General features: G+C 27.2%; 6 protein-coding genes and 1 pseudogene across 9 annotated transcripts; 3 read left to right on the forward strand and 4 right to left on the reverse strand.

Annotated features, from left to right (window-relative positions):
* Positions 1–20440: 20440 nt before the first annotated feature.
* On the reverse strand, positions 20441–30915 carry LOC145843826 (citramalyl-CoA lyase, mitochondrial-like). Of its 2 annotated transcripts, XM_082951065.1 has the most exons (7): positions 30705–30915; positions 26433–26628; positions 24828–24950; positions 22942–23161; positions 22382–22554; positions 21720–21805; positions 20441–20775 (listed from the first exon to the last, which is right to left on the reverse strand). In XM_082951065.1, the coding sequence occupies exons 1-6, from the start codon at positions 30902–30904 to the stop codon at positions 21722–21724; spliced, it is 996 nt and encodes a 331-aa protein (XP_082807191.1). In that variant the 5' UTR covers positions 30905–30915; the 3' UTR covers positions 20441–20775; positions 21720–21721. The 2 variants fall into 2 exon arrangements, with proteins under 2 accessions (XP_082807191.1, XP_082807192.1); XM_082951066.1 differs by lacking the exon at positions 20441–20775 and having other exon boundaries at positions 21681–21805.
* Positions 28054–28852, reverse strand: LOC145843827 (protein cornichon homolog 1 pseudogene; annotated as a pseudogene).
* A 4769-nt stretch (positions 30916–35684) lies between the features above and the next one.
* LOC145845200 (citramalyl-CoA lyase, mitochondrial-like) lies at positions 35685–38387 on the forward strand. The gene is made up of 4 exons (XM_082952622.1): positions 35685–35689; positions 36534–36736; positions 37645–37817; positions 38340–38387. Exons 1-4 carry the CDS (start codon positions 35685–35687, stop codon positions 38385–38387), a joined length of 429 nt encoding a protein of 142 aa, XP_082808748.1.
* A 4113-nt stretch (positions 38388–42500) lies between these two features.
* Positions 42501–50974, forward strand: LOC145844455 (uncharacterized). Of its 2 annotated transcripts, none has more exons than XM_082951858.1 (5): positions 42501–42527; positions 47069–47272; positions 48014–48199; positions 49596–49706; positions 50498–50974. In XM_082951858.1, exons 1-5 carry the CDS (start codon positions 42516–42518, stop codon positions 50720–50722), a joined length of 738 nt encoding a protein of 245 aa, XP_082807984.1. In that variant the 5' UTR covers positions 42501–42515; the 3' UTR covers positions 50723–50974. The 2 variants fall into 2 exon arrangements, with proteins under 2 accessions (XP_082807984.1, XP_082807983.1); XM_082951857.1 differs by lacking the exon at positions 42501–42527 and adding an exon at positions 45634–45805.
* Positions 50975–55427: 4453 nt separating this feature from the next.
* Positions 55428–56417, reverse strand: LOC145845201 (voltage-gated potassium channel subunit beta-2-like). Its single transcript, XM_082952623.1, has one exon. The coding sequence runs from the start codon at positions 56415–56417 to the stop codon at positions 55428–55430; it is 990 nt and encodes a 329-aa protein (XP_082808749.1).
* An 18860-nt stretch (positions 56418–75277) lies between these two features.
* On the reverse strand, positions 75278–104962 carry LOC145844124 (histone acetyltransferase p300-like). Of its 2 annotated transcripts, XM_082951483.1 has the most exons (36): positions 104870–104962; positions 104110–104165; positions 103129–103856; positions 101206–101424; positions 100648–100779; positions 98836–98973; positions 98508–98607; positions 98186–98278; positions 97587–97871; positions 96750–96807; positions 95718–95801; positions 92717–92776; positions 91470–91587; positions 90773–90863; positions 90315–90469; positions 90133–90234; positions 89488–89784; positions 89199–89295; positions 88990–89108; positions 88484–88723; positions 88031–88227; positions 87253–87387; positions 86008–86229; positions 84886–84997; positions 84510–84655; positions 83959–84097; positions 82631–82825; positions 82059–82205; positions 81485–81649; positions 80926–81039; positions 80316–80528; positions 79910–80020; positions 78947–79624; positions 78522–78677; positions 78153–78257; positions 75278–77582 (listed from the first exon to the last, which is right to left on the reverse strand). In XM_082951483.1, exons 2-36 carry the CDS (start codon positions 104147–104149, stop codon positions 77196–77198), a joined length of 6378 nt encoding a protein of 2125 aa, XP_082807609.1. In that variant the 5' UTR covers positions 104150–104165; positions 104870–104962; the 3' UTR covers positions 75278–77195. The 2 variants fall into 2 exon arrangements, with proteins under 2 accessions (XP_082807609.1, XP_082807610.1); XM_082951484.1 differs by lacking the exons at positions 92717–92776; positions 98186–98278.
* Positions 104963–135363: 30401 nt separating this feature from the next.
* LOC145844116 (transmembrane protein 106B-like) lies at positions 135364–136527 on the forward strand. The gene has a single exon (XM_082951472.1). The coding sequence runs from the start codon at positions 135495–135497 to the stop codon at positions 136278–136280; it is 786 nt and encodes a 261-aa protein (XP_082807598.1). The 5' UTR covers positions 135364–135494; the 3' UTR covers positions 136281–136527.
* Positions 136528–142915: the final 6388 nt, after the last annotated feature.

Consider the following 142915-nt stretch of genomic DNA (forward strand, 5'->3'; position numbering starts at 1 on the left):
TTTTGCTTAAATTATCACTTTTCTGGTTTAAAATTGAGTTTTTTATTTATATAAACAGCTACTTTAAATAACTTAGGCGCATAGAATACTTTTTGTTTTAAATTACTTCCCTGAAATACTTATAATAGGAAAACTAGTCTCTCGATGACAAAAGACTGTTAAACACATTATATATGCAAACCAAAGATTTAGTAACTAAAATTGAGCATTTAACTTATCTATGTATACATTATAAAAGAATTTGTGATTTGAAAATTAAACTATTTTTTATTTTATTGATAAGAATGTTTAATTTTAAATTATTAATGTTTTTAAACCTTTTAATACACAATTTTAAGTGTTATTTAAGTAAATTTAATTAAGTAATTTGGTAGTGTTTGTTATTTTAAATCAAATACAAATCAAAACTTTAGTGAACCTTCAAATTTTCCACTATATTCCAGTATAGTCTATGTACTACCGAAACAAGTACAATAACACTATATAATGACAGTTTTTAACTTGCCACAGCTTAGACACAAATGAAATTATTAATTATTAACAACTAAATTATAGCTTGTCCTCAGAAATTTATAGTGGCAACAAAAATGTATGGGGAATTACCAGATCTATAAAAAAGTTGTTAACTTGAAGGATTTTTAAATCTAAAACTTAAGCTCCAAAGATAAACAATCGTCTAACGTGGACACCTTCTCAACAATCCTAGCTTTGCTGAGAACTATATAAATGATATCTAGTGAAATTTATCTAGTGCGAGAAAGACTCACAACTTACTAGTTCTCAGTTCTAGAACTGTTGCTTATTAACACTCTTAAGCCGAAAATTTAAAAATAATGAGAAGTACAACTTAAAACTATTTTAATGGCGGCTTTTTTTGTGTTCTTACTGTTTTAGTTGTTGTATTGTTTTACTTTTTCATATATTTTTTAATAAATTTTGCATATTCTTTACTGTTCTAATACTATAAAATTTATTTAATACATAGCTTTCAATCATTAAAACCACTTATTCCGAAGTTTAAACTTTTACACAGCGGAAGGAACACTTACATTTAACTCTTTATAGTTTATGACGTAACTATTTTGGGTAAATTTCAGAAATGCACGAGCGTCAATTTTGCGCGAAGCTACACTTTTTTACAAACCAACACTTTTCCACTTTTAATTAAAAATAGTTAACTTAGAAAACAGTTTTTACACTCAATGAAAAAGAAGGCACAATTAAAAAATGAATAATACTAGGGAGAAGTATTTAAATGTTAGTTAATAAATGTATTTAAAGCTTGTTTGAAACAAAGTATATTTTTAGATTTAAAAAAGTTGGCATAAAACATTGATTTTTAGCCTTAAATGATGGTTAAAAAGACAATAATATTCAATATAATTTCAGCTTGATATTGGTGCAACTTCATCCTAGGTAATTACTGTGAATTTTTGTACAAAAATAATAGAACCCTTCACTCATAACCTTATATTAGCAGTAAAAAAGTAATCTTCAATTAAATTATTATTTAATAATTTTTTTTCATGCTACAGATGTATTACAGTTAAATTGTATACAAATTTCTGAAACTAGTAAGGTTTAATATTTGAGAACAGACTTTTGAATTTTAAACGAAGTGTTTTGCTAATTTGTAACAACTTGTGGCAACAAAATATGGTAGTTAGCATCAAAATTCACGGTTGGATAGTTTTATCTCAATTAAAATAGATCAGCCAATCAGCGACACATTTGTAGAATATTCAGCCCTATTGTTTATATAAACAAGTCTTGTTGTAATGTGACGGTATTTCCCCTAATATTTGCTGAGTCAGTAAAATTCTAAAAACTTTTTTTTTTATTTATACTCTTATCTCTAACACACCTTACCCAAACTTATAAAGAATTGATCCAATAATAAACTTCTAATAACTAAAAATAAATGAAATACTTATAACTTTATTAGAAATAATAAAAACTAATACAACAATTTTTCCTTTTTTTAATCTTGGTTATAACATCAAAATGTTTTAACTTGATCAAAAAACAAGTCCCTAAAAAATTTTTATGATTGATTTTTCATTAGGAAACTACTTTGGCTTTATATAACACTAAATTAAAGTAGTAAGTAAAAAAATGTTTTTCAAAGTTTAAAAGTAAAAATAACTGAAGTTGGTTATTTATTTGAGAAAGTCACTTATACAACTGATACAATTAAAATTTATATAATTAGGCATTTCTAAAATGATAAAATTGTTCTATTAAGATGTTATTAAACACAAGACAAGTTTTAGTGTCAGTTTAAAAGTTAATTTAGCTATCAAAAGACTTGTGTTTTACGTCATGATTAAAGTGATTAACTTAACTGTCAAAAGAACTAATTTTTAGCATTTAGGACAGAATAAAACACTTTTATTTTAAAATTAAACTGCTTGATAAATGATAACAATCAAAAGTTGCGGCTTACTAAACTATTCCTATTATTAAGTTTATTAAAGTTGTGTCGAATAACATATAACAACTATAGTAAAATTAGTAAAAAGAGTTTCTTTACCAAGAAAAAAAAAACTTTCACTGACATTTTCCGTTCCGATAAAACAAACACTCGGGTGATCAAATGCAATGCGTGACAATTAAAAACAAAATCGTGGTCTTTAGCAGGTCTTCTTGTACAACAGCACAATTTGACATTGAAAACGAAGAATGGTCTGAAGAAACGAGCTTAGAACTCGGGTGTGAACCAAAGGAATTGTTTATTTACTAGAGTTTCAGAAAAGGATGGAAGTTTTAAATTAGTCAGCTCATCCATCTATGGTTTTTAAGAAATTTTCTTAAAACATTAAGAAATGTCTTTTTCAACAATCGTGGTTACTAAGTTGTCTGCGAGTTGTTGTCTGCGATGAACTGTTTTATAGATAATACACCACTTAAATTATACTTAAAAAATATTTATTTTCTACAGTGTTAAACTTAATGTCAAGTTTTTCTTTATCTCTGAAATAGTTAACTAAACTTATTTATAAAATTGTTGTCGAATAAATCGTTGTTTTTTTACCAGTTTTGTCTTTTGTTGTTTGCTAGTAAAGTAAAATTAAATTCTAATAAGTATATTTAAAATACTAAATTTTTTTTATAGTTTAAAGATAGCTTATTTCTTACTTTTAAAACGTAATAACTTATTCATATACTTGTAGAAGATTCTTATAGATTGTTTGAGAGAATCTAATATCACGGAAGCTGATTAATATTAATAAAATATTATCATCTTTATCGGTTTATTATATTACTATTAATATATCATGAATGTTATTACTATGTCTTTAACTACTTAATGTTGTTTTGTTTAAATCGTTTAAAACTAAAATAAAAACTCAGAACAGTTTACCTATAAACGCAGTACGGATTTAGAAGTATTAAAAAGTATAATGACTAGTGGTCTACCAGATAAATAAAATTAGGATCTGGCTAAACCCGGATCCTAAACATTTAAATTTTTTTTGTTATGTAAATAGAACACAAGCTATTTTGATAATGAAGCATTATATTACTAGAAATTATTAGAAACAGTTTGTGCAACAGTTTTTAGGTTATAATTAAAAAATCAATTGGCATTGCTGAAAAACTTTATTTTAAAAATGATTCTAACATATACGTCTGACTAAGAAGAAGAAAAAATCAAGCTCCGAAAATGAGATCTTACTATAATTTTTATTATCTGTTATAGATAAATTAAGATATAAGACAAGCTTTTGTTTTTGTTATTTCTATGCTTCAAAATAAAAAAAGACTGGTAATAGTAACTGCTTAAAATTGAAAACAAAGTACAAATAAGTTAATTTGTTTTTGTTAACCTTGATAATAAACTTAAACAGTAACAAAAAACTAAGTAGAGTATTAACTTACGGAATTGTAAAAAACTATGAGACGTACTACAACTGCAAAAGCCATCTCTACACTTTTAAACTAGGAATAAAACTACCCTTGTTTTTTTAAGTTTTTGTAGAAAAAATTTGCTTCATGATAAGTATTTCTTATTAATTATCTTTTTTTTTTCTAACACTTCTGAGCTTTTAATAATGTATGAAATTTTTATTTATTATGCAGCAAACCCTATTAACACCTTTAATCGTCTTCACCTTTTAACCACTAACAACATTAGGTGGTAAGGATCCAATATTAAACTTAAATAAAAGTATGGTAATTTACCAATACAGCTAGTGGTGTAAAGCAATCTGTATTCGATTAACAACAAGACATCTAACGAAAAGGATAAAAGAGCATGTCCCAAAAATAAACGTTCATCTATTGTAGAACATTTGGTTAATAACTCAACATGTGGAAACAGTTATAGTCTAATTAAGTCTAATATTATTAAAACTTGTAGTAATGTTTTCGATTTAATTAAATTAGAATATATTATTTTAATAAGGAAACCTGTTTTATGTAAGGAAAAAGATTTTGACTATACTGGTTCTTTACTTTTAAAATACTTTATAAGTGTTATTTACGAGCGTTAACTTAGCTCGATTAGCATTTTTTGCAATTTCTAAAAAAGTAAAACTTTAGATCCATTTACTTTCTTTATCTTTAAAGCTAACAAAGATTTCTTTATTCTAGAGAACGCTCTTTCGCTTTTAATTAAAAAAAATCTATTGGATTTGGCGTTGACTTTTTAGTGGGCTCCTTAGAAAAAAAGTTTTTTTGGACATTTTTACTCCAACTGATGTTTTAGATAAAAAAGAAAATAATAATAATATTCTTACTTTGCTGTTTTCTCAAGGGTCGTTGTTTTTTTTCTAATTTTTAATATTTTGATAATAGGTATAGTATCAAAATCTGACCGCCTTCAAAATCAACCCCATTTTTGTCCTTATCTATTAATTTATTTTATATATTTTTTGCACTTTTTAAACTTTTTTTAATTAATTTTTTTTTTATGTTTAATTTTAATAAATAACTCATTATAAGTTTAATTTTATACTAATAAAAAAACCTATAGCCTCCTCCAACAATATTTTTCAAAAATATATAGAGTAAAATTTAAAATATTGTCTGTGGCTCCCCTTTTTACGGCTTGTGGAGGCCCTTAATTTTATTAAATATTTTCTCTATCACTGTTACCTCTAACCCTTACCCTCGATTCGTGCAATTTTTTGCCCTCGAGAAATCTGTAAGCTTATGCAAGTTTGACAGCTACCCTTTTAAATGGTAGTTTTGAATCATATACTAGATATTATGGAAAATATATAAGAAACTTAAGGGAAGCCACAGACTATATTTTGAATTGTACACTATATAGGTTTTTTTATTTCTTTAAAAGAGGCATGGGTTTGGAAAAACCTGGTGTAGAATAACAAAAAACAAAATAACTTTGAAATTACATCACCACAGTAGCCTGCCACCTAGATATGTACTTTAAACACAGTGCAAAAGTGCGTACCGTACCATACCATACCCAACCGGCGATTACATGACAATTCAAACAGTTCAAATTTCGTCAACTTAAACTCCGACATTTCAAACCCGACAATTTTAATTTTGACAGTTCAAATGCCGACAACTGAATTCCGATAATTAAATCAACAAAATAAAATAAAGTTTTAAGATTTATTAATTTTTATAGCAAGTAACCTCTTTTCAGTTTTTTGCTATTAAAGCTTTGACATCATAAGTCTTTTTATTCATTATTTTTTCAAAAAATTAACTTTAACTTTAATATAAGTATAAAATATAATCGAAATAAAATTATATTTTATTAAAAGAAAAGTTATTTTTAAACAATAAGATTTAATTTTTCATAATTATTTGTTGTATTTCTCCATATTTGTCGTTTTTTAACGGTGTGTTTTTAAGTTTGTTATTTTATATTTTTAAGTCTCCAAGATGCTGTTTAGGCTTTTAATTTTCCTTTTGTTATAGAGTAGGAGTGGGCAACGTACGGGCCGGATCCAGCCCGCAAAGGTAAATATTAGAAAGTATTTATAAAACTTTTATCATAATTTCACAAATAAAAGACTATAAGAATTTGATGTTAGATAAAATATATAAAAATTAAATAGTAAATTACGTATACTGATAAAAACACCAATTTGTCGTAGCATTTCGTTTTGTTAAAAATCAGTGGTAATGTTTTTATTTATATTGAATTGAATATCGTTATTAAATATAGAATGACATATTATTGATATAATACTCCAGCACAAGGATGCCACAAATAGATGATTCCGAAAACTTAATAAAAAGTTGTAAGATTTCGCTTAAAATGTAATTTTTAGTAATCAAACTTTTGTATTTTTTAGGATTAGTGTTAGTTTGGTCAATGGTTATGACAAACATAAAATTCTAAATACTTAAAAAAATTCATTTAAAATGTCACTTTTGACAACATATATAATATTGAAACATTTTATGAACGTTATTTATTAACAGAGGAACTGTTTTTTATTACCAGGCACAAAACTTTCTTATATATAATCAATTAAATTTTTCGATTAACTTTAATAGTTGATTAATATTTAAATTTTACGAAGTTAAAAGTTAAACTTAAATATTTCCTAAATTTATGAAAATTTGGCACTAAGTTAAGAACAGTAATGTTTAGTTAAGTGTAAGTTTCTAAAAAATTAAATTTATCAAGTAATTGTGGTGTTTTTTAATATAATCAATATTTGTTCGACTGATACTGATTTGTATAATTTTTTTTATAAGGAAAATAATACTTTTCAATTACATAAGTAAATTAAATTGATTTTATTATAAGCATAACCACTATAAAAATTACTAAAAACAAGTATTTCCATCAGTTTGTAAAAATAAATTTTTTTAACAAAAAATTATAAACATAAAATACAATGTTTACTTTAAGAAAAGTTTTATGTCATTAAAAAAAATAGAAACATTTTCAATGAAAAATATTGATTAAAATACTTATTCAAGTTATATCTTCTAATTGTAAAAGTCTGAAAAATAAAATAGCAAAAATATGGTAAAAAAGGTTATTGTATTGATAAGGACATCAAAATACGGTATTGTAATACTCGTTTTAGTTTTTGCAATCATAACTCGAGTCTTGGTCTTGTAACCGTGACTCGGTCCTCAACTTCTTGTTTGTGACTACATTACATAAGTCTAGTTAGACTATTGAATTATCATTTGTAATCAGTTTATTTCTTACTTATAATATGTATGTAATAGATGGAAGATTTTTTGAAGCAGTTTCTTGTTAAATTATGCTTTAATGATGATCAACATAATTGAAAAAAAATTAGCTTAATAAAAACAGTGATAACTAGTTTTTGTTTTTAGCATACTTAATCGTAATTAAATTAATTTATAGAACTACATTTAATTAGTCAAATGAGTTTATATCATTACAAAGAAAACTCAGTGTTATTTTTTAATCGGTTTATGCTAATGATAATTTATATACTTATTGAAAAAGTATACATATTTTTTAAGATTACTTGTCTTTTATATCTAAATTGTTAAGACTATTTTAGATTTTTTCTTACTAGTCATATATTTCTATAAGATTTCTACTTCTAATAATTTATTTATTTACATAAAGCAAAATTTATTTTTTTGCGAAAACTGAAAAAATAACTTTATTAAAATTGTAATATCTCAAATCTAAAAGGCAATTATAATTCGCTTTGTATTAGTTATTGCAACATATGTTTTAGTTTTAATCATCTTATTTAAGTTCGCATTTGAGTTGTCCGAGTCTGAATTGTCCTGATTTGAATTGTCCGAATTTGAGTTATCGGAGTTTGAATTGTCGAGTTTGAATTGACGGAATTTAATTTGTTGGAATTTGAATTGTTGTAATTTGAATAGTCTTGCACACCAACCGGTAGTGCGTATCTAGGATATTTTGGTCAAAAATCCCCTATATTAAGTCTAATCAAGTATAATTACTTAAGTTTACAAATGAATCTTAATAAAAAATCACCGAAAATAATAATGTTCATTATAAAAAAAACTAACTTGTTATTAAAAGTTTTAAGTATTTATTTGTATATGTACTTATATGTAAGTATTATTTTTTTACATATTACCTAATTTTGTATAATTTTATTGCTGTACTTACAAGTTTACTTTTCATTGAATAAAACTTGGCTGAGGACGCGTATTAAACGCAGAAACAGCTGTACCAAGCAAAAGTTTATTTTGTGTATGTTATTTCTATGTATATATATATATATATATAAAGAATTTATAAATCTTGTAAAAAAACATTTCAACAAAAATAACCCATTATCTAAGATCTTTAACAAACATTATATGCGAATCAGTTATTCATGTATGGCGAATTTGGAAAGATTAATTAAGTCACACAATTAAAGGATTTTAAATAAAAGTAATTTAATCAAAAATCAGTGTAATTGCGCTGGTGGCTGTAAATATAATTTGAAGGGGGGAAATTGCCGTTTAGAGAACATTGTTTACAAGGAACAGTTAACTCCGACCTTGAAAAGAAGTTCTACATCGGCTTATGCTCCACTCAATTCAGATTTCGGTATGCTAAACATAAAAAAATTTTCAAAGATGGTGTATACGAAAATGAAACTGAGCTTTCGAAGTATGTTTGCTGCCTAAAGCGCAAAAACATTTATTTTAAATTAACTTGGGAGGTGATAAAAAAAGCGCAGCCAATAGCAGATGGTAATAACCCTGTTTGTAGGCTGTGCTTAAAAGAATCAACAGCCGATATGTATGCGTTAAAAAAAGAAGGTTGTTTAAATAAGAGGAGCGAATTCATATCGTCTTGTCGACATATGAAAAAGCTCCTCTTAAAATACAATAGATTTTGAAGTATTTTATAGTCATTTAACTGTTGTTTTTGTTAATTTTAGTTGTTTGAAAGTTAGATGGTAGATCGATGTTTGTACTGAATTCTTCTTATGCACAATATTACGTCATACTGCTTTTTGTTTTTTTGTATAACTTTTGCTTCATTACAAAGTGCTTTTTATTTTAAATTTAGCTGGCTGAAGATTAAAGCGTCTAGTCTTATGAAACACGTGTACCAGTATTTTTGAAATCTTATTTTTCTAATGAATTATTTAAAAACCCTTCAAGTGTGGCTCAATAGAAGGTGTTTAAGTTTAAATAACAACCTTATTATATATATATATATATATTTTTATTTCTAACTATATCTATATTCAACCCATAAGTTTTTTATTATTTTTATTTTATTTTGTTGTACCTTTAAAGTTTACGTAGAACTGTAATTAGCTACTAATTAAAAAAAACTTATGAAAACATTGATCATGCTTTTATTAAATTGTGTGTACTCAAAAAAGCTAGTTTAGGATTATCAAATTTTGCTACAATTACTTATTATTTAACTTTTTTTCATTTAACTAGTTGTATAATAAAGTTGTATTGTAAAGTATAAAATGGTATTGTACTCTTTAGAAGGTCGTAGTATGCTGTTGTTTCTATAGTCAATAGTGGGAGTAATAGATTAAAAAAATGCTTTAAAATTTTATTAGTTTTATAAATTTTATTTTTACTTGTTTCGTTTATATATATTTATCATGGTTACCACATTCTCAGGTCACTTAAGCTAAATATAAATTGCACTGTTTATTATTTTCGGTCATGAAATCTTTTTATGACTTTTTAGATATTCTTTATTTTTATGCTTTAATAATGGCGTAGGCAAAATTAAACTGCTATGTTCGATATTTATGTTAAATATAAAAACTGCAGTATGTTTATTTAAGTATTGGATTTATTATACAACTTATAAGTTTATAAATTCTTTTCTGTTTCTTTTAAGTTTTTTTTTTATTAAAATTAAACATATTATACCTACTTTGTAACATAATAGTTTTTTATTACTACTTTTAGAATTTTTTAAAAGTAAAAAATAACAAAGTATGTTGGAAAAAGTATTTTTCGGCTTAAAATGTGTACCCTACCGGCATGGGGTACCTAGGAAGTGTTTTGGCAGGTTGCTGTAAACGTCAGAGTCTGTCGGCTACATAAGTGCTTTCATGTGCACAAAATACTACATTTTTTTTTCTCTTAATATATTTTTTGTATGTCATCAATTATTGTTTGAAATCTAAATAAGTTCTCTAATTATTTTTTTATTCAAAATTCTACAAATGTACTTGATAAAATTATTGTTTTATACTTTTACAGTTCTTTCTAACTTTTTAATTTTGCTTAATTAGTTATAAACCTAACTTTATAAACTAAAATAACCTTAAAAACAAATACTTTTATACAATAAGTTAAGAATTTAACATTTAAATAATAAAAACTGTTTATTAACTAATGTCATTTTGGTTAAGTTTATGATAGTTTGACAACAACTTGATAAAAACACCAACGTAAACAGAGCTGTTATACTTATATAAAAGTGCTTCTGTTAAAGTTACCTACAAAATTAATCAAAAAACTATATCTATTATTTAAAAAAGAATTTTGAAATATAGTAAAGATGTTTTTGTAATTAAAGTTTTTATGATTTGTAGTGTAGTAATTATACAGTGTAAATGTTTAATTGAATAATGCAGATCAAAGCTAACATTTACATTATTAAAATTAACATTACATTAAAAATGTAAAGATATTTTTTAATTATTTTTGTTATAAATTATTAATTATAAAAAACAAGGAAGTGAGAATTGGTTTTATATATTGCTAAGGGTTGAACTAGAGCTTAAATTGGTTGAATTTTTCAAGTAATAATCAGTAGATCAAACTTAACAAAACATTTTTAAGCTGTAATAGTTTTTTTAAGAGACTGATAAAAACTGTTGGTAAAACTTTTTTTAAAGTTTTTAAATAAAGAACTTTTTTATAGGTACAAATAAATTTATTATTTAACTTTTGTTATAAATTAAAAATATGGTTTGTTTACTTGCCAATAAATTTTGCTAGAACTTATGTTACATTATATATTGTTTTTATATCAATATATTTTGTTGTTATACTTAATAAGTATTTTACATTTATTTATATGTATAAACTGCATGTCTATGTAAACGAAAAACGTTGTTAAGTTTAATGATATAAGTAGTTTTCTGATCAATTTTGTTGGTAGTTTTAACAGAAGCACTTTTATACAAATATAACAGCTCTGTTTGTTTTCATAAAAGTTTCTACGTTGGTGTTTTTGTCAACTTGTTGTCAATTTTACTAAAAAGCCATTAGTTAATAAACAGTTTTTTTTACTATTTAGATGTTATTAAGTTAAACTAATTACTTATAAACACATAACTATGTATTTAAGACTTAGTTTACTTTACTATGAGTATATTTAGAAACATTTAAACACATAATAAATAGATATTATATAATCAATTAAATATAAATAAATAACTGTTAAACACTAAGATTATTGATAAAAGTTATAGAATTTTTCTTGAATAATTACTTAAAGAAATTTATAGATTTCAAACAATAGTTTATGATACTATTTGAAACGAAATTAAAAAAAAAATAGTATTATGTACAAATCAAAGCTTTAATGTAGCTGACTGAATTACATACTAGTCTAGTCATACAACTTTAATTTTTTTTGTTATTCTACGCAGTTTTGTTTGTATGGTTTTAGTTTTAGTTATTTTGATAGTTTCTTATATGTTTAATTTACTTAATTTTTATAATTTATATGCTTTGTAAACTTTGTAGACTACAGTTTTTTTATTATTTCATGATTTAAACTTTGGCTGCAGAATACAAAATACAGTTACTTTTCGCGAATCTACGTACTTGTTTAGTTACGCACTCTCGTCTAGTTACACATTTTGGAATTCTAAAAAATAAATTGATGGATAGTTAAAAAGTAGTATTTCTATAAAATTTAAACTAAATATTTGACAAATACAGGAAGAGATAGATATTTGCATTTTTTGTTTGTTCCTTGCTTAAGGAACCTATTAAAATCTATGGCTTTGCTCTTCATGTTTTCAAAGTCTTAGCCTTCTTTATAGTTTTAAGTAAAACAAGGTACAACTTTCAACTCCTCACAATACTTATGTTACTTTTACTAGTTAAGAAAAAACTAGTTTTACATAATATTAGAGAAAGATCTTAAATCTTAGGTGGGCAAGAAACAAAGAAGAAAAAATATTTGTTTACACATAAACATTTTTATTTTAAAAACTTTTCTCATATATGTACAACTTGAATGAAAAATATTCCTGAAAACAAAAAAGTGGGAAAGCCGCCAGACTGTTTTTAATCAAATGCAATGAAAGAAAGAAGGTAACGCAGTAGGTATATTTGAAACCTTTCGTTTAATTGCGCAATTTTGATTACAACACGATGTGCGTAGAATTGCAAGAGGTGACTGCACTTCTAACTGACTAAAAAACTTTATAATGTCAGTTTTTCTGCTAAAAAAATCTTCTGATAAGAGCCAACAGTTTACGTAGTACAATTCTAAACGGCAAATTTCTTACCGTGCAAAACATTGCTTAATTTTTGTTATAGTTTTTTCACACTTCTTTTATTTGGGAAGAGGTCGGAATATCACGGTTTCTTTTTGCACAAAATAGCACTTTAGCATGGATGGTCAATTCAGCACAAAGTTTTGCACAATGGATCACTTTTAATGTGTTAAAAGTTTAAGCTTAGATTAAAACTTCGTGATTGAGTTGTACTACAAGTTTTTTTTTTAATAAACCTAAATTTTTTACTATAATGAAAAATAAAGTTTTGGAAACTTTTAATTTACCAATTGTAATTTAGAAAGTTTAAATTTAAAATTACTTTTTTTCACAAATATTGTCGAAATAATACTATATTTCTTTATAAGGTGATAAAATTAGCTTAAAATTTTTACTAATATACTACTTTTAAAAAAGTTTAAGGTATTATGACGTAAAAATATACGGTTAAGAGTTTAAATAAGTACAAGTTTTATTATTTAGTAAACAAAACTTAAGTTAAGTTATGCTGACTAGTAAGTTGGACACTTTTCATCTATTTGATGTTATTTTTGTAGCTAAAGGATTTAAACACTTTTTTTTCTTGTGAAGACTGGTTTAACTACAGTGTTGTGTACTTGAAAATAGTGAATATTCGTTTTATCATGATGAACAAAATTGATAGCCAAAAAAGCCGTGAAATAAAAGAGTTTTTCGATGTCTGACTTCTTTTAACTTTCATGAGAATTTTTTGATATTTTTTAAGTATTAAGTTTTTTGAGTTCTAAGAAGTTGGTCAACTTGAGTCAGTATAACATTTTATAAATATTGATTTACAAGTCATTTTTATTTTCAATAGTACTTCTTTGGAATAAAAACAATTTGAGCATAGAAGCACTAACAAATTAAAAACTTTTTTACACCTATCTCTTTAAAGAAGCTTTTTCACATATACTCATTGTTTTTTTTTTTACTACCAGACCAAAAAATCTACATATGTATAATTTCATTTTATATACATACTCTATACAGTTTATAACTACTCAAAACTAACTGTATTGGAAGTCCTTATAACTTTTATAAACATTATGCATAAGTATATATTTACATAACCTAGAACTATACTATTATATTTCCGTAATCTAAAAGTTTAAATTAAATGACACAAATAAGTTACTTTTCATAAAACATACTTTCTTTTGAGTTTTTATTAGTTTTAACATTTTAAAGATAGCAACGACTAAACTATATAGAAAATCAAAAAATTAAACATTTAATAGCTCAAGTTCTTTATTTTAAAACTTTTGCATAAGAATTCGAATATATTATACATATTATCAAAAAGTTTAGTCTAACGACTTTGTGTACGAAAAAACCTTTCGGTTATTAAGTCGTACATCACATGCTTTAACAATTATTATGAGATAAAAAAATAAATTTCTTAATCTGAACTTTTAATCTTAAGAAATAAAACTACCAATAAAATGAAAGAATAAAAAATAAAATTAAACGAAAGTTAAATAAGTTATGTGTTCACTTAAGAAAGTTTTTTTTGTTAGTTTATTTAAAAACTTGTCTAGTGAGATAGAAACATACAGTCTAAGCCTAAAACTTCAAAAGAATAAACACAGAAGTAAATAACACTTCTAGACTTAAAAAATTAGTAAAAGTTAATTTATAAAACGAGATAAACAATACTAATAGCAGAAATGAAAATACCTTAAAAATAGGTCTCAACCTTTTAAACAAGATAAAATTGAAATATTATATCAATATTTTAAGCTAAAAGTTTTTTTTATATAAGTTAATATTTGAATAAATAGATGTAAAACATTATAAACATTTTCTTATTTTAAAAAGAAAGTGAATTTTACCATATACTGAATTTAACTTTTATATAATATAAACATAAATATTGTAACATTTATACACTATGCACTTAATGAAAAAAAAAAGTAAAATAAAGCAACAACAATGAACAACAATAACTAAAAAAAATTCCTACATTAAATAATTTATTAGTTTATTTCTTTTTAATACTTTTCTAAATCCAAAAATGTAACTATAATAAAGCAAGTTATATTTGCAAAAAGAAAAAAAAGAAAAGTATTTTTAGGTTTTTTCATAAAAATCGGTTAATTGATTATAAGTTAACCTGAGATAGTAATCTCAGCTTACCATATATTTATATACTTAACTCTCTTTTAAAAAGTCCATCTATCACTGAAAGAATACTAGAGAAGTTAATATATGTATAAAGAAGTTTGTAAAAACTATTAAGTTAGTTCTAAATAGTTATTTAAAAAATAACCAAATAGAAAATGCTGCAATTTAAACTAAACCACTGTTGTTGCAACTAAAAGATTCAACTTTTAAACAAAAAGTTTTAAACATTTGTTATATTTTGGTATTTGAATTCTAGAAGTTAACTTAAAAATTTAAAATTAAATTGTACTGTGCTTACATTGAAAAGATAACTTGGATGTTTAAGTATAAACATATGTTTTAAGTCTAACATTTTCTCAGATTTATTTTTTGTATCATCTAGAAAGTTTAGTAACTAATTAAGAAATATATCATAGTTAAGATATGTTAAACATGCACTGTTAAGTAAAAGTCTGTTAGTGTATTAATAGATTTATAACAATTTACAATAAATTTTAATGCTTTTTTAGGTTTGAGTTTGTTTTAATCAGTAAGATTATAATTTTAGTAAAAGGATGTAATCATTATTTTTTAATGAGAAAACTTTTTATTGAAAATAACCAGATTTTAGTAAGTTTTTTAAGTTATTTTAATCGCATATAACAAAGTATTTTGCTCGCAGACACTTAGGGTTAAAATTAACAGCTTAAAATGTAAAACTATAAGCTTTTCACCAAATAAAGTATAGTTAAGGCTATTAAAGTACTGTATAAATATGTTAAAATGAGGTCACTGAACAGTACTAATATTTTCAATTTCTTAACTTGATTAAAACATTTAGTATTCAAGAGTTTAAAACTTTTACATTGATAATTTATTGCATATGTCTCCCACTAATAAACAAAATAACTACAGTCTGAATCACGATGTAAAACCTTATTGAAATTATAGATTAAACCTTTTGTTTTATCATTTCATAAACCTAATTAGTTACCTGGTTTGTTAAAGTGTCAATACCAGCTCAATATAAAATATATGTGGACACCTTATATATTTTTTAATTCAAATACTTTTTGGTATTCTAATGATATTCATGTAGTGCTATTAAATCAACATAACAACTTTATATAACTATTTTTATAACTTTTTTAATATAATTTTATACTTATTTTTTTAATTAGTAAAATCATGTGTGTCACCTGGATAACAAAATAATATTACTTTAGTAGACTTAGTAGAAAAGATTTTGATTTAGTTAGTAACAACTTTCGTACTAAGTTATCTCTAATAAAATACAATTAAAACTTTACCTCTTATTGTTTTTACAAGGCTTAAAATGAGTACCGTTTATAACCAAGAAATAAAAGAAAACGAAACACCAAAAATGTCATTGTTAGTTTGTAATTTATGAATTATATTTATACTTTTTTACTGAGATTGACAAACTATTTTTTTAACTTTTTAGCTTAATCTTTTTTTTTTTTGTTTCAACTAGTGATAGGTACCTTAAATTTTATAAAATTTTATCACTGAATTTCCGGAAAGCACGCAGGCTTGTATTTTTTTGTTTTACAAAGTTTTTTATATATTATTAAAAAATTGTCATAAACTTACTTTTATTTTATTTTCCTTTGCTAAAAGTGGAAACGAAAACCTAAGTACTCTAAAAAATTGTTTGTGTATTGGATAAAGTCAAAAAAAAACATTTGTAGTTTTATAGTTTAGGCTTGCTACAAAAATAAACTTTTACACCTTTTACTTCATTAAAAGTTTATAAATCTCTGTCAATTTAAATCACTTCTGCATAAGAAAGTCAGTATTTTTTATTTAAAGTTTTACAGTTAATAATTAAAACAAAACATAGATAAAATACTAACAATCTAAGAACAATTTAAAGTAAAATCTATTAATTAAACAATAAACCTATGAAATAATTTTTATAAAATCATAAAGGTGTGAAAACTTGCCGAAGGACGTTTCAATCTGTGATGAACATTTTTGTATGGATGAATATAATTTTGAAGAGAGCTATTTTACTTTTGAAGAACAAAAATGTCTGCAGATGTTTTATGACACTATTGAAAAAATTATAGAATTCCATACAAGTACTATGTTTGAGATCATTCAAAATGAATCTAATTTTTCTGGAGATAATTCTTATTGTAGAGACAAGTTTAAAGAAATCAGAAAGCATTTATTTGAGTTTCTGTACGTTCACATAGAGTTCTTTAAGTTAAATGCAATAGTATTTAAATCCAATCACACAAACAAAACAAAAAAAGTTTGTTTTTATTACTTGAACGATGATGTTAAACTGGTTGATTACAACTATCTGATAAATGTAGAAGAGTATTTAAGTAAAATTAGTGATGGAGATAAAAATAAACAACCAATAGGGTATTTTAGTATTAAATTCAAAAGAAAAAATATTCTGGAAGCTCTAAAAATCTTCTTCAATGACGAAAACCTTACAGAAATAGGTATGGAAAAGCTAAAAGAAAACTATTTTTTGGGAAAAAAAAGCTTACAGTATTCTATTAAGTCAGTTTCTTACGAAGATGTGATGAAAACTTTAAAAAAATTTTCATTTAACTATCAAATAAATGCAAAATTTGTGAATTATTTCTTAGATGTATCAAACGCATATATACATTTTTTAAGTGAAATCACCGAAAAATCGGAGTTAGAAGACAATTATCTACACGTTAGAAAATTTGAAGAAATAATAAAAGAATTTTATAAATTCTCAGTAGCACACAAAAGTGTTATTGAGTTGAAAGCTATCTACTTCACAAACTCCTCAAAAACCATTGTTAAGTCTTCCGAAGTAGTTTTTGACTACTCGAAAAATGGTCTAAATTTTATCAGATTTTCTAGTTTTAAGGACCTAATAAAAAAAAGAGGCTTAATGGAAGAAAAATACTCTACAAAATTTTATCTCAAAAATAAATGCGTTTTCAATACTTCTGATTTACTAAAATTACTTGGGGAATCTCTTAACGAGAAATTAAATTCAGATGAACAGCTTGAAAAACTGTGTTACGAAAAACTCTTAGGATCTTCAGAGGCACAAAAAATTACAGGGTATTCATTTTACTCTAAAATGGAAATGATTGTTTTAAAAAGAAGCTTAGCTTTCTTAGAAGAAAAAGTTTCTCGTTCCTACTTTAACCGAATATGCTCCAAGTACGAAGGATCTGCAGACGAGAACGGAGAAATTCAAAAGTGCAACATTTGCTTGGCTGAGCTGGAAATTGGTGCTGAAGTTTGCCGCTTGCCTTGCGGACATTTAAACTGCAGGACCTGCATTGAAGAGTGGTTTGAAATAAGAAGTGAAAATTCCGATGAGGATCCGTTTCTATCTTTTGATGAAGCTGATACATCAGTAGAAGAAGAAACCATAAACACAAAAAATGAATCTTCGGATGTAGGTTCAGAAGCCTCTGTGAAAGTTGATTCAGAAAATTTAAGCGTAGATTTTGAGTTGAATAAAATTTCTGATGAAGATTCTTTTCTAACTTTGGATGAAAATAAAAATGATAAGTCGGAAAAAGACTCGTGTTCAGACGTTTTAAGCGAAAACTCAGATTCAAAAGTTTCAGATGAAGTAAAAACCCAGTATTCAGAATCACCAGCTCTAGACTCAGAATTTCCAGCTTCAGAAATACTAGAATCAGAAGTAATAGAATTAGAAGTTCCAGATTCAGAATTTAAAGAATTAGAAATTTTTGATTCAGAAACACCAACATTGGAAGAAAATAATGATGCACCTTCAGAGGTATATTCGGATGAAGCTTTTGCTCCATATTCAGAAGCATCTCCTATAGAAGAAAATACGTCTTCAGGTTCAGTATGCTCTCCCGTGGTAGCAGATAATGATGCACCTTCAGATGTATATTGGAATGAGTACAGAGTCGATGACAATGAAAAGCAAAAAACAAGAAACCAATGTCCAACTTGCAGAAATATAAGCTCCTAACCACTTTTTATTAGAACTGGTGTGTTGTTTATAGTGCTACATATTTATAAGAAAAAGCACTATTGTAATAAATAGGTTTTAAAATATAAAGAAACATTTTAAAAAATATCATTTTGTTATTACAATTAAAAAACTATTTAAAAATTAGTACTCAAATTTTTTGTGTAGTTTTTGGTAATTTGCGACTTTAAAATATATATTTTTGTAGACTTTTCTCAATATATTGATTGTGCTTCTATTTTACTTAAACTTATATTTTTAATAATTTGTCAATAAAAAATGAAAAGAATTTAAGTTTAAGTTCAATTTAAGTTTAAATTTTTATTTTGAATAGATTTATTATATATCGATTTTGTTCAAAGCTGTATTAAAACAACTTTTAAAACGAACGGAATAATTTTATACAAATTAATTAACATTGGCAAAAACTTTTATTACATTAGGGTTTCGCGATTTTCATTAAATATTTAAGTGGACGATTTAAAATCTTAGTGGGAAAAGAATAACTTGAAGCTGCGTGGAAATTTTCCTTCTTTATTCATGTTGTAGAATTTTAATTTAGCAATTAACTTTTACTTCAAGAAGTTGATAATATTAACGAAAACTTTGTTTAAGTAAAATAAGACTATCATAACATCGCTATAACAAGTAAACTTAAAAGCATCATAATTGTAATATTTTTTTGTATATTTCAATATAGGTTCTCCATTAGAAAGTAAATATCAATTAATTTGAAAGGTTTTAAAAATTGTTATATAAAACAAACATTTTAGAATAAATAAGTTCGAAGAAATACTAAATTTATGAACTTTGTTTTAAAATATTCTGAGTTTTTTTTAACTTCTAGTAGTAGAGGCTTTCTCTTATCTTTTTCTATTAAGTTATTATTAATATTTGTTCATTGCATAGTTTGAGTATAAACTTTTTTACTTAGCAGAAAATTTTTAAATAAAGCAGCATTGTTTTATATTGTAAACTAAACAGTCTTGTTATTTTTTTAATTAAAATTTATTAAATATTCTTCAAGAACTAACATGGACCTGTGAATCTAAATTACGTTTTACAACAATAAAATCATGCTATAAAATATATCATGTTTCTTAAATCCAGTTAACAGTATCTTCGACCAGGGGGTGATTTTTATTTTCAACACGAAGTTTGGGCAGTTTTAGGAAATCCTGATTTTCTAAAGTTATGTATTTATTACAACACTAGTAAACCTAACTGTACGTATTGAAAATAATCGGTTGAGGGTTTCCTTGTGGTGGGCAGTAATCACGCGTATGTTTATTTTGTGTTATCGCCGGTAGATGCTTTCTTCACACATTTGTAGTTTCAATGTTAAAATATCAATCATGAAAAGTTTCGAACTACAAGGAATTTTGTATAAATAAATAGCTTTTTGGCCAACTAAGCACTTAATAAAAAAGGAGCAGTTGAAATTACTCACGATGTAGTATACTCTTTTTACTTAGAAAACCTCTATTGCTGCAAAGGAAACAGTTAGAGGTTTGTTTTACCATTTGAAATTAAACGTAATTTTAAATTGAAAGTTTCCCAAAAAAAAAATTTACAAATACGATAATTTTGTTATCTACCCTTTTTTTAAACATTGAAATTTGATAACGTCTTTTTTAAAGCCTGTTAACTTTTTATTACAAATTCTACTCTCCAACTTTTATTTCTAGTTATAAGAATATTTCTCAAACTTATCTACAGTATGTTTATAAAGTATTTTATTAATGTATTCAAGTTAACTATACATGTTTTAATAAAATTTACTTTATCAGAAAAAAACTTTAACAGCTAAACAATCAGCTTAAAATCAATTCATGTAATACAACTTTTATATATTGAAACTTACTCAATTTAAAAAAAATAGTACTAAAATAATATTCAAAAGAAAGTAAATAAGAAATAAAGAGTTTTTACAAATAGTGAAGAAGAACTGACAGAAAATATTACGACGAAAGTCTTGTTATTCCAGACTCATTTACTAAGCTTTTAACTATTATTGACCTATATGATAAAACAAGTGCGAATAAACTTTAAGAGTACTAAATATACGACTAGGCCATAAATAAATTAATAAATAAACAATATCTGTTTAACGGGTACGTATAAACTTTTTCATACTTAAGATTATAATTTTTGATTGAAACTTAAATAATATTTTTTGTTTAAATAAAAGACTAAATGTTCATCTTGGGTATTCATTTTGGCAAGTCAATGAAAATCAAAATTTCAGATTTCTTTACAATGTTATACTTTCAGATTCTGTAAAAAGGTATGTTTTTAAAAATTGCAATAAAAAATTTAATAATTATAGAGATTTATAAATTTGTATTTTAAAAACTGTTTGACTTGTATATAACTTGTACAAACTATTGTAGTTGTTATTCAAAATGCTCTACATTACTGATAATTCAGTCAAAACTATTTTATGATTGCATTTCGTTGGTGATAGGTAAACAAAAAATAAATACCTTAAAGACCTACAAGATGACATATACATGTCACTTTTGGAGGCAAAAAAGTCAACCTGATTTATATTGAGTAGGCGTGAGTTTATTACAAAATAAAAGCAAAAAAGTTACTTTTTACTAAAACTGTAAAAAATATTGTTTATCAATTTTAAATAGTAGAAAATAAAATAATATATAAAATAAGTTTAAAAAAAAGGTTTCAAGTCAAACAAAATAGCCGGAGGTATAGCAAAAACATATAAAACAGGTTAAGTTTTGAAAAAAAAAGGCCATATCTTTAAGATTAATTCAAAATTAGCTTAAGTTATCATAAGTAGCCTAGGTGTTTGGCAGCCCTGTAAATAGGATTTTCCTATGAACTAACTAATTCAACATAAAACTTGAAACCTATTCATTTACCTTAAAAGTCAAAAAGTAAAAGCTTTTGTAACTGTTTTTAATATTAAAGTTTATGTTTTCAAATGACACAAATTAAAAAAAATTCTGAGAATCCATGTATTGTTAAAACTTTTTACCAATTTAATAATATAAAAATATTTTATTTATTTATGTTAACTCTAGATTTGCAATGTTTTCCTTTAAATATCTTTAACAAAAAAAAGCGTAAACTACTAATACTTAAGGCAATCATTTCAAAACTACACAACTTTTATCTTCCAAATGTTTAAAATTATTAAAAAATCAAAACATACAGAGCAAAATAAACCTATAAGTTAAAAGAATTTTTTAATATACCTTCATGTTTCAAATAATTTTTTGATGTTTTTTGCTTGTAAAATGGTAGGCATGTCTATCATTTGTCCCCTGAAAGTGAAGACGCCCTGTAGTTTAATTTAATTTAATTTAACTTTAGTTTAATTTAAATTAAATTAATAAAAAGATTTTACAGTTTTTGCAACACAAATACAATCAAAAATTTGAGAGTGCCAGTAAAAACACTAATCAAAATTACTTTCCTTTTTTCAAGAACGATCTAAATTTTGAAAAAATACTCTTTTTCTTAAAACTAGTAAAGTTTTTAATAATATTAAGTATTTTTTTCATAACAAAATTGTATCTCAAACAAAATTTGAAACAAATTCCAATTCACGTATACTAAGAAACTTGCTCATAATGAAAAATGCTGACATTCATAAAAAAATTTTGCAAACTAATACTATTTGCAGCTTTTAAGTGGTTTAAACTGACGAAAGAAAAATTACAAAAGTAATTTCAACTTTGAATAAATTAATATTGAAAACTTTATTTAACAGTAAATATACGTAGAAAACGTAGAATAATAAGCTATATTATTTAGAAGCTAAGAAGTACTAATAAACAATTTTATCACTAATGATGCAACTAAATAAAAACCAAAAGCAAATATAATAACAGGTTTAACACTCATACAAAACAACCTTATTATCGGACAGTTCATAGGCAGCAAGCAGCTGATTGGCCCATTCAACTTGCTCACTAGAGGGCATGAAAGCGCGTTGCACCGTTTCAATCTGGTTCGGGTGGATTATCTGCTTCCCGCTGAAGCCGAAGCTCTTGCCTTGCAGCGACTGTTGCTTCAATCCTTCGTTGTCTGTTGTTTTTCAACAAAAAATGTAATTTTATACGAATCAGATATTTGAAGAACTCGTATACTTTTAATAAGTGACAGAGTTTGGAAATTTGTTTGTTGAGTTTAACAAGATTTTAAGTAAAGTAAAAACTATAAGTGTAATAGTATAACGAAACAAGTAACTTAATTTATAACTAGAAACCTTCTAATTTACATACCTAGTTAATGTCCTTGTATAATATAAAAATTGAAGTTTCAAAACTTGATAAGATAGAACATAAACAAAAGTAGAAAAAAACTAAAACAAACCATGGTTAACAAAACTACTAGGTCTTAAGAAAAACTTAAAACATTTTCTTACTTACTTTGATATTTAAATAATAAAATAACTTCAGTCGTAACAATTACCTTTGAAGTCGATGTACACCATGTCGATGGCTTGCATGTTGTACGCAGAAGTTGTGGTGACAATTTTCTGCCTGGCGTACAAAAGTTCGGTGGCGTCAAAACTCCTGCCGATTTGCAGGTCGGCGCAATAATCGTCGCTACCGAATATGACCCCCGACATTTTCATGAAAGTTTTTCTCGATGTCGCTGCGCAATTCACTATACCGCACTCGATAACTTCCTGTGAGAAGTTAACATCTAAAATTATTTACTTTTAACATTTAGGATTGAATAAGTTATAAGAAGTTTAATCAAGATTTACAGAAAATACTTCGTATGAAAAATTCAAATTTGTCTTCAGAGTTAAAAGTGTGTCTATATTAGAAGAATTATGAGGTTATCTGTTAATCTTAATTCAGTAGAGTAGTCTATGAATGCTTTAGAATGCACTATCAATACAAATAACCAACTGTTTTGTAATATAAACTGTGTTATAATAAGAAAAGCATCAATCGAAAAGAACTTTTTTAAATTTTGTTTGTAAACTTATAACTCTGAATTCATTTTAATTTATAAAAAATATTTTAAATCTAACTAGCACTTTAGTATCTGGCTAGTCTATTAGTATATAGAAGATCATAGAAAACGATTTGGTGTTATGGATCAAAAGTTTTGGATGCCATTGATTAGTAATTAAGGTTTAGCTAAGAAGACAGTTATGACTTTGGTTAGTTCTAAACTTAAGGGGTTACAGAGTAAGGGTTATAGGCTAAGAATCAATTATAAGGATTAGGAGTTGAAGTTTTATACGTAAATCTTACATCAAATAGTATTCATTACTAATTCAGACAATTACTAAGCTGTCTTAACTTTTAATAGATTTTTTCAACATAAGAATCTTCAACTGCTTGAATTTATTGATTTTTTAATCTGTTTTAACCAGATAATAAATCTTACATCTGCCAAAACTGGTGTGCTACAATATGCGATTAAGTAATGATACTTCTAAGAAATACTTATACTTTTATAGTAAAAGTTACAGTTGACATTTTAAAATCAAGTCAAATTTTAAGATCGTTATCGTCCGTCATAATTATTTTCAGGGTTGCCAAAGGTTTTATTAATTAATTTTTCCTTTGTTTTTCTAGGTTTTGTCAATTTGTTTCTTTTTGGCTTTTATTTTTTTTTTCTAGGTTTTTGAAAGGATAAGTGTTTTAGATCACTTTGAGCATAACATTAAATTTATGGTAGAAAAATGTTTAAATCGTAATAAATTTATAAAAGATACTGTAATGCTACTTTAAATGTGTTATGTAATAAATAAAATTTTAAATGAGACAAAAAAATGTTGTTGTATATGATACATTTTTCGAACCTTATCTACATTTAATAATTTTACATGCAAAATGTGTTTAAAATTCACTTTTTTTAAGTTTTTTAGTAATTTTTGTTCTAAGCTGCAGATTTTTTTCAAATTTCTCTAATTCTAGGTTTTAAAATGTTTAATGGCAACCCTGTTTGAACAAGTGGCTCGTAGTATCAAATTATCTAAGAAACAAAACACTTGAGAATTTAGTTTTTCGCCTTTCAAATTTTACTTGAATATTAAAAATTATTATGTTACCAAGTATATTGCAATAAAGATACCTATGTATGTAAACATTATCGGTAAATACACAGTAAAAATAGATGTTGTAAAATATTTTTTAAATTCTAATTCTAGTATTTTCAATGTATATTTGTATTTAAAAACTGATTTAACTTACTTTTTCATCAAACAGTGAATGTAATAAATAATAACATAAGCATGAATTTTTCATCATTGGATCTTTTCTTTCAAAAGCTATACATTTTGATAACAAAATCTAAAATTAAAACTTAAAATAAAGAAAAATAAGAAAACAAACTTTCAAGTTGATAAGTCCCTTTGCGCTTTCACACATGGTTATTAAGTTGATTGGTGTTTCACATCTGTTTTGTTGGTTTTCTTTCAGTTTTTTGTTGAAAACCGATTTCATTTCATCACATAACTGAATATTTTTAATTGAAAATTTAAAAAAAATTGTTACCCAATTTTAATATAGACTTATGAATAACTTTAATAACCCTGCAGATAACATAAATAAATACATATAAACAAACATTTTTACTTATTTTAGGTAAGCTAATTTAATAATCTGTGTATCAAATTTTGATCGGAACAAATTAGTTCTTTAAGTCATAAGATTACTTATACCTGCAATACTATTTTATTTACGATTTACACTATACAAAAAATTTGAGATTTTGTGCTCTATAAGATTTTTTAAGTTTTCCTACCAAAAAAAAGCAATTAAATAATATTAAAAGCAGTTAATAAAATGAAAAAGGCGAACTATTTAAACACAAGTTAATTCTTTAGTGAAGCCTTTTTATTTATCTGAATACAAAAATTTCAACCAAATTATTTCCTTTTTATTTTGAACTAAAAACCTCTAAACTCTAGAATTAACTTAAGGTTTAAAAAAAGTACTAATCTTAGAAGTAAAACAAGTTCAAGGTTGCCACTCGTTTTTTACAATTTTTTTTTAGGTTTTTAAAAGCACACATTTTTGGGTCTATTTTTAGTTTAAAGTTAAGTTTAAGGTAAGAAACAGTGTTAAATAGTATAAAAACATTATAAAAATATAGTAAAGCTACTTTAAATATATATTTTGATGAAAAAAAATTCTGATGATGACAAAAAAAAATTATTCTTATGATAGATTTTTTGAATCAAATTAAAATTTTACTACTGAACATATGAAAACTGTAAAAATTCCAAGTTTTTCGATGTTTTTTTAATGACTTTTGTTCAAAATTCCAGGTTTTTTTCCAAATTTCTCAAACTCCGGGTTTTTTTACCTAATTTCTCAAACTCTAGGTTTTTTTGCCTAAATTGTCAAATTCCAGGTTTCCAGGTAAAGTGCCAATCCTGTAAGTAATTTGGGTCATTAAATACCAGACAAACGATAAACAAACTATTGACTAATCAAAGCTTATAGCTACTGATACCGTTTGAGTACTTTACAAGTTACTTTAAATACTTAATAAATAAAAACAGTTTGCTTTACAAAATAAAGTGTTTAAAACTAGCTAACAAATTGGTTATAATCAAATATTTGAAACTTATCTTACAAATAGCTTTTTTACTAAGGAAGAAATAAAAACTTTGAGGTTTAATTAAAAAATCAGAAGTCAAAACATAGTTTTCAAGATAGGATATGTTAACCCAATTAATTACAAACTATCATCATATTAGAAACCTTAGATTTTTCAAAATTTAAAAAGTCTTAATTAGTGACAACACTGTTAAATAAATTTTATTTAAGGAAATATTAGCTTTAAAAGCTTATAAAACTTATACTTTTCCGCTATATAATCTTGTTTTATTAAGAAATATAACAATAATATAAGAATTAATAAAAACCCTTACAAACTTAACAAAATGTGTAATAAGATAAAAATAATCACTGATAGAATAAAACACAAACCATGTTCATATCCTGATAAGAATCAATCTTGGGAACGACCAAACAGCTTGGAAGATGATCAAGTTCGAAAAGCATCCTGACATCCTGCTTGAACAGTTTCGTAGTGGGGGAATTTATTCTGATTCCCACCTCTCCCGCGTACTCGGATTTTAATTGGCTGTAATTTTCAAGAACGGTGCTCCGTGCTTCCTCCTTTCTTTATAAATAAATATTTTTTTTTAATAGTAAGGATTATTCAGAAGATGTGAAGGTCTTTGTCACACAATTAATAAAAATGGGTTAATAAATGAAAATACAAAAACTTTGCTGTAAAATTTTGTTTAAAATATTATACTTTGTATTTGTTTAAATTAACTTAAGCTAAAAAACAACATTTATTTATATAAAGCTTTGTTATCTGAAATTTAAAGAAATATTTGTCTAAGTTGATTGTTATATACTATTATAAAATTTGGTTTATAACTTTTTCAAACAAACTTATTCTTATTTAAGCTAAATCATTTTACAGATCGTATATTTTTAAGACAGTTGGTGTTTGTTTTGAGAAATCAAAAGCTTTAAAACATGTAAGTATACTTTTTTTGAAGAATAACCTAAATTTATCTGGTCCAGTCATAGTTATACAAATTTTAGATTTTATATTGGAAAAAATCTTACAAGCACTTATTAAATGTTTACATAGACAAACCGCCTAACCAAATATTATATCATTTTTTGAATATCAAATAGCATTTAAATAAAATAGGACAACTTAAAAATTATTTACTTAAGTAGTTTTATTTCACTTCTTTAGTAACAGATAATTAAAAAAACTATCAGTTCAAAAATAAGCATCTATAATTTACTATATATTATTTAATGATGTATATATTTAAAGTGGAAGTATATAGTTGTCAAATTATGTTTTTTTATTTTAAAACTAGTTATCATAAGGATACTAAGACTTTTTTACTAATTATTATATGAAAGATGGAATCTAATAACAATGATAGTAAACAATTAAGAATTATTAATAATGAGAGTTATTTTTTTCTTCAGTCGAATTTTAAGTTTATAATTTAGCCTCAAATTACTTCTAAAATCGACGCTAGAATTTTCCAAAATCTTTAACTATAAGGAACACTCTGTTTTTAATTTCTTTATCTGTTTACTAGCTTTAACTTCATAAGTTTAAGTATATTTAAATCTAAAAATACTCAATCAAATTACACGCTTTCTTATTTTTGATTTATGTGTAAAAAAGTTTTTTAAACTTCAAAATAAAAAAAGTTTTAATTGCAAAAAATTGATATCTAGTATACATAGTTATTACATTGAACTTTTAATAATGAAAATTCATTTCAATTCTTTCTTATTTGTATAAACTTAAGCTCAACTTAATTAAAACTAATTCATATATAGCACACATGTGTAAGTACACATACTATCTTTAAATAACAACAACATTAAGATTTTCAGTTTATTTTATAGAAAACACAGGCACAAAAAATGATCAACAACAGATATAATCAAGTAACATAAAGATAAAAGCAAACTCAGTGTACTAGTATAACTTATGTAGTAATAAAAACAAAATATTATGCAATTAATTAAGCAGACGTGTAATGCAGAAATAAAAATAAATTGCTATTAAGGATGTACTAATTAATTATGTTTGTTTCTTTTAAATCAATGATTTATTAGAGAGTACTAATCTAATACTGCAGTATATATTTAAAAATAACATTTATTTACATTTAAATAACAAACATGGTTTTAAAAAATTCATGAAAACTTCTAGTGATTCATCTTTGAACAATACAATTTAATTGATTTTATATGCTTTAATTTTGATAAAAATACTGCACAGACGAACTTTAAGTTAAATATTTTCAACTTTACGCAACATCAGTACCAAACATGTAACTTATGTCAAAGCAATTGTTCAATAAATGTCTAATAAATTGTCTTTTCACGGATCACACAGCCTAGTAGTTCACAAGCGCGTAGATCAACCCGCCCAGGTACCAGGCGAACGACGCAAAGTAGAACACCGCCTTGTAGATGCCCTCCTTGAAGGCGAACTTCAGGTTGTAGTGGTTCATTATAGTGGCCGGGTCGTACAATCCTGGGTGGGACATCACCGGCCTGTTCTTGTACCTCCACGCGTTGTAGCAGATCAGCGGGCAGTTGAGCAGGAAGGTGAACCAGCAGCCTGCGGACAGGAACAGCAGGGTGAAGCTGAAGTGGGTGATGTACTCGGGGAGGACCAGGGGGTTGAGGTTGGAGCACTGGTCGATGGGGTTCTTGTACTCGGTCTTGAGCTCGTCGAAGGCGATGACCTGCCAGATGGAGAAGAAGAGGAGGAAGCAGGTGAGGATGAGGGCCACCACGTAGCAGAAGGCGGCAAACGTGAACGCCATAGTGGTGATTTTATTAAATAAATCTGATTGAATATATATCTTTTTAATTGTTAGTAACATTTTTGCATGGGGTAAAAATATGTGACTAGACCAGTTTTTCAGGTGTATTTAATCTTATAAAATTAGAAAGGTTTAAATTCAATTTATTTTTTTGTTTAAAGTGAATTTTTTCCGTAGGTAAAATTTATAATGAAACTGAAAAAAAAATTGGTTGATTTATATCTACTCAATCTAGTGCTTATTAATTTTAAGACTAAGTCTTTTTATTTACCTGTAATTTTGAGTATTTAATAAGAATTACACCTTTAATTATTTTAAATTATACTACTTAAATGTTTAAAAATTATTCTAATTAGTTTTGCATTGAAATTTTTAAGGCATAGTAAATAAAACACTCCTATGGAAATTCATTTTAAAAAAATTATGCTGCTATTTCAGATATACTTATTGGATCAAAACCCAAGTACTTGTGGTCAAGTTCTATACAGTCTTTGTACTTTTTTGATTAAGCTGATATTTAACAAGCTTACTAAATCATATACCAATAATATTAATAAGAGATATATAATAGATAAGAGTTCAATTACCAAGCATGTTTTTATCAGTTTCTTACTTTCTACAAAAAAAAATCCACTTACTAATTAACTTGTTGCTTTTAACTGATATATTACATCATTTGAAACTAAATTTAGTGTAATTATATAAACTAGTAAAATAGATGGGTAAGACTGATTTATTTTGTGAACATATGCAAATTTTCACATCAAAAATAGATAAAGGGAATGAATAATTGAGTAATTTATACTTCATAACATAACTGAAAACTTATATCTGGTTTTCTATAGTCAAGACACTAACTGTTAATAACACAATTACTTACAAAATGGCAGTTTTTAATCTGATGAAAACCTAAAATTACACTTAACTAAAAACTGCTATTTTGCAAAGTTACTGTCCCTCTGTTAGATAATGTTTTGATTAGATATGTTTATCATTGAAGTTTATTTAACTAAATTTTAAGTTACTCAGACTTAAAAAAATATCAATTATTACAATGATAACACTACTTAATTAATTTTAAAAATTATAAAAGCTTAACACTTTTCTTTTTTTTAGATTTGTTTATTACAAGATACTTTTAAAATAAACGCTTATTTCAATTAACTATGTTTTAAAACACTTTTTCTTTCTTTTTAAAATTTTGGTCATTTAAATAATGGAAATTAAAACAAACATAAATAAAAACATCAAGGCTTAACTTGAATTTATTAACTACTGTTTGCAACTTATAAATACTGATTGAAGACCTAAGACTACTTAAGTAAATCATTATGTAGTTATAATTTTTTAAACTACAAATTGGAAATTTAAGTACTGCCTTGATGTCTAGTCTACATTAATGATTGCTTTAATTTATAGAATGAAGGGCATAGGGGGATAAATCACTTTTCTACTATTTGATCTTATTTTTTCAAGTTTTAACTAAGCAACAAGTTGTTACATATTTTCAAAATTTAAAATAAACTTTGAGATATAGCCAGTCAAAGTCTGACATTACAATAGGTTCCTTAAGAGACGCACAAACTAAAAAGGCAAAAAAGACTAATTTTGCTAAAAATATATATCCTCCTACATTTTTAAAGATTATTACTTTTTAGGAAGTTTTCCTTACAATATATTGAAATTCTTTTGTAAAAAATTTATTTAAAAAACTTATTGAAAAAATAAGATATTTTTTTTGTTTTTCTGTCATAAATTTATCATTGAATATAACTATTTATTATATAAATCAATTTATTGCAACTTAAACACATGAAAAAATTGTTTTAAAATTATTTTAAAAATTAAGAAAATAGTTTTTAAAAATTACTTGTCATAACCAACACCATCTTCTAGGTCTAACACAACGCAATCAGCTTTTAAGGACTTGATTTTGTTTAATTTTTTCTTGTCATGACCAGGAACATACATCAAGGCTCTGCGCGAAATTTCATGCTTGGACCTTTTACTGGTGTTGAAAGTGCTTCTGATTAGGCCAATTAAGTGCCTACTACAAACAAGTTTTGCCATTTGCAATTGTTTTTAACTAAAAAATATTTAGCAATGTTTTATAGAATGAAAATTATAAACAACAGATTGTTGCATAACAATTTTTTTTATTAAAGCCTAATTTTAATTATTGATACATCATGTATTTGTTAATTGAAACGTATTGTTAGAGAGACAGTATTTATGCAAAATAACAGTAATGATAGAGTCCAAGTTAATATTTTTTAAAGTCTGTTAAGCAGGCAAATTTATTCATAAATGTATTATAATAAATAGATAGATAGATATATATATATATATATAACTGTTCAAAATATAGGTTTAATTGTTCGCTAACAAAAGATCCTAGTGAAGTAACTTCACTGGAATATAAATAAAACATTAACAACCCAGTTGAAGTGTGTTGATTCGTTGACACACAGAAACATATGTTGGTAGAATAAAGAAAGAATTCTGTACAATTTGTTTTTATTTATATATATATTTATCTTTTTATACACAACTTTGCATCCTTTTTCTAATTTATTTTAACTGGTTACTGACTCTTTCAAGTCATTCATACTTTATGATCAGTCGAGCATGGGAATTCAATAAAGTATTTGCAGACAAAAAGTTATATCATCTCAAAATTATTTAACTTTGAGTAAGTTGAGTGTAAGGGCAAAAAGGGTCCAATTTAATTCTAAAAGGCCTTAATGAAAGATTAAAGATAAAGAACTAGGACCTCTAATTTTCAGGAAGTTTTCCTTTCAACATTTAGAAAAGTCTGCTAAATCAAATATTTTTAAAAATACCGAAAATAGGAAAATTTTACAGTATTTTGTTGTTCAGTGAAAAAAAAACTTTCAAGTGATGGTTCAATTTTCTTAATTTAATAAAGACTAGACTAAAAAATTTTTTTAAGGTTGATCAAAAATTGTAGGTGATATTTTTTTGTGAAGTAGTTTTTTTAGCCTTTTTAGTTTGCACCTCCTATAAAGAAGCAATCAAACTGACAAACCTTTCTTGCTGTTTCTCTAAAATTGATTATTTATCTTAATCCAGTAAAAAGCAACTGGAAGCTTAGTAGTTAATGTATAATAAAAAACTAAAAAAATATATTTACTTTTCATTCCTTAATTGGTATGTTTAATTTTGTTGAACTAGTTTAGGTAGCATTTTTTTACTACCAGCTTTAAATGTTTATCAAAAATTGATAACTGACCACTTTAACTTTTATATACCTAAAAAAACCTAATTAACCCAAAGTTTAGATATTTATCCATGTCCCATACCTTAACTAAGCAAACAAAACACTTATATGGGTTACCAACTTTAAAAAAACAAATTACCCTGAGTGACATTAAACTATACTGAGTCAATTAAAGTTTGTAGAAAAAAAATAAGAGTATCAGTAAAACAAAATTATACTGTAACTTTTGTGTAATAATTTAATAAGCTATGTTAGTAAGAAAATAATTTAATATTTCTGTAAAAAAAACATTGATTTCAAAGTTATTAAGTTAAGCCTGAGTTTTTAAAATAACATGAAAAAATCTTTCTGAGTGGTGGAAGTGTGTGGCAAACCTAACATTTTTATTATTTGTTAAGTATAAGCTGTATCAAAATGCTAGCAAGCTAAATAATAGTTTTGTTGTGACAACATAATTACTAAACTGACTAACAGAAAATTTAGGAATTCTTTTAAAAAGGTCTCCAATAGTAGGTAAAAAAATTTCATCAGTATATATGCAGTAATTTTGTCAAAAACTGAATTTTAAAGCTGAGCAGTCTCTAAAAAGAAGGTGGTCAGACTATTTTAAATAAAACTAGAATATATTGAACAGTTAATACATTAAGGCCATGGGGGTCCAACATTTTTTTTACAAAAATTAACTTTGGCTTTTATTTGAAAGCTTTAAATACAAACTACAAGCCTGTTTTTATAAAATTCCAAAATATCATTTAAATTTTGAGATATTTTATTTTTTGTAAAAAGTTTCCAATACAAACGTATGGACCGCAAACTTTTTGAGGTCAATTTTCTCAGAAATTTGAAAATTCACTAAAAATCTATCTCCTCCTTCATTTTTCAAGCAATCTTCTTCAAATTTTCAAGAAATGTTCCTTATATTAAAAGGAAAAAATGTTACTTTAGAATTTTAATAATGTAAAAAAATCAAATTTTTATCAAAAAAATTAAGAAGAAAAGTGTTTTTTTTTTAAATAATATTTTTACAATCTTTTTTTTAATTTCAAAGTAACGTTTTTTCGTTATTGTATAAAGATTAGACTGTAAAAGTTTGAAGAAGAATGCTTGAAAAATGGTGGAGATGATAGATTTTAAATAAAATAGTCTTTTTTTGTTGTTTAGTTTTCCCTTTCCATAGGGAACCTTTTATGCGGCCCGACTTTGACTAGTCATGTCTCAAAAAATAATTTGAATTTTTTAAAACGATAAAAAGAATCTTTAAGCTTAGAAAAAACTCTTTAAAATAAGATCAACTTGTAAAAAACATGGCTTACCCCCCTATGGCCGTAACCAAACTCAGCAAACTGCAGACCATGAGCTGCATTCAAAAATTTATTTTAACTTAATTAATATTATTTTGTTATAAATATATATAATAAAATTTAAATGCAATCTTCAATAGATAATCTATTGCAAAAAATTTCTCGTTAAAAGTATTGGCAATAAGTAATTAACAAGAAGTTAGCAGTGTATATAAAAGTATACATATATGTATTACATAATTTTTTAAAGCATTTTTCTTGCAAACGTTTAAGTACTTTATATTTATTTTTAAGATCTAAAAATTTACTTATGGCTTCTTCAGAGTCTAAACTTGTTAGTTAGATGTATTTTTAACGATTTAAAGATTTTTAGTAATAATAAAAACACTTAAAAAAAAAACTCATACAACTGATTTGCGTAGGCTAATAGAATGAATTATGGTTTTTGCATATTTCTTGCAAACGTTCAAGTACTTTATATTTATTTTTAAGATCTAAAAATTTACTTATGGCTTCTTCAGAGTCTAAACTTGTTGGTTAGATGTATTTTTAACGATTTAAAGATTTTTAGTAATAATAAAAACACTATAAAAAAGTATGAGTTGTTTTTTTTTAAGTGTTTTTATTATCACTAAAAATCTTTAAATCGTTAAAAATACATCTAACCAACAAGTTTAGACTCTGAAGAAGCCATAAGTAAATTTTTAGATCTTAAAAATAAATATAAAGTACTTGAACGTTTGCAAGAAAATTGCAAAAACCAAAATTCATTCTATTAGCCTACGCAAATCAGTTGTATGAGTTGTTTTTTTTCAAGTGTTTTTATTATCACTAAAAATCTTTAAATCGTTAAAAATACATCTAACCAACAAGTTTAGACTCTGAAGAAGCCATAAGTAAATTTTTAGATCTTAAAAATAAATATAAAGTACTTGAACGTTTGCAAAAAAATTGCAAAAACAAAAATTCATTCTATTAGCCTACGCAAATCAGTTGTATGAGTTGTTTTTTTTCAAGTGTTTTTATTATCACTAAAAATCTTTAAATCGTTAAAAATACATCTAACCAACAAGTTTAGACTCTGAAGAAGCCATAAGTAAATTTTTAGATCTTAAAAATAAATATGAAGTACTTAAACGTTTGCAAGAAAATTGCTTTAAAAAATTATATAATACGTATATGTATACTTTTATATACACTGCTAACTTCTTGTTAATGAAATCATAAATTTCTTAAACTTTTATCTATCAAAAAAAATTGTAAACAGTTACCACTCTTTGAATTCTTTAAGTCAGCTTCAGTGACCAAAAACTAGCTTGAGTTTATGATAATATTAAAAGACAATAGTAATAATAGAAGCCAAAAAATGAAATGAAGTTAATGTAAAGCTTAAACACCTACAAAATACTAAAGTAATAAAAAGGGACTTAAAAATAAAAATAAAAAGATTAGAAGTCATAAAAATAAAGTACAAAATTTAGTAAAAAATGTCCAAACCTGAGCAGCAGTTTTACAAAAATTTCAAATTAGCCTGAGTGCATGGTAATTCTGCAAAATATTGCTTGCAAAAACCTCAAAAAAATGTGTTTAAGAACAGAGTTTTCTAATATTTGACTTTCCTTTTAATGTGCTTTGTAAAATCATAAAAGAAATGGATTTTTTTAAGAGGAGGTTTCCTCCAGGCTTTGTAAAATATAATACCATCAATATACCCTTAAAATTCCTTAACAGGTTTGTAAAACTTTTTTCAAAAAATAAGAATCAAGAAATGCCTAAATTTTGAGTTTTCAAACAATTTATTTGCAATGAAAAAGTTTTGAAAGCCATGATTAGGACCTCTACCTCACCAAGCCATTAAGCATGTCAAAGCAAAATGGTATAAAATAAATTTTAATGTAAATATTTTTATTTAGTTTAATCAGATATATTATAGAGATATTTATGCAATATTTATGGTTTAAATTTGGCCTTACTTCAAGCTATTTTACAATTAAATATTAGGGGCGAAAGAAAATATCTTTAATGAAGAAACTAATTTTTTTTATAACTTTTTTTTTATGTGTAGGTCATGGGTTTTGATCTTGCAATTTTCAACTCAGAGAGTTTTAAAAGCAGTCATTAGGACCCTATGTTATCAGTCCACATCTTTTTTAATTTATAGCTACTTTTTTCACTTGCCAAATAGAACGGGAAAAATGCTTAAGTCGCTACACAAAAAGTTTTCTTTATTATAACTATGTGGCTTCCAAGTTTCAACAGAGTGATATGTGGCAACTTCATGAACATTTATATGTGCTGTTTCTACTAAATGAAGTGAGAAGCAATCACTTAAAAACTTATTTCTTTGATCAAATGATATTTGGGATTTACCTACACCAAAACCAATCACGAGTGTGAAGTTAGCTTGGTAACGTTTTTCAAGAATTTTTCAAAAAATGTTCAAACTTTAGACCCAACTATTTTCCTTATCTTAATAGCTAAGTAAAAACTTTTTTTTTTTATTTTAGAGAACGGTCGTTTTTCTTTAATTAAAAAAAAAATCTATTGGATTGGGTTTGACTTTTAGTGTGGGGCCTCTTAGAAATCATAATCTAGTATAGTTTACAAATCACATAAACAAATCCGATAAATAAGTGGCTAGAACAGGGACAGAGGTCAGTCTCAGAAACCTTTTATATATCGCAGGCAAATTTATTTTAAAAGATTGTTTGCAGGCCGCATTATTTTAAAATAGTTGGAGTAACCGACAAAATCGATCATTTTAACTAAAGATTTAATAAAATAAGCGACAACAAATAAAAGTAGTAAGTACTTTTTACAAGTTAAGAGCTTATCGTAACTTAGTACTATTTTATAATTTAATACATCAAGCTAGTTAGAGACAAATATTTCTTTAAATCTCAGATAACAAAGCTTTATATAAATAAATGTTGTTTTTTAGCTCAAGTTAATTCAAACAAATACAAAGTGAAATATTTTTAAAAAGAAATTTTACTTTTTCAGTTTAGTAATAGCATTATCATTGAAATAAAATAGATAAATTTTACATCAAAGTTTTTGTATTTTCATTTATTAACCCATTTTTATTAATTGTGTGGTAAAGACCTTCACATCTTCTGAATAATTCTTACTATTAAAATACTTATTATTTATAAAGAAAGGAGGATGCACGGAGCACCATTCTTGAAAATTACAGCCAATTAAAATCCGACTACGCGGGAGAGGTTGGAATCAGAATAAAATCCCCAACTACGAAACTGTTCAAGCTGGATGTCAGCATGCTTTTTGAGCTCGATCATCTTCCAAGCTGTTTGGTCGTTCACAAGATTGATATCACTTACCAGGATATGAACATGGTTTGTATTTTGTTCTATTAGTGATTGTTTTTATCGTATCATACATTTATTGTTAAATTCAAAAAAGTTTATATTAATTCTTATTATTGTTACTATATTTCTTAATTGAAACAAGATTATATAGCAGAAAAGTATAAGTTTTATGAGCTTTTTAAGCTAATATTTCCTTTAACAAAATTTGTTTAGCAGTGTTGTCACTAATCAAGACTTTTTAAAACTTTGTAAATTCTAAGGATTCTAATATGATAATAGTTTGTAATTAATTGGCTTAAAATATCCTATCTTAAAAACTATGTTTTGACTTCTGATTATTTAAATTTACCTCATATAGTTTTTATTTCTTCTTTAGTACAAAAGCTATTTAATTACAACTATTTTGTTAGCTAGTTTTAAACACTTTATTTTGTGAAACAATTTTTTTTTTAAGTTTTCAAAATAAGTTGTAAAGTACTCAAGTGGTATCAGTAGCTATAAGCTTTTTTTAGTCAATTGTCTATACATTCTATACTTTTAAAATCAGTAAAACTTTATTAATTCTAGGGTTTAGAGGTTTATAGTTCAAAATTAAAAGAATATAAGTTGGTTGAAATTTTTGTATTCAGATTAATAAAAAGACTTCACTAAAAAAATTAATTGTGTTTAAATAGTTCACCTTTTTTAATTTATTTAACTGTTTTTAATGTTTTGTATATACTTCTTTTTTTGGTAGTAAAACTTTAAAAATTTTACAGAGTAAAAAATCAAACTTTTTCTATAGTGTAAATCTTAAACAAAGTAGTAATGCAGATGTAAGTAATCTTATTACTTAAAGAATCAAAATTTGATACACAGATTATTAATTTAGCTTACCTAAAACAAGTAAAAATGTTTGTTTATATGTATTTATTTATGTTATCTTCAGGGTTATCACAGACAACGAAGGTTTGAAGCGACAATCGCTGCAAGGCAAGAGCTTCGGCTTCAGCGGAAAGCAGATAATCCACCCGAGCCAGATTGAAACGGTGCAACGCGCTTTCATGCCCTCTAGTGACCAAGTTAAATGGGCCAATCAGCTGCTTGCTGCGTACGAAGTGTCCAATAATAAGGTTGGTTTGTATAAGTACTAAACTTGTTTTTATGTTTATTAGTATTATTATTACCAAGTTTATTTGCTAGTTCTTCTTAGGTGCAATAAAGGTTTTTACACTACGTTTTCTACGTAAACTTAATATTTGTAAGATGTTTTAGTGTGAGTTTATTAAACGTAGCCAACTAAAACTACTTCAATTCAAAGAACTTAAAAGCTGCAACTAATACTGTTTTGCAAAATCTTTTTTATAAGCGTCAGAGTTTTTTATCATAAGCAATTTTCTAAATATGCTTGAGTTGAATTTTATTTTTAAATAATTTCTTTCAAAATACAATTTTGTAAAGCAAAGAAAAGGAAACTTTTTATTATTAAAAATGTATTAGTTTTAAGCTTTTTTTTTGTAATTTATATGGTCCTTCAAAAAACTTATTATGTGAATATTATTATAAGTGGTGTTGTTTACTAACTATCTAAAATTTTAAATTATTTTTTATCTACCAAAAACTGTAAACAAAATTTTATAAATTTTTTTAAACAGGGCGTCTTTTATTTTAGGGGACAAATGATAGACATGCCTACTTTTTAACGAGCAAAAAACATCAAAGAATTGTTTAAAAACTGAAGGTATATTACAAGTTGTAGTATATTATATGTTTACATTGCTCATTTAATTCTTGTTCTAGTTGTTGTAAAAAAAATAACAATTTTAATAGAATGTTTAGATGATATAAATTGTGTAGTTTTAAGAAAATACTTGCCTTAAGGTTAAAGTATAAATAGTTAATGTTTTTTTTTTGTTTTTATAAAAGATCTTAAAAGAAAATATGATTTTATCTACAGATAGAATAGGTAAAAAAATATTTCACAAAAACTTAACTACTATAATCTTTTTACATAACATCGATTTTTAGAACTGTCTTAAATATGTGTCATTTTAAAAGAAAAACTTATTTTTATCTGTTTAAGCTAAACACATACGTTTTAAAACTTGATTTGAATTTGTTAATTTATTAGAAAGTCCTGTTTATAGGGCTGCTACTCACTTAGAATACTCAGAATAACTTAAACTCGTTTGAAACTTTTGAAAGAATTCAGGCTGACTCAAGCTTGTATAGTTTTTTTTGCAAAACTAAAACTCTACTGTTTATACTTTTCAATTATCTCCGGCTAGTATATTTGACTTGAAGTCTTAGTTTTATAGATACATATTATTTTAATATACATGTTTTTTTTGGTAACTCAGTTTATTAACAGTAGTTGTATTTTGAGTTTTTGGATAACATTTTTTTATTTTATAGTTTTAAATTAAACTCAGGCTGGCTCAGCTAGTTTGATATAATTCAAACTAGGTTTTTATCACTCAAGCTTGCACCCTGTATTTATGTCAATTTTTTGTATTTTCATTAAAGGTTAGGTTTTCTGAATATCTATCATCAACGAAATGCTGTTACATCAATCACATGTTAATGACTGTATTAGCAATAATATAAGTTATTTACAAGTAAAACATTTTGAACAATTAATATATATATATATATATCTATGTATATTAAAAAAGTTTAATTGCAATGTTTATTTTTTTTTACAGAGACTGAAATTTACTTTAATCAAAATAAAAAAAACAAGAATGTTTAGTTTAGAACAGGGTTTCCCAAATTGAGCCAAGTAACGAGCAGTAAAGGTGCTACAGGGGGAGCTGCGAGACCATAATTTGAAACTTACACTAAATGTTGTGGAGGTGATGATGTAGAGCAAAATAAAAAGTCTTAGGCGTTTTTTTTTAGAAATCTTATTGGAGTGTGCCATAGTTTTCAAAATTTCTCTAAAGTTGGCCTTTTGAAAAAAAAAATTGGGAAACCCTTGTTAACAATATAAAACAAAGCTGTTTTTATGTAAAGTAGTTTATATTTAAATTATGAAATAATAGTATCGAGTGAAAACTTTTAAAACTAATAAAAAGTATAGAATAGCTTTAAATTTGATTTATTCTAGAAAATATAACAAATGAATTTCTAAAAGTAATTTTAATTAGCTGAAATTGGCTTTTTAGTTGAAAACGTATATTTTAGTATTAAAGATTTTTTTTACAATCTTTATGCCTTCAAATCTATTAGTTTTAATATAAATATGATAGTTTACTTAAACCCAATTTACTTAAATGCTTTCAATTTATTGAAATAAAAATCTACTTTTAAGCTTAGATTTCCATAACACAAATGCAAAAGAAAATTGCCCGTTAATTATAAATTACCTTTTGCCCACTGAGATATTAAAATCGTTCTTTTGAGTCCTTAAAAAAATCGTGAAACCAATCTATATAAACCTTTTTGCTATAATTAAAAAAACTAAGTAAAGTCGTTTAATTAATTTTTAATTACATGTAGTTTAGTATATAAAATTAGTAAAATTTGTAACATAACAACAAAGGTAAAATTTTATCAGTAAAGTCAGTGTAGTATATTAGTCTGACACATTATAAATCGAAAACTTTTTCTTTTGATACGTTTACTCCACGAGACGTTGAAATGTATTTAAGTGTTGTGCAACTCGATAGCTGGAAGGCTTTCCGTACACCAGGTCCTTAGACCAATTATTTTGAGCGCTTTTTTTGTTGTTCGAAAAATAATACAATAAACTAGTTTCTTACTAAAATTTTAATTTAACAAACTTGAAGTTATTGAATTTAGCGCTGGCTTTTGCAGTTTAATAAGTTAAGTAGTTAAAAAAATATATAGGTTTGGTTTTTAAAGAACGTTTTAATTTTTTATACTATAACTTGTTATTTTTCAAAGTTTGTTTAGAAATAGATTGTTAAGGAAGTTTGCATATTATTATTTCCAGTTAAGATTTTAATATCTTAACTCTCAATATTGATAAAAAAGTTGTACTCTACATTACAGATATTTCAAAATACTGTATTTCAAAAAATGCAACAGTATACTGTACACAAATATATTTCAGCAACAAATGTACCACTTAAAATATTTTTATTAGAGATTTATTGTTTTGTAAAAGAGTTTTCAGCAACGTTTTTTTGAAGCATTTTTCGTTTTAGTTTAATATGCTTACATATTCTTTATGCTTTGTTTTTACAGTTGTTAAACTCCAGTTTATGAAAACATAAAAATGCTAATTGTCAAGCTTGACTTTTAAATGTTTTTTTAAGTTGTTTTATATAGAAATTGTATTAATTTTAAATTTAGGTAATTAGTTTTGACTTAATTCTTTATTTACTTATAATGCTGCTAATTCGGTTTAGTATTAATTAAAGTTAAAGAATTCAATACAGTTATTATTAATTTTATTGAAGTTGATATTTATGTTTAACATAACAACAAATTTTCAAAGTACTCTTTCTTAAAGAAAGAAACATATGTTTCTGCTATCACACTTTAACGGAGCTACCCATAAAATACAAATAATATATATTCTAGTGAACTTGCTTCGCTAGGATCTCTATTAGCATAAGATTTGCTTTAAACTTTGAATACTTATTTATGTTAAAATATGCATGAAAAAAAACTAAAATGATTAAGTAATTTTGTAAGCTTAAATTTTTTAAAATGATATAATTTAGTTCAATTTTTTCTTTGCTTTGGTTTAAAGTTGTTTAACTTTAAGTTTAAAGCTGTTTAAATATAAGAAACATAAAGCTATATATACAAGCTGATATTTTCTTCAAAAAGTGCATACCTTATATCAAATACTTAAATTGTAGTTTTTAGAGAACTTTTGAAGATTTTGCATCAGTTTTACAATACCAAAGATTATTCAAATAATTTATATTTATTTTTTGAGAATTTTAAAATGCATAACTAAAGGAAAGTGCAAAACTAAACGATTGCGTAGATTTGCAAAAGGTGACTGTACTGTACTCATCTATTGTTTACAATTTTATTTATTTATTAAACTACCGTGCAAAGCTTTTGAAAAGTTTATGTAGACACTGGCTGAAATTATCTTATCGCTTGAGAGTTATTACTAACAAGATATCTCAAAAGTTGTATGATTAAGTTAAAAATTGAACATTTGTCAATAAAAAAGTAATTTTCTATTTAATCATGAAGACTTTTTTTTATTTAACTCTTTAAAAACTTTTAATTTGTTTTGACAGTACTTAATTTAGCATTTTAAACAAAAGTAAAGATTATCAGACCCGATTTAACATTAATTTACAAAATTATATAAAGTTTAGCTCTAAAATACGGTAGCTTTTACATTGAAAAAAGTTATAACGTCAAAAAGTAAGAGGTATACAAAAATTTCAAATTTTTTTTTTACTAAGTCTATGAACAAACTTTTTTTGTATTTACAAAGTTCATATAAAACTTTAAAATAAAACGATTACAGTTAAGAAAATAAAACAAATAGAGAATCTTTAAAAAAGTAATTTTTGGTTATGAACTACTTGGTATATAAAGCCAAAAGTTATTAACTGTCTGTTCTACATCTTGTTTACAATAACAATACAGTCCAATGATCATAATAAGTAAAAAACTTATTGAAAATATTTTACCCTAAACTTTTGTAAACATTTGATTTTTCATTGATGATGTTACTTTCTCATATTTCACTTCCTCATTTTGTAATAGTATTGAAATGTAAAAAAAAAGTGCTTCTTTCAAAAAAGCTACTTTAAAACTGTTTTAAAGTGTAAAATCAGTGTTTTTTTACATAATAACTAAAGAATTAAGCTTTATACATTTATTTCGTTATGATGTCACAAGTTAGTAAGAGTTGTTTTATACTATAATAATTAAGTCACTATATGTAAAGTTTTTTTGGCCTGCTTTTTTGTCATTTAAAAGTTTTTAAGTTATTTTTTCTTTTATTTTTTCTACGAAGTTTTAAAGTTTAACATTAAGTGTTCAATTTTCATCAATTAAATGCAGTGTTTATATAAATTTAGTTTAATTTTAAGTAATTATCTGTGAACAAGCTTTTTATTTTTATATATACTTTATATTAAAAACTTAGATAGTACTTTATTAGTAGTTGAAAGGATTTTGATGCATTTAGAAAATGCACTTACTACTTAGTTCTATTTTGAAACTAGCTATAATTAACAAAGATACTATGAAATAAAGTATAAATCTTTCAAAAAATAAGGAAATATGATATTATATCTCAAACATTTTCTTGCTTTAAAACTAAAAAGAACAAGTAAAATAAGTATTTCAAATTTGTTTACATCAAAATGACTATTTTATAAGTGTCTTCTTAAAACATACTCGTTATATCTTTCATATTTAAACAGTTTAAAAGTTTATTTTTAACTGTTTTTTAATTATCACAGTAACAATTAAAGTTATTGTAGAAAAGTTTTAAAAGAAAGTTTTTTTTTACTGTTTCGATTTTGTATACTTGTTGTAGATAAATTTAGTTGCAAATTTCGTTTAAAGTCCAAAACATTTCTCAACTTATTTGGTAAGAAAAATTACTTTTCAATCAAAACAAATATATTAAACGAAGTTTTGTTTATATGTTTTTAAATTTTTAGTACTAAAAATAAGTTATTTTTGTTTTAAACTTTTAGTTAAAGTTTACGTATTTTTAAACAACAAAACAAGACCATTCAAAAAGCACAGATTACGATCAAATATCTGACTAAATAGCGGCAGTTGTAGTTTTTACTTTTCATAATGGACCCTAAATATCTAGTGTAAGGTTTGAGGATCCCATAAATTGTACTTAAAACCTTTTTACACCTCAGAATATATAATGTAAGTTTTTAAACTTCTATTTGCGGGTCAAGTTTGCATTTTTGCGGGCTAATGATCTAGTGTTTACAGAATATTTAGAAATCTTCTGTGGACAGCTTTTAAAAAGATTAGGGAGATACTGTCTAAAACTACTTTTTAAACGCTTAAGAATTATTGCTTACAATACATTCATCCTACAAAATGAACAATAAATTTTATAATGAAATATTTGTCATAAAAACGATTTTTTTTAATCATCAATAATTTGTGAGTTTAATTCTTTGAAAATTTTTAAAATATTTAATAGTACTACATTTTAGAACTTAAAATAAAACTAAAAATTATTATTAAAAATTTATAAAACTACAATTATTACTAAATTTAATCAGATTCAGTAAAACTTTACAAGAGATTATCAAAAAAAAATTAGTTTGAAATTACAAAAATAAATTTTAATATCGTAACTGCTTTAACATTTAACCAAACAATAGCTTGAAAATATAAGGATCGCAAGACACATTTTTTAACACTTAAGTGAGAGGTAAATTAAAGTTTCGCTAAACTTGTTTACCATAATTTTTTAGTAAAATTGTAAAGATTTACTTTTACCTTGAAATTAATAAAGGCCTTTAAATATTATAGTTATAAAAGAAAAAAACACTCTAGAAAAAATACTTTTTTGGTTATGAATTACACAAAGTTTCAGGAATTGTAATTTCAACGTCAAAAGTAACAAAAAAAACTCTTTCTTTTTTTTTTCTTCAAAAGCGACACATTTAAAAAAAAGGATTAAATTTAAAAAACCAATTAAAAATACTTTACTCTCAACGTTTATCAACAATCTTTTTTTTTTGATGATATCACTTTTTCATATGCCTTCCTCATCATATTAAAATGTTCAAGTTGTGAAAAAACGTGTTTTGCTAAGAAAAGCTATTTCAAACTGTTTTTAAAGTTTACTGCCAGTGTTTATTAAGTATTAAAACTATAGAAGTAAATTTTGTGTATGTACTTCATTATGATGTCACAAGTTAGTAAGAGTTTTGTTTTACTACGATAATTTAAACATTTAACGCAAAGTTTTTCTGACCTACTTTTATATCAATAGTTTTCATGTAGTTTTCTTTTTTATTCTTCTTAGTTTTAAGGTTTAAAAAAAGTGTTCAATTTTCATCAGCTAAATGCAGTATTTGTATAAATGTATTTTAATTTAAACTAGTTATCTGTGAACAAGCTTTTCATTTTTACATATACTTTATGTTAAAAAACTTAGATAGTACTTTATCAGTAATTGAAATGATTTTGTTTAATTAGTTTTATTTCGAAACTAACTATAATTAACATGGATATTATTAAATAAAGCATAATTATTTTTAGAATAAGTAAAGATAATATTCCATCTAAAGCATTTTCATAATCTTAAACTAAAAAAAGCAATTAAAAAAGTATTTTGAATTTGTTTACAGCAAAAGGACTAATTTATAATTGTCTTCTTAAAATATACTTGTTATATCTTATATATTTAAAAAGTTTCAAAGTTTACTTTTCAATTATTTTTTTAATTATCACAGAAATAATCAAATTTATTGTAATAAAGTTTTAAGTACTTTTAACAGATTTTTTTTTATTACAGTTTTAATTTTGTTTACTTGTTGTAGATAGATTTACTTGCGAATTTCGTTTAAAATCCAAAACATTTTTGAACTTATTTGTTCAGAAATAATAACTTTTTAGTCAAATTAAATTTGTTAAACGAAATATTATTTATATTTCTTTAACTTCTAATACTAAAAATAAGTTATTTATGTTTCAAACTTTTTATTTCAGTTTAAACCAACGAAACTAGATCATTCAAAAAGCATATATTACGATCAAATATCTAACTAAAGTTAGATTGCCACAACGAATTTCACGCTCTGAAAAGTTTCGAAGCTTTGCTGATTATTTCCCTAAAAACGCGTATGTTTATAGCTGTATAATTTTGTAACTTTAGAGCTCCTGGTTAGCAAACGAGAGAATTAAAAAAAAAAACGATTAATGATGTTCAACGGAGCGTGGCAAAATTTTCAACGAGGTCGCTTTTGTTAGTATTGATCAACAATGCTACGACACTAGTTTGAGATTAGAATACTTTGTTGATACATTGTTTTAAAATTTTGACGTAAAGTTTTTGTTTTTTAAACAGAGACATTATTAAAGTTTATTTACTTTGTTAGAAAACATGATAGTTAGAAAAATACATTTTTCCTACTTGCGGACAAAGTACAACTTTTTTAAGATGTACGACTCAAATTTTACTTTGGTAAGTTTTCGTTTAGTAAAATGTATTTTTTTCATTTTATGTCTAATTAAAACTAGTTTTAACTATTTGTTACTTATTTGGTACAGACAGTAAATTACCTTCAAAAGTAGAATTGTTTTGACACGCTAAATTTATTTTTTGTTATTTAACTACAAACTAGTCAAAAAAAATTGAATAAATAGTTTTTAAAATACTAATATACTTTTCTAACCAGTTAAGATAGCTCCGATTTTTTTTCAATTCATTTTTTTTTTTTTTTTGTTTTCGACTTTTCTCAATCATTTGTATTTAGATTCTTTTAACATTTTGCTGTTAAGTAGACTTCTTTTATTACACAATAAAATCAAACACTTAAGGTATTATTTTTACTCGTTTTAATTTATAGCTATACATAAAGTAATGATTTTATGTAAAATTTTGTCCTAAGTTTTGTAGATATTAATACAACACTTTAGAATTAAGCTTACTTAGTTGTTTTCAGTTTAATGTAAAATCAATTTCTTATTAGAAAAAAGCAATTTATGCATTGGAAATTTTTTTAAAAGTTATAGTATAAAATTTAAATAACTTTGAATTATTTTTTTATCATAATTGTGTACAGTTATATCCAAATAATTCTAACTAATTTTCTTGCTCAAATTGAAACTGCTTAAAATAGTTTGTAGTTTTCTAAATACATTTATTACTTTAACTTTAATTCTAAAATTAAAACCGACCTACAATATGTAATAAATAGTATGAAAAAATATATTTAAAAGGAAATAGTAAAAGAATTCAAACAGTCAAACTTTATATGCTGAGACTTTTTTAATGTTTTTATAGACATATTAAGATATAACAACAATTTTTCAAGTACTTTGTTAAAATTAAAACTAATTAGGTTAATAATACTACAGTTATTATAAGTATTAAAGTGTAATTAAAAAATATATTACCGACTATTTAAGTATCTAAAACCATAAGGTTGACTAAAAATACTTAGGTTTAAATAAGTTTATTGATAAAAATAATTGAATTTTTTTTTTAAGTACCAATACTGAATAAACTTTTAAAGTAAACATTAGTAAAATCTATTTAAACTCCAGCCAGAATTATTTTTATAAAAAAGTTGTACAATAAAGGAAATTATTTTTTAAAGAAATGCATTTAAGTTACCAAAAAAATCAGAATTACTCGCAAACTCTTCATATTAAACAGTGTACATTTGCAAGTCTAAAACTGAAAGTTTAAATAAATATTTGAAAATTATTAAAACTTTTGCAGGCAAAGAACCTCCACAACAGCCCGCCGAAAAAACCGAAGAAGAATCAGAAACCGGGGAAGAAATTATCTTACTGGTGGACAAAGGCGTTCGAATCGAGAGTCTACGGAGCCGTCTTCCTCGGGATCGCATCTTGGCTCATCGATAGTTCGATCAACAGAAAGAACAAGAAACGAAAGCTAGAGTTGCTAATCATAAATGACAAAGTATGTTGCAATACTCTGTTGAAAAATAGTGCTTTTGTATTGTTATCATAAATGATTGGAGCATTAAAGTATTTAAAATTCAAATGAATTATTTCAAACTAGTTTACTACTGTCGTTAAATTTAATTGTAACAAGAGGTTGTAATAATTGTTGCCAGTAGTCTAGTTGTAAAGTTATTAAATTTCACAACAAATATTAATTTATAAAAGTTATTTACATAAAAAAAGTATTAAAATTGATTCCGAAAAAACTACTAACAACTATAGCACTGTTTTAAAAAACAACTTTAAGCTAAAAGTAGGTTATTTTTATTTTAAAACAAGTTGATTAGTTTTACTTTTTTTTTTTGCAAATTCCACTGTTTTTGTTTTATATGTCTTCATTAATCAAAAAATAATACTTAGGGTAAAAATAAAATCACCAAGTTTTAACAAACCTTTTGTTTTAATATTTATAAGTGTTAATTTATTTTTTATAACCTATAAAAATGCTGAAAGAAGAAAAAATAGTATGCAAAGTGCTTAAACATTCTTTATAGTTTTTAAACCTCTTTTAAAACCTTTTTTAAATTTAAAACTATTTAGCAACAAAAAAGGTACTGATATTTAACAAAAAATGTTTGATGAATACTTTGGTTAATCAAAAGAATATCTTTGATATGTAAGCATTTCAGTTTTAGTTATATTTTATAAGTCAGTACAATTATGTAAAAATGTTTATATATTTATAAATAAATTTCAGCTAAAAAACCTGTATGGTCCTTTATACGGAAATCGCTTGGTCAGAATTACTGCTTTTAAAGCAGCTATTGGTGATAGTATAGATGTTGAAGATTATTTGAAACAAGCAGAAGTAAAAAAAGATGCTGAAAAGATCAAAAATTGGCGGAACTACGTAATAAAAGTTTTATTGCCCCTTGATCAAAAGGTAAATCATTTTAATATGTGAGTATTTAATATCTTTAGTTGTTAATTATAACGTTGTTTTTTTTTTACTTTACAGCATAATTTTTCTTAATACTTAGTTTTTTAACAAACACATTAATGCTTAGATTTTTTGATGAATGTAATATTTTTAAAAGTTGTTTACACATAGAATGGTTACCATTGATTTTACAACTTTTGCAACTTTCTTAAAGTTTTTTTCTTACTTCTTTAAAACTGAAGTTCATTTTTTGACAGCTTAAATCTATTATATTATTTATTTTATGCTGTAATTAAAACTAAATTGAAAAATTTAACAACTACCAAACGTTCATAAAACCGGTTAGAAACTAGACATTTTATTTGTTAAAAACGTAATTAAACAGCACTGATTTATAAATTCAAAATTATTAAAGCATAACGTCATGTAATTTTTGTTTGACAACTGAAACTTTTTTTTTTACTTGTTTTTAAACAAAATGTTCAAAACTTGCAACTATTTTTATAACTAAAGCCTTTTTTTAATGAACTCTATCGTTATTATTTAAAACGACAAAGCATTTTACAACATCTTATTTTTAGTTGTACTGTTTTGTTCACTATTTTGACATAAATTTATTCTTTATTAATATCAATTTAAAGAAAAGCTAACTCCTTTCTTAGCTAAACTAAATTAGAGTAAAGAAAAAGTTTTAAAATTTTGAACTTTTTCATAAAAAAGTAATACAGAAATCTACAAATTAAACGTTTTATCCAAATTAAGTTTTTATGAATAGAAATGCAGTTATTAAGCATGCAAGTTTCATTTGCTCAGGCGTTTTCTAATCCAAGGTTAATTAAAATACTTTAATATTCGGTTCAAAACTTTTTGTGACTTTTGACAACTCATTATGTTTATACAGTTATTGTAGCTTTAGATCAATGATTTTTTTCATAAGCTTGTTTATGTTTCTTTTTTCAACAGTTTATTTTATTTACAAAATATTTATTTTTTAATATAATATCTTATATTCTAAATTTATTTTATAGTGAAACTTTATCTTACAACTACTTATGCTGTAAATTTTTTTGTCGTCTTTTTAAGTCATAATAAAATTCCATCATGTTCAAAGTTTAGCATTTTTTAAACAGTGTTTATGTTTGTAGTTCATAACTTGTATTCTACAGTATGAGTATTTTTTCAAGATAGTAATCAAATACCATGTTTATATAAGCTTACTTAAAATTAGCTTACATTATTTATACTATAACATCAGTTTTTAATTACTTATGTTTTGTGTAAACAAAAAATTATATGTTTTTGTTCTAACAAAAAAGTAATACATTTGTGTAATTTTAACATATTTAAAAGGATAAGCATAGTAATTTAAGAAAAACTTTTAAACATAAAATTAATACAGGCTGAAGAACTAATTTTAAATCAAGCACATTTAGTAGCAAATAACGGTAAATTTCCAGAAGAATTTGAAAACTTCCTGGAAGCTTTTTCACATTTCAAGTTCATCATTCAAGTAAGATATAGTTAACTTCAGCTTTTAAATGACTATAGTAATATAAATATTGTAACTAAGTCTAAAACTCTACTTTTAAAGTTTAAAACTAAGGTAGTTTTTTTCTTAAATCTTCTGTAAAAAGTTTAAATTTTTTACTTCATTAAACACTTAAATTAGATATAAATTACATCTTAACTTAGCATTAGATGACAACTGAAAAATATAACAAAAATTTAATTGACACAGCTTAACACAGTAAAAAATTACGTTAAATAATAACTAAAAAATGTTTTTTTTAGTATACTGTAAACATAACAAGTTATAACTTTTAGGTTTACTGAGTTATACTTTTTAATATAACTATATTAAATTAAATTAAGATTTACTGAACTCTTGTACAATGTTTAATAAAATTGAATTTTTACATATTTTGGAACTTCAAATTTTCGTTTATAAAGAATATTAATTAACATAATACTTTGGTGACATTTAATAAACTAAGCTTACAACAACAAAAAAGTAGAGGTTGAAACTTTAGCTAACTGATAATAACAAAAATCAAGTAGCGTTTTCTAAAGATTAAAACATACTTCTCAAAGAAAAACTAAACTTTCTAAAATCCTTTAAACAAAATTCACTGACATAGTTTAACACTTCATAATATTAACTTTCATTTTGTACAACAACGGTTTTTACACATTTTATGAACAGTTTCTTTAAACTATATTTTCGTTAACAGCTGGACTTTTGCTTACTGTTTTGTTAATGTTTTATAACTCTGTTTTACTTACACTAAATAATATTATCAGAGCTGGAAAACGCCCGACGGTGAATGGGAAAAGACAAGTGAGTTTAGCGAGGACGACTACCTGGTGAAGTCGAACATCTCAAGCTGCGACGAGGAAATGTTCAACCACGTCAAAACGAGGTACAACAAGCTGTTGATGAGGCAGCAAATTTTATCGCTAGATGGCAGTGACGATCGGCAAGATACCAGGCTGACAGAGAAACTGTACAAAGTTTTTAAGTTTTAGCGAAACTTGCTTTCAATTAGACAATGATTTAGACTTTTTTTTTAGTATTGCAAACACAAATGAACTTTTTTTTTGCTTAAGTGTGAGGCCTAATACTCATAATATCCTCAAGTTGGATATGTTTTTCAAAAGCAAACAAAAATTTTGGGTTGAAAGCTTTTAAGTATTCAAAAAATTCTGTCAACTTTTATACTCACAGCTTTTTTCTTTAAACTAATGAGCTGATCCTTACTTACTACGTTAAGGTCTCAATGTGCAAATAACAATTTTGTAAATGATTAGTTTTGTAAATCATTGATACTAAATAATTTTAAAATGCTTTGCAAATAAAACTAGCTTAATGAGAAGTTTTTTTGTTAAAGACCTTGTCATATATTTGCAAATAACTTTTCTTTTTATTAAATGTGCAATTAAACAAGTTTACTATATTCATTTATATCATATATTTAGTTTTTGTATGTTTTTTTCAGTTTTAATAATTCTTTTTTAACTAAAATTTCTTAGTTTTAAACTGTAATATTTGTATATAAATTTAGTAAACTTATAATCTATAAAGTGAATAAAATTTAAATCATAGTGATTTAAATTAATCATAATTATATAACAAACTGTTTTAATTATTCTGTAAAAGCTTTGTTAAAAAAAATACTTATAAAAATATGATTAAGTTAAACTTGGTTTTACGAATAAAAGATTACTTATGTACTTTATAAAACAACTAAAACATTTTTAAACCATATACGCTTTAATCTAAATCTTTTTAACAAGTTTGCCAAGAACAGTAAAACTTAAATATTAGTAATACTTCATAGTCATTAGCAGTTTAAACTGAGAACATTCTTATTGATAACACTTGAGTAGGTCAATTTTTTATTGCTTAAGTCAAACTATTAGCTTAAAAACCTTTTAATTTTATATTTTTCAATTTCAAAAAATATTGTGTGCGATAAAAACCAGGTAACAGCATGTATGTTTTAAGTAAAAAATAAACAAACTGTAAATCAAAGCTTGCAAGCACTAAAAATACCTTATACATTTTAAAGAATGTTTGTCATTTTTTAGTTAATTTTTATAAACAATGACCAATATGCCGGATCCGATATATTTTTGAAACTAAGATCTGGCCGAATCCAGACATCTTTTCTTCAAACTAAGACAGGTCGAATCCGAATTCGGATATACTTATAATTGAAGTCTTAAAGATTTTAGTTGCTTGTAATGTAAATAGAATACAAGTTTAGAAATGTAAAATATGTATTATCTTTTTTTACTTATTTATTAAAAAATCTTAAACAATACTTTAAAGTTTTAGTAATTAAACTCATTCGTATTGTTGGAATAATTTAATTTAAAAACGGACGTTTTGATAAAAAAAAAAACAAGCTACATACACAAGATCTTAGTTTAATTTTTTGATATTCATGGAAGCCAATTCTACAAGAAACTTGTATTTCCGTTATTTGTATTTAGCAAAAGAAATAAAATACATTCCTTTATAAATGCTTAAAAAAAAAAACGAACCACAAACAGAGTTAAAATATTTTACGTTCAACTTAAGATAATTTTTTACTGTTTCAACAAACGAATAAGAACATTTACTTCCGCAATAGAAAATAACATTGAACCGTCATAAAATAGAAATAGAGTATCAACTATAGTAAGGGCCTAAGTTAGAATAAAAATTACAATTGCAATAAAAAAAAATTAACTTAGGATTACGCTTTTACCGTAACAAAAAAAAAGAAAAAGAAATTAACTTAAGCAAATGTTTAAAGATATAAAATGAATTACAGTTGCAAAAGATGTCTCTACACGTTTATACTACAAAAAAAACTATTCTAGTTTTTTAAGTTGTGGTGGAGAAAAAAGCTTTTTACTGGTAATTGGAAGCAATCGATTATGTTTTTGCTCGTACAAATTACCAGTTTCAGAAATTAGTCTTAAAACAGAAGATGTTGGTGTGAAAAGAAGCTTCGTTGCAATGCTGCCAAGATGTGGGTCTTTTGTTTTTTTAAAAGTCAACCAATTCAAAGCTTTAACCTTTTTACTTTCTACTTTAAAATTTTCATAAGCAAAAAAGCCTTTAATTTCTGTTTTAATCTCTTCATTAATAGAATCCTGTTACTCATTCTCCTTCGTGGCTGTGTTTGTTTCTGATTAAAACAAATAATAGTAAGTTTAAAACTTCTTAGGATCAAAGTTTGCAGATTTTCGTGGTTTCGGATTCTTTGATGGCACGATAGGAGGATCACCCCACAACAGATATGCTTTTTAACATTAATTTTTAGCAGCTCATAGTCATAAGTTAAAATTTATCATAAAACTTGACATTTCTAAAATTTTGAAACATCTATAACTACATAGAATATAAACTGTTTAACTTTATTCCTTTTTTCTTTACCACTTACTTTAAGCTGTAAAGTTTGTCTTCATACCGTATGAACTATGTATGTTCATACCTTTCATATGCATTATTCTATTAAAGACATTATTAAAAGTTTTATTAATTTCTAATCTGTAAAATTCAATAACCAAAGTAGTTTTTTTAACTAATGAGACGCCAAAGAGCGGCATGACTTTTACACTTAAGAGTTTTCTAAGCTTGGAAATGATGACTTAGGTAAAAGAAGTCTAGAGATCTACCGAATCCATAAATTTTTTATCCGGCGAAATCAGAATTTTTTTTATACTAAGAATTTACTCTTTTTCAAACTAAGAACATTTTTACTCATAAAAAAATATTAGGGATTTAATGTTCAAATAATGATAATTTTAGTAAAACGTGCATGGATCATGTCTTACATAAAAACAGTTTAGATTTAAAAAATAACGTGCACCATTTAAAGTAGTCATAACTAAGGGTATTAAAAAAATTTTTTTTTTTGCTTAAGTGATCGTTTGAAAACTGAGGGTTTTTGAAATTTAGAATCGGGCATATTTGTATATATTATTAAAACATGAGAAATTTGAAAAAAAAAACACCACCCTTGAAAACACAGCAAAGTAAGAATATAAACAAAACAAATTAAAACATCGGTTGGATAAAAAAAAAACATTTTTTTCTAAGGGGCCCCACTCAAAAAGTCAAACCCCAATCCAATGGATTTTTCTAATTAAAGACAAAGGAGCGTTCTATAGAATAAAAATCTTAGTTAGCTACATAAATAAGGAATATAATTGAATCTAAAGTTTGGAAACTTTTTTAAACTACAAAAAATGCTAATCGAGCGAAGTTAACGATCGTAAAACCATTTTTTGTGTAACCTAGCAAGTTTCTGCAAAACTTCGAGAGCTCAGTAGTTTAGTCTTACTTAATAGTTATAAAAACCACTTAAAAAAAATAAACTTTTTAACTAATTTTGAACCCGTTACGAGTTGCTAATACTTTAAAGATTTTTTCAAGACAAAGTTTAAACGACAATTTCTAGTTGCAGTTCCGAACTGAACTTTTATTAATACTGATATTTTTTATAAAATTGTTAATTGTAAAGCACTTTTACAAGTAATGTTTTTTACTCATGATTTACTTTTTGATTTTAATTCAAAGTAGTTTATTCTTAATTTATTTATACTATCTTATAGTACATTCCTGCTGGATTTAATTCTTGTGTAAAAGCTTTGACCACATTTAGAGTATTTTCTTTATATTTTCGTATTTGGTATGTTCTTTAATATAAAATATAACCACCAAATGTCATGCCTAGTTTTTATAAGTAGTATAAAATACCTTCAAGTTTCAAGTTAAACTTAATTATGATTTTTAGTGTGGTCGCACCTTACACTATAAAACAATGTCCTCTTTAATAGAAATATTCAGCTATAATCAAATTTTAATAAATAGTGTACTTTTTCTATTAATTGCAGTATTTGTTAGTTTAGATCAGAGTTTCCTAATAATGCGATATCGTCCCATTTTTGCAAGATTTTAACAGTTCACTGGAGATACTTGAGATAATACAGGGATGATTTAAAGTTGATAAGTTTACTTTTCTTACTTACTTTATCAACGTATCAATTAAAAAAAAATATCTGATAAAGATAAAAGTGATTGTCAAAAAAATCTAAAGCCTAAAATTAAAAAAATAGTAGTAAACTGTTTAGACACGTATACTTAGTTTTTAGGTCTAGTAGAGACTTTTTCAATATCTTGTATAAAAAACTCAACTTTATATTGTAAGTTAAGAAGCGAGTGAAATTAAGTAAAGCAATGTATTTTTGAAAAGCTTCAGCCATAAGTATATTTCTGACAGAGTTGTATTGTTATGTTTGAGCTAAACTCATCAAAAGACATATAATTGGTACTAAGAATCGTAAGTACTCAAATGAGATAAAAGTTTTGAAAACATAAGAGAAAAATAACAGTTTAAAAGATCAGTACAAAATTTTAAACATAGTAAAGCACAGTAAAATTAAAAACTTATTAACTTAATTAAAATTACTTGCATTACTTTAAGTGTAAAAATATACGTTGATTGTCAATATTTTAGAACTACAAAGAGGATAGTTTTAAAGTATGCAAATATGAAGCTATATTTCACAGTGATAATAAAGTTCAGAGTAAAAACAACTGAAATAAACTTATTAATGATTTGCAAAAGAGAAAAAAAATAAAACAAAATTTTAATAGAAAACGTAGTTTCTTCAAAATAGTTTCTTTAAAAAAATACAGAAAAATATTATTAAGTTTTTACAGCGAGCTATCAAACTAGTTGTAAGATTTGGGCTTGTTGCCGATGACCTGCTCGATCTCCCCCAAAATATTCTCGTCCGACAGCTTGCTCAGAAACTTCAGCGAGCCGATGTTCTCGTACAGCTGATCCACCGAAGTGCAGCCAATCAGCACGCTCGACACCACCTTCTCCTTCCTCAAGCACCACGCCAGCATCAACTGGGGAAGGGTGGCGCCGATCCTGTCGCTTATTATCTCCAGCTCCTTCAGCTTGGCCTGCTGCCGCCTGCCCTTGTCCGACGTCACAAACTCTTTCAGCCACTGGTAGCCCTCCAAGCGGGACCTGCAGTTTTGGGGGATTTTTTCCGCGTACTTGCCCGTGTACATACCGCCCCCCAGCGGCGACCACCCGACGGCGGTGAGGCCGGTGCGGTCGAAAAGGTCCTGCCCGTCGGTTTCCACCGCCTCCCTGGCGAACATGTTGTACTCGCACTGGTCCACAATTGGCCCGACGAGTCCAAGCTGTTTTGCCACCATCGTGGCCTCCATGACCTGCATGCTGGACCACCTCGAAACCCCCCAGTAAAGGGCTTTCCCCTGATTGATGACAAAATTGAAAGCTCTTACCACTTCCTCAACAGGGGTGTCCGGGTCGTACTTATTGGCCATCACGATGTCCACGTAGTCCAGTTTCAACCTTTTCAAGGATCCGTCCAAACCCTCCACGATGTGTTTCCTTGACAACCCGCACTCGTTCACCGCCCTCCCGCCCCAAAACAGCTTCGTGCAAATCACGTACGAGCTCCTCCGCCACTTTTTTCTCCTCAAGATGTCGCCCAGGAGTATCTCGGCCTTGCCGTGCGCGTATATCTCGGCGGTGTCGAAAAAGTTGACACCGTTCTCGTAGGCGGCGGTCACGAGGTCCTCGGCCGCCTTGTCGTCCACCTGGTTGGCGAAGGTGACCCACGTGCCCAGCCCGATGCAGGAGACGGACAGGCCCGAGTTGCCCAGCTTTCTGTATATCATGGCGTAAAATTTTCTGATGAGAAGTTCTGAAATGTAAAAACTTTTAATGTGTTTTAAGTTTAAATTTACTGAACGCATTTAAACAGCCATGCCAAATAGCGTTTTTGGTAAAATGTACAAATTGTATATCATGGTAAAAACTTTAATTTGAAAGCTTCTAAAAAACTTTAAATTTACACGTTTTTGATATCAGTACAATAAACTTTTATGTGTAAACTCAACCACAACAATCTGAATGTACTTTGAAAGAAAATACTTTAGATTTGCTAAAGAAACAAAGAGAAATTGTCAAATTGATTCCAGATAAAAAATACAAAATTTAAAAAAGAACTTATAAAGTTGCTTCAAAAAAAGTATATAAACTTAAGAAAGTATAGATGTAAATACAAACAAGTTCTATAAAATATTTATTCAAATCAATAATTAATTTTTCATAAATTTATCCTCAACGATTGTAAACAACTACTAATAAAAAAAGCATAAGTAAAACAGCTGTAAGTACTATTGCTAATATTTAAATCTAAAAAACAATAGTTAGAGTATGAGGTTATTAAATAAATTAACATTGTAGAAACTAACTTTGATACTTAAAGCAAGAATGTATCTATAAATGTAAAGGAATCTTGTATTTGTTAATAATAGAATCAAATATGAACAGATTTCAATAGCACTGAAAAGTTAGTGAATTTATAAAGTGTTACTTAGTTGGAAGAAAAAAAAATCAAAAAAAATTATCTAATTTTTGGTTGAAAAAATAGCTTTCTTGTTTTGTGTTAAATTATTTACTAATATCTAGTTAGTTCTTAAAAGAAAACTTTATTGAAATTTTAAAAAGTACTTGTAAACATATTATTTGTTTTTGCTCTATAAAATCAAATCCACAAAAAAAATATTTTATCATAGATCTTTTGTAAACTAAGCACTTCATAGAAACACTGAACCTACTAGAAAAAATCCAAAATTTAAAAATTGTGAGAATTATATTATTAAAACTACAAACATTACTCATTGATAAATTTTATAGCATCTTTGAAACATATTTTTCTAAAAGCAGAGTACTACAAACTTCAATCAAATAATGTCAAATTCGTTGTGACAGCATTGCTGCTTGTACAGTCTCAACGCGGATGATATGTCAGACAGCTGCGGCTTTATTCTTCCAGCATCGTGCGTGGAATCAGCAATGAGCACCACCTCCTTGATGAGGTCGTCCACAGGAAAACTGTTTATATCAGGACCTTCACTCTCATCTGATTTGGCTGCAGAGTAGCTCTTGGGCGTGTAGGAGCTCATGAAATTGAAACTATCGTTCTCGTGTATCGGGTTGAGGTTGGTGTAAACTTGCTGGTCGGGGTCAACGTTTGTGGCGACTGACGCAGACTTCATGACCTTGCGTTGCAACTGCTCCTCGTTTTCAACTTGCTTGATGGCAGTTTCCAGCGAATCGAACTTGTCTTCTTTCAGCATCTGCAAGCGGTATCCCTGCACGAGTGAGGAGTTGTATTTAAAGTCACCAAGCTGTGAATCGTCTTTATTATTTTCACCTATGTTGATCAAGTTGGTGGAACGCAATAAACTTTGTTTCCTTTCTAAATATGATGAATTATTATTATTTGATTTGTTTTTTGGGCGCGTCATGTCATTGATTTTCCTCTGAGCTGACACTTTGTTGGTGCGCGATTTTCTAGCATTCACCTTTGCGTTCTCCTCACAGCTGTTGTTGGTGCTCAACCTGTAGTTTTTATAGTTACCACCACTAGGTGCACAGGAAGTTAATGTACTGTTTTTTATGTAAATATTCCTAGCAGGTTCAACTTCACAATTTAATATGTGTGATGAGTCTGACTGGACAGGCGGAATATCGAAGCAGACTTTTTTGCAAGATTTAGTTGCTCTCAAACAAACGTTTTCTTTTTCAGGTGTTAGCTCCAAAGATGAGTCTGTTCCCAGCTCTGAGAAACCATTTATGTTTTTTAAAACTCTAGTCTTCTTTTCTGGTGTCAGACATAACTCTGGATCAGGAACTATTTCATTTTGCATGACTTTATTTTCTTAAAAAGATTCAAATTTTTTTATTAATTTAAAATATTTTTTAAGATACTTCACTCTTGTTGTAATAGCATATCATTCAACATTACTTTAGTTAAATATTTCTTTTATAAGAAAAAAAAGAGTTATTTATGTTTTCTACTCTAGTTATGTAGTTCTAAAACCTATATTTGTTCATATTTTAAATACATTAGTGAGTATACTGTGTCAGTATAAAAAATTAAATTCCTTACGTATACCTTAAATTTGACTTTTTACATTTTTACTGGATGGCTGCATGTTTTTGAAAACTATTCAAAGATTTATGAATTTAATAATGATATAAAAAAAAAAAAAAAATTTTTTGTAGTTTAAATTTTAATTTAGGCAAAAATATATTTCAAGTTATAAAACAATATATTTATCAAAAACAACTGCGAAAGTTTACAGAGCCTAAGCCTGGACTTGTGTATGTGAGGAGACAAGTTCAAGCTAATAAAAATTAAGATCATACGATTTGATCATCAGACCACAAGCCTTTGGAAGACCAATTAGCTGTTTGTAGATTGATGACTGCAAGTTTTTTGGTGGTGGCTGACTGATGAGTCCTAATAAGAACAAAACTGGTAAAAGTCTATTAAAAGCTTGTGGTCTGATGATCAAATTGATATGATTAAACCTTAAAATATATGTAAATAAAATAATAAAATTCAAAAACTAAACTTTTTTTTTGAAGTAGCTACTGCTATAAAAAAATTAAACAACTTTAGGTTTAACTTAAATCCTTAATTTTAATCAAAAAATTATTTAAACACTCAGCAAAATTTAATTCAGTCCACTTGTCAAACACAAAAGTATAAAAAACAATCAATGTTAGAATAAAAATCATTATGACTTTTACTAAACTATCAATCAAATACAGCTATATATTAGTTACATTGTAGAGTATTGGAACTGTAGCTCATATTACTATATATCAATGTTTATATTAAATACGTGTGTTTGTAATGTTACTTGTTATCGTTTTAATTGTTTGAGTAGATGACAATATTTATAAAGAAGTACAAGGGGTGAAAAATCTTTATAATAAACGTATAAATAAGACCATTGAGTCAAAGGAGATGTAATAGGGTGCAATTACACAACAAACTGTCAACAGTTTCCTGATAAAAATTATTGTTGAAATCCACAAATACCAAAGTGGTAGAATAATTTGCAGTGTGAGTGGCAAATTGTCTAAAAGGTTTGTATGGAGATAAAAAACAGAAGCATATTGAAGCTTATGCTAGTAAACAATAGTGAACAAAGTTTTACAAAATAGTACAGTAGGGTGACAGAAAACATGCTGATAGAATAATTCTTTTTTTATTGTTGGAATAGTAACAGAATTTTAGACGCATTAAGATAGAATTTTGATGAGGATATGCCTTGAAAAATAAGAAAGGTATACAGTAGTGCAAATTATTTATGAGTGGCCCTGTAGCCAACACCAACGTTTTGACTCCAGAAAAATGAATAGTCATGTTTGACAGAAACATTTACAAACCAAAAAGTTTTGGCTTTGTAAATGAAAAGTGTCTTGCCCTAATACTGTTGACAGTGCTAAAGTCAATCTATAGCTTACAATCATACCAACTACGAAAAGTTTGAGCAAAGTCATTATAGTAATAGTAAATGCAAAGCTTCAGAAGTTTTCATCAAAAAGGTGCACCTAATGAATTTAAGAATGTTATTTAAAGTAATTAGCCAGAAATACTAATTTTAAGAACAGATGACTACACAAAAAATGTCTTCAATGAAAATAAATGGTGATTTCAATAGTTACAAAGACAGAGTTTCCTCTACAACCTTTTTTTTCACAAGGTGCCCTTTGAAGAAATAATAAAGCTATTGTCAAAATTTCACAAAAAAACTACCCTTAAACACACTTAAGACCTTTTTTTGCTTTTTATCACTAGCTCAAGAATATATAGCGTAAGTTTCAAACTGTAGCCTAGTAGCTTCTGAAATTTTCCCATAATATCTAGTACAAGTTTCAAAACTGCCCTTAAATACTCCTAAGACCTTTTTTTTTGTTTTTCATCATCAACTCCAGAATATCTGGTGTGAGTTTCAAATTATGGACCCTTTATTATACATACCTAACCATCTCTGGCCTCTTGCAGCTTTTAGCCCCCTAAATTTCTGAAATGGCCCCTAAAGGAGCCATATGGCCCATTTTGGGAAACCCTACTCTATAATAAGAGGAAGGTTAATGATGAAAAAAGAAGGTCCAAGAGGTTATAAGATTTAAGCAGAAACAGCGTAGAAATCAATATTTACCACAAGTTTTGTATAACAATGTTTTTATCTGTAAACTGTATTCAGAGTAGTCAAAATTCAGTAGTGCTACTTTAATGTATTATGAAATAAAAAAAAGTTCTTTATTCTTCTAAACTTTTTTAGTATATAATATTTATTTCTTATGTAATCTAAATTTGTTTGTGTAAAAATTATTCAAAATTCCATTTCTTTTCAGGATCATTAAGTATGAAATTTAAGTTTTTCCAGTTTATTTTTGCCGATTTTTTAAAATTAGAGGTTGTTTCAGATATTTTCCAATTAATTGGGTACCCTGTTTTTACTTAAGTGGACTGTTTTTAGCTACCTATTTAACCAAGATAAAATTAAGTGTGTTAAAACTTTTGTTGTAATTTAAATGTGCATTTGCTTTTTGTTAGGTTTTGCCTTTTAAAAGTAGCAAATAAAATTAAGTTTAAATTTTAAAGTTGTTCTATATTTAAGTTTTAATCTGAATGACTTTCAAAACTTGAAGCCATTTAACTTGATACTGACACAAATGATTTCAGTTTGAGTGAGTTAATTTTTTGGTATTTTATCTTTTTTGAATATAAAATCTTTGAAAGGTGTACAAGTATTAGCCTAGCTAGGGGGGCCCACCTTGATTTTTACAAGTTGATCTTATTTTATAGAGTTTTATCTGAGCTATCAAACATTTTAAACTGCTTGATAAAATTCAAAGTAATTTTACAGATACGAGCAATCAAAGTTGTTGACCTCAATTGGTTCCTAATAGAAGGTGCAAACTAAAAACGCAAAAAAAAAACTATTTTACAAAAAACCTATCTCTTCCTTCATTTTTTAAGCAATCTTCTTCAAATTTTTATAGAAAGTGTATTATTAAATTTAAAAAAAAGTTAAATACAGGATTTTTCTATTTTGAAAATAAAATTTTCATTTAAAGAAAAACCACTAATTATTATTTTTTTAACCTAAAATTTTTATTTTAAATAATTTTTTAACTTCAACATTCAAAGTCTTTTAAATAATAAAAGGAACGATTCCAGGAAATTTGAGGTCTCCAGCTCAAAAACTGAATGAGAAGATAGATTTTTAGTGATTTTTTTAATTTCTGAGAAAATTGACCCCAATAAATTTGTGGTTTATAAGTTTGTATTGGAAACTTTTTATAAAGATTAAAATATCTCAAAAGTTAAATAAGAGTTTTTAATTCTATAAAACTGGCTTGTAGTTTGTACTTTAGGCTTTCATATAAGATCTAATGTTTTTTTTAGTAAAAAAAATGTCAGACCCTCCCCTATGACCATACAGTGTTGCCACTTTTTGAATCAAAAAAGTAAGCCTGAGTGACTAAAAACTAGCCTGATTTACCCTGAATGTGAAAGAAAGTTCAAAAATAGACTATTGATAACCAAAAACTAAACAACACTTTTAATCAGATTTTAATAGTTATAAATAATATAAAAAAAAGGAATTAAGGGCATAGGGGAGTTAAACACTTTTTTTCACAATTTGAACTTATTTTATATAGTTTTTACCAAGCTACAAGATGCTGAAACAGATTTTTAAATTCAAAATAATTTTTGATATAAAGCAGGTCAAAGTCGGAGGCAACAGTAGGTTCCTTGTGGGAGGCGCAAATTAAAATGGCAAATAAAAAAAAAAGACCAAGAATTAATTTACTCTAAAAGTTAAAAAAATTTTCAACTGGTTGTTTCATTTCCACACATAATCTGATGGTTAATTTTGGTCACAAAATTCAAAATGTTACTATTTTCTAGTTGTACTAATGACTTTAAAAAAAACATCAGTCTCAAACTCTACTGTTTGCAATGATAAAAACTTGTTTTTTTTTAGTTTTACTATTGTTAGATATTTCCTTAAGCATTTTAGCTTCAGAAATTCCCGAGCTTTATGATTTTTCTTATGTGGAAATTACCAACTGCAAATGTTTGCAAAATGACCAACAAAAATAGGACTCTCTTTAGTTAAATAATGTTTAAATTGGTTAACAAAAAGTTAATTATTAAAGAAAGAAAATTGTGAACGCTCACAACTATTGTCAATGGATTGGTGTGGAGAAAAACCTTTTGGTTATGAAGCCTCACACCATACATTAAAAAAAAAATTTTGAGCAGTTCTAACTAAAACAATAAAAAAAAAAGTTAAGATCAATGAAAAATCAATATTATTATGAATAAATATTATTTTATTTAAGTATTGTAGTTTTTTAAGAAAAAATTGGTGTGTGCTCTTTTTTATACCGAGATTAAAATGCAGATTAGTTACTTACAACACAACTTACATTTTTAGTTTTAAAGAGTACTTTTAATTTTTTATAAAAATAAAAGGAAAATTTTTAAGGACTGGTTTTAAAATGCAAGGGTTGATTTAGGGGTAAAAAACTCAGTATTTGTTTTGATATTTTTTTTTATCATAGGTATTTTACACAATCAAAAAACTCTAATATTCCATCATAATGTGTCCACCCTTTAAAAATATAGATAATTGTTTGTTAATATTTCACAAAATAGTTATTATTTGTTTTTTATGTCTTTGAACTTATATATTTTTCCAAACTTATTGCCTTTCTCTTTTCATTTTGGTGTAGCTGTTAGCATTTTATTTGAAAAACTGGTTTTCTTCGGTTGGTTAATCACAAGCTCGTAATTCAGCACTTAATTAAAATCTAAAAGAAAAGGAAATAGTTGAAACAAAAACATGTATATAATATACTGTCTACTAAACGAGAAAAAAAACACTTAAAATAGTTGGTTCAAGGATTTAGTGTACAAAAATCTTTCGGGTATCGAGTTACACACCACTTGGATACTTTTTAACGTCTTGTCCAGGATAAGACGTTAGATAAGTATAGAGAAATCTATTGTGTTTACAAGTAAAACAGTTTATAATGTTTTTTCATAGAAAAATAAACTGTGATAATCTTTCTTTTTTTGAAAATAGTTTCAAAAATTAGTGTTCTTATAGTTTATATTACTAGTAACAGTTTGAAAATGTTCTAACTACTTTAATTAGAATGTTTTTTGAATGAACTAAATTATTAAACCTTTTAGTTGAAAGTAAAAGAATAAATAGGTTTTATAAAATTACAGTAAATACAACTTCTTCAAATTTACAATGCGAAAAAGCGGTTTCAAAAAAATAAACTTGTACATCTTTTGTTTATACTCGGTAAAAAAAAATAAAAGAAGTCTAATCTACTACAGTGCACAACTTAGAATAACAAATATATTTAAAACAAGTTTGTTCATTTTCGCTTAAAATTTTCACTTAAAATAATCGCGCTAAATAAAATATTATAAATTAAAATATTAACAATGAGTTTTAAATCTTTTAATTTTCTAGTGTATTTTAAAAATATACTCAATGATTAAAAAAAAAAACGTAAATTTTGTTTAGTTTCAAAAATTTATTTTTAAAACTTACATGCAGAGACTTCCATTAAAAAATATTTACTTTTATTTTTGATAAATATCATGAGTAAAGTTACAAATTTTATTAAAATAAACTTTATATGTTTTTATACTCTAAATTAAGGATTTCCTGAGTGGAAAATATTTCTTCCAAGGTGATTTTAGCGATCAGGGTTCAAGAAGTAACAAAAAGTAAGAGATAAAAAGTCTAAAAGATTAGATAACTGTTAAAAGGGCGATATTTAGTAAAAGGGAGCATTTGTGAAAATTATTTTAGAAACTCTGCTCTAAATATACCCTTTAACCATTAATTTACGTTACAAGCAAGCAAACTGAGATATTGAAACATTTGTTAAAAGTTGCAAATGAACCTTAAGTTTGAGCGTAAAATCTAGTAGGTAATATTAGGTGAACATTTGATACCATGGTAAATTTTTCTTGTATTTCTAAAGTTTGGTTGTTTTGCGTTAAACTAGGTTAACAAAAACATTGGCGAAAGTCTACATAGCCTAAGCCTGGACTTTCGTATGCCGTGAGACAAGCTCAAGTTAACATAGGATTTACTCATTAAAATTATATTATCAGACCACAAGCCTTCGGTTAACTGAGAGCAGTTTTGTCCTTTTTAGTACTAATTAGTCAGCCACAACCAAAAACTTTCAGAAATCCAACTACAAACGGCTTTTAATAATAAAGCATGAAACAACCGTTTGCTAGTATTTATCAGTACGTCAGGCAAGACAGCTGGTACGCTCGCGTTGAATATGATCAACGAAAACATCGGCGAAAGCCTACAGAGCCGAAGCCTGGACTTCAAAAGCCGTGAGAGAAGCTCAAGTTAACATAAGGTTTGATCATACTAATTCAATCATTGGAACACAAGCCTTCGATACACTGAGACAAGTTTCGTCCTTAATAGTACTCATCAGTCATGATAAGGACGAAACAGGCCTCAGTCAACCGAAGGATGTGGTCTGATGATCGAACTTGCATGATCAAACCCTAAAATTAGGTAAGGTAGCTTTTTTTTGTCATTGAATCTTTTGCCTGGTTAATTCGGCTCTCTTCTCATAATGGCTCACATTGGCGGACCAAAACCGCGCTAACCTTATATACTTTATAAGGACTTTTATTTTGTTTTTTAATTAAATACTAATATTTCTAAATCAAAAAATACTTCTATGTAGCTTAAGATTATACCAGAAAGTTTTTTCAAACCAAATAAAAAAATCCTGTTTAAGTAAAGTTTATCAGACATAATTTAGCAGCTTTCTAAAATTTTATTCAATTCATGCGTTTTGTGTCAAAACTAAGTCTATTTTCAACTTGAAAACTTAAGCAAGTCAAACTCATACTTGAATTATTTTTCATGTAAGTAGCAAGTGTTTGTACATGTTTAGTAGATACTTTTTATTTTGATAATAAAAAGAACGGATCCTACTTAAACTACTCAAGTAAATTACATAAGTTCTATAGGGTAATTTCCAATAATACTTAAATTTTCAAAATATGTTATAAAAAAAATACTTTTGTAAATTTGTACAGAATGCTTTTTTAAAGTTTAGTTCTATCTTATCTAAGGATTCAAAAATACATATACTAAACATTGTGCTTAAAGTATTTTAGTTTGACATTTTTATAAATAATTTTTTTTCATATTTTTGACAAAAGTCAACCGTGAATATTTTACTCCTCCCCTTAAAAATCATAAGCCTCTCGCAATCACGCCCTAAAAAGAAACAAGCAAAAGCAAAACTTGAAATATTTTAACTAATTGTTTACAGTAATAATATTTAGTTGTACTAGTAGACAGGTTTCCTCAACTTGATTTTAAATATATTTTAGGAAAAGTTTAATAATTTTGCAAACTTACTTTTGTTAGTTTCTGCTAGTCTCTTTCCTGCTCACGCTTACCAAAAATCAAAAACCTAATAACATAAAAATAATTACTTTTAAAAGAAAAACATTTAAATGACTGTTTGCGCTTTGTTTAAACCAATTTCAGTATTTAGTTATATTGGTAGTTTTTTGTTGATGAAGTAATATTTGGCAAATGTTTTCAAGCAATCACATCTAAAAAGTGTAAGGTGTCAGTTGTCGTAAGAATAGAAGCTAATCCTTTAAATTGAGACACGATAAGACTTTTTTGTAAGGCGTCACTTTTGCACGGCGTCACTTTTGCGTATTCATCCTGACCCTGACCCTAACCATGAACCCTACCATAACTCTAACCATAACCCTGAACCTAACTGTATCTCTAACCTTATCCCTAACCCAACTCCGATACTGACTCGAAACCTAACTCTAACTCTGACCCTAATCCTACCTCGTACAAAAAAGACACAAATGCAAAAGAAACGCTATGAAAAGCTCAATTTACCAATAAACTTGAAACAAAAGTTAGTTGTTAAACTACAAATTAAGGTTATAAACTTAAATACATAAAACACCATGTTGTAAGCTTTAATTGTAGATTTTTTGAATAAACTGGACTTAAAATGACCAGACAAATGTAAACTTGTTAACATTCGTGACTTTTGATGTTTAAATTAACAAACAAAAAGTTAATTTCCTGGTGAGTTATGAAAGAAAATACTAAAAACAGTTTGTTCACAATTAAGTTGCTAAATTATATTGAATTTTTTAATACCTAATGGTAAATTAAATTGCAGGTAGATAGGTTTTGTGTTTATTTTGCGTTAAATGCTGTACATCATAATTACTTTATATATTATTATATTTTATTGGACAAAAAAACGCTCAAAATATTTGGTTCTTGGACCTAGTGCACGAAAAAACCTTTTGATTATCGAGTCGCACACCAAGGATACCTTTAACGTCATGTCCGGGACATATAATTAATAAACAGTGATTAGTTTGTATGTACAATTAGTAATTTTTATTGTTGAGATTTTAAGCCATGTATTTAGTTATTTAGCCTTTTGTAAAAGTTTAATTAAGTTTGTGTTTAGTTTAATTTTTAAGCTACTATTTTTCAAAAAAGTTTTACTTATTTTTGGTGTTTACATCTTTTTTTGATTAACTTAGCTAGTGCAAAAAAGTCTAGTTTAACTACAAGCAAGGTAGTACTTATAAATTTGCTCAAATTTATAAGTATAGTTTTATTAAAATTAAAATTTTATAAATACAAACAAATATAAAAAGAATTAAATTTATTCTAGTACTTTAAATAAAACATTACCACCACAAATGTTGTATTTTATATCTATCAAACTCACTCATTTCCACATAACCTGTTTTATTTGATAAAACGCAACTGATTGAAATTTAAAAAAAAGTACTGAAGTACAGTAAAACTTTATAATTTAAAATAACTTGTTTATGTAAGCACTTTAAAGTTATTTTATACAGGTTATTACAACGTTCAACAAAAAAAAACTTGCTTACTATAAATAGTACTACTACTATTAAAGGCTATATTATTTAAAATACAACTTGATTTATATCTGATATCTTTCAAAAAACTAATAAGTTCCTAACATACTAACTTTACAAATTATAGAAAAGTCTGTTATCATTTTTTTAACTACCTTTTAAAACCTTATAAAGCTAAACATTTTTTAATGAAACTTATAAGTATTTTTAAATTAATGATTTCTTTTTTAACTTTTCAGAAGTTTGTAAAAAGTTGTTAATGTTGCTAGAATTTTATAACACCTTAATTGGTTATGGATCTTATAAAGTTTTATAGTTTTGTACAACAAATATATTTAGCTGATCAGCTCGTTAAAAAAAGAATTTGACAAAATTTTAATTATGAAAAACGCCAATAATTTTCAAAGCTGAATCAAGTTCTAATATATTCATTTTACAAATGTTGGCATAAACAAAAAATTACTTCGTTAGAAGTGTACTTTTACAGAACAAATTTTTATTATATTTGGTCAAGGTTATTTACTGTTTTAAGCTAGTAACTAATAGTTATAAGAAAGTCTTCATTTGTTAAAACCTTTTTATTCTAAAAAATACTTATGAAATAATAGTTATTGTATTCCAAAAAAAAAAGCATTAAACTTTTACGAAGTCCATTAGTTCATAATTGAATAATGTTTGATTACTACTCTAACAAAAGTTTATAAAAACGCTACAATGTTGTAAACGTAGAAAAACTATTACTCTCTGTTTATAAGTTTTATCTAAATGAAGTAACTTTGTAGAAATTTTAACCTAACTTAGTAAAAGTTTTGATTTGTTTTGTGAAAGCAAAATTAGGGTAGTTTTAAAAACCTGCAAGTCTGCAAGTGCTGAGTCAGCTAAACTAAAAAAAAGTTTTAAATATATAATAAATCATTTTCTAACCTTTACCCTTATCCCTAACTCACCCTACCCAAAAGTATAACAAATAAATCATAAGATAACTTTTAATAATTAAAATTTAAAAAGCATGAAAAAGTATCCTAAAACTTTCGCTGATTCCCCAAACATGCAAATGATTCGCAGGTTGTTCAAGATGCGCCAAAAGTTATGTGATTTACTGGGATTTATGTGCCTTTAGTTCAATTAATTTAGACAAATCGTTACATAGATGCTTTTTAAGTTAGCAGGTGTTTAAGTACAATAGAATATCAAACAGCAAACTATTCTTGTATTACCAAGATACAAGCAATATTGGGGACACGTTCAAAATCCACCTGCGATCAAAATTCCCCCGCGTTCAAAATCCGCCGCGATCAAAGTTAACCCAGTCAAATTCGAGAACCGCTTACCGATTGAGAGTAAGGGTACAGTAGTAGCAAAAAATAAACAAAAATTTTAGAAAATGCAAAAAAGTATAAAATGAATAAGTAAATAAAGAAAATATAAAAAAGATCGGATGGATTTAGAACGCGGGTGGATTTTGATAGTATACCCGATATTGAGATAAATATCAGTAAATTTTGAACTGACTACTTTTTATACATTTAGTAGTGAAAAAATTGTTTTTATAACATTTTAGTTTACTTTACTCTCTGCAACAAATTCAATAGGCTAAAATTTCAAAATTGCGTTAATTAAATAGAGTTTTACTGATTTATCTTTATGCAATTAATTTTGACAGCTCAGGCAGAAACAACAAAAGTTAATTGTGATCTCAGAAGCGAAGTGGATCGGTTAGAAAATGGCGGGAAATGATAAGGTCATGCGCATACCCCCTTAAATGACAAGGACAAAAAGTATCTGGAAGTAAGTTGAGTTTTCAATGTTTATAATAAACTTAAATATAGCATTTCTTGATATTTCTTGTATTTTTTTTATTGTTTTATTTACTAAAAATAAAAGTTACAAATTATAAGTTTTACTTTAAACGACAAGTTTTTTTGATACCCTGGATAAAACTTGATATTGTTTTTGTGGTTGAAAAAAACTAGTAGAGCTAATTATTAAACTTAAATCAAATATATCAGGACTACCATGTTTTTAAAAGCTTTTGAATTGAAAACTTTGAATGAAATTCTTTAAGCTTAGTGAAAGTATCACACTATCTAATAAGTATAAATATAAATCGACAAAAATTTAAAACAATTTTTTTTTTTTTATAACACACTTTAGTTTGTTATTGTTTTCTTATCGTTTATTACTCAAATACTTCTTTATTCAGGTTTTTAGGCTATTAAATTTTGTATTTGAGCTGTTAAAACAGTGTTGTGCAACGTGGTATGTAAATTTTTACTTGTCTTTTTTTTTTACCTTTTGTTTTTTAACCATGCAGTACATACTTTAATGCGTTCTTGTTATTTCTACAGTTTGCGACGTGCAAAAGTTAAACTTTTTTTTCATAGTATACCTCAATAAACCGCGAATGACTTGCGTTGTTACAAGTTAAAAGTTTTTTGTTTTATTTACACGAACTTATAATCGATCTATTCACCAGAAGTATTTATAATTAAAATAATTATAAAACTTATGTATATGTAGACTTAATGCAGGGGTATGTTGTATTTTTAAACCGTACACTAGGTTGGTGGTTATCAAAGTGTGTACGAAATTTGTTTTGGGGTGCATAAAAAGTTTTTCTCAATTTCTAAAACTCACACTTGATACTCTTCAGTTCTTGATGAGGAGCAAAAAAAATGAATCGAGTGTTTTTAACGCTAATTTTGAAACTTACGCTAAATAATTTGGAGTTCTTGATGTAAAGCTTGAAAAAAAATTTTCGAGTTTTTTTACTGCTAATTTCAAAACTTACACTCTAAACGTGATAAAAAGCACACTGGGTTGCACAAATTTTTTGTTTTGCGATTTGGTGTGCACAGATTTTGATTAGCTTGGTAACCACTGCGCTAGATATTCCGTGGCTTAAATTAAAGAGTGAAAAAAATGTCCGAAATATTATTAAAGGGTGATTTACAATTTACATTAGATATTTTGAGGTCTGTTATGAAGATTAAAAATGGTTAGGTTGTTAATAGAATAATAAATGCGGCCCGCGTACACTTTTATTTTGATAAACAGAGCCGTCTCCACACCAGTAATTTAAGAAACAGAATAGTAGCACTAAACAGTAAAATCCAAAACAAAAACAACAATACTTGTACAACAAAAAAATTATATTTCTACAAAACAGTATCATGCCTGAAATCAAACCTAATCTGTAAAAGCCACTGGCCAAGCTGGAAAAAGAACAAAGCTTTACATTGGATCAACAGGAAGTTAACTTGAATAAATTTCAACGATTATATTTTAAAAATTGCTTAGTTTATATAAGTAAAGCCTTATTTTAAAATATAAAACTTGCAGCGCTTAAGTTTTTACGCCGAAAACAACATTTTTCTTGCATAAAGTTGTATAAGAGTCACTGATATTACTACCGCTAGTTTATACAATTTTTGTTTAGTCTGTTTTTAAAAATCACGCACACATAAAACTAAACGATATAATATGCAGATAGATGTCTGTAGCTTGTATCTTTTTAAAAAAAGACAGAACTAAACTGATACGGGATAAAAACTATTCTTTGAATTATTGGTAAACTAAAATGGCATCAAAAAATAATTTATCTGTGTAAAACAGAAATCAAAACTAAGATGATACTGAAAATAATTATTTTACACTAACAAGGCTAAAACTCTTGCAGTTTTATTTAACTACTTTTTAGTAAACGCATTTACCTTAAAGTTTAATTTTTATCAGTTTTACTTGCGGCAGTAATAGTCTTATTAATTTAATTTGGAGAGTTTTACTCTAAAATTAAACAAATTTAAGCAAAGTATGTCTCTATAAAAATTTAATATTATATACAATCGGATTAAACAACTTGTTTTAACTTATAACAATTCAACTTACCATTACAGCGAGTCAAAACAGACTGGTACTTTCTGACTTTAAAACTGTTGTAGAAAACAAAGAAAAGTGTGATTGTAAGCTAAAAACACTACTGTTTAAATAGTTTATAATAATATCTTAAATAACCTATGAAAAAAAGTTTGCATTATCTCAAATTATTCTTTATTTTTATCTAACTAGCTTTCTTCCTAGAGTTTTAATGTCTTACATTAAAATTAAAAGTTTGAATTTTTATTTGATTTCTAACAAACTTGACAAAGCTTTGTTTCTGATTTGGAACAAAATAAGTGGAATAGTTATATTAATTGTTGAACGATAAAAAAAGCGCTAAAAAGTTTGGTCTAAGGACCTGGTGTACAAAGGAACCTTTCGGTTGTCGAGTCGTACACCACATGCTTATAAAGTTTCTTACGAAATATTTAATAATATAATATAATTTTTTTTATCATTTAAATATTTAAATCTTTAGTAATAAAGCAATCAATTAAACGATATAAAATTAAGCGTGTAAAGACCTGAAGTCAAAAGTTAAGTTTATTTCAGGTAACACAGAAGTAAACAGAAAATCCAATATTGTTTCTAAGAAAATTATTTAAAAAATAGTGTATGAATAAAGTTTTTCACTAAAAAATACTTTATATGTGAACATAAAAGTTAACAAGCAACAGTACATAAATACGCTAAAAAAACTATGTATATTTCATATTAACAATTACTTGTAACAACTATTGCTTACAAATACTAAATTCAAAAATTTTAGTAACTTTGATATATATACTTTAACACTTCTTATAAACATGTCTGCTTTCACCTTAACTTTTTACAAGTTTGTTCGTTTTCACTAGAACATATTTTACTTTACTTTATTAAGAACTGTGTTGTTAATAAAGAGTTTTTAAATTAAGTTTGACTTCGAAAAGTGCTTTCAAAATAAAAATTAAAAATGAAACAAATAATTGAATATCTGTTTACTGAAGTTTATAAAACTAAACAATTCTTATACATAACTATCAAAAATGATTGAAATCAGTAGCCATAGTACACATTGTTCAGAAAACTTGCACTTACGTAGTTATGTTACAAAATATAAACTTTGATAGAAAATATTTCGTAACGATTTGAGTTTATTGTGCAAAAACATAAACTTTATCTTTTAAGAAGTATTTTATTTGTTTTAATTTAGTATAAACCAGCACTTTTATCTGTTTATTGTTTCAATGAATACTTTAAAAAGTTTATGTTCTGGACAAAACATTAAACTTCCGTGGTGAGCGACTCCAAAACCAAATGTTTTTCTTTTCGTACACCAGGTCCTTAGGACAAAATTTTTGAGCGCTTTTTTGTCGTTTAATAAAAACACAATATTTTTTATGAGTTAAAACACTGTAAGACTCACAACAGATATAGTTTTATATAGTTTATCATAATACCAGGTTTTACCTAAAGATTTATGAATATAAAATTTGTTATTTTAAATAAAACTATGAATAAAAAAAAGTTATCAATTTTTTTTATATCTTGTTTGTTATGTACTTGTATTGATTCAAATTCATTTTTTAAAACAAAAAAATTTCAACTGTTTTATACGAGCTATTAAAAGCTTAAAATTTTATATAAAAGAAGCATAAAAAATACTTAATTGTAAGGTATTGAAAACAAGTCACCTTATCTCAGTTCATTTTTAATTAGAAAATTGTCTTGTCTTCATTTATTTTTAGTCGACTAAAATTATTATGTAGTTTTATTCTATTTTGGTTGAAAATTTTTTTTTTGCTCATTTAAAATGTACAAAAAAACTACTGATGTAGTTTTTAATAAAATAACTCTTTCGTAATGGAATGTGTTAAATTATTTAATAAAAAAAAACATCCCGACTTCGTCAACTAAAAGCTATATTTAAAATTTTGTTTTAAACTACAAATATTAATTTATGAAACTGTGAAGAACGTCATCTTATAAATAGTTTTATGTAACTCAGCCATAATTCTTTAACAAACTTTATTGTCTATTGATCATTTTTTTATCTTTACTTTCAAATAATTTTATCTTAAAGGTTGAGTATATCAATTTGAATTATACTAATCAAATTTATTTAAACGTTTTTATACAACAATACAGATTCAAATTTGCCGACACTTGTTTTCAAACAGATATCAAAAATATAACTATGAATAATCTTTAAGTATTATTGCTATTACTTACAATAAAATCTTCTTAAAAAATTACTGTCTTTTACTGTTTAAAAACTTTAAGGAAATTTAAACAAAACGCTTTAAAAATAAACAGTTATTAATAAGTTTTTTTTTTTAACGCAAACTTTTCTTTCTTTAACTCAGACCGTGGTGGTACAGTTTTGTTTTCCAACCGAAGATTTACAATCGAACACTCGGTGTCGCGAGCGAGCAGCAATTTCGAGCGAGGTTGCATAATGTGCGCGTTGAAGCGAGACGAAGAAAAAAAGCGTCGCGCTCTCTCGAATTAATTGAAATGTTTTTGTTCAATTTTTTGATATCTTTCCGCCTGTTGCTTTTATGACGAAACATTGCGTTGCTTGCAACGTCATTGAAGTTTTCTTGCAAGCAAGTTATTACTAAGTTTAAACATTTTGTTTCGTTGCAATATTTTTTAAATTTTTAGTTATTTTAATAAAACTATGAATAATTATATAAAACTATTGTAGTTAATAGTAATTAAGCATTTGATGAAAATAATTAACATATTATTTTCGAAAAAAATAAAAGTTTCTTATTAAACATCATCCTTAAAAAAATATCAGTAGAGTACATATTGAAATTTCATGCTTATTCATAAAAACCTGGATTTTTAAAAGGTATTTCTCTTAACTGCCCTATTTTACTACTAACTTGTTATGAATATGAATAACGCCCCTTAAAAAACATTTCATGAACAATCAAACAACAGCATTTCTTATTACACCAATAAAAATCAATGTTGACTTAAATAAAATATTAAAATTACATAATATAATTGAAAAATTACTGTAATGTTTTCAACAATTAGATTTTAGGTTGGTTAGAAACTGTGTGTAAAATTAATCTAAAATAATTTTAAACTTTCTGTTATGTTAGCTATTTATTTTACTTATCTAAATTTTTAACATCAATTTTTTATAATTGTATTATAAATATATATTATAATTTTTTGTTGTATAGAATTTTAACAGGATTACCAGTTTTTGAGCAGCAAAAATCAATACGAATTTATTAGTGAAATATAAAACATTTCAAGTCTTAGAACCTAATTACACCTATAATCAAAACGTTGAAAATACATTATAACAAACTGTACATTATATCAAATTGTATGTTTTGAATAAACCTATCAGATTACTGTTTAAATTATAAAAGTTTTTGAAAAAAAATTATTTTAATAGCAGTAGTCAAAATACAAAAAATAAACTTGTGGTTCATCATGTTTGTAATTTACTATAGAACTGTCATCATGTTTGTAAACTGATAGTTCTATACTAAATCTTATAAGATTAATTAACTTTGAGTATATAGAAAGACTTGAAAATTTAAATCTAGATAAAAACTATCCGGATTCGCATAAAAAACCAACTGGCCTTAGTTTAAACATTCTTAAAACAACTTTAACTAAAATGACAATGTACCGAATTGACCCTTTAGTCTTTGAATTTTAATCAATTCGAGCTATCATGGGTGGCAACTCTGTTTTAAATATCACCAGGTTTTTTTACTTAACATGACTAAAACACATGTTCTTGTTTATTTAAATAATATCTTAACTAACAAAATTACTTTTTAATAAAACCATTTGACAAACGGCACAGATCGATAAAACGTTTTATTAGCGAATATATTTAATTCAAAAAATGGGAAACACACAAAAAAAGTACATAGAAAGTAATTAAAGAACAACAAAGAAAAAATAATAAGTCATTTGAAAACGTTAGCTTTTTTGTATATGCGCGAAATGCACTTAGACCGACATGGGACAATCAATTTGTTAAATAAACTAGGGCTGAAAGTGTTCATACTATGACATTACAAACTTTGCTCGTCTATGCATTCGTGTGATGTTTGTATTTAATTGCATCGAAATATAGTCTGATATAAATTGAACTCTATAAACTAAGCTATACAGAAGTTTTTAGAATTCACATTTACAAACCCATGAACTAAAATCTTAAAAATCCAAGTCGTTTTATTTTTCAATACATCCTAACCTATACAGAATTTCCTCGCAAAAAAGTTGCGAAGAAACTTAATTGATCTTGTTGATGGTAAATTAAATAATCACTTAAGATGTTCCATAGACTTAAGATGTTCCGTGGACAGTCCGGATGCGGCAACTCAGTTTATTTTATCAACAAATCAAATAATTTTCAACGAAACAAAAAACTATTCCGAAAGCAATGCAAAAAAAAAAACAAGAAGTATTAATTGTATAAAAAAATTGATATAAAATAGAAAAGGAATTTGTTAAACTGCAAAAATAATGTCTAAATCAGGTCCAAAGGACTTTGTATATGAATTCAAGTTTTTTTTTTTTTTTGCGAAAGTAAACTCACTAAATGCTTGTGTTAGAATGAACTTCATTTTTCAATTCAGGCTAAACACTTGCTTTGGTAGAAATTCATGTGTACTATAACTAATAATTCTTAAATACTTCATTTAATATTTCATAGAAAACTTATTTTTAACTAGAGGACTTTGTGAAACATTTAGCTTACTTTTAATTACTAGTGAGTTAGTTGGAAATAATAGTTATAGAACAACTTGTTAGAAAAAACTCAAGCGCTATTGATTGTATAGATAAATATTTTTAATCAAAAACTCAGTACTACCTCAAAACAATAAAACCACTTTTCACTACACTATCGTCATTTACTACTAAGGCGCTATCAATTTGTTTATAATTTAATTATTTAAAGTTGTAAAATTTAAATAAAAACTTATTATTTTATTTCAGAATATACTTAATTTTAAAAATTTAGTGAAGTAAGACTATTTAATCAAGTATAAGTTGTGTACTGATTTTTAATCTTATTTGAGGCTTAAAAGTAACATTAACAATTTTATTAATACAAAGACTTAACATATTCGAATATTGCTAAAAACTTTTGCAAGTGTTTTATAAATAGACAAATGTGTAGCTGCAAGTTATTTTATTTTTTTAAGTGCAAATATAGACAAAGATTATTCTATTCCAATCAAAAGCTTTAAGTTTTGTCTCGATATTTTATTACCATCCATTGTAATGCATATTAAAAACTGTTTTAATTCATTAACCATTGAATTCTAATAAAACTTTTAAAACTAACTTAAATTCTATTCACAAAAATCATTAAAAAACAATAGCACATACGCTGGCTATATGAAAGTTAAATTATTTTTTACAATATTTGCTAGCAAATGTCTAATGTGCGCTCCGCTTTGAATCATGTTAATTTTATCAAAAAAAGAGAAATGTAATTCCAACTGTATGCGTGTGCGTTTGTCGAAACTTAAAAGGTGTGAGAGAAATATTGAAGCATAAAAAAAAGAAATTTTTTTCAACTAAAAGGCGCAAAATGTATAATAGAATTAATAAAAAAACTCGTATATCAAATGGCAGCAAGATACAAACGAATAGACCATAAATAAATTCAACTAATTCCTTCCAAAATATGTTCCGCCCCTGCTACTCCTCGCGCGCGCGATCACATACGTAAAAAAGTGTCTATTTGTTAAAAAACCGTAATGCATCACTCGTTACCCGTTGAGTTCATCAGGTTCTCCAGGTCGCTGTTGCCTGGCAACTGCTGCTGGGGGTTCTGGAAGTTCTGGTTGATCTGCTGCCGGCTTGCCATCCCCATCTGGCCCCCTTGCTGCTGCGTCATCATCTGCCCCTGGTAACCCATCTGCTGCTGTTGTTGGTTGTTGGGGTCCTGCATCTGGCCCATCTGCGGGTTGGTTGCCACGGGCGACGCCATCTGGTGGGGGATCCTCTGCATCATCTGCTGCTGGGCGGGCTGCTGCCCGGGGGAGGTGAGCATCTGTTGTTGGGGACTGGCGATCATGTGTTGCTGGGGGCTGGTCAGTATTTGCTGGTTGGGCCGGATCTGCTGGCCCTGCATCATGCCGGCTGCGTTCTGTGAAATAAATATTTAAAATTTTTTTAAACCTCAACCATGAAAACCTTGAAGAATTTAACTCATGTTCCGATTTAACCAACTCATTTTTCGACCAACACCCTTAAAACCTGTATTTCTTAACATTCAACCTGTAATCTTTGTCACCATAGTCTTTACTATTTTTAACTTCATAGTTACAGCCCCAAACTTCTAAATTGTATCAACTTTACGAAGTGACAATGTGTTATCAATTCAAAAGTAACATAAGTGAAATTCTGACTTGTTTTCAAATAAAATCGTTTTTGTAAAAGTTACGCAGAATTCTTAGAGTGTTTTAGGTACAGAATTTTAACATGATAAAAAACTTGTTTTAAAATTACAACTTATCTTGACCGTAGTTAGGGTTTTTGAGATTGCAGATTTGGATTGCTACGATTTCAACAAATCTTAGTAAAATCATACTGCTCATATATTTTCATTACAAGTGTTTTGTAAGTTTTGCAATGAGAACAATTAACTCACTGTAATCTTTTAAAACTTAAAGAAACACATAAAATCTTTAACATCGAAAGAAGTTTTGAAACTGACCGTTTGTTGGTGCACTCTCTGCTGCTGCATGGAATATTGCTGTTGAGAGGAAATTAGTTGCTGCTTCTGGCCCGTATTTTGAACTATGACTCGCTGGTTAATGTTCTGGTGTAATTGTTTAGTTTTTAAATTACAAAAGTAGCTTTGGTGAAACTAACTATGCAAAATGAAAAATTAAGAAACTCACACTATTTTGATTTTAACTCTGTAAAGTAACTTTTTTTATTTGTTTAGATCTTTAAATGCATATTAAACCCATGACAGTTAATTAAAACTTCACATGGTTTAATAACGATGGTATTGTTTTCAAAACACAATTCAAACAAGTCCTGTAGTCTCTCCAAACATCAAGTTACAATTTCAACATACCTGATTGTAGTACTGGTTGGGGTCCTGCGACCTGATCTGCTTGTGCTGCCACATGGCGTGCATGTTGCCTCCCATGTGACCCGTCACCTGCCGCTGCGGGTTGATGGACTGGCTCATCACGGGCGTCATCGTCTGACCCATGCCTTGCCCGTCAGCCTTGAAATAATTAAAATTGACTTAAACAATGAAACAATAAATGACACGGTTTTTATAAATGTATCGATTGCCAGCTAAAATTATTATTTATTGATTTTTTATTGTTATACATATTTCTATTTCAGTTGCAACTTCAATTATTTCGAACCTAGTATAAACTTTTTAGAAGAAACAACTAAGCATATTGAAAAAAGTTATTTCTTTACCAAACTACTTCTACATAACTGCATTTTATATTAGTCAACTTTATCAAACACCAAAACACTCACCCGCATCATGTTGGGCCGCCTTCCGCCGGGCGCCCTGATCATGGGCTGCTGGCTGGTGTAGTACGGCTTGCTGCCCGGCTTCCCCTGCGACCTGATCATCGCCATGCCGCTTCCGGGGACGCCCCTCTGCACGTGCGGCTTGCTGCTCACCGGGATCCTCCCCTGCTGCATGTAGTGCCCGTTGATCTGGTAGTTCTGCTGCTGCTGCTGCGGCCGCGCCTGGTCCGCCGCGATGATCTGCGCCCTGGTGGCTTCCATCATCGCTTGGCTGGTGGCCATGTTGGTCGCCATGCCGACCTGCGGGCTGGGCTTGAACCGCTTGGGGTACGGCTCGCCCTGCTGGGTGGAGTGGGGGCTCATCATGCCGCCCACCGGCGACTGCTGCGGCATCTTGGAGGAGATCTTGCGGGCGTACCCCGCCACCGGGGAAGCACCGACCATGCTGCCCATCATGCCGCCCTGGTGGTCGTTGATTGGGGTGCGCGGTCCTTTGGCGGACGCCTCGCCCATGTTGGCGGGGATCTCCCTGCTCTGCTGCTGCTGCGGGACGACCTGCTGCTTGTTCATGTTGGCCATCCTCCGCTTGAGCATGGCCTGCGTCTTCCGCTGGTTCTTCTGCTGCTGGTTCTTGAACTTGGTCTTCAGCCCGCTGCAGAACGGAACCTGGCAGTTCCTCTCCTGTGAGAAAATAAAAGTTTTGTTGAAAATAAACGTTTCAGGTAAAACTTGCAAAACGTGTTTTTACAGTTAACAAGCCGAACACTTTTTATGGCCAAAAAAGTTTAAATTTTATAAAAGCATACTTTATTTATAAATAATAAATCGTAATCTTGTCAACATATCCAATAACTTTTTTTATAATAACTAACTTAACTTTAAAACTGAACAACAATCTACCAAATTTACAAAGCCACACAATGTCCGACACAACCTGCAACATAATAACATATCAAAAAAACTCACTTTACAGTGCTTGGCGTGGTAGATGCACAGAACGATGAGCCTCCTGCAGACCGAGCAGTTGTTCGTTCCCAGGTTCTGGTTCCTGTGGCACTTCTTCGCGTGCAGCAGGACCTGAAAGTGCAACAAGTGCTGGATACGAGTACAAAAAAGAGGTTAGTTATAAGGTTTAGTTTCGTTGCAAACGAACTGGTTAAGAAATTTTATAGAACAATTTTTGTTTGATTTTATGTTCATTAAATGTAATACAAAAAGTTGTTGATTATCGATTTAGTTTAAATATAAGTTTCATTTCTCTGTCACACTTTTCAATATCAGCTCAAATTGCTTTTGTATTAATAAGTAAAAAATTTTGAAACTAGCACTTTCAATTTTTTCAAAACATTTTCAAAAAAACAACTTAACAAACCTTCTTCATCTGCTTGCACTGCACCGACTGGCAGTTGGCGTTGTTGCACTGGCTGGCGTGCTTCAGCGACTGGATCACCCGCTGCACCGACTCGTTCCTCGGCGCGCCCGACGACCTGTGGTTCGGCGAGCCGATGTCGATGCCCAGCCCGATCTCGACCATCTGGTGGGCGTGGCCGTCCTTCTTGTAGCACTTCTTGCACAGGTCGAAGTCCTTGTTAAAATTTTCCTTACAAGTTTCAAGGTTAAATATTGGGGTTTAATGAGTGAAAAAAAAAGTCGTTAGGTAGAAGTTTATTATGATTGTTATCAAATTGTGTAAAAAATTTTAGAAAATTAAAAATTTAGGTTTGTTAATTTCCTAACTGATGCATTACTGACAATTCATCTTGTTACCAGTAACCCTCTAACTATTACATTTCTATTTGATATACCAACAACAGTTTGTTTCAAATAAAACGGTTGAAACGCATCACACGGTTTGTGAAAAATATGCTGGCAATTTAAAAATTTGTTAAAGTATTTTTTTAAACTGTATGCAACTACAAACTTATTCAAACCTCGGCAACTTTTCTAACCAAATTATTTATTAAATATACAAAACAACTAACTTCGCACACAGTGCAGTGGTACCTCGTCTCCATGTTGCAGTTGCAGTTGTTGCAGGTGTACATGAAGTCCTGGGCTTGCATGTGCAGGTCGTGCGTCATGCACATCGTCGAGTACTGTTGATTAAGTATTATTTTCATACATAGGGTATAATTTTAATGCTAATGAGATTTAAAATACAGAACATTAGTTAGCGCATTGTCGAGTACTGTTTGATATAATGCACTTGAATTTAATGAGTTTGTAAAAACGTACTGCTAGTCAGTAAAAAAGTGTTTACTTCTGATGAATAATAATTGATAAGAGATGCTTTCCGCAAAATTTGCAAGTTGTGCTTTATTTTTATGTACATGATAAATACTAATGTTAAGTTAGATCTGAAAACATTTATTTGAAATTAAAATTTTAGCTCATTTCTCATTAGTGAAGTTTTCCAACTAGTTACTGAAACATTTTGGACGAATTTAAATTTCTATGTTAACTTCGTGACTTGTAACTTAAGAAGCGTTGAAATAAGCAGCTTGCACCAGTAAGAAATTTACAACAAACAAAAACACTCACGTAAGTCCTGCGGATGCTGGAAAACTCGTAATGCTGCTCCCTGGCCAGCGTGAGGAAGGTGTCCCTGCCGTCCATGAGGTCGCACGGGATGAAGGGATCCGGGTCGTTGATCGGCCCCGGCTTGTTCATGCCCTCCTTGTTCTGAAGCTTGATCACGAAAAACACCTGGATTTGAAATAAGTTTGTTGTGTATTTGTATTGATACAAAATAAGTTTATTTGCATTGATGAATTCTCAGCTTAGTGCATTAGCTGTTCCGGGTGATTGAATGTTAAAAAGAAACAATTTTAATTTTAAAAAACAACATTTTTCAGTCATAAAATTTTTAATTATTGCTTTTTATTGTAAAATCTTAATACTTATCTCGTGATTATGTTTTAATTATACAACCAAAACAATCATTGAAAATTAATCAACTTATTAAAACCGACAACGTCTCTGAAACTATAACACACTGATACTTTTCAACAATTTTTTCAACAACCAACTCTCACCGTTTGAATTTTTTGTTAGCAGAACAGTGATACTTTACGCATTTAAAAAATTCACATACATTTACACACAAAACCAATACCTCGCTGTGCTTCTGCATGACGCTGTAGATCTTGTCGCTCAGCTCGGTGGCCACCGGCGAGTTCTTCTTCTTGGTGTTCCTTTTAGAAGCCTGCTTGCTCCCCTTCTTCGTCTTCTGCTTCTTCTGGCTTTCCGAGCAGTTCTGGCTCTGCAACGTTTCGTTGTAAACTTTTGATTGCGTGATAATTTAGCTCGAAAAATATTAATAATAAAATTTTTACCTTTAATTTTTTTTCTTACACAAAATACAATCTATCATTTATTTTTCATTTTCCAGCATAAAAAAACTTTTCAAGCATTCAACGTTATGAAAATTCCGTTATATACGTAATTTCATAAAAAAGAACTAGTTAAAAAATATAACGTTTTTTACAGTAAAAACAATCAACGCATCTACTTTTTTTCAAGTACCTAGCATTAAAAAATTTTCAACTATTTCAAACTCATAAAACTTTCTGTTATACATGTGATTTAAAAAAATAGCAATTTAATTTTTTTTTTAATAATAACTCAATATCTAAATAATAAATAAATTATAAATAATAAGATTATAATTCAAAAATTTCCACGGACCTCCTCGGCGGCGGCCTGCTCGTCGGCTTCCGCCTGCTTCCTCTCCTTCTCCTCCTGGTTGAGCTCCTTGATGGTGTCCTCCATGATGTTGGGCCAGAAGTCGCCGTCGAAGTAGGGCACCTCCGTGGCCGACTGCAGCCGGTCGTCCTTGGCCTGCGAGTAGATGTCCTGGAAGGAGTTGACCGACTGGTCGCACTGTGAAAATTTGTTTGTCGTTTGAAAAGTGTTTACATATAAAACAAATTGTTGAAAGTGTTCATTTTAATCTAGGACGTGTAAAAGTGACTTTATTATTATTCAAGTCAAAAATATTGAAAATATGTGATTTTTGGGGTTAAAAACAGTTTTTTGGGCAGCAGCTTGATTTTTTTGGCATTATTTTTTTTAGTTCTTCTAAATGAAGCCATAACACATCCAAATCATACCCCCTAATAAGTTCAGCAAACATCACACAAGTACTCCCTACCCTTATTTAGTGTTGTATTTTTATAAAATACTTCCGTAACTTTTAAAAACTCAAGCTAAAGAAGTTTGTTATTCATGATGTTTATATATGTGACTCAATAACCGAAAGGTTTCTTCGTACATTACTAGGACTAAATACTTTGAGCGCATTTTTGTCGTTCAACAAACAATACTATTTTTATTTATTAGTATTTTAAAGGCTACGCATGGGTCCCTTTATTTGAAACAGATGGCGTTGAAAATACATTGTGTTGTTGCAAACTTCTGATTGATTTTATTTGTGTTTTTTTTTGTGAGATGAAACTAGAACTTGTTTATTTGAAAACCGTACATTAACAAGATGTAAACACTTTATCAACAAGCTGTCAGACTTGTAAACTATTAGCACGTAGACTTCTTTCACGCAGCTATTGCCCGCAATCGTTATTAAATTTAGATATGCTTTATATGTTGATAAAAAAATCTCAATAAAACTCTTGACTAAGTTTTGTTTTATTTTTGACAACATGAAAATTTTAGAATACGTGCAAAGCTAGCCTGACATTTTTTTTTAATTTTCCTACTCTTACTATATATAGTTTAAATCTAAACGAGTTGTTTAAATTAATAAACTCGCATAAATTTTTACTCATGTACTGCAGAAACTGTATAAAACCAATATAGCACCTTTCACCATTTAAACTGAAAACCTTTTTTATTAAATACAAAAAAGTTTCTGTTGTAAAAGTTTACAATTATGTTCTTAAATTTAATAACTACTAATTTCTTAAAAACTTTCCAATAATTTTAGAATTAACGTTTCAACATTCTTTGAGTAAAGTATTAGAATTTTTTTTTAATTTAAAAGTTTTCGAACAACTCACCACGGCTTTATCCAGCATTTTCTTGTACCACTCCTGGAGTCGCTTGGGCTTGGGTATCTTCTGCTCCGGCGGGTGACAGTGGAAAATGTAGTCGTCGCCTTCGCTGGGCGGGCAAGCCCATATGTGGGCGTACTCGTATCTGTTGGAAAAAAATATTGTGTAAAACTATTTGTATGATTATTATTGTTACAAATATATTAGGTAGCTTTATACTCTGTTTAATGCTAGAATGTGGGCATACTCGTACCTGTTAGAAGCAGGTTGAAAGTTAAATTAAGTTTTTTGAGACAATGAATGAGGAAAAAAATGGGTCTTTTCGTAAATTAAAAATCAGACAATAAGCCATTGAATTTCTCGTTAAAATTAAGTTTATATAGATTTAAAACTGAGTATTAGAGAAAATAATTAAAATTACATCTTGTGAAAATTATTCTATGAAAGAAAATAAAGGTAGCAAGCAAGTAGTAAAACAGTTTCAATGACGCACAGCGCTTATCAAGATGTTTATGAGCGCCAAAGCGTTTGTTTCAACAAATAAACCAAAAACGAACCCGAGAATTCGACAGTACTGCAGATAGCCGATGAGTATTTCGTGATAAACGGGAGTTCTCAGCGGCTTCGGCTGAAAGAAGTGCACCGAATCCAAGTAGGACAAGTAAATTCGCTTCTTGTTGGGAGGACCGCAGTTGGCGTATTCCTTTTGTTTGAAAGAAAATTAAATTTAAGTTGAGTTGTTCAGTTTTTTTAACTATTTTTATATAAATAACTAAAATATGTATAATCTTAGTTTTAAGTAAACTTATCCTAACACATTTTTAAAAATACTAATTTTTTTTTTTTTTTTTCTAATAAATAATTTTTAAAACTAATTTCTATTTTTTCTTTATCCCTTGTGACTTATTATAATTCAAAATTAAATACACTTACTTGAACGTGAACTCCGAAAAAGCACACTTCCCGGCCATTACGCTCCTGAAAGGCGAAGAAGGCTTTCGACTTGTACGGGAAGCTTTCAGGCATTTGCTTGTCATCGACAAACCTGAAAATATATTTACCAATTTCACACAACTGGTACAAGTGTCTAAAATATTCATTGTAAAGTTGTTCCAAAAAAATAACCTTTTGTCAAGTACTATTATGCTCATCACAACAAGATACCTAATTCTAAACTTTAAAATGTTTACTAAAACCATTGTGCTTCCTAAAATTTTTACAAGTTGTACCAATATGTAATTTAAGTTAGAAAGAAAAGAAACTTTTAAACAATTTATTTTTTATTAACAGCTCAATTCAATCACACCATAGTCGTAAAAAAATAATTTGTCAACATATGAAAAAAATTTGATACAGTTTTATTGTTAAACCCATGACAAAAACAACTTTTTATTGAAACTTGTGAAAACAGCTCAACATACTATTAACTGTACGAAACAAAGTCTTTAAAAGGAAACTTACTCGCGACCTAAACAAAAACTGAAAACTTAAAAACAAGTTGTATAAATTTATCACAAACTTGCTCTTCATCACCTCAAAAAGTTTAAACTCAACTGCTTAAACTCATCGCATATCCAAACCAATGTATAATCTACTTATATAACAAACTTATATCTTACTTCAAAATTATTATAACTTAAAATAAATAAAACTATAAAATGATCACAAACTCCACCTCAGTCAAATCTTAAACAACTTTAAAACCATTAACTAAATCTTATATTATTCACCGTACCAAACTAAAGGAGTACATACAACTCCGAGACAAGTTATTAATAACTTAATTAAATTAAAACGAATCACAAACTTGATCTTCATCACCTAAAAAAGTTTAAATTTAGATACATAAACTCATCACAAATTCTAAACCAAAGTATAATCTACTTGTGTAACAAACCTATATCTTATATAATATGGTAAATTTTATAATTATTTATAATTAGTTAGATCACAAACTTGCTCTTCATGCCCTTCTCCACATAAACTTTTAATTAATAAATAATAATATATTAAATAACTAAAATAAATTATATAAATTAAAACAAATAAACAAACTTGCTCTTCATGCCCTCCTTCACGTCGACCTGCTTCTCTCCGCTGTACACGCACCTGATGTGCACGTAGCCCGCCTCCTTGTGCTCGTCGTTGTGCTTCAGGAAGCCGTTCACCCGCTTCTCGATGTGCTCCGACATCTTGTTCTTGGGCAGCTTCGACGCCGTGTGCTTGTTCGGCTTCCTCGTGGCGCCCTTCGCCTTCATGCACTCGTCGCACACGTACCTGCGTTATGAAAAAAAGGTGATAAAAAAGAATACACTTAAGCTTTTTACTATGTAATAAAAAGCAGAAGTCTCATGCGTCTAAAGGCTCTGGTTTTTAAAAGTTAAGCTTCGGTAAGATTTCATATGTTTTTGCACATAATTAACTGGTACTACTTTTCTTTTTTTAATGATTTAATTAAAAAGGTTTTAAAATATCTAAAATTAGTTCAATTATGAGAGCAGTTTTAAATCAGGAATCGTATTTTTTAATTTTTTATGGATTTCACAGATTAAATTGTGGTATTTTTCTATAAAAGTGTATGTTTCTAAGTATATTTTTATTAATTTATCACACGTATCTGTGTTTGAATGATAATTTAGTTTTCACACGCATTACTTATTTTTTAATGTTTGAAATGTTTTCCAACTAGTTGTAAAAGGTCGAAAAACATAAATTTATTTCCCTTTTTTTTATTCTTTTCAACTTCTTTTTAACTTATTCGTCCTTACTTGTTTTGATTGTTTGTATGCAGTTGTATTATATTTGTATGAATAATTTTTCAAATGACTCTTTGTTGTCTTTTACTTTACCGTATTAATAAAAACATTTTAAACAAATTAAAAAAAAACTGTTGGTTGTTTATGTACACGAAGAGCTATTATTACTAAATCAAATTTAAGCTGTGGTTTTACTACTAGGTTCTACAACGACTATAATTCTATTATAGCCAATTCTTTCAAAGCGTGTTTAACACGTAACGAACCGGTTCTGAAATTTAACAAGAACGAACTTTTCAGTTCCATATTTTAAAATATTCGGCCATATGTTGGGGTGGTGTAGTTATAATTGATTTTAATTCTTTTTATTGCAAGCGTATAACAATATTTAACACATAGGCAGTTCTAAAAATAACATAAAATTTAACGAACTTTTCAGGCCATATTTTGGGGTGGTGGAATTATAGTCGATTTTAATTTTTTTTATTTCAATATATAATTACATTTAACACGTAGGCAGTTCTGAAAGTCAACAAAAACGAACTTTTCAGGCCATATTTTGGGGTGGTGGAGGACGCAGATGACGTGCAGCTTCCTGCCGCAGTCGGTGCAACCCACGAAATCCTCCAAGTCCAGCCGGTCGTTCTTCACCTTCTTGAACTGAGACTTGGGAATCGTCCTGTTGAACGTTTTATTTTTTCTTAAATACAGGTGTACATATGATTCAGCGTAGTGTTAAGATAAAACTTAAAATACAAACTTGAAAACCAAAAGACTTAAAATGTAAAATTGAATCGTTTAAACACTTATGAAAAAGTTTTAACTTACTGGAAATCAAAACGTATAAAATCGAAATAAAGTTGTTTTAAAATTACTTTTAAAAATAATGAGTTGGTATTTATTATTACAATTAGAAGTCATTGCATTGAAACTAAAGTGCTGATACAAGTTTTATTTTTTACCATTTTTTATTTAAAATTTTTAAGAACAAAACAAGATCCCATAGCCAATAGTCAAAAAAAATATAAAGTATAAGTTATATAGTACACAGTTTAATTTACTTGAAATCAATGCATGTTAATCATAAATCTTTGCATTAACTCTATTTCAATTTATATAAAACCCCTAAACCTTTTAACGCCACCGGTTTTACAATCTTATTATTGAACTTTTTAAAATAAATTTAATTTGGTATTTGTAATTTTAAACAGAACAAAACTTTTTACCTTTTAACGCCACCGGTTTTACATACTAATTATTGAATTTTTCAAAAACTAATTTAATTTTGTTTTTCTAATTTTTAACAGAACAAAACTTTTTACCTTTTAACGCCGCCGGTTTCTTCGTTCAGCGGGACCTGGTCGCCCTGCACATCTTTGAAGCACTTCTCGCAGAAGTCGTACCGCTGCTCGCCGCCCGGCTGGCTCGCCTTCGGCCTGCACGTGTAGTAGGTGGCTCCCGTCTGTATCGTGCACAGCGCCTTGCCGTAGCAGCACAGGTTCATAGGGGAGAATTCCAACTGTGTGAGTGAAAGCAAAACGTTTACAGAAATCTCAGAGTACTGATAATTGAGTTTTGAAAGCATGTTATGTGGAACAAAATTTTCAATCTAAACAATTATCTGATGTTTTTTATCAAAAATTACAAAATTTCCAACAAACAATAACTTTATAAAAAAAATTTGTAGTAGTAAGCTACTGTACCAGCTACAAAAATAAATCTCAAAATGTATCATTTCATAAAAATATTGCATGTAACACGCAACACAAACCAACCCTCTGCCCGCAGCAGTAGCCCATCTCCTTCATCACCGGGTCGATCTTGGCCTGGAACACGTCCTTCAATTTCGTGCAGAACTTGTACACCCTGCTCGTCTTCCTGTTGTACAGCCACGCGTTGTGGAACATAAGCCAGCAGTCGTCGATGAACGCCCACGGCTCCTTGTACTCGCCGCCTCTTAATTTCTCGCCGATGGTCCTCAGGTCCATGGGCTTCTTCACCACCTCGTGGTAGTCCTGTGAGGTGTTGGGGGAATTTTTGTTTAAAACGCTTTGCAAAATTGTTAAAAAGGTGTGTTTTTCTATCTAGGTTGGAAAGATCACAACCTTAATAAAAGATTTTTATACTTGTACCTTACTTATAATCTACCTAATCTTTTTATAAGAGCAATTTTTTGATAAGTTTTAAAAAAAATAAGCCAAATTAAAAAACGAAAGAATCTGTTAAAATTAATCTCGTCCAAATAGATCTAATTTAAGTTGTTTACAAAACAAAATCTCACAGGAATTTGAAGTTTTATCGGGTCGACGGGCTCCTTGAAAGGGTTGGCGTCGGGCTCGGCGTTGAACATGATTTCCCAAATCGGCAACAGTTTCGCCTTCACCTCTTCCAACGACAAAACTGAAAAAGTTTTAAGTTTACAAACGTTCACGATCACAAGTATAAAATTATAAGTTGGAAACTTGATTGTCGTATTACAAAATATCTCACCGTTGAATTTGATATCTTTGGTTGAAGAAGTGGAGTTCACCGAAGGTTTTCTTTCTTTCACCTGAGCCGCCGCTTGACTTACCAGCTCCGCTGTTTTCTGTTTTGTATTTTTATTTTATTAAAAAATTTATTCTTATAAACCTTATAAACAATTTTTCTGTGCTATAATTAAGTTAATTTCAAACTGTCTTTATGAATAAAAAGGATTTCAAATTAATTTTGAAGCAATACTGAAACTGATACTTTATGTTTAACCGAGTAAAACAGTGATCAATATTCAACGCGCTACCTTCACGATGAGCTTGTTGTCGCTCATCTTCCTCTTGGCCGCCTGGCTCTGGCCGCCGTTCTGAGCCTGGCTCTTGTCTTGCCCTTGCGTCCACGCGTCCGGCTTCTCCTGCTTCATCTGCTGCTGGCTGGCCTGGATGGCGCTGCTCAGCCCCTGGCCGCTCATCTGCTTGAAGTCCTGCGGCTCCGTCTTGATGTACCTCTGGTTGGGGTTGAGCTGCTGAGGACCGTTGGGTCTCATCGCCTGGTTCATGTTCTGCCCCGGCTGGGTGGCTACCATCCCTTGCTGTCCGAACATCTGCGATGGCAAATGTCATTTTACCAATGTTCGTAAAGATTGCTAGAAAACTTTTAAGAATATTTTTTGGTTATCAAAATGGGAAAATGTAAACAAAATGACGAGTAAATTTAAGTCACTTTGAAGGGTGTACGTTGTACAGACTTGTTTTAAATTTTAGTGGAGAATTTTCAAGTCTTGAACGATTTTGAAACAAACAAAGAATTAACTTGCAATAAAGTTTTTAAGGTCATGAGCCTGTTTTTATTGAAACAGGTGTGGTCGAAACGACTCAGTGTTGAGAAAATTTTTAATAATGCGATTAATTTAAACTAAAAAATATTAGATGTATAAAAAAACAATCTTTACATTTGTCGAAGTGTTTTGATGGTTCAAGTTTCCGTTGATGTTGATCTGGTTTATGTCTGGCTTCTGGTCTTTCGCGGTTATGATCTGCGAGGCGGTGATGAACTGCAAAACAAACGTTAACATTAGACAAAAAATAATTATTTTAAAACAGTTTGAATTGAAGTAAAAGAAATTTTGTAAACTTTTCCACTGTTTAACCATGAACTGACTTTTTCCATGGTTGCGGAAATTTCCTGCTTGACGCCCCCGTTCTGCTGGGGTGGCAGCGAGCCGTTTGGCTGGTACAAGAAGCTCGTATTGCTTATGGCGCTGTCCGACGAAGTCGAAGACACTCCGGCTGCGGAAAGAGTGTTGAATTAACTTGTGTTGTTAAAACTTTTCAAAATTGCTTTGAAACTCAGGTACTCTTGTGTATTGGCTAACATTGTTTGAAACGTTTAAAAAAAGTTTTGCGTTGATAAAATGCAGAGCTTTCAACTTTGAACGACTTTCGATTTTTGAATTTTTTTTAGTGAAAAAAACTCGCTTTGAAACTTTTTTTAGCGCAGAATATTTTTTATCAACAAAATTTTCAAACGTCGTTGAGTTCTCGGTCTAAATAAACTTACAATAAAATAACAAATAAAAAGTTGCAACTCACGAATTCCCTGGGGCCTGCTGATGCGGCGCTTCTCTTCCAGCTCCTTTTGAATTTTGTAGATCTTTTCCGCCAGCAGGTGAAGGTACTCCAGCTGTAAACATAATTAAGTTTTTATAAAAGTGAACAAACCTAATTTCTGATTTTTTCTATATTTGATTATTTTTAGTTTATTTGATCAAAACTTAAAACAAATCAAAAGTTTTAATAAGGACTTAAAATGTTTTGGTAATAGTATACAAATTAAACTTTAAGAAGTTTCTTACTATGTGATTAAATCATACTATTCTAAAATTTGCTGCTTGCAGAGTTGCCACTCGTATTTTCAAATTTTTTTCCAGGTTTTCAAAATTTCTTCCAGGTTTTTAAAAGTACACATTTTTGGGTCTATTTTTAGTTTAAAGTTAAGTTTAAGGTAAGAAACTGTGTTAAATAGTATAAAACATCGAAAAGATATTGTAAAGCTACATTTTTTTTTTTTTTATGATGACAAAAAACTTTATTTATATGATACATTTTTTGAGTCGAATCCAAATCTTACTATTGAACATATGAAAATTGTCAAATTCTAGGTTTTTCCAGGATTCCAGGTAAAGTGGCAACCCTGTGCTTTGTATTCAAAAAAACATTTAGTTTCCTTCTTGGGACAGCAAACAACTTTTCGATCTAATCCAAACTTTATATAAAATTTTACACAAACCCTGGAGTCGGCCTGCTCGTACATGGAGGTCTCCACTTTCCTGGCAAACGCTAATAGCTTCACCATCCGCGTGTCGTTGCTCGACACCTTGTCGGGCTTCGGGAAGATGTTTTTCACTCTGCAATATATGAGCACATGCGAAGAAAAATAATTGAACGTTGTGAATTAAAACGAGTTTCAGTAATCTTTTTATTAAAAACTTTTTAAGCTCAAGTCCGCATGACTTGCTGATCAAATTTATAAAGAAATATTTTTTGGAAAAATTTTAAATTTAAATTATTATAATTTTTAATGAAAGCTTTTTAAAAAAGCTGAATTTTTAATAATAAATGTTTTTGTTTAATTAAACGAAACTGAAACGTGTTTTAATAAATTTATATGAGTATCAGCTATATATCTTACTAACACAAACAAATTATGAAAATCAAAAAAAATTCTTAATACTTAATTACATTAAAGGTTTAAACATCAATTCTTTTTTACTCTGGTTTGTTTTTGTGGAGCCTATGTCATTATTTAGTTTAAATTTTTATAAAATTTATTACATATTAGTTGCACAACAAAAAACCCTGATGCTTATTAAATATATTTTCTTTTTTATTTACAAAATTTTGTTATTTTTTAATTAGAAGATTTTTTTAGTTTCTGAAAAAAGAGCAATTAAAAACCGTTAAATTTCGTGTAGTAAACTTTATTTATGTCGTACTAATAAATTATACATAAATTGAAAAATTAATTACTGATTTTAAAGGAATCTTTGAACTGAAACAGGTAAGTTATACTGTGTCGAGAAGGGGTTAGAAACAAAGAAACAATTTGTGTTTAAATAAAGAACGCGTTAATGCTGATTGAATCAAAAAATACCAACTGTGTATTGCAACACCATAAGCATGCATTTAAATTATTAAAAAAAGTAAAACAGAAAGCACAAAAAACCCGAGACAAATAAAAAAACGAGTATGATGGCTTCGATACGCACACTTTTGAACGAATAAACCTAGTTTTAATTTACGCGTCTGCTTTTACCATTTAAGTGCTAGTTCTACAAGCACTGTCAATATATTAAAATTATCAATACACATATACACAACTATTCAAAATATAAATTTAAGCGTTTGCTAACAAAGATCCTAGCGAAACAAGTTCGGTGGAACATTTAAAAAAAATAAATTTAAACAGTACCCTTTTATATTGTACTTTATAAGTCAATATAGATATATATATGTAATTTATAGCGAGCAGTTTACCTTCCCTTGCCGCTCTTCTCATAATAGTCTTCAGTCAGCTTTCGTCGGAAGGTGGTGTCTCTGATAAAAGGCCAGGTATATTGGGTTTATTGTTCGTCATTTTTTAAACAGTTAGTTAATTTTTTTTATGTAGTTGTACGTTTTTTTCTAATGATAAACTTAGGTAAATTGTAACTCTAAAAAATTTAAATATTACTAATTAGTTAATCATTTTATGTATTTTCTAAATAATAAAATTTTTTAAGCAATTTTAAATTTTTTGGTCAGCTAATAAAAAAATTGAATTAGCTTTTTACTCATAGAGAATTAAAAGTTGTTTTTTCGTGCTAATAACGTTTTTTTCATCAAATATTAATCTGCGAGAAACTGATATTTTATCCTTGTAACAAAGCGTTGAACTCAATTTCAATTCAAAGGTTTTTATTTCAATTTTTGTTAGGACATACACAGTAAACTAGCTTTTCTGTAGAAAAAAACGTTTTCTTAAAAACTGGTTAATTACTCATCTAAATTGTTAAAAAATACTCGCAGAACTAACACTTAACTTATACTCGAGTCTCAAAACAAGCATGGTTAGTTGTTTTGTTTTATTTTTGTTAAACATCACACTAAAATTAATGCATCCGATGAAGCCTACGCTAAAAATCACTCTATTCAAATTTGGCATGCCAGATGATGTACACTACTTACTAATACTTGACTACAAAAATTGTTAAAAAAATATTCAAACTGCATTTTTGCTACTGTTTTCATTAGAGAACTTTTATGTCGAGATACTAAACAACAAAATCCAACTAGTACTTTTGGTTTCATGATACACTGAATCATATTGTATTTATAAGGCATTATGATGTATAAACATTAATTCAATAATTCACAGCTTCATACCAAACTAATTAATTCAAAAATAAAACTGCACTAGATAATGATAGCTATTTTTTAACAAATCGCATACGCTTTAAACTTAGAATTTGATTGGAAATATTAGTGATGATAGTTATTTTATTGATAATGTCATAATGTTATAACAAATGTTTAATATCTTTTTAGTTAAGGTTTAAACACAAAAAAAAATTGCAGAAATTTTTACTTTAGAAATAATATAACAAATTGTAGAACTTTTTTTGACGAGTTAAGAATTGTATGAAGTTTTAAATCGAATCATTAACTTACAATGAATTTGAAACTAACAAATGCTGTACTATAATAGAAATAATATTAGCTCAATGAATTGAATTATACTTGAAAATTACTGTATGCAAATACTTATTAACATATTGACAATACAATTTTTCCGTATACAATAGGATTACTTATATCTCAACCTAATCAACTTAACAAGATAATTTTTCTTTTAATTTCTATTTTATTTTTTAAACAATTTTACTCAAGTAAACATTACCGATTTATTGTTTTTAAACCAAAAACTCAACCCTGCCAGAAGCTAAACAAACATTCTACATTTACAAGATTGCCACTCATTTCAATTATCGTTATTCTAATGAGTTTGTGATTTACCCACTCACTTTCGAAAAAAACTGCAGCTAGAGCAGTTCGATCGATAATTTTACTTAAGGCGAAAGTTGAGGTTTGAAAAAACATGCTTGGTAAAACACGCTCGCTGAACCGCTGCAGCTAATTTAAATGTTAAAGTTTGTTGTAACAACTATTTTTATGAGAGCACAGTTTGTATATATGTTGGTAACAATTTAATTGTTGTACTTGGTTAAAAAACTAAAGCTAATTTTGGAAACTTCAAAAAGTATAAGTTTTCACGGTTTAAATTAAGAATTTTACTTATTATTAAAATGTATACTGGAATTAAAAACTATTTTAAGCCGCTATTTATTTATAAAAATTGTTTTTTTTTTTTACTTTTTGAAACATTTTTGTAATACTCATTCGATACATTTTTTTTAATTACAAGTTTTTCAAAGAGTATCAACCTTAAGGAAAGAATGGCAACCCTGTATAAACCAAGTATAACTAATATTGTTATGGATTCGAACCATAAATATTCTTAATTGTTAAAAAACTACTTTAACTAACACCAACTACTAAAACTAAACGCTTATTTTGTTTGTTGTCTAATACAATGTTAAGCTCACTATGTTCTTAATCAAACGCTTTTTAAAACTAACACAACAATCCTGAACAAACTATTTTTTCTACCAAACTGCAATATGAACCAACTGATGAACGAAAAATGAAAGCACGAAAAGTTGTTGAAACGTTGTGAAAAAAAAAACAACTGCAAACGCTTGATAAAAAGCGCTCAACAATCTTTAAATTGAGTTTGCGTCGCCAGCAAAATCACATTCAGTAAGCAAGAGGCGTTAAGCACCAGTAAAAAAGAAGAAAAAAAATATGTTGTTCTCTTTTCTCTGTTCGCATACCATGCAACGCGAGAGAGAGAAAAAAGAACGCAAACACAGAAAAAAATCAAAAAAAAAAGCTGAAGGGAAAAAAGTTGTTTTAAGCTCGCTTGTGTGATGCTTTTTTCTGCACGCAGGGCTGCCACAAACAAAAGCGCGATATTTTCGCGAATTGTCTCGCGCACTGAAATCAAATCGATCAGCCGACGTCTCGCGACTCTCAACTGCTTTTTTCTTCTCGCGAGCGGAAATTTTCACTCCGGCTCGCCTCGCGCCGACGAGAAAACAACTTTATGGTAAAAAATTAAACAGATATTTAGTTTTGTAAAAAAAACTTCCTTTAACTCGTATTGCGAATTAATTTTAAATATCGGGCTTTAATTCAAATTATAAAGCTTTGAAAAATTTAAAGTTTAACTCATTTAATTTTGACGAAAAAATTAAATTGCACTTCTTATTAAAATCAATCCACCAAACCGATTTTTTTCAACCACCGTCTGTTATTAATTTTTCTTGAACAAACGCGAAAAACTTCGTTAACTTTTCGCACTCGCTTGACTTTTGTGCTTACACGTGTGTGGCAACCCTGATAACATTTATATATATGTAATACAATCAAAACTTACAGCTTGTTGACGAGGTAACTCCTCAGTTCAGCGGCAACTTCCTGGTGCCACGGCTTCGTTATTTTCGGCGACATTATTTTCTCACTGCAACGTTTGTAGTAAATAAACAGCAATAGTATCATATTTTGCACTGTACACGCAGAACATTAAGATAAACCTAATAACTTTTATCAACTCGCAATTGCTACGCCAGTTTATTTTCTCACTACACAATTCGAGCATCAAGTAAATAAACTGGTGTGGTAATCGAGTGTGCATTTTTACTTTTTTATATATGAGCTTGGCAAAAGAACACAGGTACGGCTTGTTTGTTTAACTCGATAATTTTCTCACTACAATTAGCATACAGTAGTTGTACAGGTTAGTTAGAAATATGCTACTCAAAGGTACGTGTGAGTTTTATACTTTGTAATCTGATTTTAAGCTTTTTGTAGCATGAATACTTGCTGTTTCGATCAACAAAAACATATAGGTTAAAAAAAATTGATTTAGTTTTTCTTGATCGAAACAGCAAGCATGTATACTAAAAGTTGTGTTTTAAATTAATTCATAGCGCAAAAACCATGAATTTTACTTTTTGTTTTATTAAGTTGTAAGAACTTTTTCCATACAGTTTAATTTATAATTTATTTAGCTTGAAATAGTTTTATTTAATTCTAAATATAAACTTTTCTTCAATTTATTAAAACTAGACTTTGATTTTTTTACAATTTAGTTGAAATATAAGTGAAACAAAAAGCTGCATCAATAATTTATCAGTTTTTGAATTTTTCAAACAATTATCCGACAATTATCGTTTCTCATGCCATTTTATGAAACAGAAATGATCGGATTAAATACTATTTATGATTTAAAAGCTTACTTACTTTTTTTTAACATCAGTATAAGCTTTTATCATATTTTTATCAGTTTTTGAATTAAAATATATTTCTCTAAAACTTTTTGTAATTAAAAAAAAACATATTCAAAACCTTCAGTACAAGTTTGTTAAAAATTAATAATCATCTGCTCGTAAAAAAAATTAAAACTTACGACAAATCGCTTGAAGTGCCAGCCGCCTGCCTTGGTATATTTGCTTCCGTTTTCACATCTGATAAAAATATTGCACTTAAAATAAGTAAAGTCTTTCAACCGAGATATTTCAAATAGATAGAACTAAATAAATATTAAAATTCAGAGACACATTTTGAAATGCTAACAGGAACTACTGAAAACAAACTAAAATTTGAAAAGTATCCAAAGTTTATGACCTTAATAAATTAATTTAAGATCAGCAACTATTAAAGACAAAAAGGACTAAATCGACTAAAAGTAAAAAGAACTCTACTTAAAAAAAAAAATGATAAAAACTGCGTGATCTTCAAGTTTATAATAAAGGACATAGGAGGTAAAAGATTTCTAAAACTAATTTATTGAGCTTTGAAAAAAGTTAAGTAATTTTTGTGATGTAACAGATTTAAGTTGGATAGTTAAATATGTTCCTTACGTACGGAAACTATAACAGTGAAAAATTTTCAATATCCAAATTATAATGAAAAATTCAATATTTTGTTGTTGTTAGTTATCTCATGTTCTTTAACTTTTTTTTTTAATTAAAAAAAGTATTGCATTAGTGACAAAAAAATATTAAATTATCAACTCAGACTAAAGTATACTTTTAGCTTTAAATATGACCCCGTATGACCTTTAGAACATCTCCATAAATATATTAAACACTAAAAGTGGGTAATTAAACGAGATGAACTGATTTAGTTGTAAATATTTTTTTAGTAAATTTATGTTGAACAAAAAAAAACTGGCGAAAGATTTTTTTTAATTTAACCTCTCCCGTGACCTCAAAAACACCCAAAAATTCAAACATCAACAAACTTGTGGCGGGTTCGTACGACGAGGTCAGCCCCAGCACGTGGTGAACCTGCGATGTGGACAGCTTCTCCTGCTGCTGCTGCTGCATCACGCTCGTCGAGCCGTTGCCGTTGCTCTGCTGCGCCACGTGCAGCTCCCCGCCCATCGAGCCCTGGTTCATCTGCCCCGGGATGATCCTGGGCGCCATCCTCTCCTGCTTCTGCTTGAGCGGGTGGCAGACGGAGCAGTCGTTGCGCTTGCACTGCTTCCAGTGGGCGATTATTTGGCGGCTGGATGCGCAGTGCGCCACTGGAGACGGGAGGATTAGAGTGAGTGAACAAAAATTAATAAAAAGCTAAGGAATTTTATTTTTATAACTGTGCTGCAGGAGCTTTAATTAATAAAAAAATTTAAAATAAAAAAATTGGGTTTGAATAAAAGAATTTTTTTTATAGTTTGATTGAAAAGAAACTTTTATAGATATGTTACAAACAAAACCGTTAATCTTTTTCTATTATACTTTTTTTTTTGGTTTTAAAACAAAAACGATAAACCCAAGAAAAAATTTATTTTTTATATCAAATCTCGTAAATCGTAAAAGGCTTTCATTAGAATCATCGAACCGTCATAGACTAATGGAACGCTTTTGCATCCGGTCTTGTACATCCAGGCCATGATTCGTTGAAAGTAACCGCACGACGCAAATGGCGGACAGACTTTGTGTGGTTGTACAAAATGTATTTGTTAATTGAATGATTCAGACATTGTTGTTAACATTTCAATTTAGTTTGTAAAAAACTCAACAAAGAAAGAAAATTTGTGTGTAATAAAGAAAAAAAAATATTTTTTTTGTTTACAGTTTTTACAAATATTTTTTACGCACAAAACCTGTTGTTAGTGTGAAAAAAATTATTAAAAATATTTTGTTTCAACTACTACACTCACCTTCGCAGTTTTTTCCTTCCTGGCACGTGTTCATGTGCTTGAGGACGTTCTTCATCGTCTTGCAGTGGACCACCGTGCACTCGACGTGCTCCCCGTTTTCCTGTTCATGATAAAAATAAAAAATAAAAACTGTTGAGATGCAAGCCATGTTTCTTGAACCGACTTCCGAGAACAACAAAACAAATTGGAAATGTTTAACTAATTAGTGTAAATCTCAAACACCGTTTTCTGAGAACTATAAAACATTGCTGAGTACGATTGAAAATATATAGATAACAATCACCATCTGCAAACAAAATTATCTAGTTGGAGGTTCAAAATGTCTAACCTCCATTTTCGCACACTTGTGGGCGTGCAAGAGAAGAAAAAGCTGCTGCTGGATGAGCTTTCTTTTTTCGGGGTCCACCGAGGAGGTTCCCGGTCCTGCGGCGTGGAACCGCGGACCGTTCATGTTTCCGGTCGGCGTCTGTTCAGGTGTGCAAGTTTATTTTAATACATTAGGTTTCATAAAATTAAATTAAAGGTCATAGGGAGGTCCAGGATTTTTTTCACAAAAATGTTCATTGGCACATATTGGAAAGCTTAGAATATACCTTATAATATACTTTATGGAAAATAAAAACATCTCAATTAACTTCATTGGACACTTGACAAGCCTAACTAACCAGGGTCAACAAAAATTGATTATGAGTTGCGTATTTAGTTCTTAAAATGTACAACTTGATTTTAAACATTGTGTCCTTTAAAAGTACATTTTAGTTTACGAATAAAGTTAAACATGTCTGTAAACTTTTAAAAGATTTTTTTTATTTGTATTAAAATCTAACATACCAACATTTTTATAATATTTTTCATGTGGATGCTCTTTTATTGAAAGCGTTGAGCAGACGTATTCAAAATTTTACTCAAGAATTAAAACAACAAAATAAAAAAACATTATAAGTTCGATTAGATCAACTATTGTCTCACGGTCAAAACATCTTTTAGGTAACTTAACTTTATGTTTATCTCAGACGAAAAAAAAAGAATGAGTCCAGTCAAAAATTTCGATCGTGAACTCAAGTTTAAATTGATTAGGACCATGCCGTTTTAACAATGCAAAAGAACTCAGCTGAGCTATGATGTTATTAATTAGATTCCAAAAAAATGTAATTTCTTTCCTAAACGTTGTACGATATTCAAACACTTCTATGTGTTTTTTAATTCAAGGATATCATTTAATTTTGATGCAGTTAAACTTTAGTAAACATACATTTTGAATTTATGAAGAACAACTGTAAACTTTTATTACAACCTATTTTTATCGAGCTTTAACAAAATGTGCTTAAACTTTTTTAATTATTTTGTAAAACCTTCTTATGACCAAAGGTTATTTTTAAAAGTTGCTACTTAAAATTAGCAATTTTGTTACTTAAATATTTCATAATTACTTGAGATGAATAACTTGAGTTTCAACCTAAATAGTAAAACTAACTTTTATTTTATATGTTTTTATAACTTACATTTTTTTATTATGAAAAATATTAAGCTCTGTCATGTATTATAAACTTTTTTTTTTACTACCATACAAATTGATTAATTAGTATCAGTAGTTTTGAAAAATTATTCATAAAATTGTTTTTTTTCAAAATTATCAAATTAATCAGTTGAATAATTAGTTTTAAAATACTTAATAGACTGGAACTTAATCTGAAAAAATAAAAAGTTTGAAATCAAACGCAAGTATCTATCATTTGCAATGAAGAACAGATTTAATTATGTTTGGAGCTTTATGGTAAATCACTAATCTCACTATTCAGTAATTTAATCGCTTAGTTGATAGTTCCTCAAAAAAAAAAATTTTCATGTTTGTTTGCCAAGGAAAGCTTACTAGAAGGTACAATACAGGTAAAAAAATACTTAGTTGCTGGCCTCAGTTATTTTTAATTAGAGATTTTCCTTAGATACAAAAAATAATAACCCAATAATGTATACGTTGATGTACTCTTGAGCTTGCTTTACTTGATAAACCAGTCTAAATATTCAAAAACTATTTTTTTATTCTTTTCATGTTGTGACACAGTTTTTATTTTTAATTTAAAGTTCAAACAACATAAGTTTCAATTAAATAAAAAAAATAAGTGTTCCAACAACTACTAACAGGCATTCTGTTGTTCAGCGGGTGCTGGCGCATCTGCGGGGGGACGACCTGCCTCTGTCGTTGCTGGGGGTTAAATGGCGCCGTTTGTGGCCGAACCTGAACCCTGAACTGGCCGTGAACCCTCTGGTTGATCTGTTGAACGTTTGACAACTTTCAAACAGTAGCATGGTAATAGTTAAGTGTTAGTGAGAGTTGTGAAGCGTAAGAATTAGTTATTTTTTAACTATTTTATTGATAAACGCAACCTGCAGACTGTGAATAAATTTCTATAACACTTTGTACTTTAATGTTATATTAAAATATACAGGTTAAAATATCAAAGTATTTTTGTATTGTACTATCAACAGTTTAAATTTACAAGTAATCACGAACACTGTTGTTGTTCGGTCATTGCTGGGTTATGTACTTCTGAATAAAATTTGTCAATATTTTGTAATTTGGTGTTAGTTTTAAAATTTGAGGTTTAATAATTAAACGTGCAATATCTTTCACGCTTTGATTTATTAATTAATTTAATTATTAACTTTATCCAAAAAAAATTATAACAAAACCACAAACATTGTTGTTGGTGGGCATTATGTTGTTCTGGGTGATGTACTGCGCCTGCCCGTTCTGCACCGGCATCTGCTGCCTGACGTCGCTCGTCCTGAACATGCGCTGCCCGTTGCCCATGCTGCCGGCGAGCATCTGGTTGTTCTGCACCTGGATCCTGCCCTGCTGCATGTACTGGTACCCCTGCTGGTTCTGCTGCGTCTGTCCCACAAACCTCGGCCCGTTCTGCGTTTGAATGATGACAGTTTAATTTAAGAAAATGGTTATCAAACTTTAGTGGGAGGTTTTTTATGCTTTTTTTTTTCATTAAGAATAATTAATAAGTTGATAACGGTGAGTGGAAGCTAAAGTTTTTAACTCGAAAAAGCAAATTGCAGTAAATTTTGAAACAGCATGAATTTTGGTTTCATTGTAGCTATTTTGATTAAGTAGCATTTATAAAAGCATTTGAAGAAAGAATGTAAATTTACACACCTATTATAACTGTTAATCACAATAAAAAATTGTCTGTGATTCACACATAGTAGCGCTAATAGCTAATAAATCTCGAGTTTTTTCAATAAACTGAAACACTATTTTTATCTACTACATATCACAACTTGTTCATCATTATTAATTAAAGATACGCAATTTCTAAAGCATATGACAAATAGTTTCAATTAATTAAAAAAACTAATTTTCTTTACAGCATTTTGAAAAAAAAAATTATATAAAGAATAAAACTGCTTCTTAAACTAGAGCAGTTTAAAAATTTTACTATTAAAATAACAATGATAGTAAAATATTTCTTTTTATACTCAAGCTGCTCTACAATAAAAAAAAGCTTTTAAAAGCCAGCTGAATATAAAAATTGCGGGTAATTTCTCCAACTCTATTAAAGTGTTTTTTCCCAACACAGATTAGCAATATTTTTGTTATTGCAATAGTATGTGCTGTGCTAAAAAATTTATTTATCAAAAATACACAGCTTCATGAACCAAAATCTCAATAACATAAAATTTCAGTTATCAAAAATATATAAAAATAACAGCTAGATTACTGGTTATTTTTATTTTTAAGATTATTGAACTTACTTATGTAATCGAAACCAAACTTTTTACCTGGTTTCTTATTTGTTAATAAGTAAATGTTACAAGAAATATAACGAACTCATACCATAAAATAAACATTATACTTCAAAAGATTTAAATAAAATATGTAAATACCATTGATAAAAAACCCTTTTAGACTGTTGCTAAATAGATTAATAAATCTAGAACGAATTAAACAACATTTAAAAGTTGTGAAACTACTTTAATGCTTGTTTTAAAAAAATCAAAAACTAACAAATATAAAACACAAAAAAAAGAGTATAAACCTGTAACTTTAAGCTCAAAATAAAAGTGAAAGTTGTTGATTATAATTTGGAATAAATAAAATAATAATATATTTTTATAACACAGAAATTTGAACAAATAACATAAACTTACTTACAACTAGCATTTATTATTTTTGGTGTTGGTCTAATTCTACAAATAAGCAAATTGAGATAAACACAGAAATAGGACTATCAAACAAACTTTTCAATTAAAAACAAACAATTCATTTTTTTTTAATTAACCAAGTAGGCACATTTTTAAAAAAACTAAATAACTACTGAAAAATAACAAAAACTGATAAAATTATAATAAAAAAAACTTTTTTACAAAGAAAACACTACTAAACAACTACGTTACTCAAACAAACCCTGTTTAATTGAGTTAAAAAACCATACTGGCACTTTTTTTTTTTGATATCTAAGTTTATATTTTGAGGTATTAAAACAAACAAACTATAAAAAAAAGTTTAACTACTGTAAAGCATACATCCTGATTACTAAGATTTAAACTTTTCATCACACTACTTCATAAAAAATTCAACTAAAACACAACAGACACAAATTTTACTTACTTGCATGTTAGGTCGGCTGACCCCCGAAGAAAAGTTGTTGTTGGGAACAATGTTCTGCGACATCGTCGACATCCTGTTGTTGATGATGTGGTGCTGCTGCTGGGAACTGGAAAACTGAGGTAGGCTGTTCATCCTCTGCTGCTGCTGCAGCGAGACCTGCTGGGAGTTCTGAGAGGTGATCATCACGTTTGGCGGGAAACTCCCCGATTGCTGGGGCATTTGATTGTTGATGCTCTGCTGCAGTTGACTGTTTGGTCTTGCTAGGGTCAGCTGGGGGCTCGCGTGCACGTCAAACTGTGTAGTGGGAGTCATCTTCTGGTTGTGGTTGCCCATCTGCTGCTGAGACTGGACAACTGAGTTGGGGGTCGAGGACGCCAGCGGCATGGGAACAGGGATTGAAACTTGGGAGGAGCTTGCGGGCGGGCGCACCATGACAATGGGGCTGGACAGCGAGGGAGAAGCAATTGAGTTCTGCTTGTTGTCGTTCTGATTGTTTAACAACATGTTGGATGGGTTCATTGCTTGCTGCTGCTGCGGGGGGCTCATAAGGTTTCCCTGGATGTTTTGGACGTTGGAGCCCTGGGTGCTGATGGGGGTTAGTATAGCGTTAGTGTTTCCATTGCTAGCGTCTGGACTTGTGATGGTGTTCTGTGTGGGAGCGCTCAGCAAGTCGTTTGTCTGACCACCGAGAAGCTCATCCGGTAGTTCAGGTGCGCTAATGAATGAATCTGAGAAAATATTTATATTTAAATGAACTAATCAATTAATTTCTTTTTCAATGTATTGGTGACATTGAAGCAAATAAACCTGTAAAGTAAAGCATCTTAAAATAATGTAAGACTGTTTGAACCAACTTAAACTTTTTGCTTTAAATTAGTTATATTATATCTTTAAGAATTTTAGAATATTTATAAAAAAAATTATACATTATCTTAATAGTAGAAAAAACCAAGACTTGTTTTTGCTACACTAAGTAATTACCTGGCTTTGTTCTTTTTGTAGTTGGTGAGCTTTCTGCCATTATTAAACCGATTGATCTGTGAAATTTAAATTAATATCAAACATCTAAAACAAAATAAACTTTTGGTAAATGTTTTTAAGCTAAAAAAAACATTAACATAAATAGTAAGTAAATAGTTAGTTAAACAAAAATGAGTAAATTATAGCTAGTTAATAAAATACTTTTTTTTTTACGATTGTACTTATTTAATAATTTCCCACAAAGTAACATTTATAGCTGTGATCATATTTTACTATCTAGTACTTTTATCAGAAAATGTTTCAACCTTTATACTATTTTTTGAGTTTTATATGTTTTGATTTTTCGAAAACTAATAAAAAGATCTCAACTCTTAGAGGATAAATTATATTTATTAAATTCTTTCAAGATATTTTAAAGCAGACTCAGTTTTGGTCAAAGACCTCTTTAGTGCTTATTGAAAAAAATCTAGAAAGATATATTATAGTCATGGAAAACAGTGCTAAAAAAAAAAAAATTGAGTAAGATCTAGCCTTCAAATCTTTAAATATTTTAAAACTGTTCAAGCTTATATTTTATTTGTCAAAATAATCAAAGCTATAAATGCTTCAATTGTAAATATAAAATTTAAATATATATAAATGATATTATATTTATCTATATTATACCTATGTGTTTAAACTTCTTATAAATATTAAGTATTCAAATTTACTGGGGCTATATAAAAACTTATTTACTTAAAAATAACTAAAACAGACTTACTTTTTTAATAACTTCAAAGCATTAAACAATAATTTTTTAATAAAATATGTGAACTATTAAAAAATTAAATTAAAACAAATTAATTATACGCCTGTAAATAATACATTTGTTCAAAGTCAGTTTTCTACATCTCTATATTTAAGTTCTTTAACAATTTAAAACATACTTTATTAAGATCCTAAAAATTGTTTTTTATTATTAATACTATAAATTAGTAAAAATTGTTACTAGTATTAGAAATAAGGTTTAAAAAAAAAACATATACATATGAACTATAAATTCTCAAAAATATTTTGTTTCTGAAACTAAAATGAAGAGAGTAATAATTTTATAATGATAAATACATTTGTAGATCATACAAACAATTGTTTCTTGAGACTTGATAAAATGTGTTTAAGTACCTTGTAAATATAAAATACAAAGAATACCTACTTAACTAATTTTTGTTCTTTATCCACCTCAAAAATAATATCAACAAATAAACCCAGAACCACAAAGCTTTGCTCAAACTTTAATCTTTTTTAAAACCCAATACTAAATTTCTGGATTTAAAATACTAAATCTTGAATCTAAAATCAATACTAAATAACTGGAAATTTGTTTTCAAAAAAAAATCAAACAACAGCATTATAATTTTGAAATAATACTAATGTCTAAGGTTTAATAAAACTTCTTGGGTAATTTTTGTTAAAAACCTCTTTTTATTCATCCAACACCAAACTATTATTTACAAAACAAATTACTTAGTGAAACTTGAATATTACAGTGATTTTAGATTTTAATAGGTTACAAAAATTACTAGAAGATTTATGATTTAAAAAAAGTGTATGTATATCTTTATTAAATCTATTTAAGGACATAAGAGGTTAAATCACTTATATCTAAAATTAGTCTTATTTTTACATAAAATACCATTTATTTTTACAATTTAAAAAATTCAAAGTAATTTAAGCAACCCAAGTTAGAGAATTCATTAGGTTTATATGGGAGGCACAAAATAACAAGACAAAAACAGATTATTTCACTAAAAATCTACTCCTCCTATGGTTTTTGAGGGATTGTTTTTAAATTTTCTCAGTCTAATCTTTTATAAATTTTGAACATCTTGTGGGAAAATTTTTTTGTAACTTTTATCTTAAAACTTTCTTTTATAATTTTTTTATTCTAACATAACACTTTTGATTTTTTTTTAATCTGCTTCTTATAAGTTATTTGTAATACTAAAAAAAAAAATTCCTGAAAATTTGAAGTAAACAGCTTTTAAAAAGAGGAAGAAATTAATTTCTAAGTAAATTTTTTTCTTCCAAAAAAATCTCCATGTTGTATTTGAATTTTTTACAGAACTGGTTATACCTCAAAAGTTGGTTCAAGTGTTTTGTTCTCCAAAAAATTTCTTTCAGTATATACAGGGTTGCCAAATATCTTTTTTAGAAGTTTTATCAAAGAGTTCTAAATTTATTCCAGGTTTTTAAAGAACAATTTTTTTTGTCCTTGTTTATTAAATAAATTTAAGAAAAAAAAAGGTTTTTTTCTATTGATAAATTTTTTGTATCTAATCAAAATTTCATTACTTAAATGAAAAAATACTTTATAATTTCCAGGTTTTTAGTGATTTTTATTCTAAATTCAAAGTTTTTTTCTAGTTTTCCTTTAAAATTATTCAAATTACAGGATTTTCCAGTTATTTTTAACTAAATTGTCAAATTTCAGGCCTTTTTGGGGATTATAGTTTTTCTGGCAAACTTTTATAACTTCTAAAACTTACATAAAGGTCTTTTTAAACTAGATATAAACCATTAGTATTATTTTAGTAAAATTTAATGGCTAAAAATTTGTTTAAGCTACATCCCAACACAACTGAAAAAATTTTCAAAAACCTTTATGCCTCAAAACTAGCTCAGTATTTTAATTATTTAAAAAAATAATGATATCTTAATCTAAAACAAAGGGTAATGAACTAGTATAAAACATCCAGTGCATTACTTAAACAAAAATTAACCATTTAAACACTTTTGGGTGTGTTATCTAAAACACAAATTAATGTGTAAATTTAAATATTTAAGGGCATAGACACATTTTTTTTCATGGTGATATGTTTTAACAATAAATTTGGTTGATTGTTGTTTTTTACTGTTTTTTTTTTAATTCCAATTAGGTTTTGAGTTATAAGGGTATAAACTAGGAGAGTTCAGTGGAAGGGTCAAGTTACAGAAAGGTCAGGTTATGGAAAGGTCAAGTTAAACAGAAAAGAAAAGACTATTTTAAAACTATCTTCTAAAATTTCCAATCAATCATTGTTAAATTTCAAAGTCTTATCATAAGTTATTAACAAACATTTATAAAAATAGAAAAGGTAGAATATCAATTCATTTTTTTGTGTAAAACTAATTTTAATTGCTACAACTTTTTTCTTTATATCCAAGTAACATTTCCTGAAAATTTTTGGTTAATTTCATAAAAAATAAAGGAGAAGGATTTTTAAAAGTTTTAAAATTTTTAACATTATTACCAAAAAACTGTGGTTTATACATTAGCATTAAAAATTTTACAAAAATAACTAAATCTCAAAATGAACTAATATTATTATATTATACAAAAACTGATTTACAGTTTGTTTCTAAATTTTTCTTCTAAGAACCAGTATTAATTTTCTTTAACTCCTTACCCTTTTCTATGTGTATCAGTATGATATACTAATGCTAATTGTTTAAAAAAAATTAAATTCTATTTATTATGGCTAAAATCTACTATTGGCTAACTTTCATCTTTATTTAACTGTAGACTTTTGTTTTGAGAACTATCTAAATTTAAAGTTTAAACACAAAGATGTTGTTTTGAACATAAACAAGCACACTAAAATACTTAATTTTGATAGCCTTGCACTTTTATATTTATGGTTATGAACAAATAAAGTAGTTCTAGAATAATTAAATTGAATGAGAAGAAAAATATTTGAATGTTGAATGTGATTAACAAACAACTTTAACCTTTGGTGGACATGAGGGTGCATTGGTTGCCCCTTAAAAATGAAAATGTTTGAGTAGCTAAATGATATTTTTTTCAGCATGGGGAATCACATAAAAAACAACAAAAAACTACTAGCTTCCTAACTTTTAACACTGTGGCGCTCATTAAACTTTTCTGAAAACAACCTTTATATAAATTGTATGGGACCTTAAAAATTAAACCTTGAAGTCTTTAGTTACAAATTTTTGTACATATAGCAATCATCACAAAACACATCATTTGCGTTTTAAAACAATTTAAGAAAGTTTCACGGAGGAACTTCTTGATTTTCTCAAAAAAATAAAAATAGCAAAAAATGATAAAAACTACAGGAAACCAAAAAATGCCTTCATAAGACTTTCTTCAAATTGTCTTATAACACATAAAATGTGTTTTTGTGATAATTGCTATATGTAAAAAATCTGCAGCTAAAATTTTGGAAGTTGAATTTTTAAGGTCCCTTACAATTTACATAAAGGTCTCTTTCAAAAATGTAAAGTGTGCAACAGTGGTAAAAGCTAGGAAGCTAATATTTTTTGTTTTGTTTATTTATGTGATCCCAGCGCTGAAAAAAGTTTCATTTTGAAACTTGAGGGTGGGGGAAACAGATGCACCTTAGTGGACAATTTAAATAGTTTTTATTTTAATATCGTAAAGGTAAATATGCTTTACTAAAAATTGTGTTTTACAAAATGATTCAATCTTAAACTACAAATAAAACTATTATTAACTCTAAAAACTACAACACTAGATATAAAATATAAAAAATAATGATAAATAGCTAAATAAAAAAAATATACTCTTAAGAAAAATCATAAATCTTTGAAAAAAAAACTCCTGAAATCCAAAACTAGCTTGAATTTTGTTTTAAAAAAACCTATAACGAGCCAGAATTATTTAAATAACTGACAATATTTCAAGATAGTAAGAATTTTCTACTGTTTAAAAATACTTTAGTGGCCTAATTGAATGGCAAGTTTGCTTTATAACTAATTAATTTATTTGTATAATTTACAATGGCTTTAAGATGAAGAGCTTTTGGATTTTACACTAAATTTCAATAAAAAAGGTAATGAAATTTTAATACTGTTACATTTTTTTAACTTTTTACATATACTTTTAAATACTGGAGTTTGATATTAACTCTTTTTATTTATATCTTATTTTATACAACTTATGTTCAAGGAACATATTATATGTCATTTTGTAATGACAATTAAATGAATATAATGTTAATTTTTTACTATAGTGATGTTTATCAATTATATTTTTATTTATATGACAATGTAAAGATTTAACTTCATACTTTTATCTCTGAGCATCTAAAGTTAGTCGGATTATTCTATCTGTAACTAAAATTACCAACAAAATTATTAAAATATTAAAAAAAGGATTTTTTTATTCTTAATTCTCACACTATTAACTAAGCTAACAGCTGTTTTTTTATTTATTTTCAATTTCAAGGTAGTTTTTTAAACAAACATAAGCAGTCAAAGTTGGATAAGTTTCATAGGTTGTTGACAGAAGAAAAAATTTAAAAAAAATCTATGTCCCCCTAATACTTTTGACCAATTTATTGTCAGATTCTTTCTTAGGGATTTAAGCTTCATGATTTTCCCACACTATGTGGTTTTTAATGCCGAGGTTTTAACTTTGTGAGTGTTTGCAAAAGACCAATTGCTAAGGTTTTTTTATTATAATAATTTAATATTAATTTTTAATGGGGCAGTTAGAATAACACTTGATGTAATTTACACAATTGACCTTCAAATAAACATTTAATGATTAAGAGGGAAAAGTAAGAATGATTTTATCTCTTTTGAAAAATGTTAATCCTTTGAAATGCAAAATTTTGCTTTATATTATTAGAAAAATTTATTAAGTGATTTTAAACTTTTGGAATTTAAAAAAATAACCTTTTTATTCAGAAAATTAACAAAAAAAAATGTTTGCTAAAATATAGTTATTTTGATCTTAAAGAATTGTTCAGATAAAATGTACTCAATAACGCAAACAAAAATTCTAAACATTTAAGGTAAATTTATTCAAATATAAAGGAGATAGAATTATAGTAGTTTTTTTATTCATAGAAAATTTACCACTTTAATTTTTCTTTCAATTTATTTCAAATTAAACTTACCATGTCTTTAAAATAAATTTATCATGTTTACAGTCTGTGAAAAGTATAGCTTACATTTTAAGTTTTCAAATATAGGTTGATATTATTTTTGGTGAAAAAGTTGGGCCCTCAATATGGCCTAAATAACCTTATTCACAAACCTGAATGCTCAACTGTGTAAAGTGGAATAGAAGATGAGTGAAAATATTTCAATTTGACCTTTAATAGTAAAAATACAGGAGAATTTATTTGAAGCAAAAAACTAGTATAAGTTGTACGGTAAAGTTTAAGGAACTAGAAACTTATATTAAAGGAGTAGCAGAACAACATTGAACTAAAATTCAAGATTATGTAAACTTACAAAAAATATTTAGAAAAATTTTAATGGTCCCAAGTATAGCTTAAGTTTCAAGTAGATATCTAAAAAAAATAAGTTAAACTGATCTGATATCAAAAAAATTTAAACTGTATGACCTATAACTCAAAATTTTTTGTCAAGTTGAAGGTATAATCTTTTTAAATTAAAACAATGTTCATAGGAATATTAGGTCAAACAAGTTTTGTAAAACTATTTTATTACTGTGAAAATTTAAAATGAAGCTTTATCTTATTAAATATCATATTAGAATTTTACTAGGACTTTACTATGACTACTATGGACTTTAATTTAAACAAATATTTTAAACTTATTTATTCAGTATTACCAATATCAAATTGACATTTTTCAAAAGAATTTTTCTAGTCAAACTTGAAGATAACTATTATGAAGACAACTACAACAGTATATTTCTAAATATCATCTTACATTTTGTTGCATCAGTTGTTTATAATCCTTACCTAAAACTTTAGAATGCAAGTAAGTCTTAAACTTTGCATAAATTTTTTAGACCAAATTAAACCTTAAAAACTCAATGAGCCAAATTGACAAAAAAAAAATTTAATTTAATGATTCAATTTTATATTTACTATACTGGGGGCATTAGGCAAAACATTAGCATTCTTCAAAATATGCAAATAATATCTTAAACATTTTATGTGATTCAAAATAAAATAGTTATTTTATACATCCGGGTATTAAAGAGGGTTAAAGGTTTACCTAAGTAAAATGGTGTTTACACGTAAACTTTTCCAGAAACAAAGACATATGAAAAATAAAAGCTGTAGGCATTCGAGAGAGGATCAACAGTATGAATAGAAAATCTAAAAGTTCTTTATTTCGCAGAAATTTGTGTTAACAAAATAAATAAAAGAGCTATAGAATAAAAAAAACTAAACTAAAATAATTAGAACCAATAAAACAGTTAAACTTTTTCTTAATAAATTAAAACAATGAAAGTTTTACAAAACTATAAAGACTCGAAAAATACATGTTATTAAATATTAATAAAAACAGTTTTACTCCATGAAAAACATTACACAAGTACTTTTTAGCTAGTTTCAAGAAAAGTAAAAGCAAAAAAAAAAAAACTTAAGTTACTTTAGTTTACTAAAACTTAACATCTATAACCTTTTTTTATAAAACTTAAAATTAATAACTGCGTAATTTATAAGTTTCTGCTAAAAAACATATTAACACCGATAGATTTTAAAATGTTTTGCTTAATAACTTTTTTTTTATTAAAACAAAATCAAATGCAAAACTTTCAGCGCATCAACATAATTTTATTAGCACAAATTTGACATTAAAAAACAAAAATGCAAAATATTTTTTACTGTGTAAACTAAGAACAAAATAGAGTAACAACTTTTTGAAAGGATAAATACTGTAATTTGAAAACAGTTAAGTTTAGACAATTTGAAAAAACACTAATCGTCAGAAAGTATAAGTTGTTATTAATGCTTGACAATTTAAGACCCGAACAAAACAATTTTGTAAAAAAATAACAACAAAAACTTTGAAAAATATTATAAATTATTGAAATTAAAGACGTTTTAATATGTCAGTTTAGCAACACAGTTCTACGAAGTTCTTTAAAAACAAAAGTTAAGTATTATCTTAAGTCAAAAGACAAAGCATCAATAAAAGAAAACATATATGTGTATTATAAAAATATTAAGACATATAAACAGTATTAATTCTAAAATCAATATTTATTTAAGTTTTGTTATTGCACTAGGAAAATTACAATTATTTTGTATAGTGTTTAAATCTATTTATTTTATAAATAGTTCGTTACAACTTCATCATAGTATTAGCAAAATAAAACAAATTAACGATGAAAAACACAGAAAATTAAATCTAAATATAAACTTTATATAGAAAATAAAACCGAATTTTAGCTAAAATAATTTACTTTATGTTTATTTTGTAAAATATCGCTTTGTATTTGAGATTGTTTTTATTTATTTAGTATATTTATTTTTACAATCTTAAGCACTTGACACTCGTAACACATTCCAGATTAAGATATTTTTAATGTGTGAATTCTCAGCGTGAACGAGACTAAGTACGTATGTTAATTGAAGGCTGCAGTAAAAAAACAATTTGCTGATTCTATATGTGAAAGAAGAAAAGACACGATTATTCTATAATTTAAAATAGGCTTTAAATTTAAGTTTAGATTAACATGAAATTAAAACGGTGATATACTAGTCAAAGAGGAAGCAGAGTCGCTAATCTAATATTAAAATATTTTGATAAAATAATTGAGTATTACATTAAAGTAATAACAAACTAAAATTTATTTTGCAATCCTAATCAGTGCGCATAGCAACGTTAGCACTTTTGCAACCTTAAGAGGAAGTGTAAAAAAAGACTATGTATGTATTAAATTAAGACGGTAGATAAATAAACAAATATACCACAACTACATGTGTTTGTTTGTGTGAAAGTAAAAGGTGAAAAACGAAAATAAGTCATTTGAACAAGAATTGGTGTACACCGCTGTTCCACATACATTGCATTTTGTTTAGTGGAATTTTTAATCTTCAACTTATGCTGTCAAATACTGTAGGATGCATATTTAACAAATATTAGTCGCGCCCATGATGTTATTTATAGCTTTATGAAGATTACTCTATTTTGTTTCTGGTTTAGCGCTGTATTGAAACGTTGCCAGACAAGACTCAATAATCTATTAATGATCGTTTTATAAGCGTTGAAAACTAGCAGTTAAAAATTAAAAAATATTTTAAACAAAAGACAAGACATGTCGAATAATTGTGTAAATAATCAAGTTCGTATTGAAGCTTATTGATATCAAAATAAAATAAAATTATCTAAAAAAAATTTATTATTGTTTCTTAAAAGACTATGTTTGTTGTCTAAACAGTATTGTTGAAGCTTATTTTGTGAAATTTATAAAATACACTTAACCACACTTGCCAGAAATAAAACTGTACTAATTGTAGCTGTTTAATCGAGCGTGGATTTTTTGCTCAACAATTTAAAGCTCAGAATTTTCCTAAAATACTAATAAAAAAATCTACAAAACGAATTTAAAACTGTTCTTTTTGGAAGCTGATCCTCAACATATATCTTTTTATTTGTTTGTAATTAATAAATTTTCATCTGAAAATAGTTTAATACAGTGTAAATAAACTGTAATTTATGCTATTTAATAAATCCGTGTATTAGTCTTTTTTTTTAATTTAGTTGACTTAATTTTAAACTACTTTAATTTAGAGCAATAACGGTTACTAAAGTTTTTTTTGGCTGAAATCTGTTTGTTTTTAGTAAGTGCTTTCCAAAGCTTTTTAGTACAATATTTTTTATATGTTAGACAACATCTTAAAATAAAACTATGAAACTGTTTGTGATGCTTTAAGCTCTAAAAAAACTATTTTTATTGAAATTTTAAAACAATTTATTTGTAAAAGAGCTAAGTTTCATACAAAAAAAGCCTATAGTACTTACTTTTTACCGTCCTACTACTCTGTTTTTTTCTTTTGCTTCAGGAATATGTAACCGTAACTTCGAACGGAGCAGCTTCATTTGTTACCAATTACAGTCGAAGTTCTTGATCTAGTGATGAAGTTGGTTTTAAATTAGTATGTGTTTATCTAAAGACAACGTTCTTATATTTATCAAAATTGTTTCTATTAGTTGTAAGTTTGTTTTACTTAAGGCCGGGCGACTCTAGACTAAAATCTTGAAGTCTAACAAAAGTTTCTTCAATATTTAAGGGTATTTCTTACTAACAAGTCGTTATTATATGTGATTACTTTAAAGCAAGCATATTTATTAGTAATGAAGTTTTGAAATTGTATTACTTTAAAACAAACTTAGCCAAATTTTTTAAATTATATTTTTTTACGCTATAACATTATATAGTGATGAGCGTGTAAAGATTCATTTTGTTATCAATTGAATACTGTAATTAGCAAAGTACCTAAACTTTACCAGCATTCTGAGAGACTTTGTACATATCTTGTAAGAAAAACTGGGAATAGCTTGACCTCATTCCGGTGAGACTTTATCATATCAACGACGTTTTCTTAATAATCATATATTTAGAATATCAATGATTATACAACAGTGCGGATTGCATTAGCAACTTGTAGTACACTGTAAAATACAATTGTGGGAGAAGTTTACGCACAGGCCTAAAGACCTTCACAAACTTTGATTTGATACTATAAATATGCATGGTACGGATCGAGTTAAGAAAACCTCACAACTTTTTAAATCTGTCTCAGCAGCTTTGAACACATCTTCATCTAAAATGCCAAACAGTTGCACACAAGAACGACTCAATTCCCCTCTGCGTGATCAGATTTTGCCTCACAAAAACCTTATTCCCAAGTCGGCAAACAAATATTTGAACAATGATTACGTAAATCGATTACAGATGCATCAAAAATATTAAACTTCCAAGTGAACCTCGGCTCCACTGTTACGCAAAATACACCCGATGGACACTGAGACTGATGTTTTGTGTGTGCGGTACTTTTTCTGCACGTAAGCAAAACCTCGACCCTATCAGGAGAAGAAGCTTAAGATCTTCATCGCAGGGAATCCTGAATGCTAGTGCTGATACGCCTACTGAGCACTGTTTACTTGGTATACATTGTTTTGCTTTTAATTAAAATATCTTGACTCGTTACTTTTATCCATAAGCATAAATCAAAATAACAAGCTTGATTCGTCGCATTCTGAGAACTATGTGGCAGCATAAGATTAACAACGAAGAAAGGCTAACACACTCTAGTGTTTTATTTGAGTTGTTGTTAATTTAGAGGTATTCTGATACGGTTTCTGATATTTAAGTCGAAATGAGTCTAGTATTGATGAATGTTATGCAAAAGGAAAAAAGACTATATTACCTAATGAGGTTTTAGTTTTAATGGCCCTGTAAAAAAAAATCTTATTTGGTCACAGATTTGGAGTCGAAATGACACATGTGGTTTACACTTACCAAAGTCAACGCAGATTCGTTGACTTAGTACTGTTCAGAGGAAAAAAGCGCAGCGATTTTTTTTGCTGAACAGTGATTTATAACGTTGGTCGCTCAAGGCTGTAAAGCTTTTAAGCGAAGCCTGAAGAATTTAAATGTATGATAAATGACGATCTTTTTAATACACGACCATCAACAACAGTATTCGAGACAACCCACGACCGGTTTCGTTCTTATCAGGACTCATCAGGAAGGCATTGTCGCAAGGAACCGCTGTAGTGATCTTACCAAGCGGGCTTAAGTACAATGTACTGAAGTTACCGTTTGTAGGTAAAGTGAAAAAGTTTACACAGCTAAATCATTCACGGCCTAACGTCTCAGACATTGTCAGCTTATTGTGAGATTATAGTCTGTTCTAGAAATTTGTCTGCGTGAAAAAGTAACTGATAGTCGCATCAATTTGCGAAATCTCACTTGCAAGAAACTAAAAGAAGCAGCGATAAAGTTGTTAAGGAGACGGAAGAAAACAAACCACTACAAGTTTATTTATTATAAGATAAACAATTGATATGTTATATAACTCTACTAGTGCAAATAAAACAACTTTATTTTTTCCTAACACACAAATATTTACAAATAAACTTTTACATTTTTTACCGGTGTGTGTCACAGTGAACACGAAACTGAAAATAATAAAAAGTTTAACTATTTTTTGAAATTGGTTTTCATAGAGCCAATACTGTTGAACATTAAGCGCTTCCAACCAAATTAAAAAAGCGAGACGATTTGAAGGCTTTTTGCACAAAAGAAAATTTAAAGTTTTAAAGTTAACAGTAAAAGACAGTTTTTTTTAAACTAAAGATTTTATGTATACTATAGTTTTACAAATATAGCTCAAAATTTCAATACACTTAAATAGTATCTAAAAAATAAATTTTCCTTAAACCTTGCAAAAATAAATATTTGTTGTTTTTTTTGAGTTTTACTTTGTAAAACTTTGAAGGCTGTAAAAAATAGGCTGAGAGAGGTAATACATATATTAGTAAAAGTAGTTAAGAATACATTTTATTTTTCATTACATCTTAAGCCGATATGACATACCTTCATTTAACTTTTATCTAAAAACTAAGTAAAGTGTTTTATTTTTATAAACATAAATATCTATATTTAACTTTTATTGAATTTATCAAAATGTTAAACAAAAAAAGAGTAATTGACGTATTAGCTAAACTTGCAATTTTTTAGATTTAATTTATACCTATTTTCTACAATTAAAAAACACATAAAGCAAACGAACTTTAGAAAGCTACTAGTTTTAGTCAACTTCAATAATTTCAATAAAGTTTAGACTAATTATTTTTTAATGAAATTAAAAATAAACATTATTGTTAATCTTTTAAAAGAAACTAAAACTAATCAGTCCTGCTAAATCAAGCGTATACGAATGATTAAGAAAAGAGGAAACACAATTAAATAGAAAATAAAAACAGATCAGTTTTAAAATAATGCTTACTTGTTTTATTAAATATTTAAAATAGTTAAAGATTTTTATTTAATTTTTTATTACATTTGTGTTAGAAAAGAAAAACGTAGTGTTACTTTTATTTAATTTAGTTTTATCTATTTTTAGTACCTTTTATTAAGTGTTACTTTAGTTATTTATTTAGTTGTTTTCTAATTGACTTTTAGTTTATTTTGTTCTTTTTTATTTATTTCAAGTTTTTCTTTCAATTTTAGATAGTAATCTTGCCATGTATATCATGTTTTGTCTCTATTTTGTATTTTGCGTGGTTGAGTATACCGAACCCAATATGCGCACCACGTATTTGGTTTTATAATAAAGACCTATTTTGGCTGCAAATGTACAATTATCTAACAAAATTAACATTTGCTGGGAACATATTTTAAAGCATCACTTAAAAATTGTTTAATAAACTTGAAAAAAAAATTCAATTATTTTAATAGAAACATTTGAAATAGATTATGGTACTTTTTTATTTTTAAAGTAGTTGTATCAGGTTGCTACACTTGAGTTTTGTATTTAATGTGTTTAAGTAAAAATATAAGCAACATACTCATGTTGAAACGAAAGTTATTATATTTGTTTCATATATTTATATTTTAATATTTTTCTAACAACTTTTAATTCTGTTTTTGTTCATTTATTTTATATTTTTGGGATTTTAAATTTGTTTTCAATTATCATTTTTGCCCTGCTTACTGAATTGTGTCTTTGTTTTGTGTTCTGCGTTGTTAAAAATACAAAAAAACGTTGTTGCTTTTATTTAATTTAGTTTTCATTCGTTTTAAGTAATTTTTATTAGTAGTTACTTTAGTTGTTTATTAATCATTTTCTACTTGATTTGTTAGTTTATTTAGTTCTTTTTTATTTTTTTAAATTCATTTTCTACTTGATTTGTTAGTTTATTTTGTTCTTTTTTATTTATTTTAAATTTTTTTAATATTTATGATCACGCCACGTATTTGCGCGAGTAAAAGTGACCGATTTTGGCTGCAAACTTGTCTAAAGTAGTTTTCAACTAAAGTAATTGTTCTAAAGTAGTTTACTTAAATCATCAATTACAAATTGTTTCAATAACTTTATACTTTTAAAGTTATTAAAACATTATAATGAAATTTGTTTAGAATAGATTAAAATAATTTTTAAGAGGTTTATTTAAAATACTAAATTTATCAACTAATTACTAAAGTATTACATTTAGTTTATGTTACACATAAAAAATGTATTTGTCTTGAAAAAAGTTGTTTTGTTTGTATTACTTATAAATTTTTAAACAGTATTGATTAGTATCTTGTTTATTTCTTTTAATTTTCAAGGTTTTAAATTTATTTTCAACTATTAATCTTGCCATAATTTCTTTGTTTTAAGTTATTCGTTGTTGTGTGCGTGTCGAATCCAATATTCACGCCACGTATTTCAGTTTATAATAATGACCTATTTTGGCTAAAAACAGGCCATTGTAAAATTAACGTTTGCAAGAGATGCATTTCAAAAGATACATTTCAAGAGAGGCGTTTCAAGGGATGCATTTCCAGAGATGCACTTCAAGAGATGCATTTCAAGAGATGCATTTCAAGAGATGCATTTAAAGATATGCATTTCAAGACATGCATTTCAAGAGATGCATTTTCTTTGACTTGAGTCGTCAGGCGTCTAGTTTTTTAGTTGTTAAGTTATACACCAATATAAAAATTACTTTAAAATTTTTATACTTTAATTAAAACAAGATACATATAATTTTAATGAATTTTTTTATGGGAGTATAGTTTATGAAAATTTTTCACAAATTTATTACAAGTTTTATAAATTATGAAAATCGTTGTAAAAATAGGAAACGCTCAAAATCCACCGAGTCAAGTTCGAGAACCGCTTACCGATCGAGGGTAAGGGTTAGGGGTAACAGTGAGAGTGAAAGATAAATAAAATAAAATAACATTTAAATACTTTTAGATGAAATAAGTTAATAATTATAGAAAAAAATCGGGTGGATTTTGAAGGCGGTTGGACTTTGATAGTATACCGTAAAAATAACCAAAAGAGACTTTAAAGATTACTTATAAAGTTTGTTTCTTTGTACTTAAAAACACAAACAATTTTAAACGAACTTTTTTTCCAGAAGTTTATTTGTTTCATTGGTTCTGTTCTCCATCTAGTTTCATTATTCTTTTTGGTGAGACGACACCAACAGATGCAAAGTTGTTTATTTTAACTCTAGAAAAAATAAACAAATCTTACATTAGAATCTTACATTGACCACAGTTTTGAAATAAACATGAATTTTAAAGTTTTTTAGCAGCAATAGTAAATATTTTTTGCGTTTATTTCGTCACAACAAGATCTATGTGAGAAACCATGGCGTAAGATATCGCTATATTTAAAAAAAGTATTTTAAACCAACTATAATGTTTGCGGGCTGGTACCAAATGCTAAACTTTAATGAAATATTTGATTACTCACTTGTTTGAAAAACCCTGATTGAACGAGTGTTTTAAAAGTTTAAAAAAAGAAAAAACTTAGAGAATTTTTGTAATATATAAATCTAAAAAAGGTATTTAAAAATGTAACTTGTAAAAATTAAGACAAGCTTGCTCTAACTAAGAAAGTTACCTCTTTAAATTTGAAAGTTGAATACATAGTTAAACTTTATGAGCTCTGCAAACAACAAAAGCTATAGTAACTAATAAATAATTTTAACTTATTTGTAGAAAAGTAAAATTTCCAACATGTCAGAGAATTTTAGTTTAGCAGAAAAAAAAAATATACAAATCAATTACAAAACTTTTAGTATAGTCAAGTTATCAGTGTTCAAACTAAAGTAAGTTTGTTAAGTTTTTACATTTTAAGAGTATAACACTTTAGTCACAAGAAATTTAAGTGATTAATTACATATGGTAAACTAGTTGTTCTCAGTAGTAGTTTAAATTTGTGTAAAAACTTTAATATATGCTAAATAATACAATATCAAGTAAGATAGTTGTTTTTAATTTAATTCAATTGGACAGTAACCTTTTCAGCCTAAATTTTAGTTTTGATTTTGTGCTTTCCAAAATAGCTTGAGAACATTTTAAAAATTTAATATAAAGATTAAGTTGAGACTAGCTACAAAACCTTTAAAGTAGTAAACTTGAGACTGTCGTAAGTAATGTAAAAACTTGTCATTTCTTAAAAATCTGCATACAAGTACCTGCATTCATCTATTTTAACATCGATGCTTAAATGCTTAGTAAACAAATAAGAAAACACATAGTTAAAACAAATTATTTATAATGAATTTATCTTATAAGTAACTAGAATATTAATCTTAACAGAGAAAAGCTTAGTAAGCATAAAAAGAACAAACATAATTTCGTTTTAAACTATTAAAGTAATGATTGTTTTACTATATTAGTTATCACAAACAATCTAAATTTGCAAAAGCTCCAGGTATAAAAAAAACAAACAAGACAAAAGTCTTCACGGCCAAAGTTCTGGACTTTCGCATGCCATGAGTTAAAATAGGAAACATTTTATCCAGTTTGCTATTAAAAAAATAAAGATTTATCGTAATTTTAGTCGGTTGACAACCGACAAATTTAATCGGTTTTAACTGTTTGACAAGCACAGTTGTCATACATGAATTTTTAAGGATGGCGATTTCAAAACAATAATCATACATCTTATTTACAGCACAAAAATAAAAGTACTGATCATTATAGAGTAATTGTGAATTAACTCTTTAAACAAGTATTTTTAAACATTTTAACTATCAAAAAATTCATTAGTTGGACCTTCTGGGACTTCTTATTTTTTGCTATAAAACTTTATTTTTGGAAATATAGTCTCTTGAAAACCTTGAATTTAAGAAATGGAATTGTCAGAACTAGGATTGTCGTAATTTAATTTTTCATGTAACCATGCATAAAATCATGGAAAATTTTATGATTCCAAAAATATATATAAATTATGCAATATAAGAAAAGCGAAAATGAAATTCATTTGGACAGCTATTCTAGACTCTTTTAATAAAGCACAATACTTACGTTCAAAAATCTTAAAAATTAAATAAAGACGTAAAAGAAATAATCTAGTTAATCTTTGAAAAGTTTATTACTAGGAAACTTTCGGAAAAAAAAACTATAAACAAATTATAATTAATTCATACTTTTATGCTCTTCCTGAGAAAAAATAAACGTTTTTATTTTGCATTTTATTTGAAACTTGTGTGTTATAGGTTTCTAGTAATATAATCTTTATTTTAAGCACAGCCTAGAAGTGCGTACTCAGCTTAAAAGTGCGCACTCAGCATAAAGTGCGTACTTAAAAAGTACTTACTAAACAGAAAGATTACTGTAGTTATCTATTTCATTTTTGTTTGCAAATAAAATAAAATCTCGTAGTGGTTATGTAGAAATGTTTATTTAAAAATATAACAGAATATATTTTATTTTCTTTAAATTTATTTTAGTACTTTCGTAGTAAGGCTCATCAGAAATAGTTTCTTACTAAGTAGGAATGAATACAAAATGGAATAAAATCATACTGAAGTTTAAAGTTTTAAGATATAAAATGACGTAATAAGCAAATGTTAAAAACTAAATAAGTGCTTATGCTAAATACATTTGGTATACTAATAAAACTCGTTAGTAATAAAACAATCTAAATAAACAAGCGATAAAAATTAAAACTATACTTAAAAATAAAATTTAACAAGAAACTAATTACTTTAAAATTACTAATATAAGGATTTAAAAAGTCTAGCTTGGTATACGAACTTTTTCTGCTTACACAAACTGGGCCTTAAAGATTGAATACATAAGGCTTCAAGAATATGCAATTGAAAAGAGTTCTCCGCTCTCACTAGGACTGAAAAATTGTTATTTTTTAATTTTTAACACACTCAGTATTGTCCAACAAATGTTGCCCAATCGCCGAGAAGTATTTTTTCGTTGGTTTCTCAGAACGGCCATCAAACCAGCTTTTCAAGACTTTCGGAACATGCTGATCGATTCATACATGAAACCTTTGAGTTGTTTTCCCACGTAGTCACTACCACAGTAGTGAAAACTAACACATATAGAAAACTAAATTTATAGATGATGTTACTTTTTTCATGAGTGGGAGAAACATCTTTTAAATTCTACTTAGAGGGCGATCAGTATACAAAACTGTTCTTAAATGAACAGAGCTGAAAACTTGGTTTATTTCCTCTGAAATTTTCTTAGAAAACCTCTCAGAAATATTTCCAAGGTAAGGAAGTTTTAAGTATACTGGAAACTTCTGAGGGCCAACCATTTTTAAAGCTGTTGATTTTCTAGCTCTTGTTATAACTTTTGAAACTAAGTTACCTGGATAACCAAGGGAAAGGAAAGTGTTTTGAAGTGTTTTTAACTCGCCTTCAAGGAAGCAAGCAGAACAAAGTCTGGTGAAACGCTTCACCATACCCGTTAAAACTCCTAACTTCTGCTTGACTGGACCAAAAGATGCCTACGGAACATATAATGCTTCTGAATTTAATTTACGATGGATTTTAGTTGAAAGTTCCTTCTTAACTGATCGTTGGACACAAACATCTAAAAAGTTTAATGAATTGTTGTGTTCTTCTTCTTTTGTAAAACTGAGATTTTTGTGAAGATTATTAAGATCATTTAGAAAACCGGAGCTTTCTTGTCTATTTTCAAACATGACAAAAGTGTCATCTACGTATCGAAGATACATGAGAGGACTTTTACATTTTAAAAGAAACTTACTTTATAGGTAACCAACAAAAAAATTAGCCAAGATAGGACCTAAAGGTGAACCCATTGCAACCCCATCTATCTGTTTATACATTTTACCATCAAAACTAAACTCAACACCTGAAACAGCCTTGTGTAACATTTCTTTGCGCACGAATTGTGTTAGTTTATGTGATAGTTAATACGTGGGATAAACATCTCAAAGGATTCATTTAAGAATCGATCAGCATGTTCCAAAGTCTTGAAAAGCTGGTTTGATGGCCGTTCTGAGAAACCAACGAAAAAATACTTCTCGGCGATTGGGCAACATTTGTTGGACAATACTGAGTGTGTTAAAAATTAAAAAAATAACAATTTTTCAGTCCTAGTGAGAGCGGAGAACTCTTTTCAATTGCATATTCTGGAAGCCTTATGTATTCAATCTTTAAGGCCCAGTTTATGTAAGCAGAAAAAGTTCGTATACCAAGCTAGACTTTTTAAATCCTTTTATTAGTAATTTTAAAGTAATTAGTTTCTTGTTAAATTTTATTTTTAAGTATAGTTTTAATTTTTATCGCTTGTTTATTTAGATTGTTTTAATACTAACGAGTTTTATTAGTATACCAAATGTATTTAGCATAAGCACTTATTTAGTTTTTAACATTTGCTTATTACGTTATTTTATATGTAAAAAATTTAAACTTCAGTATAACTTTATTTCAATTTGTATTCATTCAAGTTTAGTAAGAAACTATTTCTGATGAGCCTTGCTACGAAAGTACTAAAATACATTTATAGAAAATGATATGTATTCTGTTATATTTTTTAAATAAGTTATGCACTGGAAAAAAGCTGTTCAGAGGTTTTTATATTTTGCAACCTTTGAATTTTCAGCTGAAAACCGTTTTAAATTTAGGAAATATCACGAAAACACTTGGTGAAAAGTTTGAGATGATTTTAAAAACGGATGAAACAGCTAAATAAATTTTTCTTAAAAAACCCCTACAAATCACATGGGACCTTAAAAATTCTGCCTTTTAGTTTTTGATCGAAAATGTTTCCAGATTTAGCAATTATCACAAAAACACATTCTACGCATTTTACATTTCAAGACGATTTGAAGAAAGTTTTCATAAATGCTTTTTTTTACTTCCTCTACTTTTTTGTCATTTTCCGTTAATTTCATTTTTTTTTGTAAAATCAAGAAGCGCCTCCTAGAAACTTTCTTTAAACCGTTTTAAAACGCGTAGCATGTTTTTTTGTGATAATTGACACATATAGAAAAATTTTCAGCCAAAAACGTGTAGGTCGATTTTTTATGGTCTTACAAAATTTGCAATTGGGTTGTATCAGAGAAATTGATTTAGTACCCATGTCCGCTTGTGATAACCATCTTAACTGTTTCTCAGGAGTGTTTTTAATACATTTATTTTAAAATGTGAACTTATTTCCAGTTAAAAATTCAAAGGTTACTTTTTTTATATAAGCTCCCTAATGAATACGTGCAAGTATAAAAGTAAACCTCGAACTTAACAAAAACAACATATAAATGAATATCATTTGTTTACTAAAATTAAACCAAAATTTTTATATAGTTTTTGTTTGTTTATATGTATAACAAATAGTATTTATAAACATCAATGTCTATTGAAAACTTTTGCTAATTAAAAACAATTACTAAACCATCAAACTTACTCATTATAAAGAAAGATATATTTAAAAAAAACTAAAAACTTTGCAAAGAAAACTAATTTTCAAACACATTTTGTTAAATACTTATGTCTATTTTTTCTTAAATTAATTAAGTATAAACTACTTTGATGCTGCAAACTTTTTTAAACAAAAACTAATTTTACAACTTATTATAGCGTTTCACTGCTTCAAAACCGTAACTAACTTATTATAATAAATAAAATATATTAAGTCACTGTGACAATGATAAACTTTACCAAAACAGTTAATACAAATTAAAAAACAGCATTTAATACTATTACAATTGTTTTTTACATAAGGCTTGTCTTAATTTACTTTGATATTTGTCACGTTAACTAAACTTATGTTCAAATTTTTTTAATTTCAATAAACTATTTAGTTCTAACATTTTTTGAAAAGCTTAAAATGTAGTATTTGAACAAACTTGTTTTTTTTATTAAACGTACTTAAATATATATATATACGTATATACTAATTTACAGTTTTAAACATTTGTTACTAAATGATGAAGCATAAAACTGTTGTTATTTATTTGTATTAGAAAATTTAGAACTTTGATTTTTCAAAAATATTTTAAAAATTTAACAACAAAAAAAATTGTGCATTTAAAAGCCAATAAAAATTGCAAATCCGTCCCGTTTGACAATTAGTAAACTCTTAAAAGCCCTAAGGACTTTTGTATATATATAAACATGCATTTTATAAAAAAACTATTGTAGTTCAATTCTCCTACTGCGCTTATACGTTTGTAGTTTATCCTTGTTTGTGAACATTGCTATTTTATGCAACTTGTTGTAATAATGATCACTTTATAATAATCAGCACCAGTAAGCACTATGCAAACCAAGTCAGCATAACGCCAACACCAGCTCTGACCACAAACTAAGCTTTTCAAATATGATAGTTGTTAACGTTATGAGTTCTTAAACTTACATCGTCATTAATGTGGTAGTAGTTTATATGAAAAAAAATCTTGTTTTAGAATTGCAAGATTCGCATAACTATTTTGTTTTTAAACAAAATTTTTCAAATAGACTGTTGAAAAACTCAAAAAAAGTTAATAAGTCTCAATGTAAAGTAGTTTAAATCAACCGTTAAATACATACATATGTATAATTAGATATGGTTGATGAAACTAAACAACTATTTAAGCGCATATTACTGACCAAAAGGTTATAAGATTTAACTAACAATACGTAAAACAATTTATAATATTGAATTTCAGTATATGTATAAGCTTATAAACTCTATATTTGTATGTAGTATTTTAATGAGAAATAGAATGCCATCAAGTGTCAAAATATTTTAAAAGTTGCAATAATTGTTTTTATTAATTCTAAAGCTAAATTTTTGTTAACGCTTGATGGTGTCCTATTCTCATTAAGATACTAATAATAAACCTATGTTTTATAAGCTTTTAGCTTTATTCTTTTTTTTTATTCTTAAAACCTATTGGTCAATGGTTTGGTCTCAAAATTTCAGACATTAGAATACGTATATATAGTTGTAATATAGTTATTAAGACTAAAAAAGCAATTTTAAGACAAAAACAATGACCGAAAGGTTTTAAGAAAAAATAAAAAGAAGTAAAACGGCATGTATTACACAGTTTCAGTTTATATAAAAGCTTTTAAAACGTAGAATTATAATTATGTGTAAATTAAATATATATAAATGATATTTTATTGAGAAGTGGTACACCATCAAGCGTTAAAAAAAATTATTGCCGAGTAGACTTGCAAGTATTTTTCATCACAATCTTTTGAATATTTTGAAGTGAAGCTAAATCTCATAACTTTAGCAGGGGTAGGAAAACTGTGGCCCGCGGGCCAAATGCGGCCCTCAAAATCAAAATACGCGGCCGGGAACTACTTATCAGCTAACAACATACTTTTTTAAAACCTTAAAAATTGAAGATTTTGTAATAAAAACTTAAATTTAGGCTCTTAATGCCATAAGTACTCTTGATTCGTGATCTATTGTTGCTTATTTTATCATACTTTTAGACTAAATTAGCACTTTTTATACTGATTATTACTATTTTTAAATCACTATAAATCCCTATTTTTTGTGAAACTTTATTAAAAAACAAGTTGCCTAGTTTGAAGACGAACAACCTTTTCATTCTGTATAAAGATTAAACACTTGCATGCTTTCTAAATATGTACATCCTATTCTGCGGTTCTGACAAAAGTTATCTGTTGTTTCAAAGTAAACTACTAGTTATGTTTTTGCTCAACTCAACATCATATTTGACATTTTACACTTGTTGCTTGAAAATTTGATTTTTTATTTCAAAAACCGTCGTCACGCTTGATTAGTTTTACAAGCTCGCTGAGCTGAAAAATGAAAAACTCTATTCAGCATAACGAAGAAATTATCTAAACAAGATAGCTTTTGACAACTACCTAACAACTCAAATTCGAATATCTCAAATGCTGACAATTAAAATTGTAATAAAAACTTTTTAGGGACCACATAGAATAGCAATTAGTATATGAAACATAAACTCATGTGGGTTTAATTTTTAGAATTATAATGGTTAAAAAATTAAGACAAAAATCGATGTTCTTAAAAATATATTTTACTTTAGTAAGTATGATATTTTTACGCATATTAAAAAAAAAAAGTGTTTATGTATTTTTAACTAATAAAACTTTGATGGTAAATTTTTTTATTTTTGTATGTTATTATAAATAGAAAAATCAGATTTATTTGAATTTTACTTGTCAAAATTCTTCACAAAAAAGTATCTACGATAAAAATAAAACTGAAGTACGTTTTAAAACTCTTTAAGCTGTATGAAACAAAATCAGCAACTTAAAAGCTTTACGTGAAAAAAAAAAAATAATAATTAAAGAAAAATATAAAACACGTTCAGCTGAGCGTCATGCATATATCTTGATTAAGCATCCAACTAGTTTACCAATATACCTATCACTACAAAAATATACTACTTGACAGTTTCAAAAAACAAATTGTAGAACAGTTACTTAATAAATATACGTGATTTAACTATTTTTGATGTTTCTTCATACGCAATGCTGGTGAAAGCATGTTTTTTATTCACTAATTGCAAAGAAAATATTTTAAAACATATTAAGATTGCAATTACCTTTTATGTAAACAAACAGCAATGCACTTTGATTTTATTTAATATAAACTAGAAATAAAAAGCACTTACTTTTTTATATACCACTGATAGTGAAATTTTTTTATTTTTCTTAGTGAGCTGTTATAAATTTTGCAACTGCTTGTGTTTAATAAGGAGCTTATATCCAATAAGTTTCAAGTGATTTTATCCTTTTACATTAATGTAAAGTTTTACTAGTTTAACTAGTATACACTGACAACTTTCAAATTTCATACTATTTTTGTACGCAATAATCTATTTATAGATTGGTAATAACTCTTCGCGAGTAGTTACTTTTTTCAATCACTACAAAAACTCTTCTACTAAATTTAAGCTAGCATTTATCACTTTTTGTTTGATTAATATACGTCAATTAAACAAAAAAAAGACTGCTGACTTATTTGAATCCAAAAACAGTAGCAGTGAACAGTTATAGTCTTAAAATAACATGTAAAAAACAACTAACGTACTTTAGTATGTAAAACTAGAAAATAATAATATCTTAAACATGTCTATGAAACAAAAACAATATGCCATTGCAAAAGTTAACAATATAAGCATGTGGATTAATAATTTGTCTATTATGAAAATAATAACTGAGTAAGCGTTTTGAAGTGCTTATATTCAATTACAATAATTGTTTTAAATGTGAAGTCACGCATCAGTGAGTTTGTAAAAGTGTGAATTGGCGGGATATGTATTGGTGACAGGTGGCTTTCTTTTGTCATGTGTACTTAACCATTTTTAATTAAATTAAATTTATTTATTTTAAAACTGTTTTTACTAAACACAACACATTGTTCAGCACAGTTTCGGACGGCAAGCTATATGTTGATAATAATTCTAGAAATTTAATAAAATATCTTTACTTCACATGTTACGTCGTTGTCTTAACAACTTTCAGAAATTTTTACACCTTTAACTGAAAATAAAAAAGGTTCAGTGAGCTATGATTTTTTAAATATAAGCTTATGGTTGTGATAGTCAAGTAGAGAGAAATGATATTTAAATCATTTTGCTCTGACGTGCTTTTTAATGAATGATTTTTTGCGAAAGTAAAAATTTACTTGTTTTATGTAACTTTAATGAAAAAAATTGTATAATTTCACGCTAACTCGAATACTAAAATACATAATTCAAAAAGTAAGAGTCTTTTCTCTGAGTGTTATAAAACACTACTTATAATGAATTCCTCAATCTTTGCTTATTTATAGTTTAGCCAATGAAAAAAATAATAGCTAATCTTATTAAATTATATGTCTGTTTGATTTGTTTTATAGAGTACTCTTAAAGTAATACAATTATTTAGTCCTACATATTTATGTTTTCTTTTAACTTTTTTGGAGTTTATTGTCAACATTATCTAGTTATGTATTAAATGTATTTAAATAAAAATCTTAAGATAAACAGTCTTACTTCTATCTTTTAGTTTTGTTTACTTTTAATAATCCAGCACTAAGATAAACCTTTTGATTTAACTTTGTTAAAAAATGTGAATTTTGTAGTTTAATCGTGTTGGTAAAAGTTAAGTTACATATATAAAAAAATCCAAATACGTTTAAACAAAATTTAAATTAAGTTTTTATGATTTTGTACTTAATCATCAAGTTTTATTTAATAAAGAGTAAATGATCAATTTAGTTGGTAGTTGATTGAAAAATTGTTTTAGTTTTTACATTAATGATGATATTTCTTTTGTAGCTCATGCACTTGGTCAATATTAAATTTTTAAGATAATGTTTACTTCAATTTTATATTTAATGATTCTATGTATTCGGTGTTTAAATTTTAACCTATACTACTTACTAACTTTATAACATCAAATAAAAGATCTGTAATTTTCTCAAAAAATTAAGCATGTACAAAATCAGGAACACTAATTTTTAAAATGTTACATAGAATAAACTTTCTCCGTATTTCCAGTTGTCTTTACTTTCTTTAAGTCAATGTTATCTAGCTCAGTGCTTCTGAACCTTTTATTAGTGGCGGAACCCTTTTCCAAAGTTCAACTTTTCCGCGGAACCCCTAATTTTAATTTTACATAAATTGTTAAATTTAATAAAAGTTATTTTTTAAATTTTAAAAGGCTTCGCGGAACCCCATTTCAGAAGCACTGATCTATCTGGTTTAAAAGAAAGGGTCTTTAAAGTATGTTACATCTCTTCGTTTGTAGTTGTATTCGTCGAGATTTTCAGTGAAGATCGTACTCATGGTTGTATTCAAACAGGTTCCTAGTTGTATCACAATACAGTCACCTCTCGCAGATCTGCGCACGTTGTTTTAAAAATGCGTAATTAAACGAGAAGTAGCAAAGTTGTAAAACCTGGAATTAATAAAAAAGAAAAAAAAAGAAAATTTTAACATGCTTAAAATAAGGTTTATATATAGATTATTAAGTATGTTGTTAGTTCAATAAATTTACGGTATTTTACAATTTTCATCTTTATTTTATTATTTTTGAAGAATTTCAAAATGCGTATCTAAACGAGAGTGTGTAACAAAGCGAGCGCGTAGATTCGTGAGAATTGACTCTATTTGTTTTATTTTAACACTTTTTGAATTATTATATCAGCAATGCATGTACATGCTTATTTATAACAAACTTTTTAACTTCTACAATTGTGACTGCGATTTTGCAAGTAAGTCGTTAATAAGTTTAGTAGTTATGAAAATTAAACTTACAAAATTATATAAATCTGGTAGAAATAGTGAAACACACATATATATAGTTTAAAAACAATTATCTCTAATAAGGTAAATATTCACTCTGTAGTTTATTTCTATTGTTTTATGATGTTTTTTTTGTTAAAGATTCAGAATATTAACTTATAAAGTTATCATCAAATTATAGACTGTAATAAGTTTTGATTATATAAAATTTCCGAAATAAATGGTGTAAATTTTATTTTCGTACTTACTGAAGAAAGTTTTAATAATACTATTCTTTTATTTTATAACTATAGTTATGTTTTGTTTAATTTCTAGATTTAAAAGACTCAAAATACAACCAAGTTCTGGTAAAAATATTAAATAAAATGAGAATTAAACTTTTACACAAAACACTGATAATAATAACGTAAAAATAGTTCATCGTACAACATTTTTACTTTCTTTAAAGAGGTTTTATCCCGTTACAGGGATGTTAAAGGGAGGTAGTAGGGATTAGTATAGTAGATTAGTACAACAATCAAAACAAAACTTATATTTTATTTACATTAACTAAACAAAAAAAAGATACAATTACATCACTCTATACGAGAACTAAAGTTAAACACACATGAAAACATTAGTTCTTAAATCTAACGTGTTTAAAATGCATATTAACTTAAAAGCACACTAATAACTGCTGAATGCTCTGCCGAAACTGCTACTGCCGAAACTGCGAGTAAATGCAAGTCAAATTCCGTTTTATAAGCACTAAAACAAATGTAACTTCTAACAATAAAAATGTTTTTTGTTTTTTCAATACTGGAAGCATGTCACGAAATCTGCGTAAAACAGTTTACAACATCCGCTTTAAAATAAGAAAATGAAATGTTAATATCATTACATTATTTCTTTTTTAATTTTGAATTTAGTGTTTAAAGCCTGGTTTTAAATAAATTAAATCATTAAAATCCTACTTAACTTTAAACTTTATTTAAGAGTTAAAAGCGCGGGTGAAAAAAAAAATAAGAAAAAGAAACTGAATAACTTATTATCTCAAAAATTTCATAATTTACAAAAACTAAGATAAAACACAACATAAGGACAAAGTAACAATGATAGTCATTTAGTTGGCTTAAGGCTTGTTGTCCTCAGGTTTCTTTTCCTCGGGGTTCTTGTCCTCGGGCTTGTTGTCCTCAGGCTTGATATCCTCGGGCTTCTTCCTCTCTGGTGGTTAATAGAGGCATATGAAACATCAATTGGATCATTGACAACGTCTTGTTTCTTTTAGGAAACATTTGACTTTGTGTTATCTAGCTGGTTTGTTGAATCAGCAAAACACCACATCGATTGGCTTTGGAAATAATGACAGCAGGAATTTTAGATTGTGACGTCATAAAATAAACTCAAAATCTTCATTCTTTCTTTTGTCTTTTTGTCGTACTTAAAAACAAAAAAAAAACTTTTAAAGTTTTATGCAGTAGTAAGGTATGCTTAAAAGCTGTGGTTATCAAACGACAAACAATTATTTGCTTCAAACAACGTTCAAAAAGATACAAACGCAACAATTTATTTAACAAGCGACGACTGCTAAATTTAAGGGGAGTTTATTTTTAATTTCTTTCAAAGGAAAAATTTTAACACAACTTATTACTTGAACTTGAAACGAGTAATAAAATAAGGCAAATGGCTTATCTTTTTACGACTAAGAAAGATGAAAACTCATTCAAACATACTTTTAAACTTCATTAACATTGTGATTTAAAACAAATACAATCTATACTTTAAAACAATCAATCAGCAGGTCAAAACAATAAACTAGTAGTATTAAACAAATAGGAAAATTTGTTTTATTAGCTAAAACTCAGACGTTATTGAGAATAACTATTCTGTTATCGTAATTCTAAATTTTAATGCGGTTCTTGATTTACATTTCTATGTTTAGAAAAATATTTATATTGCGCTCTCTTGGCAACTTATAAAATGCAATTTTGCACGAAAATACTGCGTCCCCTGACGACTTATGTAAATTGCAACATCTTCAAAAGAACATTGTGCACTTGAGTAAAAAGACTGTGCTTTTTATAATCGAAATACTGTGCCCCCATGCGACTTATGTTAGTTTCAACTTACATTATGCACTTAACTAAAAAGATTAAGCTTTTAAGGATCGAAATACTGCACCCCCATGCGACTTATATTAGTTGCAACTTATATTGTGCTCTACCTAAAAAGATTAAGCTTTTTAGGATCGAAATACTGCGCCCTCATGCAACTTATGTTAGTTGCAACATATATTGTGCACTTAACTAAAAAGATTTGTCTTTTTAGGATCGAAATACTGTGCCCCCATGCGACTTATGTTAGTTTCAACTTACATTATGCACTTAACTAAAAAGATTAAGCTTTTAAGGATCGAAATACTGCACCCCCATGCGACTTATATTAGTTGCAACTTATATTGTGCTCTACCTAAAAAGATTAAGCTTTTTAGGATCGAAATACTGCGCCCTCATGCAACTTATGTTAGTTGCAACATATATTGTGCACTTAACTAAAAAGATTTGTCTTTTTAGGATCGAAATACTGCGCCCCCCATGCGACTTATGTTAGTAGCAACATATATTTTGCACTTAGAAGAAGAAATATTATGCTCGTTAGCAAATAAACTGTGCATTTAAGCACTAAAAAAGCATATATAAAAGTATAAGTAAAAATAACCGCAAAAATTATATAGTATTTTTAACAAATCATCCCGGACATCAAGCTTCTCTTTTAACAAAACTCAATAAACCACTACTACACACTTGTATTATAATTGTAGACTTGCTGTTTCAAAGTACAAAGTTTTTCACACAATTTTTCTTACTATAATCATAGTAAAATGACGCAAAGTAAAGTATTATCGCAAAATATACTGTCAAAATCTTAAACTCATTAAAAAGTTGTTTAGTAATAAACTAAAGTTATTTTTCCCGCTGCGTTTTTTAATTGATAAGGCACCTGATTCTTTATAGAAGATTCCTAAAATTCAGGCCACACATGGTCTCCAATGTCTCGTTAAGAGTACCCGACGTTGTGTCTAATGTAACCAATCTATGCTAGGGGTAATTAAATGGGGATAGATATTTTTATATAAGATAAATACATCTAAGATACTTAAAAGTCAACAAAAGTTTATTTACAAATATAAAATAGTCACACGACACACTAACTAAAACTACAGTTGAACACAAGTAACAAGAAGTATCTTAAACTAAAGAAAACAAAGTATTTCAGACTTAAACTTAAACATTTTATAATACAACATTTCGAGCTTTAGCAAACACCAATGATACTGCTACTGCCGAAACTGCGAGTAAATGCAAGTCAAATTCCGTTTTATAAGCACTAAACCAAATGTAACTCCTAACAATTAAAATGTTTTTGTTTTTTCAATACTGGAAGCACGTCACGAAATCTGCGTAAAAGAGTTTGCAAAATCCGCTTTTGAATAAATTTGGAAAAGCTTGTTTTGAGAATAATGAAAAATTTTTTGGAAAAGCTTTTATTGTTACAAAAAATTACATATTTATTCACGAGCTTTAAAATAAGAAAATGAAATGTTAGTATCATTACAATTGTTAACCTACCATTTAAGTATTCACATGTTTGCTATTAGTATTGTTTATCTTCTTTTACAAGTTGATTTAAAGTTTTATACATTTTTTAGTTCTTATGTTACTAAACAAGTTTATAAATACATTTTTAAATACAAAATTCAGTTAATTTTTTTTTTTTTTCTTTTCTTTCATTTTTTAGTTGATTGTTTTATTACTAAAGATTTAAGTATTTATTTGATAAAAAAATTATGTGTAATAGCTCGTAAGAAACTTTATAAGCATGTGGTGTACGACTCGATAACTAAATGGTTCCTTTGTACACACCAAACTTTTTGAGCGCTTTTTTTATCGTTCAATAACCAAAATAGCCATTTTTTAAAGTTATTTTTTGATTTTAATTTTTGTTAAACAATATAACCGATCGGTAATCGTTATTTTTCACATTTTTTTTAATCAACATTTTTAATTAATCTCTTTGATTACGATATTACACTTAGCATAAATAAACTTAGTTTATTAAAAAAAACTACTACACAAACGGTTTTTAGTAAAAAGCTATTATTTAAAGCTGCTTTGTGCAAAATTAAAGTTAAATACATATCTTCTTTATCTTTGTTTTCGATATCTTGGCTGAAAAATAGCTTGTTATGGTATGCATTTGCTCGTATAGTTTTATAGCAGTTTTGGTTTTTGTCTTGAAGTTATTAAATTTTAAAGTTTGACTGTAAAAAGTATTCAAAACGTGTTTTTTACTGCAACTGGTATGTTTTTTAATACATGCTGTGCTGTGGATTGCTTAACTTTTTTTGTTTAAAAATTGCTAATTTGTATTTAGCTATGTTATATTAAATAATTTCGTAAACAAAATTATTTCTTAATATAGGTAATATAATTAAATAAAAAAATCATTCAGATTAATTTATATGCATAGTTAAGTAAACGCTTTATCGTTTAATTTAACGAAGAAAAGTTGTATAAGATCGTAAAAATTTGATACTTTTTTTTCTACAAAATATTTTATTTTTGCAGATGTTTGCGAAAATTGACATAAAATCTAAACAAAAAGTTTATAATATTATAACGGTACAGCTTTAAAAATAAAGATTGAAACTATGATAGACACTTACTTTAACAGTTTTTAAATTATTGTTAAAACTAGTTTAACCTTTGAAAAACTAACAAAAGTATTAATTTTAGGAAAACTTTAATGTTTAAAACACGAGAAAAAATAACAAACACAGCGAACATGTATAATATTTCCGATTATAAAGCAATAAAAAAAAAAGCTTGTTTCTTAAACATTTTTTGATTTTTTTACCATTGTTATTGAAATTTTTTTAAATGTTTAAGATATTTTTTTTCTATCAAGTTATCAGCTAAAAGAAAATTTGAAAATTATATAGTCTTATTTGTCGTATAAAAAACACTATGTTTTTGCTTAAAAGTATTTAAACATGTGATAAAAAATACTATAAAGTGTTTCTTAAAAAAGAAATTTTATTAAAAAACTTTCAAGTTATATAATAACAATAAAATTTATAACAGTATTACTTGAAAGTTAAAAAAAAACTTTACGGTTTTTTTATTGTTTTGCTTTTGTAGTATACAAATTTTAAACACCCTTGATTAAACTTTATAAAATAACAAAGTAGGGGATTGTCAATCATTGCAAAAATGTTTTTAACCAAATCTAAGAAATTTACTAACTAACATAATAATTAGCCTGTGTGTAAAGTAAAAATTTAGTACATCTCAATAAAGGCCCATTAAATACTGAATATTTATAAAGTTTGAGTATATGATTATCAAAGCTTCACTCTATGGTTTAAAGACATACTTTTGATTATTTGTTGCAATGGATTCCAGTTCTAAGGAAAATCTACTTCCAATTAATGGTGACAAACCAAGTTTTGAACAACCTAACACAATAATAGAGTCAACTTCACCTGCCATTGACAACTTTGAGTATGAGGAGTTTACTGGTGGTAGAAACGGAAGAACGTGCCCCACCTGTCACGGAAGCGGCAGAATATCAAAGGACCATGAGTCAAACGCAGTGGCAGTGATACCTTACACAGATGACCGGTTAAATCCTTCAAAAACAAAACAGTACGTACTTTTGGCAGTGGTTGTGTGCCTCATTTTGTCAGGATTAAGTCTGTTTTTTGTTCTTCCACGCTCAACCTCTCTCAGTGACACGCACATAACCAATACTTCCATACTCATACCAGATGAAGAAAATACAGCATATATAAATGTCACGCACAAGTTCAAAGTTACCAATTACAACTACTTCAGTGTGAAGTTAGTCAACATATCTGTTGAAGCCACGTTTGACTACAAGAAAATATTAGTCGGCAAGGGTTACTTGCAGTCTCAAGTAAACATTTCCCCACTGAGCAGCCAAATAGTTTCAGTAATGGTTCCAACTATTATGTCCATGGAGAACAACCTTGGGTTTGTAGCCTTTTATTGTAAGGAATTCGGCTACAGGTTTGCATTGCTCTTAGATGTTCTAATGGAATCTACTTATTTGAATCACAAAGAGGAGAATTCATTGGAGTCCTACGTCTCCATTGATTGTGGAACTAGGTATTTTGTGCAAAATAAGGGTCAAAACGCTACATATCTTGTAGATTAAGTTGTCATATTTGTTAACTTGAATTCTCTGAAGTTGTACTATTAAAATTACTGTATCTAAAAACCTAGTTTGCAAATGGTTTTTAAGTCTAAATTTTCCCCTGTTTTATTATTTTAAATTTATTATAAATATCCAAAGTTTACATCTAATTATTTGCAATAATATTTAATACTACTAACAAAATATATTTGGTGTTTTTTCTATTTCTTTGCTATTTCCTACAACATAATTGCAATCATTTTAGTGTGTGTCTGTTGAAAAATATAACAAATTCAAGCTTAGTTTTTTTAAAATAAGTTAACTATTGCATATTCAAAACAGATTTTATTCTTTTTTAATTTACTAGAATTATGACTAAGCTATTATATTATACTTGAAAAATATGGACAAGTAATTTTGAATAAAAATTTTAGTTTTTGTTTGCAAATATGTTAAAATTTTAAAATTATTATTTTTTAAACAATTAATGTTTGAAATTTTGTTACTCGGGTATTTTGTACAGTACTCAAAAACATGTTTGTAAGAAAGTTCAGTTTTTTTAAGTATGTATTTCACTCAGAACTTATATAATTCAAAGACCTTTACAGTTCTCTATTTATTCAAATTTATAAATTTAGCTTTGTTTATGAAGCATTATTTATACAATTTAAGGCAATAAACGTATAGTTTTTACTCTGATTTTAAGTTTTGAGTTTAGTTTTGATTAATTAATCTAAAAGAGGCTTTCAATATTGATTATTATTTAAAAAAAGTTTATACTGTTTTAAATCAAATTACTATATTATTTTACTCAATGTTTGAAGAGTGTTAGATTCTAAAGTGCTTTCATTTAAAACATGATTCTTTAAAATAAAATAAGTTTTGTTATTTTAATAAAGTTTTCACTGATGTAACAGATAATGTTAAGATATAATATAATGTGTTAATTTCATTAACTTTTACTGTGAGGAATTTTCATTGAAGTATTCACTTTTTTTCAGGTTTTTATCAATAAAAAAATCTCTAGTTAAATTTGGTCAGTTGGTTTTGATGTTTACATATCATTTCAACTTGTCATTCTGACTAATAAGGTTACAGAAAATCTTACTAGTATTAAAAAAGTTAGTTTCACATTGTGAATGTGGTAATTACCTAGAATGGTGTTGCATCGATATCAAGCTGAAATTATACAATGTTTGATGTATTTTAAACATAATTTTAGATTGAAAATACAATGAATTTTTTATATGTAATATGATATTATAAAATTTATTATCTGAAAGTTTATCTTTAATTTGACTTTAAAATAATTTCAGAAGTATCTAGTAAAACTTTGTAGTTTTGCTTATAAACATATAATCAGGGTTCGTGCGCGTCAGGCTAAGTCAGGCTAAATCAGTTTTTTTTTTAAATAGTTAAAAAACGTCAGGCTAAATCAGTTTTTTATTTAAAAATTTGAGAATCTCAGTTTTTATCAGTTCAAATGCTTGAATATTTTTGATTAAAAAAATTGAGAAAGATCAAATTGAAATGTAAATTTATTTCTAAATAAAGATTTACTTATTAAAGACAAAATCAGTCAGTATTTGTAAAAGTAAATGCTTAAAACCTTTTGTTGAATCTCTAAAAAAAATTTAAGAATCTTCATTAATATGTTTTGAGTAGATTATATACGTCATGGTTATGACAAATCATATAAAAAATACAGTTTAAATATTACAGTTTAGTTCTACAACTTGGCTGTTTGTTCGAATTTGTTTACATCAGCTATGTTTTTCAGAGCTTAGTTGGTTGAACTGTTTTAATTTCTAATTTAAAGGCTTTATACCAAATACTTTTTAGATTAAAACTGTTAGCAGTTATTCATATATTTTACTGATTGTTTAAAGTTATTAGAGATATTCTCAACACTAAAACTTAGCTTTAAGATATAAGTACTAAATTTTGTGGGAGTATAAATTTTAGGTACAATCCATTTTTCTTTACAAGAACAAAATATTAAGGGTTTTTTTTAATTTAAGTGTCAGCTTTTTAAATCTGATACAACGTCAACAATCACTGTATTTATTTAGAGTTTAGGATTTATAATTATGTATCAATTTTAATACTCGTGTTATTTTAGCGTTTCATTTTAAATTTTAATAAAACACGACAATGCTCATCTTTTTTTTAAATCTTCTGGTTATAATGTTTTTACTTAGTGTAATTAAAATGAACAATTGTGTTTAGTAATATATTTTAAATTGTTAAACTAGAACTTTATTAGATATAACACTTATTTTAAAACTTATCAATTGAATTTGTTATGTTAAGGGTATAGGAGGGGGGTCAATCACCTTTTTACAATTTAGTCTTATTTTAATGAGTTGTAACTAAGCTATGACTTGCTTTTTTCAGATTTTTAAAGCTCAAAATATTTTTGAGATAAAGCTGGTTGAAGTCGAATACTACAATAGTACTAATCAAGACCCACCAATACCTAAAATGACTTTTAAAGGGGATTTTTCTCATTTTGAAAAAAATGTCAGGCTAAATTGGTCTCAGTCAGGCTAAATAAAAAATTTTAACGCATTAACCCTGTATAATATATAATTACTTTATCTTACTTAAAAGTAAATTTATTTATGTGATTATATAGCTTGATTAAAACAAAAAATCATCTCAGACTAACATACTATGCTAAAAACATAGAATTTAACCTAAAATTATTGTTAAAAAGACATCAAGTATAACATAATTTTAGCTTGATATTGGTGGGACATCATTCTAGGTAATTACTGTGAATTTTTGTAACAGCTACTAGGAACTTTTCACAGTTTAATATCAATTACAAAGTAGCTTAAAAAATTAATTGGTTTGATTTTTTTGTCTTTTTAAAAGTTAAAACTAAAGGGATATATAAGAAATATCTAAGTTTTATTAAAGTTTTGGGTAATCATTTTTAGTTTTTGACTGTTTAGTTTCTAAACTATTCAAGTCTAGTAAATTTTTCTTTTTATTTATTCAAGTTATATAAGAAATACTTACTTTTTATTTAAGTTCTTAGTTAAAAAATACTTGTAAACTTATAAGCTGAATAGATTTTTACAATACAAAAATTGCTCTATATGCACTTTTACAAAAAAGTTATAAGTTACCCACTTGAAAATTCCAACCTGTTATTTATTTTAAATTATTTCAGAAAAATTTCTGTAAATTTTGAGGTTTCTAAAAATTTAAATGGTTAATATTCAAAATGAATTTTCAGTAAAGTAAATTATGAAATATTTATGGTCATTTGTGTTAGAAAATTTTTACTAAAATGAATTAAATCTTAAAAGCTAATTTATTAACCAATTTTTGTTATTGTTAATAAATGTACCTACTCCCATTAATAATTTATAAAAAGACAGGAAAACAAAAGTTTTACCTATTTTTGTTCAGTAATAAAACTTTGCTTGATATTAAATGTACTAGTAAAATGTTGTCACTTTTTGTTTCTAAAGTACGGGTTGGCCACTTAAAGTGGAATCCTCAAAACCTGAAATTTGGCAATTTAGGCTAAAAAACCTGGAATGTCAAATAATTTTTATATGTTAAGTAGTAAAATTTTGATTTGAATCAAAAAATTTATGGTATAGATAAAAATTACTTTTTAAAAAAACACATTTAAAATAGTTTCACAGTATCTTTTTAGTAAATGTTGTTTTACTATTTAACACATTTTTTTACTTAAAGCTTAATTTTAACTAAAAATAGACCCACAAACATGTACTTTAAAAAACTTAGAAGAAATTTTTAAAAAACTAGTGGACACTAGGGTGCATCTGTTGCCCCTCAAAAATGAAAATTTTGGAATTTTGCTTGTTAAAACTTTATGATGTTGGAAAGTTTCAGAAATAGTCAGCACAAAAAAATAGCTTCCTAGCTTTAAGCATGTTTGAGTAAATTATTTTAAAAATTTTTGCTCTATTCGGGTATATTTAAAAGGGGGAAAAATGACTATTTCACTAAAAATTTATTTTCTCCTATGTTTTTGAGATAATTACCCGGATAGGAAATGTTTCTTGCCATATTTAGAAAATTCTTTATTAACAAAGTTAAAATAAAATTATGCAAAAATAACAAAAAAAATTGGTTATTATTTTTTTTTATTAATTTATTTTTTAAACTTTGTTTTCAGAATTTTATAATTATGGCATGGAACATTTTCTAACCGTTTCAAGTAATTATCTCAAAAAGCGTAGGATAGAAAAGTTTTTAGTGAAATAGTCTAGTTTATACTTTTTAAATATGCTTATATAAATCAAAGTTTTCAAAAATAATTTGCTTCAACAGGCTTAAAGCTAGGAAGCTAAATATTTTTGTTCTGTCTCTTTATGTGATTCCTGAACGTCAATAAACTTCACTAAGCAAAATTCCAAGGTTGAAGCAACAGAAGCACCCTAATGGACACCCTATAAAGTATTTTTTTCTTGTAAGGGTATTGGGGGGAAATATAACACTTTTTTTTGAAGTTTAGTTTTATTTTTTATATAAATAGTTAAGCTATCAGTTACTTTTGACCACTTTTTAAACTTCAAGTAAAAATTGAGATAAAAGAAATCAAAGATAGAGGATTTAATAGGTTCTTTATGGGAGGTGCAAGCTAAAAAGGTGAAATTTGACTATTTTACTAAAAATCTATCTTATCCTTCAGTTTTTAAGCAATCGTTTTAAAAATTTTCAGCATTTTTTTTAATAAGTTTTTAGCAAACATTAGGAAACAGATTTTTAAATTTTTTAAAAGTTTTATTATAAACGGCTTCCTATATATTTTTTAAGTTCAAAAAAAAACATTTACTGAAAGTTTAAACTAAGTTGATTTAATAATCAAGAAGAAGATATGCTTTTAGTGGATTTTTCAAAATTTTGAGAAAATTGTTTTTGAATTTCTTAAATTTGTCTGGTTGTATTAGATTTTTAGAAATTTTTTTGCAAGAGATTTTTAAGTATTTAGATTACAGATTTTAATTATTTTTTGGTAATAAAAATTTTATTTTGATTATTCTAAAAAGTTTTTTATGCCTAAAATTCAAAATTGTATCACCCCTTTACCCCTTACCATGCCCCCGACTTAATACAATTGACCTTTTGAGAAATAATGATTTAAACTTACAAATTAGCTTAAATTGATAAAAGTAACTTACCCCCTATGCAGGGTTGCCTCACACTCCAAATAACTTAAATATATATTTTTTTAATCTCAAAATAACTCAGGATATTATGATTTTTGAACTCAGGCTTACTCTGGGTAGTTTTATTTTTTATAAAAAACTCGCTGAGTTGTAAGATTTAAAAAAATCTCTGGTAATAGTTGATCCAGTTTCAATATTTTGTTATTTTGTATAATCAATTTTATTCAACAACTTGAAATTTATAGGCTTTGAAATGCTTATTTTTTTTTAGCCTTACGGCTAACTCTTTACTACTCTTAAAAATAGTATTTTAGATTTTGTTTTAAATAATATTTATCACAATTTTATGGTAAACAGAAACAGTTAAGGGATATTAAAGTTGAACTATGCATTATAAAGTTTTAATAAACTTTCTTAATTAAGTTTTTTTAAGTTTAATAAAATTTTATTTTATATGTGTACTTAAGTCACAGATAATCTATCAAAACTTTTAAATACTTATTTTCAACAAAGTGAAAAAGTTTAAAGTTAAACTAGTGTTGTTTTACTTTAGCTTTTGAGATTAAAGTTTTATTTGTAGATTTAAGAAAATATTTCTTATTTTATTAATATTTTTTATTTCTAGAAGAAATTTAACATGAGTTATAAGTAGTTTGTGCTAGAGGCAAAAAACTTTTTTAGAGGAATTGAAAAACCCAAGATGAATAAGGGTAGTCAAAATTTTTTATACTCTAAGAGTGGCAACTCTGCGTATGAACTCAAATTTCAGATGACATTGATTCTTAAAAGATAGTTTTTTATTTAGTCAAATAAAATAATATTATTTTCTTAAATTTTTTTATGTAATTAATCCTTAAGTTTACCTTTTTAGTAAGAAACCTTTTTATATTTTAAATTACTTAAATTTAAATTTAGTTGTTTTTTTAAAGCTTTTAGAAACAATAGAATTTAAAATCTTTCAGTTGTATTGTAAATTTTAAGTATATAATTTTTAAAATACTTGTTTTTTTATTTTTTTGAAGTTTTATTGGACACCATAGGGGGAACCCTTTTTTCGTTTTTCTTTAGTTATTCTTTATTTTAGTTTCAGAAACTTTTTAAATTTGAAAAAATGAGATATAAGCTGTCACAGTTTCTAACTTCAATAAGTTACTTATGAAAGGCTTGATTTTGTTTCAATGTTTTTTCAACTTTGTGTTTATCCATTCCAGGGTAGCAACACACTCAGGAAATTGATAAATAAAAAGGATTAGGCCAACCCTGACTATTTAACTCAAACTTTCACTTTAATATGCTGTAAAGCTAATAAAACTTGATAAATTAAAAGTTTGTAATAGTAATGTTTTGGTAAAATTCAATTGTACAGTAAAGTTTATGACTTTAATTTGTTTTTTACTTTTTGTTATTTATACTAAAATACACAGTTTACTTAAATATACAGTAACAAAACAGTAAGTTTTACAAATTGAAATACTGTTTACTTGCAACATTTCAAAAATA

Source organism: Thalia democratica, chromosome 9, assembly GCF_965202585.1.
Source record: "Thalia democratica chromosome 9, ktThaDemo2.hap1.1, whole genome shotgun sequence".
Taxonomy (NCBI): domain Eukaryota; kingdom Metazoa; phylum Chordata; class Thaliacea; order Salpida; family Salpidae; genus Thalia; species Thalia democratica.

Bases quoted from the DNA above. Each gene is read 5' to 3' on its own strand.
- LOC145843826 (XM_082951065.1), bottom strand. From the start codon at position 30,904: ATGGCAAAACTTGTTTGTAGTAGGCACTTAATTGGCCTAATCAGAAGC. The intron at 26,629-30,704 runs GTAATTTTTAAA...TTATTTATAAAG, and splicing joins GATGGTGTTGGTTATGACAA to AAAGGAGGAAGCACGGAGCA. The intron at 24,951-26,432 runs GTTTGTGTTTTA...AAAAATATTCAG, and splicing joins CTTATCAGGATATGAACATG to TTATGTGATGAAATGAAATC.
- LOC145845200 (XM_082952622.1), top strand. The intron at 36,737-37,644 runs GTATTTTGTTCT...GGGTTATCACAG, and splicing joins CCAGGATATGAACATGGTTT to ACAACGAAGGTTTGAAGCGA. The intron at 37,818-38,339 runs GTTGGTTTGTAT...TTTTTTAAACAG, and splicing joins ACGAAGTGTCCAATAATAAG to GGCGTCTTTTATTTTAGGGG.
- LOC145844455 (XM_082951857.1), top strand. From the start codon at position 45,725: ATGATAGTTAGAAAAATACATTTTTCCTACTTGCGGACAAAGTACAAC. The intron at 47,273-48,013 runs GTATGTTGCAAT...AATAAATTTCAG, and splicing joins TGCTAATCATAAATGACAAA to CTAAAAAACCTGTATGGTCC. The intron at 49,707-50,497 runs GTAAGATATAGT...TAATATTATCAG, and splicing joins ATTTCAAGTTCATCATTCAA to AGCTGGAAAACGCCCGACGG.
- LOC145845201 (XM_082952623.1), bottom strand. From the start codon at position 56,417: ATGATATACAGAAAGCTGGGCAACTCGGGCCTGTCCGTCTCCTGCATC.
- LOC145844124 (XM_082951483.1), bottom strand. From the start codon at position 104,149: ATGGCAGAAAGCTCACCAACTACAAAAAGAACAAAGCCAG. The intron at 90,470-90,772 runs GTGAGTTGCAAC...CTCTTTCCGCAG, and splicing joins CAGCAGGCCCCAGGGAATTC to CCGGAGTGTCTTCGACTTCG. The intron at 80,021-80,315 runs GTTTGTTAAGTT...TTGCACTTTCAG, and splicing joins AGTGCAAGCAGATGAAGAAG to GTCCTGCTGCACGCGAAGAA.
- LOC145844116 (XM_082951472.1), top strand. From the start codon at position 135,495: ATGGATTCCAGTTCTAAGGAAAATCTACTTCCAATTAATGGTGACAAA.